This window comes from Protobothrops mucrosquamatus, unplaced genomic scaffold (assembly GCF_001527695.2).
Source record: "Protobothrops mucrosquamatus isolate PMUCROS unplaced genomic scaffold, P.Mucros_1.0 scaffold39, whole genome shotgun sequence".
Lineage (NCBI taxonomy): Eukaryota > Metazoa > Chordata > Lepidosauria > Squamata > Viperidae > Protobothrops > Protobothrops mucrosquamatus.
In genome coordinates, this window is record NW_015386421.1 from 71,844 (window position 1) to 187,618 (window position 115,775).

At 38.3% G+C, this 115,775-nt stretch overlaps 7 protein-coding genes and 4 non-coding genes across 11 annotated transcripts; 7 read left to right on the plus strand and 4 right to left on the minus strand.

The window, feature by feature from the left end:
- The first annotated feature begins 1,313 nt into the window (after window positions 1-1,313).
- Window positions 1,314-10,804, plus strand: LOC107283404 (riboflavin-binding protein-like). The gene is made up of 6 exons (XM_015811298.1): window positions 1,314-1,455; window positions 5,606-5,705; window positions 6,844-6,972; window positions 8,273-8,384; window positions 10,003-10,287; window positions 10,769-10,804. The coding sequence occupies exons 1-6, from the start codon at window positions 1,314-1,316 to the stop codon at window positions 10,802-10,804; spliced, it is 804 nt and encodes a 267-aa protein (XP_015666784.1).
- A 14,287-nt stretch (window positions 10,805-25,091) lies between these two features.
- Window positions 25,092-34,512, plus strand: IPP (intracisternal A particle-promoted polypeptide). Its single transcript, XM_015811378.1, has 9 exons — window positions 25,092-25,125; window positions 26,166-26,516; window positions 27,708-28,139; window positions 29,968-30,123; window positions 30,222-30,389; window positions 31,535-31,672; window positions 32,194-32,316; window positions 33,289-33,509; window positions 34,079-34,512. The coding sequence occupies exons 2-9, from the start codon at window positions 26,225-26,227 to the stop codon at window positions 34,301-34,303; spliced, it is 1,755 nt and encodes a 584-aa protein (XP_015666864.1). The 5' UTR covers window positions 25,092-25,125; window positions 26,166-26,224; the 3' UTR covers window positions 34,304-34,512.
- Window positions 34,513-37,075: 2,563 nt separating this feature from the next.
- TMEM69 (transmembrane protein 69) lies at window positions 37,076-43,109 on the minus strand. The gene is made up of 3 exons (XM_015811305.1): window positions 43,000-43,109; window positions 40,644-40,695; window positions 37,076-39,840 (listed from the first exon to the last, which is right to left on the minus strand). The coding sequence occupies exons 2-3, from the start codon at window positions 40,683-40,685 to the stop codon at window positions 39,130-39,132; spliced, it is 753 nt and encodes a 250-aa protein (XP_015666791.1). The 5' UTR covers window positions 40,686-40,695; window positions 43,000-43,109; the 3' UTR covers window positions 37,076-39,129.
- Window positions 43,110-47,842: 4,733 nt separating this feature from the next.
- Window positions 47,843-76,397, plus strand: GPBP1L1 (GC-rich promoter binding protein 1 like 1). The gene is made up of 12 exons (XM_015811307.1): window positions 47,843-47,905; window positions 58,274-59,084; window positions 59,534-59,648; window positions 66,843-66,972; window positions 67,282-67,559; window positions 68,497-68,569; window positions 68,995-69,188; window positions 70,952-71,092; window positions 71,220-71,378; window positions 72,744-72,865; window positions 74,440-74,542; window positions 74,748-76,397. Exons 3-12 carry the CDS (start codon window positions 59,589-59,591, stop codon window positions 74,895-74,897), a joined length of 1,410 nt encoding a protein of 469 aa, XP_015666793.1. The 5' UTR covers window positions 47,843-47,905; window positions 58,274-59,084; window positions 59,534-59,588; the 3' UTR covers window positions 74,898-76,397.
- A 2,838-nt stretch (window positions 76,398-79,235) lies between these two features.
- On the plus strand, window positions 79,236-84,186 carry RPS8 (ribosomal protein S8). The gene is made up of 6 exons (XM_015811308.1): window positions 79,236-79,348; window positions 79,800-79,906; window positions 80,970-81,069; window positions 82,028-82,203; window positions 83,359-83,488; window positions 84,021-84,186. The coding sequence occupies exons 1-6, from the start codon at window positions 79,345-79,347 to the stop codon at window positions 84,128-84,130; spliced, it is 627 nt and encodes a 208-aa protein (XP_015666794.1). The 5' UTR covers window positions 79,236-79,344; the 3' UTR covers window positions 84,131-84,186.
- On the plus strand, window positions 79,613-79,696 carry LOC114922276. The gene has a single exon (XR_003810365.1). It is a non-coding gene; the product is annotated as a small nucleolar RNA SNORD55/SNORD39 (small nucleolar RNA).
- Window positions 80,784-80,885, plus strand: LOC114922278. Its single transcript, XR_003810367.1, has one exon. It is a non-coding gene; the product is annotated as a small nucleolar RNA SNORD46 (small nucleolar RNA).
- LOC114922277 lies at window positions 83,779-83,847 on the plus strand. The gene has a single exon (XR_003810366.1). It is a non-coding gene; the product is annotated as a small nucleolar RNA SNORD38 (small nucleolar RNA).
- Window positions 84,187-85,309: 1,123 nt separating the features above from the next.
- Window positions 85,310-97,674, minus strand: BEST4 (bestrophin 4). The gene is made up of 9 exons (XM_015811379.2): window positions 97,523-97,674; window positions 95,085-95,179; window positions 91,160-91,393; window positions 90,248-90,402; window positions 89,747-89,824; window positions 89,354-89,497; window positions 88,687-88,767; window positions 88,056-88,210; window positions 85,310-85,752 (listed from the first exon to the last, which is right to left on the minus strand). Exons 1-9 carry the CDS (start codon window positions 97,672-97,674, stop codon window positions 85,359-85,361), a joined length of 1,488 nt encoding a protein of 495 aa, XP_015666865.1. The 3' UTR covers window positions 85,310-85,358.
- Window positions 97,675-106,863: 9,189 nt separating this feature from the next.
- On the minus strand, window positions 106,864-113,792 carry LOC107283463. The gene is made up of 2 exons (XM_015811381.1): window positions 113,709-113,792; window positions 106,864-108,155 (listed from the first exon to the last, which is right to left on the minus strand). The coding sequence occupies exons 1-2, from the start codon at window positions 113,734-113,736 to the stop codon at window positions 106,930-106,932; spliced, it is 1,254 nt and encodes a 417-aa protein (XP_015666867.1). The 5' UTR covers window positions 113,737-113,792; the 3' UTR covers window positions 106,864-106,929.
- LOC114922275 lies at window positions 110,170-110,353 on the minus strand. The gene has a single exon (XR_003810364.1). It is a non-coding gene; the product is annotated as a U2 spliceosomal RNA (small nuclear RNA).
- Window positions 113,793-115,775: the final 1,983 nt, after the last annotated feature.

Sequence of the window (115,775 nt, forward strand, 5' to 3'; positions counted from 1 at the left end):
AATTGTCCCTATTTAAAACTCACCCTAGGTCAGGCCCGCTTGTTGAAAAAGCCATGTCTTGAGGGCGCGGCGGAAGGTTAAGAGATCCGGAATCGTCCGGATCTCGGGGGGTAGTTCGTTCCAGAGGGTGGGGGCACCCACAGAGAAGGCCCTCCCCCTGGGGGTCGCCAGCCGACATTGCTTGGCCGACGGCACCCTGGTATAGGGTCTCCTGCTCGAGCAGGGGGTTGGACTAGAAGACCTCTGAGGTCCCTTCTAACCCCATTGTTCTATGTTGTATATTGTGAAACAACATTAACTGGCCAGGAAGTTTGGAACCCAAAAAGGAAACATCGATTCCTCAAGAGATATTAAGAAGTCAAGTGTCTGTGACTTCTCTATGTCATTTGGTGGGATTCGTAATGGAAAGCAACATACATATTCTGCTAATCAGAAGATAAATATAGAAAGCCAACAGGGTAAACTCCAGAGATTACATGGTAAACGAAGTGGTGAACACGAAACTTTTTCAAGTTGGATATTTTGTGCTGGAGCATAACTTGCCATTTGTGACATCAGAATACTAATGTAGTACAGTACATAGTTTGTTCTCATTAATTAATTTGCCACTCCCACAATGGCAAAAGCTGCTTCAACCCCAGTTACTAATATTTGTTTATATTACATCTTATGGCCTGAGAGATAGGATGCATATTGGGATGGGATAGGAGATAAAAATACGGTGTATATACATGTTGCATGCCTGTTATGGGGAGACTTTGTCCACACTGTCCTCTTCATAGAAAGTTGAGACATGGAAACCACAAATAAAGTTCTTGAATTGAAACAATTGCACAAGGTATGCTGATCTTCTCAGTTCAAAAGCAACAATAATTGTATTCACCATGAGGAAAAAAAATCCAAATCTAAAGGGATCATATTTTTATCATATCACATTTTATAAACTTACTGGAAGTTTTCTAATTTCTCGAACTCTTCTGCAGGCAAGAGGCTTAGAGGAGAAAAGGGGTGAGGCAGGAAAATAATTGGTTGCTTTTTGAGCTATATTTGCTTTAAAGGCAAAATTCCCTACACATTTATTTGAACAAAAATGTTAAATTGAATAAATAAATAAATAAATTTCCAGTTTAATTGTTTAAGGCGGATACATAAGAAGGAAAACCATGTTCCACTTACTACATTTTAGTTGCAATATTTTCTGACATTTCACATGAAGGCTGTCCCTATGTTTCATAAACCCACCCGTATGATTGAAATGTCATCTTCCATACAGGATCCTTCAGAAGAATAGCAGTAACGGTAGCAGTAACAAGATGTTGCGATTTTCAGTGTTCCTGTTCCTTGCTGTCTTAATGCCTAGCACTGGAAATATACAAACATGTTTGAGAGGGGCTGGTCACAAGCCAAGGCCTACCAGAGAGAGATACTTGAAGGAATGTACCATATATGCCAAATGTAAGTATTGCAAAATTGTGTTAAAAATTAGACTGTATGTGACCAACAGGCTGTGTGTGGATGCCTTTGTTAACAGGAGGTCTTGAAGAATTACTTCGTATTTTATCATTTGTTCACACAACTAATGTGAGCTAAATGTCATGATGCAGTTACCTGCGTGTGTTTGTGTGTGTGTTGTGTGTATATACCTACCCGCATGCACACAAGGGGTTAATTGATTACTTCTGCGCTGAAATAATAACAAAGTACAGGGATTATAAGGATTAAAAATAAAAAGCACAGAAAAGAATAAAAATGAATAAGCAAGAAATTCAAGGCGAAGTAGAAGTAGAAAAAAAATGATAAAGTTTACACCAAATCGTTCACTACATCTCTTCTTACTTTGTATCCTTGTAAATCATTGTTCTTCCATACATATCTATACATCACTTCACAGGTTGCATTTTGCTCTTTTAAACTTCTCACATCACTTTTCTGAGTATCTCATGAACTCCCTCCAGCCACGACTTGTAGTCTTCATTTTATTTCAGCCCATTCACACCTACTTCATATACCAGTTTTGCAGTTAGCCCTTAATTCATCCACTCTATAGATTAGAATCAAATCACTTCAACATACTTCTTTTATATAAGTAATTCACTGACTAAAAGCTAGTGAGGTGGGAGCCAGTGCTGCTCAGTTCAGGTATATATGTAAACAGGGAGTTGGTGCATTCCAGTGCCAACTGGAGAAAAAAGGCCAAACACCCATTGACCCAAAAGGGTAGGAGGAAACAGACCAGATCCTACCCGCTACCTTTCTACAGCATTTGTACATCTTAATTTTTTTTCACCCATTTCCCAAAACACTGTACAAAGCTGTTCTCTTATCTATTTATTTACTTATTGATTGATTGATTTAACACATTTATATGACTCATCTGGAGCAGTGGGGGGTTGTGGATTTTAGCTCTGCATTTAACACAATTCTTCCATACACACTGGTGTCTAAACTTGTCAATCTCGGACTTTCACATTCAATCTGCCTTTGAATTATGAACTTCCTGTCTGGCCGCTCTCAGAGGGTTAGATTAGGCAACTATATCTCTTCAGCCCTTATTCTTAATACTGGCTTCCCACAGGGCTGTGCGTTGTGCCCCCTACTTTACATCCTCTACACTTATGACTGCACCCCCACTCATCCCAGCAATATTATTGTTAAATTTGCAGGTGATACCACAGTGGTGGGGCTATCTCCAAGCGGGATGAGTCTGCCTACCAGGATGAGGTGGAGCAGTTGCTCTTGTAGTGCAGAGACAATAATTTGGTTCTCAACACAACTAAGACCAAGGAGCTTACGGTAGATTACAGGAGGAATAGATCAGACATTCAGACCCTGATCATCAGCGGACACTGTGTGGAGAGGGTGGCCAGCTTTAGGTTTCTGGGTGTTAACATAAAGGAGGACCTAACCTGGAGTGCTCATTTTAAAGCATTGGTTAAGAAGGATCAGCAGAGATTATATTTCTTGAGACTTCTCAGGAAACAACAACTGAATGAAAAACTGCTGGTGACCTTCTACCACTGCTCCATAGAGAGCATTCTAACTTATTGCATTTGTGTGTGGTTTGCTTGCTGCACAGTAGCAGATAGGAAAGTGTTCCAGAGGGTCATTACCATTGCCCACAGGATTATTGGCTGCCCTCTCTCCCCTCCCCCGGACGAACTGTACAATTCCCGTTGTCTTAGGAAAGCTCAAAATATTCTTAAAGACTCACCTCATCCCAGACATTCTTTTCTTTTGAATTATTACTATCTGGCAGACGGTACAGGATAATAAAAACAAAGACAAATAGGCTGAAAAATAGTTTTTATCCCAGAACTGTAACCATATTAAATACCATTGTATAGTACAACATTGAAGTGCAATATTAGGAGCAGTGCAATGGTGAATAGAATATGAAGGATATGTGTACATAATGTATGTTCTTATTTGTGGTTTTTACTTGTGTGTAGTGTTCACTGTGGACAGCACTTAATTTTGTTGTGAGTTACACAATGACAATAAAGATATTCTATTCTATTCTATTCTATTCTATTCTATTCTATTCACATATGGGTGATTGACATTAAAATTCCACAATGGAAAAACCCATACTCACCTACCTCCATTGGCAGCAACAGGCACAATTACACTCACCTCTTGATCAGCTCCATGTCAACCTGATGTTCCCAAACCTGCTGATAGAACCATGTTTTTGGGGCCCTCTAGAAAAGTATCAAGGTGGGTGGCAATTTTATCTCTGGGGGAATGAGAGGAAGGGAGTCATTGTAGAAAGGCCCTTTTTCTTGGTCCCACTCAATGTACTTATTTAATACATAGGACCTGTAACATACTTATTTCTAATTCCATTCTTTCTACTGTTCCCTCTTCATCCACTTTCATTGTTTTACTCTCATGAAAATTATTCAGCATTTTCTCTGCCTTTTTAAATCTTAACTATTGCTTTCTTTGTCTTATTCTCATTTCTGTAGTAGCTATGCAGATTTTTTTCATCATCCATAGCCTCTTTCAGGTCATCATGCCACAAATATCCTTTTCCATACTTCCTACTAGAACAGGGATGTCAAACTGCCGGCCCGCAGGCCAGACACATCACGCGGAAACCACGCCCACCCCATTGCCAGCAATAGCAAAACAGTCCCGATACGTTGCTCAACGTCACGTGACTCGCGAGTTTGACATGTCTGTACTAGAATATTATTGCATTTTTCTGTGGCATTGTGTGACATCACTCTTTTCATCCTATTTTAAGCAGCTTCCATATCTTTATTGCTTATGTCCACTTATCATTTATTCTGGGAAGAGAGTAATCTATAATCTACTAGTTTTAATCCAGGATTCATACTTTCTCTTCCTGTAACAGCTGCTTTCACAACTGCCTCTTTTTTTTCTTCCATGTATATTTTTTTCCAGAGCTCATTCTTGATGCTGCTAAACAATAGTCTGCCAAGAAAAATCTATGCGGTAGCTGGGAGTCAACAACATCCTGTTGGCACATAATCAATCCCCACTTTCAGAACGCTTCATTACTCTAATTTCCTTCATTAATTGTTTCAATCTTTCATCATAAACAATTAAACCAGTCATTGTTTTTTCTTATTTTTCTATATGTAACTATGAATGGACTTGTGTTAAAACATGTATTCAAAGTAGACGTTTTACCAAGCAGATATTAACCAGTCACTATTTTCATACATTCATGGATCTCCAAATGAGACCAATTGTTTTTCTGTACAGTTTAGTCTTTTCCCACCCATCCACCCATCCCTAATAGAATAACAAATGGTCCACAATGTTTTGTTGAAACTCATCTCTAGTTGGTTTTTTTTTCCATAGTTCACTGGAACTTAATATGCAACTATCACCACCTTAGGAATTTCTACTTTCCAAAGTTCGCACAACAGTATAGATGCTATCAAGTCATAATGTCTGACATAACTTCAATGCTTTCGTTCAAGCTTTCATTTCCCCATGTCACAAAATCAGACCACCTTCTGTTAAATTTTTTTTTTCTTTGTTTTACAGATTCCCCACATATCTATTTTATTTTCTTTTAATTCTTACTTTCTCCTACATTCCAAATTTAAAAAAATTGCTACACACAGAGCAATCACTACAGATGAGCCCATAGGCTCACCTCTGCCACGCAACTGAGGCCGACAGTAACATTTTTAGTAAGATAAAGAAAGGTGAGGATAGGTGGGTGGATGGATAGATGATAGGCTTTTTAAGACATGAAAGATATGCACATTTAGGTATGAAATCAACAGGCAAAGGAAGTAATCAATTATGTGGTGGCAAATAGTTGAATGTGATTGGCTGATAGCTATCCTTGCTCAGATATTGGCAAGAAAAGCAACTAATTAGCTGTCAGTTCTCTGAGAGTTTCATTAAATTTAGGAGGAGTCAAAACAGGCCGACAAGTTGCACTTTCAAGAGGAAGAAGGAGAATAAAACAATTCCTCATCTAAAAGTATCCCACAACTCAACTCCAATTGTAATAAGCTTGGCTTTTGTGGGTAATTAACTAAGTCAGAGACTTCACAGTTTTAATTGTGTTAGAAAGTAAGCCTTTATTAACAATTCTTTGTTTTTTAATTCCTCACAGCCGCCTGTTGCTCTGCAGACATTACCAAAGAACTGGCTCATTCACCGGTTGTTAAAATAGATACTACCTTCTGGAACAGATGTGGAAATCTTAGCTCAGTGTGGGTTTTGTTTTGTTTTTTCTTTTCCACATGTTTCTAGGAATATGCTAGTTGCCATATTTCTGCCATAGTTGCTGTTTGTAACAACAGCACAAACATAAAGAAAGAGTCCCTGGAAATTAGGTGACATGAGTGTACATTTAATACATTACATGGTTTGTTGTGCAGTCAGCCAGATGTTTAAACTAGATTTGGCATTTTTATCTAACTATTGAGTTTTTTCCCAAGGACCTGAGACAGGCAGATGTAAGGCAGAATGTAAGCTGTTCCAAGTGAAACTGCTTTTTGCAATTGACCGATTGCTGATTTTCTTAATGTTGATGATATTCAAGTAATGCTCCAGATGTTGTTTTCATTCTTCTTCTTCTAAAAGTATAGTTATATTAATAATTATTTTTTATTGTCCAAAATCCAAAGATTCCCGAAGTGACATAGTATTAATTCAATGCAAGGCAAATAAGGTAGTCCTTGACTTACAACAGTTCATTTAGTGACCGTTCAAAGTTACAATGGCACTGAAAAAAGTGGCTTATGACCATTTTTCACACTTACAACCACTGCAGTATACCTATGGTCACATGATCAAAATTCAGACGCTTGGCAACTGGTTCATCTTTATGACGGTTTCAGTGTCCCAGGACCATGTGATCACCCTTTGTGACCTTCTGACAAGCAAAGTCAATGGGGAAGCTAGATTCACTTAACAACCATGTTACTAACTTAACAACTGCAGTGATTCACTTAACAACTTTGGCAAGAAAGATTGTAAAATTCACAACAGAAATTTTGGGCTCAGTTGTGGTTGTTAAGTTGAGGACTACCTGTAATTAAGACAAGGTAGCAAGAGAGACTTTGTGGAAAAAAAAGGTAAGACAGGTGGCCTATACATTTTATAAATAAATAAATAATACATCCTCTATTCAGCCTCTAGTGTTGATACCCAGTGTTATCAGTGAGATCCGTAAAGTATTAATGTAGCCTTGATATGAAATCTAGCATTTACTTAAATAAGATTGCAGTATAATTTCAGAATTATAAATCTAAGGAGCAACTGAGTTAAACTTCCCAAACAATTTTCCAGTTGGTTTGTTGGAGATTTTTCATATAATAACAGTGAATGTTTTCCTCATACAAACAGGTGTGAAGCTTACATGAAGAAAATAGAGTGTTTTTATAGGTGTTCACCATATGCCGTTAAGTGGGCTCATCCCAAACATGCAGCTGCTATTTCTTCAGTTCCCATATGCAAAAAATTCTGTGATGACTGGTAGGTGGACCTTCTTGTTCTTTTTTAAAAAAATTAAAAATTCTGTTTGCAGTTAAATTTATTAATAATTCTTTGTTTTTTGAGGTAAAATAAAACTTTCCTGTGCAATTTCATTATTCTTAAAATCTTGTTAACTTTACCAATAACTTTCTTTTAGCATTTTTTAAAAATATTGAGAAGTAAATCCACATGCATATTTCCAGGGCAGGACAGAGTATTATTTTCAATTCTTGTAACAGTATGCATCATTCATTTTAAGATGATATTCCTTAGAAAAAGAGACTTTGAAATGATGCAGTGGGCTTTCTGTTATTGTTATTGTTTTATAATAGCTCTGATCCATAGATCAGATGGCAAGCTACCAATTTTTGTTTTGCTATAATTTTAAGCTGGTGTTAGCAAAAGTCTGATATTCAAAAAATAAAATTAAAAATTTAACTGGAGATGTTGAAGATTTTGGGAATGGCATGTTTTTTTAACTGAATCTTAAATTTTCAGGTGATGCTACTTTATGTTTATAGGTTCTTAACACAAAAACATAGCCTCCTGGATTCATTCAGAATCTCCACACAAACATAGAGGTAGTGAAGCTGTGGAACTCCACATAGAGGTAGTGAAGCTGTGGAAAACTTTCAAAGAAGTGTTGCTGCAAAGTGTTATTTCAAGACCTGTAGTACTTTAGAGCATGACACTAACAGAGTGATCTTTTTTAATCTTCCCTATCAATTTTCTGCAGTCTCATCTGCAGAAGTGAAGACAATTATAGGGTCAAAACCACCGAAGACTTTGAGGAATAAGAAATGGAAACAATGAGGTGCACTCTATAAACTCCAGAGTGGTGCTAGAATATTTTCATCGCTAGGTTGACATTGTAATGATGAGGAGAAAATAGCACTCTTTGGAAACTTGGATTTGACCATACTACTAGTCATTAAGTACAATATTATTCTTCCCTACTTATTAGTCTAATAGCTATCACCTAGGAAAGTTACAGGTTTTTATTAACATACATTCTGTCATTGTAACAAGCCACATGGTTTAGGTCAGGGGTAGGCAACCTTGGCTCTAGTTGCCTACCCCTGGTTTAGGTATATTATTTTTTTTACCTTGTCCAGAAAATGTCCTTGTTTTAAACTGCCCTGTACATTTATAAATAATATCCAATCATATCCCGAAGGAGCATTGACTTGATTTTTTTTTAAAAAAAATTAGTCAATAAAATACATTCTTCTATGTTGCATTATGGGGTGAGGTGGTAAAAACACAGATAAGGCCTCTACTTTTGTGTCTTCTCTTATAGGTATGAAGCTTGTGAAAGTGATCAAACTTGTGTCAGCAATTGGTTGACTGATTGGGAAATTGATGAAAAAGGAGAAAATCACTGTAAGAATGAATGCATCCCAATCAGTGAGGTAATGTATTGTACAGTAAGCTACTTCTGAGGCATACATAGTACCCTAATGTTAAAATGTTGCATGGCTTTCTATACAAGTAGTCCTCAGCTTAAAAACATTCATTTAGCTACTGTTTGAAGTTAAACTGCCCTGAAAAAAGTGACTTGTGACTAGCCCTCTCATCTAACAAATTAATGTAATTTAACAAGAGGAAACTCATATATTCACCCTCTCTTAAATTCTAAAATATTTTAGTATTGCTAATGCATGCTACCAATCATTCTTTTAAATAATATACCAATAATGCCATTTAAGTTAAAATGCAGACTAAGTGCATAATTTTGAAGTCTGGCTTCCAAAATTTAAACTCAGTAAGAGGATATTAAGGTAAGATAATATACCAATATTTATTTTAAATTAGGTTAATCTGAAATGAATGTTTTCCAAACAAAAAAATATATTGCTATTGTACAAAGGGCATCTTCTGTCATTTTGCACATACAGCATAGAAATTACAGTGACACCTTAGTACTCAACTGCTTTGAAACTCACTAAATTTGATACTCAACGCATTTTGACATGAAAATTTTGTCCCGGTACTCATGCTTTATTTGGTACTCAGTGCACAAACTAGAACTCATCAGTGACTCACTCCATTATTCCTTATGGGAAAAATTTGTTTGGTACTCACTGTTTTTGGTATTCATCGTACGTCCTGGAACCAGTCAATGATGAATACCGAGGTACCATTTTATCACACTAGTTTAAAAAGCAATGCATTACTATATTTTGAGATATCGTTAACACTCCAGCTAGAAATCTGGAAGATGTCTGTTATGGGAAGGAAGGCTGATCTAGAAATGCATGTGTTGGCCAGTTCAGTGATAGAATTCATGCATCTCTAGATAAAAGGAAAAATAGGAAAATGTTTGCTAGAGATTTTAGAACAAATGAAAACATAATGAAGCCCCAGTGCCACACACAGCTCCCAAGCCATCTTCCTGAGAACATGTGGGGTGATTCACTGAAAGTAAGTCACTCGTCCTGTTTCTGTCTAGAGAAGGATGTAGTAGATTCCAAGGCAATCAACTTCACTCAGGACAGATCCTCCAACAGCAGCAGCAACAGCAACGAAGATGAATTCACTAATATAAGCGCCATTGTTTCCCAATTTTGAAACTAAAAATGGATGAATATTATAGTATGAACTTAAACTGTGCAATTCCTGGCTATCAAAGGTTGCCCACACATATGTCAGAAAAAAAAATACTAATCAAATGAAAATATTGGATTAAATGGACAAAATCCTTGGTATGATTATAAAATAAAGCTCTGTTTATAAAGCTAAAAAGAAGAGAGGCTAAAATTCTAAACAAAGGATTGGGTAAGAATTGTTTCTTTTCATCTCCAATCCTTTTAGCCACATAGTAAAGCAATTAGGAAATTTCTGATATGGTTTATGCTTTGGGTCCTGAATGAGTGAATAAACTAGTTTCCCAATCCACTATCCCAACTGAACTGGGCCACATCCTGCCTTACTTTTTCATAATAGCCTAGATGTAAAGATCAAAATAAGGAGGACAGTGTGGTTCTGATGGCAAATGATACTATAAACCAGACCATTTATGAATTCTAGATGTATGCCAATGGAACTGACATGTGTGAGAAAATGTGGGGTGATTCACTGAAGGTAAGTCACTCCTCCTGCCTCTGCCTCAACATGGATGAAACGGATCCCAAGGCAATCATGCTGATTCGGGGTAGAGTCTTGGGCAGCAGCAGCAGCAGCAGCAGCAGCCTTACTCGCAGCATCAACGAGGATGATGTAGAAAGATTCTGTCAGTTCAGGTTGAAAAAGGAAAGAGAGCTGAGGAACAGGATAATGGCCTGGCAAAATACAGTAGTGAACATTCCGGTTTGGGTAAGTAATATTAGATTATTATTTTTATATAATTGCCACTATTGGCCTTCAGCAGCTCTGGGCATCTAACCACAGTGATGCCCTAATGCAGTGGCTCTCAACCTTTTTAATGCCGCGACCCCAACCGGTCGTAAGTCGAGGACTAAACCGGTCGTAAGTCGAGGACTAAACCGGTCGTAAGTCGAGGACTACCCAACCGGTCGTAAGTCGAGGACTTTCCCTGCCCGGCAGTACCGCGCATGCGTGGTTCCGCCCCCTGCGCTGGCCGAGGCGTAGCTGGCAAGCGGCAGAGACGGAGCAGGCCGACCACCAGCTGGCCCAGCCCAAGGGAGGTAAGGCACCCGCCGGAAAAGGGGAAAAAAATGGCGGACAGCCTTGCTTGGCGACCCCCGTGAAATGGTCGATCGACCCCAAATGGGGTCCCGACCCACAGGTTGAGAACCACTGCCCTAATGGTAGAACGTGTATTGCAACATCACAGTGCAGGCTCTGCTCCTTCATACTCAGAGGTGCATAAGGGGCAGAGTTTGTATTACAATGAGGCATGTTTCTTCATTTCACTCATTGCTTCTCTTCCCTTTATCCATCATGCAGGCACCTTGTCAACGGCAAAAGCAAACAAGTAAGTAATAAACAAATAAATGATAGAATTTAAGACTGAGATGCAACTCACATAGCAAATGCTTAAACATCAAAATCAGCATTGGATGTCCCAAAACTAAACAGAAACTTGGTAAAAGGAAATTGTCCTTACCTAGCAACAAGAGTTAAAGAATTAGAGAGCTAAACCGATTTCTGCAAGAGCTTTCTGGTTTGCTCTCAAGACTGACTGCTCTCATGATTGGAAAGTGGGCTTGTGGAAATAAAGAGTCTAGCAATGGCAAATCAAACAAGCATCAGCGCACACCAGAATATATGGTGAAGGGCTTGGCTGTCAGAACTAAGAGTACAGCTGGGATCAAAGGTGTCTGTAGAAGGAACATTAACACTATCCAAACAGCAAACATGTCTAAATGATCAAAGCCTGCACTTTTTTTGTATTTTGCTTAAATAAAAAGGGCAAGGTTCAGTCACCTGATTGTAGCTGCCATTTTGACACTGTTGACATCCATCCCTGTAAACATCCCTACTGGGATCAAAGCAGTAATTGGCCTTTTGTAATTGACAGGTGGAATTTTTGTCAATGTGCATATTTTCTAAGTGCCATTCAAGAGTTTTTGGCATGGCACCCACTGTGCCAATAGACCATGACTGGTTTATGCCATAATCTTTCAATTTTCAGATCTTGATATTTTGTGATCATCTCCAATTCTTTGTCTTTGTCTTCTATTCTGTTATCTCCAGTATTGCCACATTGATTATTCACACTTTCTTCTTTTTAACCAGTTATTTCTGGTGTCTTCTAGGCCAAACTCCATTACTATATCAGTAGTAAAATTCTTAGTGTTTGTCAATTCCTGGAATTCAATTTTTAATTTTTTATAAATCTTCAGATTAAACCAAATGTGAGATTTTATTAGCATGGTTGCTGTTTGATAACCAAGATTTGTTTTATTCAAAATCGCTGAAAATGGTATCATGACAATGACAACTACTAAGGTGATAATGAATCACATTGGAAGATTATTAATTATAATTACTATAATTTGTATGCCACTTAACTCTCATGACTCTGGGTAGTTCTCAACTATCAAACAAAGACATTATAAGCAAATAAAACATAAAAAATAAAGATAAAAAATTGCAAGCATGATAAAGTGAGGGGTCTCACTTTTTCTTGTCAGAGGCCTGCCAGAACTGCTGATCTTCCAGATGTTGCTGTTCAATAGCTGTAACTCCTTGTATTTCTCACATTGGCTATGCTACCTAGGCCTCCTAAGTGTAGTGTTTCAAGAATTCTTGAAGACTACATATATTCCTGTTCCAAAATAGTCTAATCAAGACAAATAACCAAGTTACTCATACTGGCGGTAGCTTCTTGAGAGAGAATACTGATCAAAAAGGTCAATAAAATCAGTTGTCAGTTCAATGTGTTCTAATTTATTTTGTCTACCCAAATATTATAGAGCCAATTAATGCCATTTATGACAAAAATGGAAGAATACTTGAAAACCTCAACGCATTGGTGAATTATACACTTTAGATTCTTTTAGAGCTTATTCCCAATCCTGTTGAATTATAATTAAGCTGAATGGGTTGCCATGGCAATCAGATCTAAGAACATTTTCATTATTCTGGTTTTAATCGTTCTATATAAAGAAGAAAGCTGCTACGGTTTTGTTTGTATATTTGCTGTATTATTTTGCTGAGGTTATATGGCACTCCAGGTGCAATTGTCTCTACACGACTATTTTTTTAATAACAGGAAGCAGTTTGGAAGTACACCTAATAAATAATAAATAAAAAGGAGGCATCTTGAGAAAATATGTTTGTAGTAGTTGTTTTCCAAAGATGTCAAAACTTCCTAAATCCCTCCTTTTTCAACAAGGCATCTTCCAAATGTGTTTTATTGTGACTCTCATCCCCTATGGCTAACATGATGGATGAGAGAATTTGTTCTAAAACACATCTAGAGTGTATAGAGAAATCTGCATTAGATAATGTTTCCAAATAATCATTTGGTGGGTTGAAATGATTTGCAACTATGTCAGCCTCTATTGAGTCTTAGTCTGCATATCATTCTCTTGTCTCAACAGGCTCACACAAAGAAATTTCTGTTCATAATATTTTGCATGTTCATAAAAGAAATCATATTTGCTAGTTAAAACTTGCTAGAAGGATAGGGGATGACAGATGCTGAAAACAAAGACACATACATATGTTGCCAAGACACTGCACAGTCACAATTACAACTGTACTTCCAGATGTACAATACCATGACCTCTGTACAAAATCAAGGGAATATATTAGGATTAGTAGAAATACTTGCCATCTTGTGCCAAGTAAATTCTTAGTGGAAGCATATTTTGGAGATTAAGTCCGCTTCCTGAAATTCAGTCTGAATAAAAGAGAAAAGTTGTAGCTGTTTATTGTAACTAATTTGCCAAATGGACAATATTTTAAGCAAATCTGGTATCTTCTAAACATTATTTTAAAAAAACAGTTTTTGTGAATTTGCTCCTTAAGCAATGCTACCATGAAACGGTTGTTGAGCTGTTTTGTACTATGTAAATGTTTTGACTTTTTTCATCCCCTACAGCGACATATGAATTGCATGAGCCTTCATCTGACAAACATCTTACCTGAAGACAACCAGAAATCAGGCAGTTTGTGTTTCAGCATACGCTTGCTCAGCAGACTGCTGATTTCCGATTTTCTACTAACAATCAATCAATAAATAATGACCAAACATCCAATATTTCATCACTGGTCACTTTTATACTGATGTTATTGCTTAAATCTGTCCATAAAGTTTCTGGGTCAGTCTTCCTCATCTGGTGAACTCCAGGCAGAGTCAGCCTGCAACTTTCAGAATTCCCAGCCAGTGTCTCCAGGTGGTGCTGCAGGTGGAAAGGCTATTCCATAGCCATCTTTATCTGCATACGCTTGTGGGAATTATTAGCCAGCGTTGCATTCGATCAGGCAATGGTACCAGGAGACCAATACGCTCACTAAAGCTCTAGATTAAAAATCTTTAGGTGTATGGGGACAAGTAAAAGAAGAAGAAATGTGTCCTTCCCATAAAGACATCACCAGTTCAACTCTGTAGATTGCTGTGGAACAAAGATACCTCTATTGACATGCTCTGAAGCGGAAGGGCATGTTATAGGAGGGCAGATGCCATTTTGTTTCATGTCAAGACAAGGAAATTTCTTTCTGTTCAAGGGCCTAATTGCCTCTGGACAAGTGCTTTACCAGCAAGGAGGAAGGTCCACAATGAAAACTAGGGGAAATGTGCATGTACACACCAGTGTCTCTATGCAATTAAACTAAAAAAAAAATATTTTTTAATAGCATCAAGGCACTGGGGCAACAGTGGAGGCTATATTTTAAAACTTAAGTACAACCCTGGGGATGCTTCGAGGAATGGTCTGCTGCCGAGTTGAGGAGTGCTGGTTTCTTCCTCTCCTCATCAGTTTCTGCTGCAAGGATCCCATTCATTTTGTTTGAAGCAGAAGTAAGCATTGTCCACTCAACTAGATACTGTAAAGATTGTATTCATTTGTTAAATTGTCAGGACTCATTAAACTTTCCAATTCCTTGATTCCTAAAATAATAGAGGGGTTTGTACATGGACACCTCCAAATGAAAACTAATGATTTCAGTCATTATCGTGGAGCAAAAAAAAAATATTACTTATCTTTAAAATTAAATTTCAATCTTTATATTAAAGAAAACAGCAATGGAACCATACGATTTTATCAAATAAAAAAGATAACAACCGACCTTCACTGACATACGCCATTCTATAGACAGGCCAAAAAAAATTGTTATGTCAACCCAAAAGAGATTCTAGTTGTGCATAATTAATCCTGAAGAAAGCCATGTCCCACTAGCTATAATCAGTGACAATGGATTGTCGTTATCAATAACTGTTTGACATAGTAGCAATAGGTATGAGCCAGTGAGGTAGTAGTAGTGAAGGTCCTGGACTAGGAGTGGGGAAATCTACGTTCTAGTCCTCTGTCAAGCATGGAAGCCAGCTGGTTCAACCTGGACAAGTCATTTACTCTCAGCCCAAATCAGGACTGGTTTCTGTGACAAGCTGGCTGAAAAAAATAATGCTTCTCAATACATCAAGCATGGACAACATCACTATAAGAACAGTGGATGTGCTGCAAAACCATTGGACTCTAAAATGAAATGTTAGAAACATCAACAATATCAGTAGGCATCAGTTGTTATTCTCTGCTGAAATGAGTGATTTGGCCATTTTAGTCGTATTAAAAACACTAATTCATTAAATACATTAAAAAGTGGTGATCCACCCCAATATGCTTGTGAACCCTAGTTTCAGAACCCTTGCATTAACCAGTGATTTACTTACTGATCGTTGTTGAATACAACATAGTTGTTGTGTTGACGCAACAGGCTAAGTCAGTGGTTCTCAACCTGTGGGTCGAGACCCCATTTGGGGTCGATCGACCATTTCACAGGGGTCGCCAAGCAAGGCTGTCCGCCATTCTTTTTGTCCGCCATTTTCCCCCTTTTCCAGCAGGTGCCTTACCTCCCTTGGGCTGGGCCAGCTGGTGGTCGGCCTGCTCCGTCTCTGCCGCTTGCCAGCTACGCCTCGGCCGGCGCAGGGGGCGGAACCACGCATGCGCGGCACTCCCGGGCAGGGAAAGTCCTCGACGTACAACCGGTTTAGTCCTCGACTTACGACCGGTTTAGTCGACTTACGACCGGTTTAGTCCTCGACTTACGACCGGTTGGGGTCGCGGCATTAAAAAGGTTGAGAACCACTGGGCTAAGTGATAAACTATGGTTTATAAAACACAGATGTGGTGGAATCTCCAATTAGACTGGAGGGAGGTGTTAAGAGGGAGCCAAGCTTAGAGTCCTTGCAATGCAGTAAGCTGCACAGATCTGATTTGTAACAGAATCCCTGAAGCCTTATCTGATTGTTCCCAAGGGATTGTAGTCAGTCTGGCCCGAGATTCTTATAGGTGACTAACAATAAAGTTTCTGCTGGAGACCATGCATGAGTGGCTCTGGTTGCTTGTGCCTGACAACACCTCTAGAGGACAACTTTTGATTAGTTATTTAATTTTCACAATTAAACCATACATAGTGAGAAATCAAGGACCGGCTGACAGAGTGCCATCAATACACTGGTGACAACCAATTCTTCTGAACATCAGAATCAGATCCTGAACTATTGCTTGGATGCAGTGATGAAGTGGATAAATTGCAACTGAAATCTGATCTGTTTGAAGACTTTGTGGGAGATTGTGAGAGTTAATTCTTACATGCTGGGAGAAAAACAGCATGACAGTAAATCTGATGGCTATAAAATCAAAACAGAGATAAGCCAGTTCCTTCTTCCCCAAAAGGAATAAGCTTACAACTTGCAAACATATATGCCTTTGAATATAACATGTTAATTGGAAATGATGCTATCTGATTTTTTCTGATTTTCAGCTACAACAAACTAATACTATTGCCTTCCCACAATGTCTACAACAGGCCCATATGACCTTTATGACTAGAAGCACCTGTTAACTAGTTATGCCCTTTACCATACCATAATCATTTTGCATTTTGAGTACCATGTGCTCAATATCCAACAAATTGGAAGCTACAACTGGAGCAAACAGCAAAAGCCAAGTTGTTGAATGGAGCACCTTGCTATCTACATGCTGTATCTGTACTAAAGCAATCTGTGTTGTTCAGGTTTTATTCATGCTAGTGCATGAACTGTGGCTTGTGATATTGCAGGGGTGTCAAACTAGCCACTTCACGTGACGTGTCGCGACGTATGGCAACTTTTTTCCCATTGCCAGAGCTAGGATACGCGCAGTTTCGGCATGACGCATCTGGCCCCTGGGCCAGCAGTTTGACACCCATGATATTGGGACCACTTTCAAACAGACATTCTTGGTACTGATGCCTGCATTTTAGGATGCTTTTTCCTTTGATATTCAAGTGCACCTACTGTTAAATAATTTAGGCATCTACTGAAAAATGATGTTTCCACCCATCTATGGGTAAATGATAGAAATATTTGTCTTTTTCTTGAATTCATTTTAATGTATATATTATATTTCAATGTACTATTTTATTATCATGTTAAATTTGATTGGTAAACTATTTTGAGATATTCTCTTGGGAGATAAACTCTCCTTCAAATTGAGTTTCAGTCCTGCTAATTTTGTGGACATATATAAAATATGGCATTCAGGAAATAAAATATAATGTGAGTCATGGGAACAACAAATAATAAATGTAGTAGGTCCAGTTGCTTAACTGTAGTTCAACAGGTTTTTAAAAAATCTTTTTATTTCTCTCTGCAAATATAGCAGAAAGAGAGAGACCCAAAGAGAAATATGACATTTCTAAAATGTTTTGCAATCAACTCTGTATGCAGTTTTATTAGATTCTGCTCCACTTGACCAATATTTTTATATTCTGGAAAGGATAACATTCCATTGCACTGTCAAGTTGAATCAATCCTACACATTAGGATTTCAGGTTGAACTACAGATGGCACATCTTCACGACCTGTTTTCCTTGTTACCTTTTGGGAGGAGGCTTCGTGGTATCTGAAGCAGAACATCCAGATTCAGTCACAGTTTTGTTCCATACAGTATTAACCTTGTGAACTCTAAAGCTTCCTCCTTTTGTTATGTATTCAAGATAGACAATGAATAATATTTATATGTTACTTATATGTAACATATAAGATCTATGTTGTATATAGCATGATTTAAATGTGTTATGTATGTGTACACTTTGAGAGGAAGCACTAAATTTCATTTTTAATGTGTGCCATTGTGCCCACAGGGAAAAAATGACAATAAAGGTTATCTATTTATCTATTATGCCCACTATGGGTGAGCTCCTGATGGTTACCACTATATTAATACATTAGACATGTTTGCATTTATTATTTATTTGTGTCCCGCCTTTATTATTTTTACAAAAAACTCAAGGCAGCGAACATATTCAGCATATCTTCCCCCTCCTATTTTGCCCTGTGAGGTGAGTTGGGCTGAGAAAAAGGGATTGGCCCAAGCTGGCTTTCAAGGCTAAAAAGGACTTGAATTCATGGTCTCCTGCTTTCTAGCTTGTTGCCTTAACCACTAGAGTCTAGACCAGGGGTGTCAAACTTGCAACGTCACGTGACGTGTTGCGACATATTGCAATTTTTTTTGCCATTGCTGGCAATGGGGTGGGTGCGGTTTCACCATGACGCATCCGGCCCATGGGCCGGCAGTTTGACACCCCTGGTTTAGACCAAGCTGGTTCTCTGAGCCTGTCTGATTTGTGCAAATGGCAAAGGAGTACATCAGACTAGTTTGGAAAGTCAGAAAAATATTCTGGAAGAAGACAATGTTAAACCACTTCACAATTTTGGCAGTGTAAATTTTCAAGTTATCTATGAAGTCAGCAGGATAAAGCTCAACTTGAAGACAATTCTACTTTTACCTAAAGCAATACCTAAACTCATTTTTCTTCTCTATATAGAAAAAATACCTTTAGTGTCAAGATTTGAAACACCTGCAATCTCTTTCATCCATTTATATGTTTAATTTCTCCTTTGTTTCCCTGTCCCCAAATAATTTCAAGCACACATGCTGCCTCATTTCTTTACTAACTAAATTTGCTCAAAGGCTGCAACAACTGCTTTTTCTTCTTGCTGTCTGGATTGAAACAGTTAATCCCAGGAACATGAATTAAAGAGCTGTGATTAGAAAGATTTAGATGATATGAATTCTAGCAAGTACTGTATTCTGCTTCCAAATTAGAATATATGTACAGGCAAATTAAGACAACAAAACTTTGCGAATATTTATTTCCTCTTGCAGTGCAGAGCAGGTTTGCCTCCTTTATCAATGTACATTGATTGATAATTAGCTACTATCTTTATCAGTATGAGAATTGTCACAGAATGTTTATTCTGTCACACTCTAAAGCCATCATCATATATAAAAATTGTCACATAAGGGAGAGGGGAAAACACTATAAGGAAAAAAGGTACATTGGGGAATTCATCATATGAATCTATATAAATGTTATGGAACAAAATGTTCTTTTGAATGTGCAGCTATAACAACATTCTGTTGAATTTGATTAATAATACTGTAGTGTAGAACATTTAGCCTTCTTAAGTATGAATGGCTGCTGGGGGTTGACAAAGGTTTTCTTGAACTGCTTTACCCAAACGATGGTCTGGAGAAACATTTAATACGATATGAATCCTGAAAAAGAGAAAAAAATATGTTCATTTCCTCTTTCTCTCATAGTATTGCTCACTATTTGTTTGTGTATGTGTGTGCACAACTGTAACTCTATAGGACTACACCCCTTTATAACTCTGAGCTTTTTGTGTCTGTGGATTACCTCCAATTCTGCCTTTGGAATGAAAAGCCATTAAGCTCTTGGCAAATGAAACATTTGATCCTCCTATTGGTAGAACAGCTGTGATGAATTCCTTACACAGACTTTTGAGTTAATTCCCATTTTCTTTCATAATACAGTCATTGTTCTTAATAGAGAAGTGAGATGTATTAACATGGTATAATTCAGAACTTGGACATGCATTGTTCAGGAACTTTGCTCATAAAAAGCAAAATGTCTTATTCGTTTTACTTACATGTAGCATTTAAACATCGTTTTTATCTAAATGTCTTGCCAATGTCTGAAATATTGCAAGGATATTTTCCTACATACCAGTACATATTAGAAGCTGCTTATGGTTGGTTCAGTACTAATGGACAAATGTCCAACTATATCAGAAGAAAATGGTTTATGCCTAATTGTTTTATGAATTTGGTAGCTTTCATATAAGAACCTATATCAATTGCAGAGAACTAAATTTAAAATCATGTTAAAATTTATCATTTCTTCCAGATATTGCAGTTCTGTGAAGCTATTTTAATGGTTCATTTCCCCAGTTGTAGGATCTCTTGCCTCACAATACTTCCATGTTCCTCACTTCAGGTGCCCTAACAGCTCTTTCAAGGATAAACATGTCATGATACTTTTAAAGCATATTTTCAGGATATCAGAATAATAGAGTTGGGATCTTGGAGGTCTTCTAATGATTAGTCCAACCCCCTGCTCAGACAGGAGGCCCTATACCATTTTGGACAAATGGGTGTCCAATCTCTTCTTGAACTGTTTGAATTTGTTCCTTTCTGCTATCACTTGACAAATGCATATAGCAAGGGCATGGATAATTCACATGTATATAAGCGTTCATAGAATACAAAATGAAGGATGTTTTATTTATTCCAGATTACAGTAGGTTGAAATAGGGCAAACTGTTGCTCCTTATTGTTAACCTTGGGCTAGGAATAGGAAGCCACAGATTCTCATCCTCTTTTACACATAGAAGCCAGCTGAGCAATGTAGGTCCAATGTCAATGTTTCTTAGCCCTAGACTAGACACTAACGTTGAAAAATATGTATCTACCAACCTGAACTAGACCAGTGGGGTAGATTACAGCTCTAGCCTTCAACAAAGAGGACTTCATTGTGCAGTGGATTGATTTGGACTAAATAATAATTCTTAGTTTTGCAAATTCCACAGAAAAAAAAAGATAAAAGTAGTCCTCGACTTTCAACAGTTGATTTAGTGACCATTCAAAGTTACAATGGCACAGAAAAAAGTGACTTATGACCATTGCAGCATCCCAATGGTCACTTGATCAAAATTTAGATGCTTGGCAACTGGTTCATATTTATGATGCTTGTAATGTCCTGGGGTCATGTGATCCCCTTTTGCGACTTTCTGACAAGTAAAATCAATGGGGAAGCCAGAGTCCCTTAACAATCGTGTTACTAACTTAACAACTGCAGTGATTCACTTAACAGGTGTGGCAAGAAAGATTGTAAAATGGGGCAAAACTCACTTTACAAATGTTTGACGTAGCAACATACATTTTGGGCTCAATTGTGGTCGTAACTTGAGGACTATCTGTAATTCCAGGCAAACTTCATAATAACTTTGAAGGATTGGGGAGTGGGACCAATAGTGATGTAAAGGTTGAAATTGTGGAGGCAATGATCTGTAGTTCCCAGGTGACAGAGAACTATTATGTAAACATAGTTCAGTACTTCTGCCTTCCAGAGAAATTGGTCAAGTTCCATGAACTTGGAAGAGCAAGAGGAAAAATTCTAGAGTAGAAGCTGTGAATGTAAATATATAGCCCTGGACTTCTCTGTAGTGTAGTTGCAGCCACTGTTAAATCAGTGACAAAGCTTGCATTTACAACAACTTTATAATAAAATAGTTGTCTTGAACCACTTCCACAATTAATTAAACCAGTTGTTATAAATCACTGTTTAAAACATGCTGCAATTGTGCCACCTGTGGGAATATACATTTATTGAAATACTTAAAAGATTTCCTCCTACTGATATAATTTGCAGCCTCAAAATTGACTAACACTTTCAAGTCTTCCAAGAGACATCTGAAGCAGTTGCAATTATACACTACTATTATAAGCTATCAAGTCTGCGGGTGTCATCTTTTGCATTTCAAAACCATCTTTTGCTTTAACAATTGGATCCTGCAACCATCATAAACGCATGCCTGTTCCCAAGCACCTGAATTCTGATCACATGACCAGGGTGACGGCAAATGCAAGGACCAATCACAGGTCACATTTTTAATGTCATTGTAACTTTGAACACTCATGAATTGAATGGTAGTAAGTCAAAGACTACCTGTGTCTGTATCTTGAAATAGCAGCAAGGACAGCTAAGAGTCAATTTGAAATTGTTTCTGGGGATTTTGAACAATGAAAATAGTATGGAATAGAATGTAAATGACCTAATGAGCAGCAACATATTGCTATCGGAGCAATAAGTAGCAGTCACTAGTTTCCCTACCTATCTTCATTCTGCAAGATGTTGTCCTACCTGTCAGTAGAACAACCATTAGTATCTCCTTTTCTTTCCATCCATGCTTTACTCTTTCTGTGTAATTCTCTTCTTTTTCTTTATCTGCCATAGTCTTTATCTGCCATAGTCCTTTTATATAATCATTCCATGTAACTTGCTATTTCAACTATTCCTTTCCTCTTTTTATCTATTTTCTTCAACCCTTTTACAACATTTCCACATGATATATTCACAAGTTCTAAGCTGATTCTGGTATAAGATTTTATGCCAATATCTGACATTTAAGTTGATTTATTTAAGATTTAATTGCAGCACATCTCAAATTGCATCAAAAAAAATTTTTATTGCAAGACTGGAATTCTATTGAACTTGTGGATAGGCTGTTTTTGCCATTGGTGGAAACTCTTATGCCATCTCAGGGAATAAAGCTAGCCTCTTCCCTTTTCAAGCACTGTAGCTTCATGTCAGGGAAATAACGTTACAAATCCTATATGCAACAACACTGTCTTGGATATTTTATAGCTGGTTCTCATAGCACAGTGATGTCGAACCTTTTAGAGACCGAGTGCCCAAACTACAACCCAAAACCCACTTATGCATCGTCGAGTGCCGGGTGGGTGTGTCCCATTGGCTGGGTATGGCCAATTGGGTGGGCATGGCCAATTGGGTGGGCGTGGCTGCGGTGGTAACGGCAGACTGGGTGGGACTAAAAAGTTCAATCAATTCCAACTTTGCAAGATCTTTTTTTTTCCCGGGAGAAGTTGAAATTGACTGATTGAACCTTTTTTTTTTTTTTTGCACACGGCGGTGGAGGCCTAAAGCGAAAAGGTTTTATAAAACCCAGCTGAAGGCCTAGGACTGGGGCGACGGCGCATGTGCCCACAGAGAGGGCTCTGAGTGCCGCCTCTGGCACCCGTGCCATAGGTTCGCCACCACTGTCATAGCAATTTCCAATTTATTATTTTTTTTTGCAAACTAAATATCTGAACGGGGTAAGGCCTGGTGGAATGTCATTCTTTACACTTTCCTATTTGTCAGCTAGAGATTTTACAATGTATAGTAAGATTTTGTTTTCCAACATTGTGCTTTAAATTGTAACTCAGATTCCTAAAGTCTGATTTACTTTAAGAATGTTATCATTAGATATCAGGCCAGCACCTTAAAAATCAGAAGCATATTCTACTCATGATTCGCATTCTTTATTATACACAAACCCTAAATAATTCTGTCAACTGAATAGGGCTACTAAAATGTTTCACTTCCTGATGCCCTTCCCCTTCCTTCCTTACTTTTTCCATTTCTGAGCTCACAATTCTTCTAAATCCCAAATAAATATACATTACATTTTCTGCACACTTGGGAGCATGCACCTATACTGTAACAGAAAAAGTTTTATGTTATCACCAGTGGTGAGATTCAGCCAGTTCGCACCAGTTCGGCAGAACCAGTAGCTAATTTTTTGTTGCCCTGGCCCAGAATGGACTTCCAGAAGCAGCATCCACACAGAGAACCGGTTGTTCACATATTTATTTATTTATTTATTAAATTTATTTAATATTTAATTTATTTAATATTTAATATTTAATTTATTTAATTTATTTAATTTGAATCCCACCACTGGTTGTCACCAAATTGCCAGTGCTCAAACATATATTGGTGTGCACACGTGTACGCACAGGGACACACATGCTAGTGCAGCACTAGTGGCCCTGTTTGTGCATGCAGCATGCGCTGGTGCTGTGCACATGTGTGAACAGCAGCATACACCACCACCCCGCGGCTAGTGGCTCCATTCATGCATGCGCAAATGGGCCGCACAACCCACCCGGGCTAGCAGATCCATGCGCACCCATGTGCATGTGCAAATGGGGTCACCAGTGCTTGCATGAGTGGCGGGGGAATGCACGCCCACACATTCACGCATCGACCAGCCATTTCCATGGCCCGCTGGCCAAGAGCCCACGGCCCGGGACCGGGCCGTGGCCATAGGTTGGGGACTCCTGCTGTATACAATATAGTGTTTCAAAAACAAAGAGAATAAGTGTCTGGTAGTGTGCATCAATTTAATTGTATCAATTTCAACAATGAAATTAAGCCTTTCAATGGAAAGGTGAAAAGTTGTTATACATAGTGATCTAGTGATTACATATGCTGTGTCTATTTTCTTAATTATCCTAAAGAGAAACCCACAAACGAATCTCAAGACTGGATTCGTACTGCATACAGTACTAGATTAGAGTGGTTAGCTAGCTCAATGTAGGTGAGCTACAGTACCTTAAGATGTGTGACTTCAACTCACAGAATTCTCCAGTATTTTCTCATAAAATTACTGGGGAATTTTATAGGCTAGCTAGGGATTTCGGGAGTTGAAATCCAAACTACAGGTAATCCTCGACTTACAACAGTTCATTTACTGACTGCTCAAAGTTACAACGGCACTGAAAAATGTGATTTATGACTATTTATCAGAGTTACAACCTTTGTCGCATCCCCAGAATCATGTGATCAAAATTCAGATGCTCGGTAACTGGTTCATATTTATGACCTTTGCTGCGCCCCAGGATCACGCGATCCCTTTTCACAAGCAAAATCAATGGGAAAGCCAGATTCCCTTAACAACCAGGTTACTAACTTATCAACTGCAGTCTCACTTAAGAACAGAAATGCTGGGCTCAGTTGTGGTCGTAAGTCAAGGACTACCTGTAATTAAGGTTGACAAACGCCGGTTAGTTTATAGTTCAGCGAGTTCTCCAAAACCAATCAAACGAGCAGTTGCAAAAAGAAAAAAAAATGCTTCGCTTTAACTTCTTAGCCACGCGCCATTCAGCCACCAGCCTCTCCCCTTTCCACCAACTCGCTGCTCCCTCCGTTGCAACCGGGCAGCTTCTTCTCTCGCGCGGTCTCCGACCCTCTCGGGGGAAACGACCTTCCAGCTCCTCCGTCGCTGTCGGCAGCAGCGCCTCCACCGCCTGCCGCAGGACGGCGGACCTCAGTGAAGCCCTCTCGGCTTTTCCTGCTGTGTCGCGTCACGTGCGCCTCCCTTCCCTACAGAACTTCGGCCTGACCGGACTCCTCCTTTCCTCCGGTCGCCTTTTCCGCCCGCCTCTCTGGGGCCGCGTCTTCCGCGCTTAGGTGCGAATTTTTGGCGGCTGCCACTTTGCATCTTGCACCTTAGGATTATTATTGGAGGGGAGGTTGGCCCTCCGTTCGTTTTCGGCGCCGATACTGCGAGAACGGAGGCTCTCACCGGCGTAGAGTCTCTCTTGAGATTGTTTTTAAAGGCAGGAAAATAAAATGAAATGTAAAGAGCTCTCGGCCACATCAGAAGTGAGTACCGGATCGCTCAGCAACCGTGTGCAGGCTTCTCGGATGTCGGGCGGGCTGTAAGCATGCCCTGGGCCTCCGGTGGCCGTGGCCTGGGGGGTAATGGGAGAGCTGAACCCCAGCGATAGTTTAAAAAGAATGACTGAAGGGGAACAAAGGGAGAAACTTTGAAATGATGTATAACGCAAGAATATAACGTGAAACAAAACCTTAAAAGATGCTAGGTGGGTTTGGCATTCTGGAAAAAAAAAAGGTCAAACCATATATTTTGTTTACAGGACTGGCCTGCTGAACTGTTCCTCTGCTGTACTATTAATTTCTTTGTAAAAAAATATGCCACACAGTTAGTTGGTTAAAAAAAATGGACCCAAATGTATTGCTTAATAGATTGTGATCTGATGGGGTAACTAAGGAATGAGGGCAGATAAGATAGTAAACTGGATGCTGGACAGTAGATGGAAAAAAACAAACAAAAAGGAATTTACCATCATTTAATCATATTTACCATCATTTAATCCCGCCCTGAGTCCGTGAGGAGAAGGGCGGGATATAAATCCAAATATAATAATAATAATAATAATAATAATAATAATAATAATAATAATAATAATAATAATAATAACAACAACAACAACCACTTTAGGTATTACACCAGCAGTCCTTAACTTTTCTGGCACCAGGGACTGGTTTCATAGAGGACAATTTTTCTACGGGCTGGAGGGGGGAAGGTTTCACATGCAACCTAGATCCTGTGCATGCACAGATGAAACTTCACTCTCTCCCACTTCTATGGCTCAGTTCCTAATAGGCCACAGACTGGTACTGGTTTGCGGTCCAGGGTATGCTTCAATAGTTTTATATTGTCTTTCTCATTTATGATATGAAAATGGGAATTGGTCCCAAACTCAAATTTGAGCTGAAGATCTTTCAGAGTGTTCTTACTTAAAGAGGGAAGAATTGAGTTATGGTAATTAATCTTACTCATGCTCAACAGTAATTTCACAGTTAGGTCTGTCATTTTCATATGTTCCTGTTTCTCCTAGGGCAGCACTGGAAACTGAGCATCAGTCAGTCAGTTTCTCTGTGACCTTGTCAAGCTATCATGGCTTGTGTGGCTTGCCCCGGCACATGCGAGTTCCCTTTCTTGGCAGATAGACATGCTCGACTTTTGTTAGCCCAGATCAACAAGATGAGATGCGGGCAACACTTCTGTGATGTACAGCTCCAGGTTGGTGAAGGAGCATATAAAGTTCACCGGCTCGTTTTGGCTGCAAGTAGCTCTTATTTTGCTGCTTTGTTTGCTGGAGGGATGAAGGAGTCTTCAAAGGATGTTGTGCAGATCCTGGGTGTGGATGCTAATATTTTCCAGATCCTCCTGGAGTTTATTTATACAGGTAGAAGAATTTCTAATTTTTTCCTTACCATGCTTTGGGTTAACGTCTTAGTTACCTGCAAACTGAATGTTTTGATTCAGTTAGTACTTGCTGAGATAAATACTATTTCGCAAACATCCATGTGCTATTTCAGAATGAGTTAGATAGCATGACATGAGCAGACTATGTTTTATTCACATAGTTTGTGTGTTACTACTGTCTTTACATGAACACAGCATTGGAAATAAATTCTATTAAAATCAACGGCATTTTGTCAAATCAAATTAAGCATGAATTAGGAGTCTGTTTTGCTCTGTTCCTCAATGTAATGATAAAGAACCTACTGTAGTTACTGGTTATAGAAGACCTCTTTCTATATAGCACACTTATTTTCATAAATAGCTAAATGAAGTAAATCTGGACTGGTTTGCACATTTAAATTCAATGGAGAGATTGCCATATAAAGCCAGTTATTTGTACATTAAAATCAATATTTCAAGGATAAAGCTTTCTCTCTGAAATAGTTCTCAGAAAGATGAGAGTGTTATTTTTTTTCAAATTCCCGTATATAGTATGAAGAGATTTTGAAGCAGATTTAATGCACAGCTTTTCTGGTAGAAATCTTTGTTCTGCGCCATTGCATTAATAAATGTACTTTTTACCTGTAAAAGAGTACCTTTGTTCACTATCTTCATTATTTTAATTGCTGTGGAATCTTATCTATTAGCAGTGTACATCAATACCTTTCAAAGGATGGTTGCAGTTACGGTTGCTTGTAGACAAGCTATACAGATAGCTCTTGTTACAACCACAATTGGGACTGGAACTTCCATTGCTAAGCAGTGCGGTCATTAAGTGAGACATTCCCAATTTTAAAACCTTTTTTGTTGAGATCATTAAGCCAATCTGGCTTTCTTCATTGACTTTGCTCGTTGGAAGTCCCCTGATAAGGTCACAAATGGTGATCATGTGACCCAGGACATTGCAACCATCAAATATTTCTTAGTTGCCAAGCACCCAAATTTTAATCACATGATCAGGGGGATGCTGTGATGTTCATAAGAGCAAGGATTGGTTGTAAGTCACCACCACCATAATTTTGAACATTAGTTTCATAAATTGAAACTGATAATCGTAAATTGAGGTTTACTTGTATACTTAACAGTGTTGGTAAGATTTCATGCCAGCTGAAAATCATTCTTCCTTTTTCAGGTATTGTCAGCATTAATGAGAATAATGTCCAGGAGTTGATTGTGGCAGCAGACATGTTTCAGCTATCAGAGGTGGTGGACCTTTGTTGTGAATTTCTAAAGGGACAGATTGATCCTATGAACTGCGTTGGACTCTTCCAGTTTGCTGAACAAATTGCCTGTCATGACCTGATAGAATTTGCAGAGAATTACATCCATGCCCACTTCCTGGAGGTTCACAATGGAGATGAATTCTTGGCGTTGACAAAAGACCAACTGATTAAGATATTGCGAAGTGAAGACCTAAGTATAGAAGATGAATATCAGGTTTTCATGGCTGCCATGCAGTGGATTTTGAAAGACCCAGGCAAAAGAAAGAAACACGTTGTGGAAATACTGGATGCAGTGAGATTTCCTTTATTACCTGCACAAAGACTTTTAAAGTACATAGAAGGTAATGTCTTGAGACCCAGTTTGGTGCAGAGCACGGGGGTCAAACTTGATCGCATCACGTGACGTACCATGACTTTTTTGCCTTTGTGGAGCCGGGTGGATGTGGCCTGCACGTGATGCATCCAGCCCGTGGGCCGCCGGATTGACACCCCTAGTGTAGAGGTTCTGGATTGTAAATCAGAAGACTGTTAGTTCTAGTCCTCCCTTAGGCCCAAAAGCTAGCTGGGTGACCTTGGGCCAGTCACTCACTCTCAACCCAACCCATCTCACAGATGGTTGCTGTGGGGAAAATATGCTAACTTGAGTTACATAAAATAAAGGCAGGACATACAGGATATAAATCTAATAATAAATTGTAGAATAATGATAGGATACTCAGTTACCCAATATAAGAATTAAAAACTGGTTTTATGAAGACATTAACTGTATATACACGTGTACCCTATGTAATAGCACCCTGCCCTATTACATTAAATTTCTGTGATATTAGAACTCCTGTTAATGCATTTATTTATTACATTGTGTATGCTGTCCTTTAATATGATTTCTTGGTGGCTTATAATACAACAGTATTACTACAATTTAAGAAAAACAGATAATAAAGTAAACATACTTATTAAAATGCAACTTGGGTGTAATACAAATTGAATATCATAGCAAATAACCCATGGCATGATGCAAAACACACTGGCACTTGCTTTTTACAATCAGGAAGATACTGGGGGTTTTTTTATTTGAAGGAAAATAAGACATTATGGTAATGCCAGTTTCCCCTGCTTTATAGCCCCCATTGGATTACCCATATCTCTACTTTTTAGGGTGAGAGAGGATCAGAAAGGGTCATCTCTTGTTCTTTCTCCCTAATGGAAGAATACAGATGCAGACGAATGTCTTAGTTGTTTTTCTTTGTTTAAATCTTGTCTAGATATGTGTGGAACAGTGTCCCTCCCACCCCTTCAGTAATTAATCAGGTTTTCAAAGGGGATCACCAGCAGTATAAGGACCAAAAAAGTATTAAGAAATTAACACTTAACCAGTGACTTAAAAAACTACATTTTGCTGTAATTGATAATGTCAGCCTTGCAAGGTAGTTCAGAGAAGAAGCACACCTAGAAGTACTCGCTCTGACTTTATTGTAAGGTTACGCTAACGAATCTTGGAAATCTGAAAGTCCGTCTCTTTCCACCATTCACCTTTATAGTCCAAGACACTAGGGTGTATCCCTTCTGAGGCACGCTGCCATTCCTTCTGTGAACTCAGCTACATCCTGTCTCTCTTCATCCTGTCTCTCAAGGTCATTCCCGTATAGTTTTTTTTTAATAAAAAAAATGTAAACTGCAGAAATGTAATTGAGCTACAAATTAGGTACAGGTAGTCCTTGACTTATGAACGTTGCTTAGCGACGATTCAGAATTACAACCTATCAGAAAAGCGAGACCTATGACCCGGATCCAAACTTCTAATGCTTGCCCCCCCTCCCCATGGTCACATGACTGCAGTGAAGGCACTTGGCAGCAACATGGCCGCATTTATGGCCATTTGTCGTGTTCTGCAATCATGTGACCATGTTTTATGACAGTTTTCCCGAAAACTGGTCCTTCCTTCCAGTACTCTGCAAAACTGCACCCACAGTGAACAATGGGTTGCAGCGTTTGTACTTCTGACTGCAGCATTTGCTTAATGACCGATGCAAAAAAAAAAAGTAAAATTGGGTTGGTCACATGACCAACTCTTTTAGGACCATTTCAACTTACGGCAGTAATTGGCAAGTTTCATTACAGTCATAAACTCCAGGATTATTTATATTACTTGATGGTTTTCTTTCTCAGGGATTCCAGATTTCAGTCTTCGAGTAGCCCTTCAAACTCTGTTGAAACAATACTGTGAAGTCGGTCAGTCTCCCAAAGAAAATAAGACGAGCAGTTTTTTCCAGGCCACTAAGACCCGTCCACGGAGAAAAGCTAGGAAGTACATTTATGCAGTAGGTGGGGATTCTTAGCTTTTAAATATTTGGAAACCTTAATTAGTCAAGAAATGCCTACAAAACACATGATTGTTTATCCTGTTTCCCCTCCTTGTGTAGGTGGCTATACTCGGTTGCAGGGAGGCCGTTGGAGTGATAGCAGGGCTCTTAGCTGTGTGGAGCGTTTTGACACTTTCAGTCAGTATTGGACTACCGTGTCTTCCTTACACCAGGCTCGCAGTGGCCTGGGTGTTACAGTAGTTGGAGGAATGGTCTACGCTATAGGAGGTAACTAAAAATCATTGAGAAAAATATAGGCTATTGTTTTTTATTGCTCATTTGATAACTGTTAGCCCTGTAAGTCCAGACAAGAAGCACTAGTTCCATCTTCATTGTAAGGTTACATTAACAGAATCTTACAAGTCTGAACCTATTAACTCTCCTTTCCTTTTACCCTTCAGAAAACTAGGGAGGGTCCCTTCTGAAACATTTCCTAAGTCATCTCACCTTCTGTGGGCTGAGACATACATGCTGGTTGTGCAGCTCTCCTATCTCCCAAGCTCATTCCCACATACCATGACAATAATTTAATTATTTAAAGGTGAGAACTTATCTCTAAGATTGATCATTACAGAGAACTTATCTCTAAGATTGACCATTACAGAGTGCATAGGAGCTATACAATAACATCCAAAATTTACCATATACACAGTAAATCATAAAATAGGTGGCAGCCTTTTCATTGGTAGGTACTGTGCTTACCATTTTTAGGACATTTTATTGTGATGATGTAAAGTAGGCAAATTTGCCCTAAGCATATGGACTGTTGCTCTAACAATTTCCTAATAGAAATTCTTTGAATTCTGCACAAGCGTGGCTTTCTTCCTGCCATGATTGTTTCTGTGTATTTTTTTCCCCTTCCAAATGTCACCAGCTTTTTCCAGTTCTTTTAAATGTTATTCAGAGACAAATATTATTAATATAACATTGTATTATTATTACTACTATTATTGTTGTTGTTATTGTTGCTGTTACTATTACTACTACTGCTATTACTATTATTTAATTCCAGCCATGATTGTTTCTGTGTACTTTTTCTTCCTTCCAGATGTAAATTTGCTTTTTCCAGTTCTTTTAAATGTTATTCAGAGACAATAATTATCAGTAATATAATATCTATTCAGGAAAAGTGTATTTGGAGGATGAAAAGGGCTGATCAGAACTACAATTCCTTTAGTGAAGATTTATGCCACTCAGTTTAGAGATTGCACAATGTGCTGTGGTCATCTAGCTTTCTAGCAGCTTTAACTTGTAATCTGCATTAATAGTGATTCAGATTGATGAATTGAGCCAGCACTCTGCCCCAGTACAATAATTGTCTTCACAAGCTGTTGTAAAACATACTTTCTGTATGTTCTTATCTCTTTTCCAAGGTGAAAAAGACTCCATGATTTTTGACTGTACTGAACGCTATGATCCTATTACAAAGCAATGGGCAACTGTAGCTTCAATGAATCATCCCCGCTGTGGCCTTGGAGTATGCACCTCTTATGGGACTATCTATGCTTTGGGCAAGTCTTTTGACTACTGAATCTATAACTTTAAGTTAGGAGCAATATTGTATTTGGGTCATGTACTCCATAGTATGGCAGCTTTTGAATACACAGTAATAAAGTCTTCTTCAAATCATGTGAGACATTGGGTGATTAATAGCCTTTCTGGTAACTAAACACAAATGTTTTCCTGAGAGATTCCAAAGGTAGGGATATTGCTAAGGTGCTGCTAGAACAGATTCACCAGCTTGCTTACCACCTTGTATCTTTTGTAAGATAATATACAGGATATTTAAATTTAATTATTGCTGTATGCTACATAATGTATTATACTTTGTTTTAAAGCCAAAGCCATGTAATATTAGAACCCGTGCCACTAAAATTGCGTACATTTGTAAAACATGTTGTGAGGAATGTTTAGGTATTAAGGATATAATCTACATTACTTTTATATTGATTATATATCTGATTGTCTCAAGGATGTGACAATCCATTTACTATGCAATATTCTTTACCTGCATACTGACCTTGATTTTCAGGAGGCTGGGTTGGAGCAGAGATTGGCACCTCTGTTGAACGTTTTGATCCTGAAGAGAATACTTGGGAAATTGTAGGCAGCATGGCTGTGCCACGTTACAATTTTGGCTGTTGTGAAATACGAGGTGAGGGATTTTGAATTTTGGGACCATTTTGCTTAGTGCAAATTATACAATAGGCAGCAGTCAATCTACACTCATTATGGTTAATAACTATATCCAACACAGCAATCCTAATAATTGCAAGTGTTTTTACTGTGATAAGCATTAACATTTCCAGATTCAGCATTATAGATATTGTAGGAGGAGAGCTACATTAGTTTATATTAGCTAAAAATGAGGCAGAACCCAGTAACAGATTAATAGGTTTTATTAAAAATCACCAGCTTAGCTCATGAAAGCTTAAGCCTTTTAATAAAATGAGTTAGTCTGAAAGGAGAAACTTCCTGACAGTTAGAACAATTAACCAATGGAACAACCTGCCTCCAGAAGCGGTAAATGCTCCAACACTGGAAGTTTTTAAGAAGAGACTGGACAGCCATTTGTCTGAAATGGTGTAGGGTTTCTGCCTGAGCAGGGGGTTGGACTCGATGACCTCCAAGGTCCCTTCCAACTTTATTATTATTATTATTATTATTATTATTATTATTATTATTATTATTATTATTATTATTATTATTATTATTATTATTATTATTATTATTATTATTATTATTATTATTATAATATATACAACTTCAGCTGAAATCCTATATATATTTGTTGGGAATAATTGAAGCTGACTCAGTTGGGCTGAATTCTAAGTAGACATGCATAACATTGCTCAGTTAAGATGTGATCAGAAAATTTGATATCCTCGTAAGATTGTCCTGTTTTGAAGAATAAAATTCAAACGCACCATTTACAATATAAAATGGTTTAAAACAGCCCTTATTCTTCAGAAATTACAACCTGTAATTTATTCAAGAGCAATCCCAATAATGAAAGCTATTGATTTCCTCCTAGAGGTGGGATTGCAGTTAATTTTGCATGATGGCTTCTTTGTCACCAACTGTATTCAAATGGCAGTGCTCTAATAGGAAATTGTTATATTCATAGGTTTAATTTATGTTGTTGGAGGCATTAGCAATGAAGAAATAGAACTATGTTCTGTGGAAGTCTATGACCCGCTAGCTAAGCGCTGGTCTACCCTTCCTGAAATGGGCACGAGAAGGGCATATCTAGGAGTGGCTGCTTTGAATGACTGCATCTATGCTGTTGGAGGGTGGAATGAAACTCAAGGTGCTCTTTCAACAGCTGAGAAATACTCGTTTGAAGAGGTAGGATTTAATTTTCATGTCAAAGTAATTATTTGTGCTGCCTTTTAGAATTTTTCCCATTTTCTTTGAATGTATTATCAGTATTGTATCTGATTGTTCCCCAGAGTGGCACAAGCAGTTTATGCTTCTAACTCTGTGTACAAATGTTATATAGCTGAAGGAATGTCTTTCTGGGACAAATATCAAACTAAACTGAACAAAGTTCAAAGATAACCTGGTGATCAGAGTCAGTTTGCCAGCCCAGGAAGAACTTCCAACCAGACATAGATTTTCAAGGGACATAGGCAAAATCTGAGAAATTTCTCTTCTTCTGCCTAAAGAACCATCAAGAATTTTGCTCCTGAATCCAATTCATTACACAAATGCTAATATTTTCTGTCCTGTCTCTGCATTTTTTCTGGATTTGTGAGTTGAATGAATACTATCTTTGTCTTTGATTGCTAATAAATAGCAGTAGTTTACCCTGCCAGTGCACGGAAGACCATTATAGCTGTTCTTATGTCTGTAGATTTGCTCCGGAAGGCAAATGTAGTATACTGCAAAGATAATTCTTTTGGTTTTATTATCAGGAAAAATGGACGGAAGTTGCTTCAATGAAAGTCCCAAGAGCTGGAGTATGTGTCATAGCTGTGAATGGCTTCCTTTATGTCACAGGAGGCAGGACTGCCAGCTACGATACAGCTGCTCCTGTAACTTCAGATTCTGTGGAAGTGTATAATCCACATACGGATAGTTGGATTGAAACTGCTAACATGATCACGAGCCGCTGTGAAGGAGGTGTGGCAGTCCTTTGAAGAATACCATGCTTTAAAAAAAAACCCAGCAAAAATTGAAGTGTGAATTTAAATGCTGTAAAGAAATCGAAGATTTGGGTAGCTCTTAAGAAAGTGTGTTCAGTTAGAAGATTTTTAAAGCATATCCAGAAGTTTACAACAATTGTTAATTGAAACTATTTAAATCTTTATTTAAACTGGAACAGTTTGTAGAGACAATTCTGACAATAGAAACTTCTTGATTTTTAATATCTGCTATTGACATTTGGAAAGTTTCTGTTGGTTTATCATGTTAGGAACCTCGTTTGAAACAGAGAAAGTTAAAATTGGCAAATCCAGTTCAATATTTAATCTTGAAAATCCATTGTTTCTTTGAGATTTGTTAAAGGCCCCTCATTCTGGGGCAATATGGGATTGGCTAATGTGACTCAGTGATCTAATTCACTTGTCAAACTAATTCTTCCCATAAGATTTCGCAGCTTACAGTAGTATTTATTTGCATTTCTTAAGTTGCCCAACCACATGACTCTGTGTGATGCACTTTAGATTTATTTGTACATCAGATAACAAAGAGGGGGAGGGAGGGAGGGAGGGGGAGGGAGGGAGGGAGGTAAAGAGAGAGAGAAAATGGTCATCCCAGCAGAGCATAGTGAAACCTCTCTCTTAGGGAGCTCATTTTCCAGCCTAGCCCAATGCGGGGAGAAAGAACGAGGTCTTCAACCCTCATTAAAAGAAGAGGTTTGAGACTGTTGCAAAAGACAGAGACTGAGAATCCAAGCATCCTGGATTGTGTCAGATGTCATCCTTTAATGATTGAGACTTGAAGCATACTGAGTCTGTTTAATGAAATAATGAAAAAGAGACAGTCCCTCAAACAACTAGGCCCTAGGTCAGGGGTAGGCAACCTTGGCTCTTTTATGACTCGTGGACTTCAACTCCCAGAATTCCTGAGCCAGCATGGCTGGCTCAGGAATTCTGGGAGTTGAAGTCCACGAGTCATAAAAGAGCCAAGGTTGCCTACCTCTGACCTATGTCATTTAGTGTTTTGTAAATGGTAACCAAAATCTTGAATTGCACCCCAAAGCTTCCTGGTAATAAGTGCAGTTCATAAAGGAAAGGTATCTCAGGATTGCATTATGGTATGCCCATAACTGCTCTTGTCTGCACAATCTGGACCAGCTGAGCTTTCTAAGTGGTCTTCAAGGACAGCCCATGTAAAGTACACTGCAGTGGTCCACACATGGGAAACCAAGGTATGAGTGACTCAAAGCGGCTTCCTGAGTAGAGTTGGTGCTGAAGATGAATGTCTAGCTATAGCTGCTATTTAATTTTTGAGTAATTCTGTCTGGGGAACGCAACCCCATTTAGAATTAGAAATGGAAAGTCTCTGGTTCCCTAAGATACATGCACCCACATTTGGTCTTACTGGGACCTAACTGAGCTTAGGTCTGTTGCCCTCCATCCACACCCCCACAGACTCCAGGGACTGGGATAAGACCCGATATCACTTGATCAACTAGGTTAAGGTATATAACGTTTTATTATCATGGGTATACTGAAATACCTGACCCTATGTCAACGGATGACCTTACCTAGTGGCCTCATGTAGATGTTAAACAAGAGGGATGAGACCACTGAGTTCTCTACACCCTACAGGTCAGGGACTTTGGATTTCATTTCTCCAAATCCACCAACTGAAACTGGCTATGTAGAAATGTGGAGAGGCATCACAATATCATTCCCCCAATCCTCAGTTGTCCCAAACCGATTAACTGTGATAATACTGAAGGCTATTGATAGCATCAACGAATGTCAGAATGGTTGCACCATCCCTGCCCCAACTCTGCTAGCATAATGGCTTATGGCAGTGATGGCGAACCTTTTAGAGACCGAGTACCCAAACTGCAACCCAAAACCCACTTATGTATTGTCAGGTGCCGGGTGGGCGTGGCCCACTGGGCAGGCGTGGCTGCGGTGGTAACGGCAGACTGGGTGGGACTAAAAAGTTCAATCAATTCCAACTTTGCGAGATCTTTTTTTTTCCCACGAGAAGTTGAAATTGATTGATTGAACCCTTTTTTTTGCACATGGCGGCGGAGGCCTAAAGTGAAAAGGTTTTATAAAGGCCTAGGACTGGGGCGACGGCGCGCGTGCCCACAGAGAGGGCTTTGCGTGCCACCTGTGGCACGCGTGCCATAGGTTCACCACCACGGGCTTATGGGAATGACCTTGAGAGATCGGGCCTAGCTAGATAGTGAGGGAAGGGGCAAGAGGCTCAGAAGAGACCCTAATTTCTTAAGAGTATGATTATCTGGCATTGTTACAACACCAGCAACAAGTAGATAAACAGATGACCTATTTGCAAAGTGCTATGATAGAAACTAATGCAATAGCTAGGACAAAGTGTGTCCCAGCTCAGTCAAAATTCAGAGGGGACCAGGATCAGTTCCAGATACTCACTGCTCAATGTGGTGGGCAGGCTGATGCCATTTCCCAGTGATCACACTGTGACTTTTGTGCCGAGTTTGCTGATGGAATCTGAAATATTTTGGGTCTATACATTCTGATCTTAGCTTATCAATAGCTACTACTGCCAGAACATCTTCCCACATATTTCACCTGGAGTCCTCCGTAATCCTGGCCTGTTCCTGCAACTTATACATTAAATGGGGGGAAATGTTTCAACTTGGTTTCATTTTTGTTTCATAAAATGTTTCAGCTTTGTAGCATAAAGGTGTGTCCTTTGGGAGGTAAATCAACCTCATAGGAGATAAGCAAAATCAAACTTTATTTTGAAAAATATAACTCAAAAAAGATACAGGAAGTTCTATTTTTAAGAAAACACGTAAGGCTCTCAGCAGACCACAAGATGGTGCTGGCCTGCTATAAGAAGTTATCTCAAAAGAAAGATGTCATCTGAGAAACAGGTAATTTCTAGCCAAAATTACACTAAATGCTCTACATTTATAGAAGCAGGATTATAGTTTCTAACATAAGTAAAAGAAATCAAAGCAATGCAATGTCTAACAGGAATAGTTATCTATTCCTTAGAGAGATAAGCTGAATCCAAAAGCAAAGTCCTCTGCTTTGTGATCTTGGTACTCCTTCAGTTTGTGGTAATTCCTGCCATGTATCAGAGTTGTTGGGAAGATGGTACACTCCACTTATTTTTCTGTCTCGGGTGCCAAAATTCTTTGCTCTGTCTCCCCAAAGATTTCCCTTTGTCTTCTGAATGAACAATACCTTTTCTGTGTTTAGAGGGCAGAAGCTGAGGGAATCTCCCAAACATACATTCTAAAGCCTATAGCTGAGAGGTGGCGTACATTCCAACTGAAACACTGTCTGCCATTTAGATCAGGGAGTCCACACTATTTTGAATGCTGGGTGGCTATTCACAAAATATGCATCAACATTTATGCTGACTGATGGAAAACAAGGTTGACTCTGGGCCTACACAGTACAATGAATACAGATACATGCAGGAGATAACAGTAGGTTGCAACCAATTCTAATAACATATTCTTCCTCTCCTCCTACCTATCATGAAATTTGCTCTGCAATTTAGAATAAATCATTGGAAAGGCTTTATATTTAACCTTTGCCTCTATTTGACTTGATTCTTAATTGAACTTGAGACTTCAGAAGCCTTCTGCAGAAAACAAAATAGACTGATTTTTCTCTAACAAAATGATAGCTTACAAAAACGTGTTACTTGATTTTAAGAAAGTTATGAATTTAATTTCATGATGCACTTACCCAATCTCAAACAACATTTGCCCTATTATAAGACAGCACAATGGAAATTCTAGTTATTTTCAAGCCAAATATAACAAATGTCTCCACTGTACTTTGTACTGTTATGGAAACTCAGCAATAGACAACTAAAAAAAAGAAAAAAAATTGTAGTCAAAATTTTGAGAGAGTATTTTATTACAGTCACAGACTAGCACAAGGTTTTGATCAATTGTGTGGCACATTTAAATATATTTCTCTTAAAGCTCAAATGTATTCTTAAATCTTTCTGGTAATTTTGATGATAAAAAAATAGAAATTGTTTATATTGAGGGGTTTTTTGTTATTATAGTAAATAGCAATCCAACACTTAGCACAAGAAATTAAAACTTCTAAAAACTGCTCAATGCAAAAGATTTTATATTTTCCGTTGGTAGTAATAGTTCTATAGTTTTATGTCTAAATATTTAGAACATATTACCCAAAGTATAAGAAAAGCATCCACTATGTGGAAATATTTTTGGCTCATAATTATTCTTTCAAATCACTGAAACAATTGTGTGTTATCCAATTTCCTCAAAGCTATCTTACTGCTTTCATTACAATTTGTTGGTAATAAAACTTTAGCACCAATCCCAGTAGAAGTATTCACTGCATGCATGCACGCACACACATGCTCAGATAGCATGGAAAAGCCATTAAAACAACTGTGCTGAGCCTTCAAGAGGATGTGCTGCCAGGTTTTAAGTGAAGTACTGCTCTACATGCTTCACATAACCCTGGTATTGACCCACCCAGAATTAATTTCCAAGAGTAATGCTGTGAATTGTTTCGTATTTGTACCAAATTTGGTAAAAAAATAAGAGAAACTAAATTCCACTAAAGCCACACAAATGAAAACCCAAGTAATCTAAAAAAAATAAAATCTACTAGTATTCAGCACCTACCCTCCTTTCTAATTTGCTTCTCTATGCTAGTGTTATAAATTTAATGAATTAGATAATTCAACTATTATTTTCTGTTCCAATAATTTTCCAAATTCATTTCATGCATTGTGAATATTGTTTCCATTCTGTATTCTGTTTCTCCCACAAGGCTCTGCCTTTTGTGTGTGTTTACTTAGAATCGTCTGTTTCCCCAAATTTAAAACTTAGATATCTTTCAGGATAGAAATTCACATAAATTAATGTGACAAATATAGTAAATGCGGCCACTAGAGTTAAAATTAATAGCAAGGCTTTAAACCAGTTGGGATAGGTGGGAAGAAGAACCAAGTCATTATTAAGGGCTATCATTAAACCTATGATAACCATGATTCCAGCTGTAGTGAGATCTTTACAAAGCAAGGTAATCCAGGCTATTATAGAAGGAACTATACTGTTACCCAAATTACGCCAGTCAGGTTTTGCAGGACTTCCTTCTGGAAGACTAAATCCCCACCTGACCCCTCCTAGGAAAGACAATATAGAGGCAGCATATGCAATTTGAGCAAATGCCAACTCAGGGTAGGAGGCTTGCTGGATAGCCATCACTAATGGCACTGAAACAAATGGAAATAATATTGAAGCTGCTACGTAAATGGCAGGTTTGGGAGAGTCCTTAAGTGATGCCAAGTCAACTAGTCGAATATCCTGATTATCAGATGTAGGTTCTGAAGGCCTTTTTTTGTTCCAGCTGCAAGCAGAGGAATGGAATCCTTGGATCTTAGTTGTGCACAAAGCTGGCTTTTTAGATAACGGTAATTTTGACAGGAAGCTCTGACGGTATTCAAGAAGAAAATGGCAAGAGTTATTCCTAGGCTGCAGAAACCTTTGAAGGTGAATTATCTGTAATTGCAAATATAAACATGCATGTCACTGAAATGTGTGAGTTTAAACCTGCAACTGCTACACATTTTGCCTCAAACTTATCCTTTTTAGCTAACTAATTGCAAAATCATATAAAACTTCAGTCTTTGTCTTTAGGCTATTACATAACCACTCTTATTTGGGAACTGCAATAGATTTCCATTAAAGGCATGAAGCATCATGAATTCACATATAATTTACTAATGCATGACTGACAGCAAAAAAAATAGGGGTGATAAAAAGATTCAAATTCAAAACAAGCCATTTTTATTCATAGGAAGTGTTTGGATGCTGTCCGAATAAGACAGTCTTTCAAATTCAAAATATTTTCCATATTTCTAGTATCTTTCCAGAGAACATATGAAGTCTAGGTCTTCACTGCACTGCATGTACTTGAAATGCACAAAATGAATATTGTCAGAATATTTCCCGGTACCTACATTTATAAGGGAAAAGTATTTCTCTTTCTATTCATAAATTACTGCATAACACTGTACTATATATTTAGTACTATTAATAAATGTAGAACATGTTGATTTTATGCCTTCATTCTGATAAAAATAGATTTTTTAAGAAAAACTCATTTAAAATGTAATCTCTTTTAGCATTAACTGCACACATTAAATATTTGGGGAGATTTTTGTATTTCACAAAAGCTACAAAACAAACTTGACATCTCTCTTAGAAGACAAATATTAGGATTATCTTCTTTTAACCCAGTGTGTAATAGAAGTTGTTCTCTTAAAAAAAAATTCCAATTCAACTGTCTGGGAGAATTTTACCTTGGAAGGAATTTGGAAACCACGTTGTATAAAATGGAACATTTTCACAGACCTTAAAAGACAGAGAAAAGGTTAGATGGTTAACATTAGAGTATCATGCATGAATATTGGGTGATATTTTCCACTTCACTAAAATATGCTACACTGAAACAATCTCGATGAAGTATAATTTAGGCATGATATATCTAAGATATAGCAGTCATAACTGGAAAGTCAACTCCAGGAAGCCTAGCAGTTAAAGCTGTTGAAAGACATTACAATGATGTCATTATATAAACAGCTTTATTATTCTAATACTAGATATCAATCCAACATTATACGGTATATACGCAATAACCATATTATACTGTGTTATGTACTATGTATCCCCAGATCCCTTTGCTTATGCCTTCAAAAACTCAATTCCTAATAACTGAGATAGAGAAAGCTGTATGGGTTTTTTGGCCTTCCAGAATATTTGTTCAACTTTCCAGTCTGGTTGCCAAACAAGGAATTTCTTGTTAGTCTCTTATCTGAGTACCAATCAAATCTGGCAGCAGTTACCTTTTCCAAGATCAGCTAAGTATTACCACCACTACAAATGACAATTCCCTAAATTAATTTAATGGCACAGAAACTCTCCATTACACTAGCAATATTTCAAATAAAAATATGCATTTAAGTCACATCTGTACACGCTCTAACCTGTAGTTAACTAATCAGGGTTACTGAATTACCCCAGTTGTCTGGCTTCACACAAATACTAAATCAGATGCCAACCATGCTACCAAAACACATTTGCAGAACACATTCATCCACAAACTAGCCTTAAACATCCCTAATATGGCACTCACAGACTTCTCTTTTGATGTTAACAAGACTCCATTCTCACTGATTATACTACTTTTATTTTGATCATTTTAAATTAAGCAAGTTGGCCTCAAGCATAATCACTGTTGTTAAGGATAATTTCAGTCTCACATACTCTGGAGTAAAAAAAAAATTCCAGCCTAATGTTCTGGAAATACTGTAGTTTTACAATGTCCATCCATTTTTACAATGTCCATCCATTGTAAACATGGATGGACATTGTAAAACTACAGTATTTCCAGAACATTAGGCTGGAATTTTTTTTTTTACTTCAGAGTATGTGAGACTGAAATTAACCTTAACAACAGTAATTATGCTTGAGGCCAACTTGCTTAATTTAAAATGCTAACTTGCTTAATTTAAAATCATCAAAATAAAAGTAGTGTAATCAGTGAGAATGGAGTCCATTCTGTCCATCCAGAAAAATACAATAGACAACATCTAGGGAAGCTAGAGAGAAGCCACCTTATTAGTTGGTCAAATCTACTATCAGAACATTCTCTCAAAATACCAAATGTGCCCCCTGACCCACATGGCTGGATATTCTGAACCCTCAACTACATTTTAAAACATGTGAAAAATCTAATTTAAAACAAGATTTAAATTTCTCAGTATTATTAAAGCCTCAGTATTATTACAATGTACTAACTAGCTGTGGAAACAAACTAGCAAAATAGTTTCCTCAAATCAGCATGTACGCCACATTTCTGTATGATAAAACATAATAGTCACGTTCAACTCTTCATGATCTCATTGACAGTCCATGTAGTTTTTTTGATACCAATCTAAAAGTAATTATGTTATTGTCTGCCTGTTCAAATTCAGAGTTATCAGTTTTGGTATTTCATAGTGGTCTCCCATGAAGATCCAATCATCCTTAGCATTTGAGATCAGTCAGGATGTATTGTATATGTGTACTCTATTTATATAAGCATACAGGGCTTTTTTTTAAAAAAAAAAATCCCTTTATTATTTCATAAGCAGCTCAAGTCAGCACACATACATAATACTCCTTCCTATTTCCCCTTGAGGTGGGTTGGACCGAGAGTGACTGACCCAAAGACACACAGCCGGCTAGAACTAGAACTCAATGTCTCCTGGTTTCTAGGTCAACACCTTAACCGCTAAACCAGTGTTTCTCAACCTTGACAATTTTAAGGCATGTGGACTTCAACTCCCAGAATTCCACAGCCAGCAATGCTGGCTGTGGAATTCTGGGAGTTGAAGTCCACATGCCTTAAAATTGTCAAGGTTGAGAAACACTGCGCTAAACTAAACTTACCTCTCAATTTGTTTTAATTTTTAATTTCAATTTGAGAAATACATTTAAAACCCTTCTTAAAACTTAAGACAAATCCTTCTTGGTTTCTCCTGTTATTAAACCGAAAGTAAATTCCTCTTTCCTTTACCTGACTTCGCGATCAGTTACCTTATTATTTTCACTCTGCTGCTCAACCCCACGTCGCCACGTGCCCCCCTCCCCATTTACATGACCGGAGATACTCACCATATACTAGCAGGAAAAACTGAAGGAGGTAATAGAGAAGCGAACGCTCAGAGGAGAATCCAAAGCCAAGTCATCCGATATTTGATTCAGTTTTAGCACACAAAAAAACAAAAGGGGGGGGGGAACGTTGCAAGATGGCTTTCCAGGTTCGCACAGTAGGCTTTCCAGAAAGCCAGATGCACTCTTAAAGCATAACAACCTACGAGTTTCGTATAATATTGTACGAAATAGGAGAAACTTATTTTTTTCGGGCTAAGTACGACCCTGGTAACGTGCAAAGAGACTTCACCAACACCCGAGCCGTTATCCGCTTGAAAGGCAAGGCACTTCCTTTGCTCCCATTTAAGTCCGCCGGGTATACGTGTCAGGCCAATAGGCTCTCAGCCTGAAACAGAGGCTTCCCTTCAGTTCCTGCTTTGTATAAGAAAGGTGAGCGATATCCGCTCTCCTCTTTTGAGTTGTTTAGTACTGCTTTTTTGTTTGCGTTGCAGGGTGACTTTCATTCTAAAAATTATGCGGCGTTTGCTTGACTATTGTGGGGCAGTGAATATAGAAGACCCGTAGACGTGATTTCTATAATCATGGTTTACTGCACGAATTGGATGAATGCAACCTCAGGAACTACAACCCTGGTTTACAAATGACCAGTACTGGGACTACATGACAATTGCATACTAAGATGCAACGAAAAAAAAGACCAGAATGACCATATATCAGGAGTCGTTCTTCTTATTTGGATGTCTTTATACAGAATTTTTTTACATTGATTGCATCCATATGGTACATAAAATGCCAATTATGGGCTACAGTGAATGTTCTTTATAATGGTAAGATAACTTGAATTATAAATTATAAATCACCAGGACCTGACAGATTACATCTCAGAGTTCTGAAGGAGCTGGCAGATGTTATCTCAGAACCATGGCACCACATCCTTCATAAATCCTGGAGCACCAGGGAAGTACCTGAGGATTGGAAAAGGGCTGATGTTCCCATCTTCAAGAAAAGGGAAAAAACGGACCTAGGAAACTACAGACCAATCAGTTTAACATCAATACCTGGGAAGATCCTAGAAAAGATAATCAAAAAACAGAAATGCAAACAACTAGAAGCAAACAAAGTTATAACTAGTAGCCAGCACGGGTTTGTTAAAAACAGATCATGCCAAACCAATCTTATTTCATTCTTTGATAAAGTAACTAAACTAGTAGACCAGCTAAATGCTGTGGATGTAGTATACTTAGGTTTCAGTAAGGCATTTGATAAAGTAGATCACAACCTACTCCTTGGTAAGCTAGAAAAAGGTGGCATAGACAACATCGCCACCAGATGGATCTGTAGCTAGCTGGCAAACCGTACTCAATGAGTAGTCCTCAACGGCACTACATCCACATGGAGAGAAGTAAGCAGTGGGGTACCACAAGGTTCCATCTTAGGCCCAGTATTCAATATCTTCATCAATGACTTAGATGAGGGAATTGAAGGGAAACTCATCAAATTTGCAGATGACACCAAACTGGCAGGAGTAGCCAACACCCCAGAAGACAAACTCAGGATCCAAAAAGATCTTGACAAACTTGAACAATGGACCCTATCCAACAAAATGAGTTTCGATGTGGAGAAAAGTAAAGTTTTACATTTAGGCAGGAAAAATCAAAGGTACAAGTACAGATTGGGCAAGATCTGGCTTAAAAACAGTAACTGTGAGAGGGACCTTGGAGTCCTAGTGGACGATCACTTGACTATGAGTCAGCAGTGTGCAGCAGCAGCCAAAAAAGCTAATACAATCCTGGGTTATATAAACAGGCAAAGAATCAAGATCACGTGAAGTATTAGTACCGCTTTATAAAACCCTAGTAAGACCACATCTGGAATACTGCAGCCAGTTTTGGTTATCATATCACAAAAAAGATTTTGAGAGTTTGGAAAAAATTCAGAGACTAAAATATATGAAGACCGGCTGCAGGACTTGGGTTTGGCTACTCTAAAGAAAAGAAGAAATAGGGGAGACATGATAGCAGTATTCCAGTATTTGAGGGGTTGCCACCAAGAAGAGGGGGCCACATTATTCACCAAAGCACCAGAGGGCAGGATGAGAAACAATGGTTGGAAACTGATCAGAGAGAGAAGCAACCTGGAATTAAGGAGAAACTTCCTGACAGTGAGGACAATTAATCAGTGGAACCGCTTACCTCCAGAAATCATGGGTGTTCCATCAGTGGAGATTTTTAAGAAGCTAGACAGTCACTTGTCTGATATGGTATATGTCCTCCTGCTTGAGCAGGGGGTTGGACTAGAAGACCTCCAAAGTCCCTTCCAGCTCTATTATATAATTATAACACATCAATACATAGTTTATGTGTTATAAGTATATCCTGCTTTTCCACACAGCACCATGCAAAAATCAGGAGCAAAAAATCACTTACAGAACACTCCTGTAATTTTTCCCCGCATAAAATATCTGAGATGAGACCTAAAGTCATTTAGCATTCATGGCTAACAATAGATTTGAACATGGGTTCCCCCTCCTCCCAGTGCTAGTCCAACACAATTAGGTACAATGATTTAACAACTTTTCTTGTGTGCTTCTGAGACAGATTTCACACTGACAAAACTGTCATTCCAATCACACCCAGATTTGCACTGAATATGAAAGTGTGAAAGATGGTTTATTTAAGAGAATAATAACAAGAAGCAGATTATTTCAGTCCAAAAGGGCAGTGGTTATTACTTAAAATTCTAGAAAATGAAAACATAATATTTACTGTTCGGTGCTCTGAACAGTTTAAGTAGTAAAAACATTTAATCTGTATGAATGATCAAAAACAACATATTCCACATGTCTCATAATAAATTATATTCCTTTTAATTATCCATAAAATGCTCTGCTTTGTACTATACATTTTCTCTTTGTTGGTAAGTATAATAATTTTATCTTATTTGGCATACTTTAATTGGCATCAAAGAAAAATGTACAGAAAAAAAATGAAGCAGATATTTTTGCATGGCAGAGAAAGGATGTTATACACATACCATAGCTATTAATGGTTACCTAGGGTGATAGTTTACCAGATTAATCCAATTCAGCCTTGGACCATAAACTGATCACATTGGTTGTGCACAACATATTAACTATATTTATTTGATGGGTTAATCTATAGTAGACTTAACTGTGGTTTCTTCAACCAGTATTCTTTATTGCATAATGCTTTGAACCACATACAGACTGAATTTGCACAGGCTCGGCTAACATTTGCTAACCTTCGTATGATTACATATGATTATGGTTCAATATGTCCTGTAAAGATAATATGTCAACAGTGCTGTCTTGTAAAAATAAAACACTAGCTATCCCTGTTTTTTATGGATTTGTTCATACTTTGGATTCTTGGACTGAGTAGGATGGGAAAGCGTCTGATATTTCTCTTCCTTTAATAATTTTTGATAGAAATGACCCAGTTGTCTAATGACAATAGTTGAGAAACAGAGGATGGATCTAGAATTCTTGCCTTTGGCATGCTTTTGTAACTATTCATGATCATAACCTTTGTTTTAGTAGCTTAAAAAAAAAGACAGATCTACATCTTATCTAGATCTGACTCATTACAGGAATGTAAAAAGCCATTTACAAGGGCATATTAGTCTAACATTTCTCATTCAGTAAATTTTACTGGCTTATGGATGTCTTTACACAACTTACACAACAAAGCACAACATCTAAACTAAAACCAAACACTCACAACGCAAGTTTATAGGGGACACGGGCAGCATATAAATTTAATAAATTATTGTATGACCAGGACATTTTTAAGCCCTAATTGATTAGTTTGTTTTAACTTTCTACATGAACACAGCCATTAGTTAACCACCAAGGTTTATGGTTAATAATTAAATGTTTTTGATGCTTGACTCTCACTGACTCTGGAAGGTTCATAAATTGTTAGAAAATTTAAAAACAAGGAAACGATGCAAAAAACGCAAAAGCAATATAAAAGTAACAAAGATGGCAGACAAACGGGGACAAACACAGCTCGAAAAGTATGATTAAGGGGGCTCTGCTGGAATTTACCACTTTCATTTAACATACTAGGTAAAATAGCTACGGATGGATTAAACTTTTTACTAAGTTTTTCTTAAGTAACAGACATATCCTTAATTTTGAATGAGAAAAATTAATCTTAAGTTTGATTTATCGAAAGCATATAGAGAATGGCAGAAAAAATAAAACATTATTATACAGTTTCCATGGCTCATTTAGTTCCAAACTAAATCGACCCAAGTGCAAAGCCTTCCGGTATGCGCTTAGTTTATTATGGTTCAGGGTGTCACGCGATCCCTGGACAATGAACCGAGTTATCTACGGATAACCGTGCTGCGAGAACAGACACACCACCGAGCAATAACAACACCAGAGTTGTGCCAACTGGAGAGCGGCCGAGAGAACAAAGCGTGAAAGCTATAGTCGCAGACCGAGCTGAGCATAACTTAACGCCAACAGAACGATACACGCTCACGCATGCGTAAGAGAACTGGCGAATTCGAGCGAGCGTTCCGTAAGAGCCTTTGATAGGCGGTGCGCGTGCGGCTGTTTTGTATGGCTTACCAAGTGAGCGCGCGTGCGCTCCACCCTTGGCACGGGCAGGGCCAGGTGGGCGTGTTTCTTTCCCCCTAACCCCCCTCCCCTTCGCGTGAATAGCCCCGCCCCTCTCCGGCCCTCGGCCGGTCCGGGCAGCCATTTTGGGCAGAGCTTTGTTATGATTCGGTCTGAGGAACTGAAGCTACGGAGAGAGTGAGGGGGCGAGTTGGGGCCTGGTTCTGTGAGCACGGCCTTGCGTGGAAAAAAGAGAAGAGGAGCTGGACTTAAGGAGGGAGTTGAGCGGCTGCCAGCGTCGGGGGAGAAACTGAGGTAGGAAGGCAGCGGGGAGACTCCAGAGTAGGCAAGGGGGCGGGAGTGTAAATAAGTGCTGCTTCGAGAGCAGGAATTGGGAGAGAGGCAGGAAGGAAGGTGGCCGAAGGCCTGCTATGTTGATCTGGTTGGCGAGAGAGTGGGTGGGTGGGTGGGGGGAGTTGCTGGGAGGACGGGCTGCGGAAGCGCTTGGGACGAGCGGTGCTGGAAACGGGTTTGGGCAGGAGATGGCGATAGGAAGGGAGGTAGTTTCCAGACCCTGTTTTCCGTCAGGAATGGAGGCGGAGGAAGAGGAGGCTGGTGGGTTAGGGAAACCGGAGAACGGGGGTGGGGGGTGCGAGAGAGAGCTTCGATTGGGCTGGAGAGGATTGATAGGAAGCCGCGGTAGGCCTCGAAGTGCAAACTTGAGGGGGGGGCGGGGGGGCAGGGCGGCTGGCGTGTGATTTGAAGAGTCGAAGGCGAGAGAGAGAAAAGGGGGTAAATGCATGTGTGGAGGCAGGCAGGCAGGCAGGCAGGCGTGAGGGTTTGGGTTGGAAGTGCCGCCAAAGGAAAGGAGGAAACGGCAGCAACTTCGCGGTGTCGTCGAAAAGAGGTCGAAAGCGGAATACGCTGCTCGGAGTAGGAGAAGTGTGATAGTTTGGAAGAGTCCTTGGGTGCCGAGGGTGAAGCTGGCTTGCGAGGAAACCTTTCTGTTTCGCGCGATGAAGCAAAACAGGAAACGTTTAGAAGGTTTAGCTATGTTTTGTTACCTGTGAAGCAGTTTTTACTATTTTCGAAGCCCCGCTTATTAAGGAAGCAATGCCAGTGGCGTGGGTTTGCTGTCTGCCTTTTAACTAGTAATATTTGCCTTTTCTGCAAAAGCATAGTTTTTTTTTTTAAGATATGTGAATTTATTTTGGGGGCAAGAAAGAATGGACTTGTGCTAAAACTAAATCAGGATTTTCTGAATGAATCTGCTTGCCTGTTATGCACAGCACTGAACCAGAAGCTAACCACATTGGCTAGATTCACAGGACACACTGAGAACCAGAAAGTAGCCAATCACATGTTAACCAATATATTGCGCTACTCCAGCCACTATTGCTAAAGTTTAGATAAGATTTTTAGTTAGGTAATGCTGGAGTCTTTGGTTACAAATTACCTCTGTCAACTTGGAAGCAGCATACTGTATTTGGGGAAATGTGAAATAAATTTTCCATAGGAATTGGATTTATGCTTTTTTTTTTATTTTACTGAATAAATAATCACGGATGGGTTCTCACAACATACCAAGTTAGAAGCAAACTGCATTTCCGATCAATATTTTTGGAATACTAGTTATTGAGTAAGGTTTCAAGAATTTTGTTAACTCTTTAAAGAGTTTCTTTTTGAAAAAAAATTCTTGATAAACCACAAACTGGAACAGAATTTAAACCATTGGACTAAATATTATTCATTTCAGACTAGAATTGAGATTCTGAACTGTTTCCTTCATGTAAATTGCTGCAACCAGAATTGTTTTGGGCTACTATGAAGGCAAGCTATACTCAACATTTTTAATACACAATATTCTGATAGTTCAGTGTCAAACAATTTATTTACATTGGTGTCACACATGTGATTTAAATCTAGGGAATGCTATACACAAGATGCTTGAGAAGAAAATTATTGTTATTATTTTAATATTAGATGTAACACACAATAGATATATGGGATTATATTATTACTTTATAAATTGAGATTAACTTTGTTAGAAAATTTTTTCAGACTGAATTGGTCACTAACTTAAAACTATTCACTTTTCCTACTCATAAGGGATATTAATTAAAATATTGTATGATCCTGCTAAGAAAAATGGAAAGCCTGCTAAAATTATATTTGGACATTTAATCTCTAAATTGCTTAGTGAGTTACCCTAACTAATTGTATCCGTAAAGTATGTATATGCATATTACATATTATTTGGCCAGGATTAAGGTAATAAAATACCTGTTCATAGTTTGGATGTGGCAAATCAACCCTTGTTTCTATTAAAGGCTTTACTTTTAATGATATCCCTGTATGTTATGTAATAACTTGCTTGTGGGTGGAGCTGTATTCCCACTATATTTGAACTGCTGAGTTAAAAATCTGGTCTAGAAGTGCTTTGTAGATCATATGATATTTGTGGGACCAATCTAAATGACTAGACTACAATATCACACAATATTGAAGCAGGAAGAACCATATTTTATCATATAAACCTATGCAGATAAGAATCCACTAAAACAAAATTTAAAAATAATTGTGAATTGTATCATTTCTATTCATTAAGCCATAGAGATTACATAGCTTTCCAGCATTTTGTCTGATGAATCCATTATGATTAAAGAATAATAGGAATTAATGTAATAGTAGACATATTTAGCCATAGAAAACAGAAGTTAGTGACAACTGAAGATATTCTTGTTTAAAAACCATGTAATTGCTGTTATGATCTATTCTTATTAAAGACCCCAACACTTATACTATATATACTCTTGTGGAGAACAAAACTGGATATCCCTTTACTTCGAATTTTTCTTTTAAAGTAAAGCATTAAACTTCTGAAGTAAATTAAGTAATGTATGTTTCTCCAGTGTAGTTATTTTCTTACCTCTTCAAGCAAAAAGTAATAGTTTACACAATTAAGTATTTTTTATAATTTAACAACATATGAACATGAACTGCTGCTTTTCCTGTTTACTACACATAGATGTAAAATATTAATATCAGCATAATCCAAAAAGGAAGCTAAAGAAAATTGTGCTTTGAATTCCGTGATACCTATTAAGCATGTAATACAACAGTGAAGCTTCTGTTCAATTTGATTAAATTCATGCTTCCTATTTTTTTTTGCATATGCTTCATACTATTTCTCACAATTATGTAGTAGCCTGCTTTCCTCTTCACAAACTATAAATTAAGCTGTATATTTTTGTAATTAAGGAGTCAGAGTTAGATACATTAGGGGTCCCCAACCCCCCCCCCCCGGTCTGTGGACCAGTACCTGGCCGCAGCATGTTAGCAATCCATCTGCACAAATAAGCAAAGCCCCATCCACGGGATGCAGGCAGCACGCAAAACCACATACCCTCCCATCTGAGGAAAAACCCATGGAACTGGTCCCTGGTGTCCAAAAAGTTGGGGACCTCTGAGATACATTTACATTTGGATTCTCATAGTGGAGTTCAAATGTTAAAATTTTATTTTAAAGGGACAGAAATGTGACCTATAAATGTCAAATGCTACCATTGATGTTCATGTGCTGGATGCTGCATGAACATATAGCTCTTTTTTAACAATTATAATTTTTATCATTTATAATTGTTAGATATAATTTAGTTGAGTTTTTAATTATTTTCCCAAGAAGAATAATTTAAATTTAAATCTGAACTGATTTTTTTAGACTAATATGGCTCAAGATTGCTTACATTAAACATTCAATAGAAACAATCAGAATGTATAAAAATTAAATTATGCTGTGGTGAAGTACCTAAAACACTTCAGCCCATGGCCTGTTTGAAAATTAAGATTTTCTTTGCCTTCCTAAAATGTAGAGATGAGGGAAAAATGGATCTCTGGGCAAATATTCCAGAGGGCCAGAGCTGCAACAGGGAAGGCATGGTATCTAATAAGATGGCATTGTTCAGCAGAAGAGACCCAGAGTATGCCCATTCTGGCTGATCTAACAGGATGGCAAAGACAATTGAGGAAAACAGTTGTGTTGATATTCCAGATTTGTAGACTGTTTGTGAAATATTAATTGTCAAAAGCATTTTCTCTGGATAGTTTAAATAGGGCCTGGAGCCAATAACTTATTTTGATGTGACAGTACTTAGATATATATTAGGTAGTAAAACCAAATATAGATATACTGCTACAGTAGTAAAAATGAAATATATTTTGAGATCCAGCTAATACTTTAAAAAGGCATATCTTGCCATGGATAATTTCTACTCTGGGTATTCTACATGTTCCTAAAAGGTATTGTTCAGCAATTTAATGCACTATTTCAGAGTTTTAATGAGAGAAATTCTTTGCCTTGATTTTCTTTAAGTTTCTTTCAGGAAACTTCTATCTTCAGTGAAGTTTTAAATTTTCTTGAGTTAATTAATGGGATTATTTTGCCTCCTGAATACTTCCCTCATGGGCCATCCTGGAATTGGCATATTTGATGCTTGTTGTAAATTAGACATGTTCAACTGCTTGAAAAATACAGACTTCCTTCTTCTTCCAGTTTGCAAAAGAAACATTGTACACAATAGCACATCAAATTTGGTTTCACTTTATGTATATGCTGAAAAATAATATGGGGGAATCCAAACTTCAAGATTGTAAGACAGTTCTTTTGTTGGAAGATCTAGTGTTCATTGTATATTTTAACCTATTGATAAGAATATATTATTTCTTATCTAAGGAATTGGAATATAAGTACTGAGAAAAGTGGCGGTATGTTTAGATAAAATCGATTTTAATGTCAAGACATCAAGTGCTGTTAATGTTTCAGAATAATTGTCTAATGCTAGAGGATTTAACAGTTGATTTATGGAATAAGATTGTAATAACTATGAACAGTTTTAGAATGTATAATTATATGTTCAGAAGTATGGGCATAGAATTAGGAATGGTCCAATACAAGGTCAGTGGAAGACCCCATTACCATGTAAATGTCAGATGCTTATATATATAAAATTACAATTAAATAAATACTATTTTGTATGTATTGGACATTTATGTGTCTTTTAAAGAACCCCACCTTAATAAAGTGTCATGAATTGTCTGAAGAATTATTAGTATTATAAATGAAGAGTGGCATTATTTTAGTTAAAACACTTTCTATCATCTAGATGTAAACATAAGTGCTTCAGAATCCCCTACTGCACAGTATTAGATAACTTGTTTTTTTTTCTTTTTGAAAGAATTTTATTCTTTAGATACTCTGCAAATATATAATAGCAAGACTGAGGATTGTAAAATAATGTTTTCAGAATACATTATAGGAATCACTGGAGAAAGTTTGGCTGGATGGCTATATGAGGATGCAGGAAAGCAACAAAGTAAACTCTGGTGCCTTCACCATGCAATAGGTGTGATCATTCTATGTAACCTAGTTAGGTATATGAGTGCCCAATAATTGTTTCAGATAATTCAAAGAGAAACAAATAGAGTATTGTAGAAATAATAGCACACTTTTTTTTTAAACCAGTGTTGACTCCTGGGGACTGCCGGGACTGGCCCTTGCAGTTTTTTTGGCAGGATTTTAGAAATGTTTTGCCATTGCCTGCTTCCTAGGGCTGAAAGAGAATGACTGGCCTAAAGTCACCCAGGTGGTTTTGTGCCTAAGGTGGGACTAAAACTCATGATCTCCGATTTCTAGTCTGGTGTCCTAATCAATACACCAAACTGGCTCTCTAGAAGTAGCACTGGAGCAAGCCAATTTAAACTTATCTACCCCAACACAGTGTTTTGCCGTGCGCTCTGTTGTTGTGGTGTGATATCTTGTTGGCCACCTGACCAAGAAACTGAGATGAACACTGCCCCCTGAAGTTTTTAGCAGGGTAAAACTTGCAGGGACACTCTTAGTCTTACTTTACTCCAACACAGGAGTCCAGATTAAAGTTTCTACGATGTACCATTGTTTCCGATTTCAGTACAATCACCAAAGAGGAGTATTTAAACTTCTATTGATAATACTGTAGATTCCATTCTTGAAATGGCTCTTACATATGGAAAAAGCTTTCTGTACTTGAATCAGAACCTTTGTTCCTGTAAATTAAACCTACTGTTCGGTAGCTTGGAGCCTTTTGTAATATGATAACAGGTTGTATATTTTGTCCTTTCATATATGTGTAGAATGCTGTCATAACTCTCAGTTTTCTTATAAGGCAAACATTTCCCATTTCTTTGCTGTTGCTTTAGGGCAGGGGTGTCAAACTGCCGGCCCACAGGCTGGTTTCATCATGTGGCCACGCCCACCCCAGCACCGGCAATGCGAAAAAAGTCACGATACGTCGCGACACGTCACGTGATGCGGCGAGTTTGACACCCGTGTTTTAGGGGATCAATTTCTTGGCCCTTGATCATCTCCATTACCTTTCTCTGAACTTGCTCCAGTCTGCCTGAATTCGTTTTAAAGTGCGATAAACAGAATGAAATATAAAATTTGAAATGGGAGTCTGATCAATATAAGATTAGATTGAATTGTTACTTATACTGTATTCTTCTGTTTATTGAACCATTACGGCAGTCTTTTTTATTTAAGATATTTTTAAAAGTTGTTTGTGTGAAAGTTCCTCATATTCCAAACAGAGTAGATAACTTTTTCTTATACACTTTGAATTCCTCTAATAGGTTACTCTTATAAAAGTGCTATAGTATTCAAAATTTCAAAAGGAAAAGCACTCTACAACTTGATACTGCTTTGCAGATTTCACTTAGTATATTTGTATGTACAAGCTAAAAAGCAAGTAGAATTTTGTGTAAAATGCTTGGAATTCTGAGCTTAGGATTTTGTTTGAAATATTAGAGTTGAATAGAGTTCATTGATTTTTCACACAGAACTTGATTTTTGATAGCTTTAACCTGTATTGATTTCACTGTTATAATTTAGAAGCAATACATTTTTATGGGGATCATTTTGTAAACTATTGTTAAACCAGAAATGTTTGCTGGTGTGCAACTTTAGAGATCTTCTAATGGATACATTTACCTTTGCCTATCCCTGTTTTAGATAACTGAAGTTGTAGTTTAATTAATCATAATTTTCCCCCTCTGGCTGGCTGTTAAGGAAATTTGACAAAATAGAATTACTAAGTATAAAACTGAAAAGTGTACGTCTAAAATTTTATATACATTTCAGTGTATTCTTATGAATACTAATTTATTGTAATATATGAAGCTGCTTTGGAAGGTTTGCATTACTTTCAGATGATAGTACATTATATTAAAAGCAAAGCTAAATACATTGCTAAAATTAGTTCTGAGGGGTTTATTACCGTGTTTTTGCTGTGCAATAATCTTAGAGTTGCTTATTTTTCATCTTTCTCAATGTCAAGGAGGGTTGCAATCTGCAGGTACAGAACAGTGGATAGATGGAATGTCCTCCAAAGCAGTAAGTGCTGCAAGTGTTACACAAGATTAGGGACATCTGAGGAAGTTCCTGGGGAGAAATGCATGTAGTAGACCATGGATTTTTTATCTTCTAATATAATCTTTTTTTAGCTTTAGACATTGAGTTGAACAGCCATCTTCAGCAAAATTATAAAAGTCATATTTTAGATTAATATATTGTAAGTTGTGTTACAATTCAGATTTAATTTACTTTTTATAAGAAATATATTTCCTCTATTTTCTTGGATCTAAGATAGCTATCAGATAGATAAACACATAATCTGACAAATAATATGATGAAATGCAATAATACTGTGAAATAGAATCTCAGTCTGAGTTTTGGCAAAGACCTGTTTAAAGATCAAAGCCTGCAATAGATTTCATACTTTATCAGAATGGCATAGGCCACACCAGGGCATTGTTTTTAGAATTTTTGCACCATAATGAGAAACCTATCTTCTTCCTGGGCACCTGTTGAATCACATTTATCTGTTTTTAAAGTAGAAAACAGGATAAAAATATTTTAAATATGTATATTTTATAGAGTGATCCAAGGCAGGGTCTCTAATGTTGAATTCAAAATAAGAGAAAAATACAAATACCTTTATTATTAACTTAAACAATTTCCTGAGGTATGCTGTATGTCCAGATGCAGATTAATCATGGTGTTAGTAAGTGGGAAGCTTCATTAATTAGGTATGTTTTGATAATAAGGATAATTTTATTGGTGACTGGAAACCTCTTATGGACTTTTTCCATAAAAATAAAAGAAAAACAGACTTTGTGAGTTATGATGTTGATGATTAGATAAGATAGATTGTAGAAAGAAGAGTCATGATATAACTTTAGAGGGAGAGCTTAAGATGTAATTGTACTCCTATTGCTGTGAAGAATATTGGAAGCCACTTCTTTATGTTATAATAATAATAATAATAATAGTAGTAGTAGTAATAGTAATAGTAATAATACAGTTGGAAGGGACCTTGGAGATCATCAAGTGCAACCTCCTGCTCAGGCAAGTAACCCTATACCATTTCAGACAAATGGCTGTCCAGTTTCTTCTTAAAAACTTCCAGTATTGGAGCATTCACCACTTCTGGAAGCAGGTTGTTCCACTGGTTTTCTTTTTCTTCTTTTTCTATTTTCATTTCTAATTACATTTCTAGCTTTTTATTTTTTTCCTTTATATTAGTTTTCTTTATATCTTGCTTTTTCCTTCTAGTTTTGTTTCTAACTGCACTTCTAGCTTTATGTGTTTCTTACTCATTTTTTATGCTCTGATTTAGTTTGTTGTAATTCTTTTACTCTTCCCAAATCCTTTCATAAAAATTAGATTAAAAAAGAAAATGAGCCTTTACCTAAGATTTAGATACAGGTAGTCCTCAACTTACAACCTCAATCGAGGCCAAAATTTCTGGTTTTAACTTTTTAAGCAAGACAGTTGTTAAGTGAATTTTGCCCTATTTACAACCTTTCTTGCAACAGTTAATTGAATTACCGCAGTTGTTAAGTTAGTAACATGGTTGTTAAGTGAATCTGGCTTCCCCACAGACTTTGCTTGTCAGAAAGTTGCAAACAGTGATCATGAGACCCTTGGACACTCACAAATATGAATCAGTTGCCAAGCTTCTAAATTTTTATCATATGCCCATGGGGATGTTGCAACAGTGTGAAAAACAGCCATAAGTCCCTTTTTCAATGCCATTATAACTTTGAATGGTCACTATATGAACTGTTGTAAGTCAAGGACTACATGTACTACCAGTATGTACTTCATTGCTGAATAGAAAGGTTTTGCCTATAGAAAATTTCATGGTTCTAATTTTGCTGCTTTAAAAGTGCTTTGAAGAAGAAAAAATATCTTGTCAAGAAAAGTGGGCAGATCCGATGGAAGTTATAGTGCTATATAATAATTCAAAATCTGCAGACAGCTCCCTTACATTTATTGCAGGAATGAGATATTCTTGAAAATAGCTGTATGTTTTTGATTGAAAAAGTATTCTGTTCTTTAGAATCACAGGTTGTGGTGGAATGAATATCAGTCAATATCAAGAGTAGAAATCAGTCACCAAAATTGGCAAATGTGATCCACTTCTGATCCAACAGCCAAAAATCATATTTGAAAAGGGATTGGTAAAACATGGTAAAGAGGAAAGCAGAGATTATGAAATCTGTTTAGGAAGTTTAGGGTTCTTGTTCCAGAGGACAAAGTGGGTTGTTAAAAGTGTTGTCTAACACTTTCCGTATGTGTTTTTGTGTTCCTGTTGGTTGAGTTTCTCCTGCTTTTCCCATGTTCAGCACTTTTCTCTGCATTGGTTCTTGACAAGACTGTTGCTTCCAACCTCCCAGTCTAGTATTCCTGCCCCTCTCAGCAAATGCCTTCTCTAGCCACTGGGATAGATATTGCTTAACTAATAGAAGTTGACGTTTCAGATCAAAAGTAGTGAAATATATGCAGGTGGTAAAAACAGGATTCTGTTCAGCTGCAATGGGTAAGGGACGTTTTATGGCTTCCACATTTATGCTTTTCATACATATCAGATTCCTGTATTCCTCAGAATTCAAGATTAGTAATTACCCAAAGTTTCTGGATGGTAAATCACAATTTTCTTCTTCTTTTTATTTGGGAATAATTTTAGTATCCATGACAGCTTTTATAGTTTAAGATTTTTAGAACAAATGTATATACCATATTGCATATTTGCATTCCTTTATATTGTATCTGAGCATAATAATAAAATCAAAACAGATAAGTAATATAAGTTTGCTTGATGGGGAATGGCTAATGTTTGCTCCTAAGAAATGTAAACATAGACTGACAAACACTTCATTAAAATTCAGTAAGAAAGGCTGCATTCCAGGCTGTTAACTTGGGATCAAGTGCTTGGTTTTTGTTTAGTGCTGTTCTATGTCCTATTCTGTTTGACCATTCCCGGTTCCATCCTCTATAGGCAAGTTCTTTCTGCTTCAAAAAGGTATGTAGTTTGAACCACATTTATTATATTGTAAATTGTGATGTATGCATAACTTGAAATCTGCGTTATGGTAAATTGCTGGTATCACTCCTCAACAACTGTGTGAGGACTCTCCATTAATTTACAAAATGAGAATGGCACACTGGTATTGACCATAAATACTACACTTGTTGGTTTATATTGTTTCATGAGAAATAGGGGTCCTAAATAATGTGTCTTTGATAATCCTTTTGGCCACTTTTATGATTACTGATAGGTTGTATTATTTTTCCTCTCTTTACAGAATATTTCGTGAATTCTACTCATTTTGATGGAAGACGACCATTGCCCGAATGTGAATTCTTCATTAAAATACAGCCATTTTGTCCTATTTTTAAAAGCATCAATTCAAATACGGTAGAAGGATAGCTTGCTAGTTTGGCCCTTTACTTTTAGCTTTAATTGAACGCATAACTAGGAACAGTAGGAAGATATAATAATTGAATCTTGTATCTTCAAGTTGCTTTTAGTTCCTTACCAAGGAAACTTAAGTGACATTATGTGAAAAGCCTTTCAAAATACTTTTTTAAAAAGCTAATTTTTAGCAACCATTAAAAATGAATCCTGCATTTTAGCACTGAATAAGAACAAAGGTTTGCTGCACCAGAATTTGCAAGACTCCTCAGCATCCTTTCCCCCTGTCCCTTTGTTTCAAATTCATTTGTTGCAGAAGATGAACAAAGTGAATTTGTGAAATTCACCATTAATTACGGTGCTTTTCTGAATGCTGTACAAATTTGACAACTACTTTTGTAATGTAATAGCTGAATTACACAGCATTGTGACAACAGGGAACAGTTTAATGAGGTGAATGTAGTTATAGCTTTCCAAAAATGCACACTGCATTTTAGGGGTTTTTTTTCTCATGTGAGTTCAGAGAGCATTTAAGATGAGCAGCTAGAGGGGTAAGGGGTGCAGTCAGCACGAAGTGCGGCTTCTCGTGCTTCCTTTGGGACTCACCATTGCCACACAGCTGGCATAGGTGCATCCTGGCGAAGAAAGGAACCTGGAAATCAAAGTATTAAAGTGAGAGTGGACTACAAAGGCCAAATTGGGTAAGTCACTGTAGGACTCTGTTTAATGCATTTGTGTAATGTATATGAAGAAAAGTTTTTAAGTTATACATTATAAGTAATTAAATTAGAGAGCTATTTCTAGATAAGTAGACATCAAAATAATTTGAAAAGAAACCCTGCTAGTGAAATATTATTTTGGAGAGGAATATTACACTAATTCTTCCTCAGTTTTATTTAGTTCCAATAATGATGATGGTAGAACTTGGCCTCTGATGATTTTGACTGAAGTGGCTTAAGGGAGTTAAACTAAACAAGAATAATATAGCTACAGTAACTCAACCTGATACTGAGTCAAATTAAATTTCCATTAGTTCCTAGAAAGATGATAAGATGTTTTCCAGACTCTTGGAAGCATGCTCTGAAGAATCTGCTTGTTTCCATTGCTTTTAGTAGGGCTGACAGTGTATGTGGTGGTTATTTTGTCTTAGATCCTGGCCATGAGGTTTGATGCCTCACTTTATTGAAGAGAGACACTGGACCTAAATGGCGCAGCATGACTTTGTTCCTGCCTGGCTTAACTTCTCTACGCCACAGTCTGCCAAGGTAATTATTAAATCTTAGATCAATTGCTCAGAAAAGGTTATGGTTAAATTGTCATTTTGATTGTGAAATGCATAAATAGCATTTATTTTCACATTTCTGAACTTCCATCTCCCTATTATGCTGAATAGTTACAAATTTGAAGGAAATCGGTCTTAAAATTTTTCTTAAATAAATATTTTTGTGGTTTAGATATAGCATCTAAAGATTTGTGTCTGTGCAGAGCATTATTTCAGAACATTCTAATGCTGAATTTTTTTTTGTAGGGACCCTATTTTATTTTAGGATCTAAGATATAGGGTGTGAATTTAGTTTGAAGAATGTAAGATCCTGAATATAGGAAGAAGTTGATTTTTGAAAACAAAATGTCATTTCTTTGCCCTTTCCTTTTTCTTTTCAACTTTTTTTTCTAGCTCTGCTATATATAAACCAATAGTGTGTATTCTGGGAAAAATGTCCCTTTACATATTCCTTACTCAGGTTAAGCTCCTGGAAGAAAGGGCTATAACTTACCTCATGTAGGTTAAACCAGTGATAGAGCTTTCTCTGAAGAACAGTGGCTGATGACAGTACATCTAATTAGATCTACCCAGGAATTTTAGGGAAAATGCAATAAGTGTTGGGGGGGATTAGTTCTCAAGCCATCATATTATGTATGTCCTACTATAGTCCTAATGTCAGCTGTCAGTTTCATAATAAGCATTCCTAGTGATAACTCGGAACACTTCATTTAATCTCATAAAACTTTCCTTACTACAATCAGCCTTTTCTCAAACTAATGTATTCTCAAATATGATTCCCTTTACAATGTATAATCAGATTTTCTCTTATACCATTTATTAACTTTATAGAGAATCCCACTACATGTAATATACCATTATGTAAGCTAATCTGATCCAAGATAAACCCCTGCATGAGGATTACGCCGTGGCCCACAGCGATGCCGCCCCAGTGCGAGGGTTGCGCCGCCATCCCCACGCAAGGGTCGTGCCGTGGCCCACCTGCCACCGCCCTCACAAGGTTCATGGCAATGCTGCCACCTGCATGGGGCGTGCCACCGCCCACCTGCTGCTTGCAGTGCTGCTGCCCTGCATAATGTTTGTGGCAACGACGACGCCCACGCAGTACTAGCGCCGCTGCCACTGCCTGCACAACACTCGCATCAACAGTGGAACGAGAGGGGGTGAGCACATTCACATGCATGTGCACTGCCCAACTACTCACACAGCCCAGCGGCCAAGAGGCTGTAGCCAGGTAATTGCCCGCGGCCCATAGGTTGGGGACCTCTGATATAGACAGTCATGTTTTAAGTATAAGATATGTAGAAAGAACATAACAGAACATATATTTTCTATGTCATTGTTATAACTTAAATAATTGAAATTAAGAACAGGGACCTATAAAGATTTAAAAGATTCATGAAGGGATTTTAAATACAGCTTATATATATACACACACACACAACACACACACTGTATATAAAGTATCGGAGTCATAGCTTCTTTAATTATATTTTATTGAATAAATCACATTTAACCAAAACCAAACAAGCCAAGCTATAAAACAAAATGCAAACAATGTGATTGTTTATAGATATTAAATGTTGAAAAGAAAAATATGAAAAAATTAATAAAAGTTGATAATTAGCACATTAACTCAACAAGAAATATGGAAAATGCTTCATGCATGGAACATCTAGAGTTTGATGTTCTAATCTGGCAGAGATTGAAATGGAGCTACTTGATTTAGACTGAAATATTGGTTGTGGAACAGGGCATTAGATGTTCAAAAGAGAGAAGATGTAGGGAATATATGAAGTACTGTATATAGGCTACTGAGTTATGTCACTGGGATATGTGATGTGACAGATGGAATGTGTTGCAGAGATAGGCCAGAAGCATGTTGATGGGATGTGCCACATTGGGCAGGAGTAGCAGCAGTTTCACCAAACTCATCTGATTCCTGGATATATATTTTTTTTACTTGAGCATATATGCAGTTACCACAATTTATTGATTTGTAACTGTTTTATTTAGTGACATGGATTTTAGACCTTTCATTCATAATTAAAACTGTCTCTTCATTTTCATACATATATTCAGCTCTACACAAAATCAGATTACTATCATATATATTGCATTCATGTAATATATATAAATGAGTACTGTATACCTTGGGTTACAATGGCAATGGGGACTGGAGTTGCTGTGGCTAAGTGATGGGATTATACATAGTACAGGTAGTCTTTGACTTACAACAGTTTATTTAGTGATTGTTCAAAGTTACAATGGCATTGAAAAAAGTGACTTATGACCGTTTTTCACATTTATGACTGGTAGTGTCCCTGAGGTCACGTAATCAAAATTTGGACACCTGGCAACTGGTTCATATGTATGACGGTTGCAATGTCCTGGGCTTATGTGATCACCTTTTGTAGCCTTTTGACAAGCAAAGTCAATGGGGAAGCCAGATTCACTCACAACTGTGCCACTAACTTAACAACTGCAGTGATTTTGCAGATTCACTTAACAACTGGAGCAAGAAAATTCATAAATGGGCAAAATGTCTCACTTAACTGAAATTTTGAGTTCCTGGTCATAAGTCGAGGACTACCTGTAGTAATGTCACATGACCAGATTCTTAAGGGATGGCAATTCAAGCCATTGCAGTTGCTATTTTAAGTGAGAACCTCACATGACAGCAACTTACAACTTCCAGTCAGCTTCTCCTTTAAGTTTGCTTGGGGAAAGCTGACAGGGGACCTCAGAAAGTGTGATCACATGACTGTGAGACTGTTGCAGTGGCCATAACTCCAAGAACTGGTCATAGGTCTCCTTCATTCAAGCGCCAACATAAATTTCAATGGTTGCTGAATAAGTGATCATAACTGATGACCATCTATAGTTACTGACTTTCCCAGCTCATAATTTTGGCCAATTGGAGCTTTCAGATAATACATTTTGGTAAGATAAAGTATAGACTATATTACTGTTGTTATTTGTCTCCATGCCATATGTAGCATTCACTGTTAATGTTAAAGAGAGTCTCTGAACATTTTGGTTACAAGTGCAACCAAAGCCCAGATATACCCTAACAGTGTACTGTTCTATGCAATCTGATATCTTTAATCTAGGCTGCAAATTGACATAGTAGTAATTGTTATTATGTCAACAAAAATATGAAATCACAGCTGCGAGTTCTTCCCAAGAGCTTAGAATGCTGTATTGCATTAGCATAATGTGCAAGTCCAAGCAAGTGAAAATATTGTCAATGTGCATATTTTCTAAATGCCATCCAAAATATTTTGATATGGCACCAAGTGTGTCAATAACAAGTGGTAACCACCATAGGCAGTTTATGCCATAATCTTTCCAGATTCCACATCCAGATTCAGTCACAGTTTTGTTCCATACAGTAACCTTGTGAACTCTCAAGCTTCCTCCTTCCGCTATATATTCAAGATGGACAGTGATTAATATTTTTATGTACTTATATGTAAGGGCATAGCATGTTTATCTGTGTGTTGTGTATGTGTACACTTTTGAGAGCAAGCAACAGAATTTCATTTTTAATGTGTGTCAGTGTGTCCACAGTAAAAAATGACAATAAAGTTTATCTTATCTTATTTTATCTTATCTTCAGTTTTGATTTTCAGATCTTGACACTTTGTGATCTCCAATTCTTTGTCTTCTATTCTACTATATCCTAATATTGCCACATCAATTATCCACATTTTCTTTGTTTCAGCCTGTTAAATCTGTTGTATTACGGGCAAAGATTTTATCAGTTTGTATTTGAAAAATCCCACAATATTTTCACCTCATTTTTGACTATTTTTTTGAATTATGTTCACACTAATTTTTCATAACTGGCATATGATAATTTTTATAGATGTTCAGTTTTACCACCTGTTGCTGTTATTTGTTGCTTTCTGGTTTCCAAAGCTTCTTTAATTGTCTGGTGCTAAGCGAATATTTTTTAATTAGGCTTGATCTGATTGTTATGTTCTTCAAATTGGGCTCTTTTGTGTTTTTTTTTAATTACTTGCATCTGATCTTAATAGAATATTCTTTATTGGCCAAGTATGATTGGATACACAAAGAATTTATCTCCAGTGCATAAGCTCTCAGTATACATACAAGCAACAAAGTCATAAATCATAAATCATAAAATACAATCAACAAAGTGATATCATAAGATACCAATAGGAGTAGGTAATAGGAAAGATAAGAAGGATAATAGTAATACAGTCCTACTACATGGTTAGATATCCTTAGGCATAAGACAGTGCTGTGGGAATTGGGTGTTTAGCGGAGTGATGGCATGCAATGCTCTATAGTGGTGTCTTGAAGGGAGAAATTGAAACAGTTGTGTCCAGGATGTGAGGGGTCTGTAGATATTTTCTCAGCTCTCTTTCTAGCTTGTGCAGCATACAGGTCCTCAATGGAAGGCATACTGATTGCAACTTTTTTCTGTAGTCCTCCATTGAAGTCTATACCTTCCTGTTTAGTTGCTGTACCAAACCAAACAGTTGTAGAAGTACAAATGACAAACTCAGTAATTCCTCTGTAAACTTTTATCAGCAGCTCTTTGGGTAGCCTGAGCTTTCTGAATTGGTGCAGGAAGAACATCCTTTGTTGTGTTCTAATGTTAGGTGTCCATTTCAAGTCTTGGGAGATTATAGAACCCAGAAACTTGAAGGTCTCTAGTGTTGATATTATGTTGCATAATATTGTAAGAAGTGGTAGGATAGGAGGGCTCCTTCTAAAATCTACTATCATCTCTACAGTTTTAAGTGTGTTCAGTTCTAGATTGTTCCAAGATAAAGAAATACAATTTCTTTATTTTGGCCTCCTGTTCGATCTTCTGCTTTGGGTTTGAATATGATTTTGCTTTTGCTTTTCTAATTTCTAAATCCAGTTCTTCTGTCATGAATCGTACTGTACTGTAGGCAAGCTGATTGGTTTGTTTGATGGATGTTATTTTAATCTGTGTAAGCACCTTATTCACTTCCTTCCTTATAGGTGCCAGAACCTTTTTGGCCACTACTTTCAATGCTGACAATGTTTGTCTGCTGGAAAGTTTGCATATGCCATAATCTTCTCTTAATTCTTCTTGTTGGTGGGTCAGTTTCAGTATTAGCCTGTGCTGGTTCTGTTGTTATTTATTCTAAGTTATCGTTTGTGTAATATTGTAATTCAATATCAGTTATTTCCTTTATATTTCCAATTGTTATTGTGACCTTCTTCTATTATTCTACTATTGTTTGGGGTTGTTGTTTTTTTGATAATCATTGTTCAGTGGTAATTAAATATGGATAAATTATTTTCCATTGTTCAAACATTTGTTTCCAGTAGTCCTGATTTGTTGGTTCCAATTTATTATATTAAACTTGTATACTGCCATGGGTGGCTCACGATGAAAGAATAGTAACGTTGTAGTAACATCAATAAAAGATAAACGTGTTTCCCCAAAAGTAAGACCTACCCCCAAAATAAGCTCTAGCTTGATTTTTGGGGGTGGGCCTAATATAAGCCCTACTCCAAAATCTTAGTTTTGGGGCGAGACGCATGCCTAAAAATCTAGTTAGGGTGGGTGTCATGTGTCTGAGTAACGAAACACTTAAAAGGACTTTCAGGCATGTTTTCTCCTAAAAGCATTTATTAAGGTTACAATACGTCAGCACAGCATGGTGGAACGCTTAGGTCTGCTTCTCTTCCGTTATGCATAACATTCCAAACATTTTCCACTCCCTTATTGTAGGGTCATGGTTCACATCTTCCAATCAACTTGGAAGATGTGATTTACTTCCGGTTTCTTTCTCCCGGGCTATCCTTATGCTCCTCCCTCTTTCCATGTTGCTGGTTTAACTATATATATACCAGACAGTTCTGCACATTGTCAAAGCAAGAATATACAGTATTTGCAGTGTTGACAGTGGGAGGATGGAGCTTACCATTGAAGCCAGGCCTCCCATGGATCGACACTTGCCTTGCTGGCCCACTTCTTCTGTGGCCGAAGGAGCAGCTTCATTCTGCAGCTGAGAATGGAGCTCCAGCCTGCATTTTGCAGTCAGAGGGCTTTCCGGAAGGCCTATGCAGCCGAGAACCAAGCTATGGATTGAATCTGAACAATAGAGTGGGGGCCCTTTATTCTAGAGCAGGGGTGTCAAACTGCCAGTCCACGGGCCGGATGCAAACCGCGCCTACCCCATTGCCGGCAATGGCAAAAAAAGTTGCGATACGTCATGACACGTCATGTGACGTTGTGAGTTTGACACCCCTGTTCTAGAGAGTAGGCGCTGCTACAGAGAAGGCTTGCTTCTGGGGGCTTGTTAGGTGACTTTATTCAATTGCAAGATTGAAGTGGTCTGTCCAGCAGATACTATAGGAGTGATATGCAGTGTATCAACATACTCAGGATATTTTGGTAAAACCACACATTTAGTTTAAAATGGAAACTTAATAGAAAAATGTGACATTATATTCTGACCTTTAGAATAGAATATTTTTCAAAATAGTAAAATCTGTTTCCTCACATGAGATCTTGGCCAAATTTCTTATTTCTTTAATTTTAATTAAAAAATGCGTTGATGCCTGCTGCCTCTTAAAGAGTGTAAGCTGTTGTTGGAAAGTTGCTCATATTCCACCAGTGGTATCTAAGCAAGTTGATTAATAAAGTGGTACATTGTTGGAACAAGAAACAAATTGGTTTCTGCTCTATTTTATAACAAAGTAGACACATTTAACAGTAGGTTGGTTTAATCTCGGGATATCATTTGAATAATGCATTTGTATGAAATAACCCCATGTTTGGGTTTTTTTAATATAGTAATTTGTTCTGGGGGATATATTTTTATATAGGTCGTAAATTGAGACTTATCAATTTAGTGTGCTGTAGTAACAAATATCTTATTAATTTTTTATATTTAGCATATTTTGGAACTATCTATCTCCTCGCAGAGTAACTTTTGCTGTATTGTTAAAGGTTTCAAATGAATTCTGAGAAATATTTTAAAGATTGCAAAAGTATATTGTTACGCCTGATACATAAAATTATCCTATGTGTCTTAGCATGTGTGACTTTGATTACTTTTAAATTTGCTGTTGACGTGCTTTTGAAAGTTCATGTATATGTGACTGTATATACTATTAATACTATCACAGCAGTCTTTACATGTTTCCCTTTTATTCATAGGCTCCTGGAGCTACTTTTGAAAAGCATGGAGAACATCTTCCTCGGGGAGAAGGCCGCTTTGGTGTAAGCCGGAGACGCCACAACTCTTCCGATGGTTTCTTTAATAATGGCCCCCTCAGAACTGCTGGAGGTATATAACTCATTGTTGGATAAGTAAATAGCACGAGAGAGAAAAATAGACTTGAACTTCAACTGGTGTCCCCTCCCCTCCTTGCTGCCATTTTGTGGTTTCCCACCCTCCAGTTTTGAACTCCAGTAGTTTGATATTCTAATAAGTATCAATGATTTCTCTCAATTGAATATCAGTTTATTAGTCAGGAGATGCTCCTGTAATGAGATTATATTGTTGTATCTAATCTTTTGCAGAAGCTCTTATATATTGTGGTATTTTTTCAAACAACAACTACCTTTGTTTATGTAACTACTTCATTTTATCCAGACTGCTGGCATCAGCCTTCCCTGCACCGCCATGATTCTGTGGATTCTGGTGTTTCTAAAGGAACTCATGTTGGGCTAGCTGGCAGTCAGCCAGGTTGGCATGGTTCTTCACGTGGCCATGATGGCATGAGTCAGAGAGGAGGAGGAACTGGATCTCATCGCCATTGGAATGGCAATTTCCACTCCCGAAAGAATTCAGCTTTTCAGGAAAAGCCAACTGCTGAAGCTAGGGAGGAGAAAGAAGAGAAGGAGAAATTGCAGTTTGAGGAGGAAGATTTTGTAAGTATACTCTGAATGAAATTTCAAACTATCTTCTCATCAGCCCTGGAATATTTCTAGCTACAACAAATATTATGTAAGAAGACTGTCATTTCTATAATAAGATTTCTCTTAGCTTTCTTTTATACTGTCTGTGTATGCCTGTTGTCTGCTCTACAAAGTTCCCAGCTATTCTAGAATGGAATAAGGAAGGAGATAATAAATTCATTCTGCACCTAAATGTCTTTTGACTTTCATAACATGTATTAGGGGACTGGAAGCTAAAACATTATAAGGAACGGTTGCTGGAATTGGGTATGTCTAGTTTAATGAAGAGAAGGACGAGGGGGGACATGATAGCAGTGTTCCAATATCTCAGGGGCCGCCACAGAGAAGAGGGAGTCAAGCTATTCTCCAAAGCAGCTAAAGGCAGGACAAGAAGCAACGGATGGAAACTAACCAAAGAGAGAAGCAACCTAGAACTAAGGAGAAATTTCCTGACAGTTAGAACAATTAACCAGTGGAACAACCTGCCTCCAGAAGCTGTGAATGCTCCAACACTGGAAGTTTTCAAGAAGAGACTGGACAGCTATTTTGTCTGAAATGGTATAGGGTTTCCTGCATTCCTATCGGTATAGGAATCAGCATCAATGATTTTGTAGTCATAAATAGAGTGGCTTCAGGTGCCCAAGATTTCTTCTAATTGTGCACCAAGTGTCATCAGGCTTCAAAACATTTATAATTGTTTCTTATGGTTTTAATGTGCAACACTTTTCTCCCGTCAGAATCCATTACAAAACAAATACTAGATTCTATGTACGTAAATTGACCGAATGTTAATATATGTAGAAGGCATAATATTGGGTCAAATGCTTATTATTAGCTAGGAAATTTAATTAAATTGAAAGTCTGTAACAAAACATGAAATGTGTGTGACTTTTTGGTGTGCTTGTTACAGCCATCACTGAATCCAGAAGCTGGAAAACAGCACAGCCAGGGTAAACCAGCAGGAACTCCATCTGGTGTTTGGGGTAGGTACCGAGGCATTGGCAGAGAGGTATTTTCTGTAGTTGTAGAAATAGTCTTAATCTTGTTCTATTTAGTCTATAGTCTATTTAAAAACAACCAAGTAAAGTTTTTCTTCTGTGTTGTGTTATATTAGAAATTATACTTTAATAATAAACTGTAAGAGGCTTGCCTATTTTTAGGAATGGTAGAATACTGTGCAAAAACTAGATATGGGTACATCGTCCCATTTTCTCCCAGATTGGCATTAGTATTGATTCATAAACATCAGATGTTTATGCACACTCAAGAGATGCATGAAGAACCTAAGCACCAGAAGTTGTAAAAAAGTGCCTTTAAATATCATACTTATTTAGTTGATGTTGGATGATGTAAATTTCATAGGTCCCATAAATGGAAATACTAAGCTTCTTCCATGTTGTTTTATTAGAAAATCCTCCTAGTGCCAAGCAACCTACCAAGATGCTGGTCATCAAAAAGGTTTCAAAAGAGGATCCTGCTGCTGCCTTCTCAGCTGCATTCACATCACCAGGACCTCAGCTTTCAAATGGCAACAAGGCAACCCCGATTGTCCCAAGTGTCTACAAAAATCTGGTTCCTAAGCCTGCAGCACCCCCATCAAAGGTACACAGAATACTAGTGAGAAGCTATTATGCTAATAATAGGGACAATCGAAATTACATTATAGTAATATAGTAATACAGTATAAATATCTGTGCTGTACTAATAGTGCAATCAAGTGCATTGTTTGTATAAAAATAAAATACTAACAGTATAGGAGGATCCATGTGGTCTTCCCGTCTTTACTATTGGAAACTTGATTCAACTTTTTTTATATTTTCGGTTAGCATTGTGTAGACATTTAAAAGAAGATGGCCTTTTTTTGAAGTTCTTGGGAGAAATAGGTTATCTGAACCGGTTTCAGTTGGAAGTTCACACCAGGGCTCAGTACAGAGACAATATTGGTTGCACTTACAAATGATTTTTGGCAGAGCTAGGCTGGAGTGGTGCATCAATTCTTGTACTCCTTGATTTCTCAGCCATGATACTATCAGCAGCAGTATCCTGGACTAGCTCCAGAGGCATGGAATGGGAAGCACTGTGTTGCAGTGGCATGCCTCTTCCTCTGTGGTTGGTTACAGCTAGTGTTGACAAGAAGAGAGAGATTGCACCTGTGGCCCCTCACTTGTGGGGTGCCTTAGGATTCAGTGGTCTCTGTCTTGCTGTCTAACAACTACATGAAATTGCTGGATGAGAAGTTTGGTATAATCAGCATACTTTACATTTCAACCACTCATGGTGTACGTCAAACTGTTGAGATACTGTCCCATTCTCTGAAAACTGTCTGGATGGAGAGGAATAGCTTTCAGTTCAATGCTGACAAGATTGAGTGGCTCTGGCTGCCTGGGTCTCCCCGAGTTGGGATACTTTCGCTATTGCTCTTGGATGAGGCTGTATGTACTTTGGCATTCAAGACAGGTGCACAACCTTGAGCTCCTAGACTAACAGCTACTGCTCAGAGCAGGTGGCAGCTGTGGCCTGGGGGACTTTGGTACAAGTTCATCTTGTGCACCGGTGTGCTCCTTTCTCAGTTAAGAGTCCTTACAGTCACTCGTGCTCTGCTTGCTTCACAATTGGACTTTTGCAATCTGTTCTACATGGGGCTATCGTTAAAGACCATCTGGAAGCCACAGCTGGTTTAAAATGGAGTGGTATGAGCAATAATAGCCACTACTCACTCTGCATTGGTTACCACTTGGTTTCTTGGTGCAAATTCATGGTTTTTAAAGCTGTTTATGGCATAGGGTCTGGTTATCTGAGGGACTGCTTCTCTTCCACTGGTTCTGCCTGCCAAGTACATTCAGGCAGATTCAAAAGGAAGCATCTCTTCAGAGATACGGTTGACAAACTCATTCTCCTCAGGTTCCATAAAGCCCTTAAAACTTGGCTTTGTTCTGAGACCCTGAGGCAAACGCATTGGGTTGTAGAGTGGCTGTTTTTAATCTAGGCTGTCCTGTTTTGCCTGTTTTTCATTGTTTTATATGGTATTAGATTTTGCAAGAATCTATTGGAGTGAGTGGCCATGACAAATTTAACAAAATTAATAAATAAAACATTTTTCTTCACTTTCACTTTCTAGCACTTTTTTTTTTTTTACTTTGACCTTGGACAAAATATTTGGGATTGTTATTTCTCCAAATCATTTGATATTCTGTTAGCTGTTATTAGGCTCTGGAATATAGCTATGTCAGATAAGTGTATGACGGGAGATCCCAAAAGGGGCATTTTAAATAAGTGGAGATTTTCAGAAGACAATATTTTTACTAAGTCAATATTGATTTTATGGAAATGTATTGCTATTGTTACTGTACATTTCTTCATTATAGCCAAATCAGTGGAAATCTAACCGAAGTGAACATAAACCAAGCTCACTAACCTCCAGCCGTGATTCAGCTTTTACCAGTCCTGTGTCTGTAACCAAACCAGCTGTGCTAACCAGTGGCTCTGTTCTCACCTCTTCCAAAGAGGTAAGCATGTATGATGGCTATAAGCATGCTATAAATCAGAAGGTACTTCAAAAATGAACCAATTTTGGCTCTCTCTAGCAAATCATGAATTACAATAGATTTAACAATGCAATTGCTCTATTCCCAGAGTCCCTCTAGTACCACCCCTCCTATTGAAATAAACTCCTCTCGCTTGACAAAGCTGATGCGCCGCACCACAGATAAGAAGAGTGAGTTCTTAAAAGCTCTGAAGGATGACAGGAATGGAGAATTGCCAGAGCGCCATGAGAACAACAAACTGGAGGATGTAAGGGTTCCGTGTCTTTTTTTTTTTTTAAATGATGTCAAGAGTTGTTTTTAAATAATTTTCTAGTATTTCTTGCATGCATATTTAGTAAACTTGGTACTTTCTGCAAGTGTTAGCGTATGCATCGTGATTCTGGTTTCTGTCATGTATAAAATGTGGAAAATAAAAAAATGTGACAAATATTAATGATAGTTTTGAAGATAGGAGTGGTGCATAAACAAGTTTTTGTCTTCCTGTTTCTATGATTGTTGTATATAATTTATACAAATGTAAACAGTGTCATTTTGGAGGACAAAATAAAATAATGAAGTTATTCTTAATCCTAGAAATACAAAGTATAGGGCATAAACAATTTTTATCATTGTGATAATTGGAATTTCTTTTCACCTTTCGGAATGAATAATATATACTTTTCTTTGAAGAAAATGATCTGATCTAGATACTATTTTCTTTAAGGCTTCGTGCATTTTTTTGCAACAGTGCACAGTTACTTTCCCATACATTAGTTCAACAGATGGGAATTCTCAATTATTACAGTGACAGTGGAGTTTGTTACTATTTTATTCTTGATCCTGTGTTATAAACTCATGCAGACCGTTCTCATTTAACTATAATTGGGACTAGTAATTCCACTGCTGAATGATGTGATTGTAAAATGCAATATCATGTACCATAACCAATTTACGGCAGCAGTTGCAACAGAACTGCTGTTATTAAGGAACATGGCTAAGTGCAACATCATGTGATAACAATTTATGACACCCCCCCCCAATTGGCTTCCTCATTGACTTTGCTTGCCGAAGTTGGTAGTGAAGGTTGCAAGGAGTGCTCATTACTGTAGGATACTGCAGCTGTCTTAATTGTGAGCCAGTTTCCAAGCCCCCAAATCATGATTACATAATACCAGAGATGCTGTAATGGCCGTCTTGTTCAGCATCATTGTAACAGTTGATAGATAAGCAATGGGATATGGGATGAAGAGATAGATAAATGTTTGTAACTTTAGACAGAATGAAGTTACTAAATTGGTTTTGTACTTACGATGAAGGTTGGAAGTCACTTTTTTGTATTATGTTTCTCTTTTTTCTTATACTTTTTATTCCTATATTTTAACTTTAGTTTGTATTAGATTTTATTATTATAATCACAAGTCTTAACAAAAATATATTGTAAATTAAACTGTAGAACTACAGTAGCTATTAGCATTTTTTGATAGTCAGTTGTTTCTAAGTGTTAGTTTGAGGAGGTTATTAGCCTCATCATAAAGCCTATACTTCCCGAGCATGTAATTTAGAAAACTTTCTGAAATATTGATTTATGCTATTACACAACTATGATTTTGATGTGTCTTTTGTTCCTAACTAGGTGGACGGTGGCAGTACAGCAGAACCAAAGGAAAACTGGGAGGAGAACTGCCATCAGAATGGGCTTTCTTTGCCTTTGGAAGAGGGAGAGAATCTTTCTCACTCTTTAGAAGCAGAACACAGGTGAGAAAAAAGGCAATTGGTCAGGAAAATATTAACCCACCAGAAATGTATAGAAATCAATAGAGGTTTAACCAGCTCTAGAAGAAGAACCTGTGGTTTCTTGACGTAGCCCCATCACTCCATATCATCCAGTACAATACAATACAAGTTTTTGGCTTCTTGTAATGAACATTCTTCTCCTCTGCTCTCCACATGATACCCTGCGATTGATACACTCTGATGGAAGCATTGCCTTTTTGCCATTTCTTATTGAAATGTTTCACAGGAGAGGGAAAGGAATGCCCCTCCTTATTGATGAGGCAAGAATAATTGCATGGAAACAGTCTTTAATGTCCTAATCATATATTCCTCAGTCTTGAAACCTGTATGGGGTTTGAATTGAGGCACAATTCAATCTGGCTAAAGAGCTGCTTCATCAGACACACCAGAAGGATGATATCTGCCTCTACACAGTCCATTTTAGCAAAGTAGAATGGGGTGAAAGTAGATCATCTTTTTCTGCTAATATTGAATATTCTTGCTTTGACAAAATATGCAGAACTGTCTGGTACTTTTATAGTTAATTCAGATGATGCTGGGAGGGGAGAGAAAGAATGTGTAGGGAGTAATTATGTGGGCTTCAGAATGGAAGTGAACCTTTGTCCCCCAGGCTGGTTGGAGAATGTGATTTATGACAGCAAAAGAGGGAGGGAAAATGCCAGCAAAATAACTGCTCTGGGGTGGAGATTTCAGATCTTGGCATCCAGCCATGTTGTGCCGGACACTCTGTTACACAGTAATAAAGGCTTTTTAGGATAAACAATGCCTGGAAGTTCTTTGAAGTGTTTCATTAGTCAGAACCTTGACACTTACTGTCAAAGAACCAAAACAATAAAGACTTTATTTAAAAACTGTCGTCTTATTTCTTCAATCCTGTCAAGTGTTAAACAAGTCTACAATATAGTATAAAACAATTATTCAAGTATTTAATTTAAGTTATTTGAGAACAAGTTTTACTGTAGTTAAAGAGGACACAAACAGGATTTTTTAAAAGTTTACCGCCTTAATGCAGGATTTCTCAAATTTTGTAGTTCTGCCCTTTCTAAAAAGTGTGACATCACCTCACCATGAATAGAACAAATTATTTCATTAACAAGACATAAGCAACAAATAAATATTAATATTTAAATCACAGGGTCCTCAGACTGGACCTGCAGTTGTCCAGGTGAGCTTGCAGACAAAGTGAGGAAGAAAGCCCAAAATAAGTTTTGACAGTGCTCCCACTGTCTATGCAAGGCTGATCAATATAAAAAATAGTGATTTCCCCCCTTATATCCAATTGTTTATAACCCTCAAGAAGTTTGAGAACCTTGCTTTGGTACTTCTTTATTCACATTCTCACTTTTTTAAAATGCTTCATTTAACTCTTAGCCTAACCTGCTTCATTAAAGTATTTCTCTCCTACAGAGCAATATTGTAAAATAGCTGTGAATTTTCTTGTGCTTTAAAAAGAGATTTAATAAATCTCTTTTCCTCCCTAATGACATCTTTAATCCAGTCCCTTTTCTATTTATTCTTTACATTTTCCATGCTAGATTACTGAAAGCAATGGGATGGCAGGAATATCCTGAAAACGATGAGAATTGCCTTCCCCTCACAGAGGATGAGCTCAAAGAGTTCCAAATAAAGTCAGAGCAGGTATGTATGTTCAACTGCTTACTCTTTTAGCATCATTTTATTTTGTAACTCATGTGTTGAAACCTCTGAGAACATTGACTACAATAAACTTATGAGGTCAAAATTAAATAATTTAGCTTTGGTGCATCTGAGAACAATACATTTTTAGTTTATTTTGAATGAAAAGGAGAAACAAGTATGAAAATGTTCTTTCCTTTGTCTCTAGCTAAGAAGAAATGGCTTTCGAAAGAGTGAATTTCTTCGAGGCCAAGGCAGCAGTCAACTATTCTCCTACTGGAGAAGCACTTTTAAGACAGAGTTTGAAGAGTCAGACACAGAAACAAGTAGCAGTGAAACTTCTGATGACGATGCCTGAAGATGGGCACCCAAAATCCATAATATAAAACCAACCCAGCAAACTCAAGTTTGTAGTTCAGCACATAAATGTTTGGGGTTCGAATGAAGCAGAGTTTATTCTATCTCAAGTCTGTTCAGTTTTTTATTGTTGAAAACTTCATGCACAAGGGAAAGAATTATATCCCAAAGAAGAAAGCTATCGGCTTACTACTTTTTGATTTTGCCCTTCTGTGCTTCAAAGAGAACAATCCATTCCGCCTTCTGGAGCAAGGCGTGGGTTCAGTCTCATCAGGAGCAGGATGCAAAAGACTTAGGTTGGGCAACCACAAGCTTCTCATACTGCCGTCCACATTGCAAAATGTCGTGCGGCAATAATGTGCTAAAACAATCATTGTCAATGACAAAATGGCTACGGAAGTTCTAATTGTGTTAAATTAATGCTAATAACATGGAACTTTTTTATTTTTTGGCGGCTCGGGGAGCTTCATCACTTAACCAGGCGTGTTTGGTTTTTCTTTTTTGGGGGGTACAGCTGTAAAATATTTGGATATAGGAATTGTTTGTGTTCTTGCAACCTTGATATTCAGGGTGGATTGTTAAAATATAAAATTTTTGTGGGATTTCAAAGATTAAGATTATTTTGATAACATTATTTACAGATTTTAAAAAGTGACTATCACATTGAGTCTGTATGAGGGGGAAAACTACTGCATCAAAAGATAACTAACTTGGAATAAATATTTTGCATCAGTTTGCCAATTCTGAGTCTGTCATTTCTCAAGTTATTAGTTTAGATTTCTTAAATAAGACTTTCTTGTAATTCACTCTTCAGATAGCAGTAATTTTTCAAAAGCAGAGATCTAATTTGCTTGTTCTTGATGAATAAATGAATCACTCCAGTCCTATACGTAAGATAAGCTTATATTTAAAAAGGATATCTATAAAACAATATGAATTTCTCATCGGTAATGAAAATGTTCACATTAAGTATATAACAAAACTGATAAATTGGGCAGTGATTATCCTTGTATAAATCTAATGTTTAATTTCTGATATAGTACACAAGGAGCATGGAGGTATAGTAGTGCATGTATTGCTTTTGTCAAGATTCACTAACTTGTAATATTTTTAAGTTTTAGCATTTGAACATTTAAAAAAATGGTTTTCTATCAAGTGAAGTATGACTTTCGGGGCACTTTTGCATAATTCTCTTTGGAATAATATAGAAGCCATTGCTTTTGCCTTCTTCCAGGATGTTTTTTTTTCTTTCAATTTTTTAATATAGGCTATAGTCCTGAAATTTCCTGGTAATTTTCTATCCAAATACTACCCAGGTGCATCCCTTAGTTTTGAAGATCATTCAAGGTTGGCTATAATTAAATTCCCACAGAAGAGATCTTTATGAGCACATCCATACTTTAATCTGCCAAATCTCCTAGACTGTACTGGCATCCAAAGCACTACATTCCTAATGGTCAAGGAACAAGATACTAGAGCCCGCTGATTGTTTTAGGACACCAAAGGGGTTTTTGCTAAAAAAAATAAAAAAAAAATAAAAAAAAATTAAAAAAAAGATTTGCCAAGCTAGCAATCATTAATTAGGATTAAAGGAAGACAACCTACAAAGTATTTAATTTGTAGAGTCAGTCTGACTACTGTACATAATAGAAATCAATAAACCTCAACTTCATGCAGCACTCCCCTTGCCAGCTAGGCAAAAAGCATCTGTGTGATGCAAGTATTTCAAATTGCATGTTAAAATTATACTGGGATACGGAGTTTGGAAAGAATACATTCTTCTGTAATTGTTTTTGGATTAGTTTTTTTAAATGTTGACAGTGCTGCATTAGTAAACAGTTCTGTATCCTAAGATCATAATAAAAAGTATTTATATTCATGTATTCTTTCAGGTGTCCATGGACTATGTCACAAGGATTGCATAGTAAGCACTATACACAAAAGCTCCTAAAGCAATTAGTCATATCCCTCCAAACATTCCTGTAGTTGAAGAACCCTTAAGTGGGTTCTTCAACTACTTCCATGACAAAAAACATGTAGCATACAACTTTAGAATCTTTCTGAGGAATTTATTTCAGCAGAATATCAAAATGCCTTTCTCTTTGGATGACCTTACTTGCAGTGCTTGAATCTAGAACAGCACCAAACGACAAAAGACATTACAGTGGAGAATAATCCATTTGAAAGTACATGCCCATGTGAGACAAAAAGTCATTCATGACTAGAAATATTTTAAGTGACCAGAAACATTTTAAAAGGTTTTCTACAGCAACTGCAAACAAAAGTGATCTGACTCTTATTTCACCTTTTTTACAAACAATAATACAACTGCTTTCTTTTTCAAAAGTTAAAAGTGTGCTAACTGTCTATAAACTGGCTCTTCATTTTGGAATATTGAGATGAAAATTACCAGGAATTGTAATTAGTAAGATCCTTTCTTTGTATCCTGGACATGGTAAAAAGCAATGCTTATAATTTATTGAGAAATAAATTATACAGTATGTGTGTGTATACATATATACATATACACAATTTATTTCTCAAGTGCTAAACCCATCAGTGTATATGTGTTAGTATTTCTGATAACTAGGCATCAGCAAAAGACTAACACTGACTTATATTCCTAGTTAAATAGTTGAAAAAAATAGAAATTTATACACTTCAGAGGAATATTAGCATCTCAGACTAGAGAAAGTGTGCACCCTGGTACCATAAATGTATCAGCTCAACTAGACCAAAATCCATTTTGTATGCAGTAATAGGAGAGGCTCCAGTCATGAGATCTAAGATAAATTTCCATGAATTTAATCGTGACAAATGATGAAAAAGAACAGGTTCTAAAGAATTGCTGTTCAAATATTCTGCTGGAAAAATGACCCAGCTTCACAGTCAATACAGTCCACAGCACCTGGTATCTCCTACTTAAATTCTACCCAGGTCTAGTCCTAAGATTTTTCACTATTGGACAAAGGCATCTAACCACTGGCATTCGCTATGACTTAGGCCCTAGTGATGGCTTGTTTATTAATATTTATAAATGGTCATTTTAAATTAAGAGGCTATTTGAGAGCCAAGATAGATCTTCTACTAATGTTGTGAAATAGCAGAAGAAAACAGGCAAATTTCACTCCCAAGACCAGAGCTCAACATCCTGCAGACTACACTTTAATGTACGTGATGGCGAAGAATTGAATCTGTTTACAGCGATCGCCCGAAGACTGACGGTCCAGGTGTAATAGGTCTAACGCAATAAACTACACTCGTTATTAGTTTACTTTTACAACCATCTATATCAGTGTTTCTCAACCTTGACAATTTTAAGGCATGTGGACTTCAACTCCCAGAATTCCACAGCCAGCATTGCTGGCTGTGGAATTCTGGGAGTTGAAGTCCAAATGCCTTAAAATTGTCAAGGTTGAGAAACACTGATCTATATCGGGTAGGCAACCTTGGCTCTTTTATGACTCGTGGACTTCAACTCCCAGAATTCCTGAGCCAGCATGACTGGCTCAGGAATTCTGGGAGTTGAAGTCCACGAGTCATAAAAAAGGCAAGGCCCTGATCTATATGCTTCGTTGCATATTGTTTGCAACTGTTTAACGTCTCTCTTTCACACTGTTATCTTGTGCCTTAACACCGTGTAGAAAACAGATGATCAGTTAACTGGAAACCTCCCGATCCAAGCAGCAAGTGCGGCACCTTCCTCTCAAAAGCAATCCCTGCCAAGTAACAGCCTCGCAATCGTAAAGAACTTGCAGCCCGTCCCCGTGTCGAGCAACTATCTGAAAAACCAGCCGAGTACGCCGAATTCGCTTCTTTTCACACAGACCATAAAGCAAGTGTTTCTCAACCTTGACCATTTTAAGGCATGTGGACTTCAACTCCCAGAATTATCTGATTATCTGCTATTAATACAGTATTCTGGATTAGTCAAGAGCAAAGCACTTTTGAATTAAAGTTTCCACTTGTTCCTTCTGCCTGGAGAGGGCTTCCCAGCTGGCCTACAGCAATTCACATTATTCAGGAAACACACCCCCCTTAAATACTTTACTCCTACCGAGAGTAGTCTGAACTCTTCCCAAACATTCTCCCCCTAAACCAGTGTTTCTCAACCTTGACCATTTTAAGGCATGTGGACTTCAACTCCCAGAATTCCACAGCCAGCAACGCTGGCTGTGGAATTCTGGGAGTTGAAGTCCACATGCCTTAAAATGGTCAAGGTTGAGAAACCCTGCCATAAAAGAAACCGTCCGCGCCCGCTCAAGCTCATCAACGTCCTACAACCCCCCGCTTCCTCCTTTTTTTTTTTTTTTTTAACGTCCCGCTTTAATGACGCAACGGCGCGCGTCAGTTGAGACGGGAGGCTCTTGCCGCGAGATTTCCCGCGGAACAAACCGCCCCGACATGCTTTGCGTCCTTCTTTTTCGCAGTCGGCGCCTCGGAGCAGGATGGGTGAGTTGCCAGCTGGAGAGGGGAGGTCGTGGTTTCATCCGCCGCCATCCGCCCCGCTAGGCCTCCCCGCGGAGCTCCCAGCCGGGTAACCGAGAGAAAGACGTTCACCCCGTTCAGTGCGCGCGGTATCCCGGTTGCTTTTGTGGAGCAGCTGCCATTCGGCCTGCTTTGGATCCTCTCCGGCCTTTGCTTAATGAGCGAGGGGGATCCCCTTGGAGCAACAGCGCTTTCTCGCCTAAAGCCCCTTTGTGTCCCTTTGCCCGAGGTTGCAATGATGAAACTTCTTCCACTGCTGCATTAGGGCCGAGTAAGCCATGCGGAAACTTACCTTGGAGAACTGAGCGACCCTGGGCACAAGCAACTCCTCCTAAGCCATAGACGGACAAGTTTAGGGACCCGTACTTAATGCATCCATTTCATTTGATATTTTTTTCCCCCTCTCTTTACGCAGGTATCTCCAGGGATAATTGGCACAAGCGCCGCAAGACCGGGGGAAAGCGGAAGCCCTACCATAAGAAAAGAAAGTATGAGTTGGGACGACCTCCTGCCAATACCAAAGTACGGGCGATTAATGGTTTAGGCGCAGTGTTTCTCAACCTTGACCATTTTAAGGCGTGTGGAATTCTGGGAGTTGAAGTCCACATGCCTTAAAATGGTCAAGGTTGAGAAACACTGGTTTAGGGGGAGAATGTTTGGGAAGAGTTCAGACTACTCTCGGTAAGAGTAAAGTATTTAAGGGGTGTGTGTTTCCTGAATAATGTGAATTGCTGTAGGCCAGCTGGGAAGCCCTCTCCAGGCAGCAGGAACAAGTGGAAACTTTAATTCAAACGCGCTTTGCTTCTAGTCTTGACTAATCCAGAATATTGTATTAATAGCAGATAATCAGAAGTTTGTTAATTCCAAAATAATGTCCAGCTAAAGCAGGGGGTCTTCAAACTTGGCCCTTTTATGATTTGTGGACTTCAACTCCCAGAATTCCTCAACCAGCAAATGCTGGCTGAGGAATTCTGGGAGTTGAAGTCCACAAATCATAAAAGGGCCAAGTTTGAAGGACCCCTGAGGTAAAGGATAAATGTTTTATATGATATGTTTGTAACACAACTGTTTCTCTCTGATAAAATAATAGTATGGGTTATGCACACATGTGTTTTTAAGAACTATCTGTTATAATTAGGGTGTCCCTGAATTTAATTGCAATACTGTTTTATATCTAGTTAGTAATGATTGATGTTTATCTGTAAAGCAGATATAAGTTACTTTAGATATACCCAAGTGTTGGGTATGCATGGTGGAATGCTTAATCGGGGCACCATATCTTTAATTTGAAATTCCAGTAATCCTTGAAAGATTTGAGGTAAACTCCAATCCAGAGTTACTTTGGTCATGTTGAGATAATTGCATAGTGCTTTAGTTTGGAAATACTTGATGTGGAGGCAACTGGAGTGATGAGAAGTACACCTTAGGTGGGTGTGTAGACTGTTCTGGTCTTTTTCACAGTCACCAGTGCTAGGGGTTGTCATAGTTACACTGACCATGTTGCCCATGTAGGATGGGCATTTGAGGCAAGATTTTAGTTCCACGGATTGCTGCATCTGAACAAACCTGTGGTACTTTGTTACAGATTGGCCCCAGAAGAATACATACAGTAAGAGTTCGTGGTGGCAATAAAAAATACCGTGCTCTCCGTTTGGATGTTGGAAACTTCTCTTGGGGATCTGAATGTAAGTGTGAAGTAGATGTTCTGTAGAGTATTAGCTTGGGGGGGGATTTAGTAACCAAAAAGCACAAATAAGAAAACTGTGATGATAACTTTGACCTTAAGAGAGCTTTGGTGAATTCCTAGCTCTCGGTGATAAGAGTGTCATAGTTACCCTGAGTATGTATGCATTGTTGCTATAGGAATGTTAAATGGGAGACAAAATTGTTTATATAAGCTTAAAAGGTATTGTTCAAGACTGGTAAAAACTGAGGGGTTGAGATAGAAATAATGAAAAATATTAGCTTACTTTAAACAAGCTCCTGGCATGGATTTAAAGGCTGTTATTTAGTGATGAAGAGACAATGTTGTAGATGGTACAAGCATAACAACAACCATACAATAAATTTGAACATTTGCTTGCATGTTTAGTTTGCTACCCCACTAGTATTTGGAGGAGGGAAGAGTTGCAGACTTGCTTAAGAGGGTAGCTTTGTACCTACTCAAGTGTACCTAATTGGTCAATTCATAATCCTGGTATTGTATTTGGTTGGTGAGGTTAATACTCCACTGCAGATTCCGTATTTACTTTATTTCATATTTGTTATTGAACTTGGTTATGAGGACTTTATTGGGGCTGCTGAAAGAGATGTAATATAAGATGAAAGAGACTCTCTTTGTATTTTCTAATTAAGAGTGCTGATTATGATGTTTGCAGAGATACAAAGCTTGGCCCCTTTTGCATCATCATCAGTGATGTTGCACATATCCGTAAAGGGGGCAAGCTTGTGTTGTAGAGTCACATATGCTTTGCAGTTTGTAAATTCTCCTTATTCTTTAAATTCTGCTCTTTATTCTTTTAAATGGGGTGGTTTTGGAAATGGAAGCAGCCCCCGCACAGTGTGAAGGCCTATTTTTATCTGTCCATGAGATTCTTATACCAGTTATTTTTTACTCTTGAAAATAAATTCCTTTTGTTACAGGCTGTACCCGCAAAACCAGAATAATTGATGTAGTGTACAATGCATCCAATAATGAGTTGGTGCGCACAAAGACCCTGGTCAAAAACTGCATTGTCCTCATTGACAGCACACCATACCGACACTGGTATGAGGCCCACTATGCCTTGCCCCTTGGGCGCAAAAAGGGCGCCAAGCTGGTAGGTAACAATACTCTACTCAGAGGTTTAAAAATACTTTTGTCTTCTAATGATGATACTGTTAACCAGTTCTGCTGCTGAAAGAGAATGATGGCATATCTACTGATCTGAAGGAGACATGAGACCAAGCTGTGTAGGGTCCCTTTTTAATTTAGAGCATCTTAGCGCTGAAGCACGGAAGCAAACATTTTGAATAAAAAGGATTCTATAAATTATTGTTTGTGGGTTCTAGATTGGAAAATGCTTATAGTCTGTTATCCCATCCGTGCTTAGATCTAAATTTATTTGGAAATTGTTTTAAAGTAGCAAAGAGTTCGGCACCCCGGTCAACTGTGTAGATTGTATTATTAGTATGCACAAACCCAAACAAATAGTTTGCTTCAGTAATTCTGCCAAACCATTCTGGGTAGGCTGCAATTTGGCACAACCCAAAGCATTTTGATTGCCCTGGGTATTGGCTGAAACAAAATCTGGAGACGTTTGATGGGATGAGTAGGACAAGACCTGTGCACCTCACATCTATACCTCTTCCTCTAGGTGGCCTACGTGTGTACATTATTTGTACATTCTTAGCACCTTCCCTTGACTGCCACTATCAGTGTGTTTATTCAGACACTGCACATCTAATTGGCGCTCTCGTATTTCCAATTCTTTCCTGACTACAAGGAAGTGGGCATCGGTAGCTGCAGGTGGAGAAAAAAATGGGGCTTGGAAAATGGGGGAGATAGGCTGGTTGAATAAAATACTGTTCAAGTTGTGGAAAATTGGCAAGTGACCAAAGCTAATCAGACTTTGCAGTATATCCAACCACACAGGGTGGCCTCTCCCACCTCAGTCTTCTTTTCCCTTCCACTTATGCACATGACACATTTTTGGTCTAGGCCAGGGGTAGGCAACCTTGGCTCTTTTATGACTCATGGACTTCAACTCCCAGAATTCCTGAGCCAGCAGGAAGTCCATGAGTCATAAAAGAGCCAAGGTTGCCTACCCCTGGTCTAGGCATAGAACAAGTTGTTTTTTTTATGTGCAAAAGAGTTTATGCACAGAATGCTTTGTTCAATGCTAGTTTTTAATCTTGCAACCCCAAAATGTGCTGAATGTTCCAGGTGTTTGTGGAGTTATGGGAAGTAACAGCCACTTCTGCTTTCGTTCCAGACTCCTGAGGAGGAAGACATTTTAAACAAAAAACGTTCAAAGAAAATTCAGAAGAAGTATGATGAGCGGAAAAAGAATGCCAAGATCAGTAGCCTCCTGGAGGAGCAGTTCCAACAAGGAAAGCTACTTGGTAAGATGTAAAAAACAGACAACTGAGCTTGCTAGGCACAGCAGAAGATTTACACAGATGTACAATTTTGATAAATTATGTGATGGTAGCAGTTTATACTCAGAGTTGACAGAAATCTGTAGCTTCTTTAGGGCAGGATTTACTTGTTTCAACTCTTGGAATAATACTTAGCTTGACAATTGTTAGAGCTATTTTCTAGTTGTTGCTACTTTATACAAGTTAGAACCAGGAATTCAAGTGTCAGGTGATCACCATGTTATCCTGCATAATTGACCAGGGATTTGAAGTTGACCTTGTGATGAAAACTTTGTCCAGTTCTGCTGCTGAATGTGAGTGGTGACATTTCAAGTTCTGAAGGTAACTTCATCTGTGGGAAGGCCGTTAAATTTTTAAAGGCCTACACTTAGTGAGAAGATGGACCATAGTTGCGTTAATATGGAGTTAATAGCAAGAAAGGTTTTGCATTTAAAGAAGCTTATTCACTGGTCTTAATTGACACTTTTTCATTTAATTTTGTCCTTTCCTTTTTCAGCTTGCATTGCCTCCAGACCTGGACAGTGTGGCCGAGCAGATGGCTACATTCTGGAAGGCAAGGAGCTAGAATTCTATCTGAGGAAGATCAAAGCCAGAAAAGGCAAATGAACCCATTTATTGTATCTTAACAGGCTTAATAAATATCTCAAAAGTCTTGTTATAAATGATTAGTGTGGTTATTTATGGGCATTAGGACAAAGTAGTATATCGGTGGTCAGCACTGGAATTTATACGAATATTGTGGACTATAGTCCTCATGTTGGGAAGAACGTTTGGGCTTGCTTCACTTTGGCGCCAATGTGTTTCCTTGTAGGCCAAACTATGACTTAACTGCAGCCCCAAGAAAAACAATACTCAATGATACTTTCTCTTACTGATCCTTTCGAAAGCTATTTCGTTTTCTAAACTTGTTACATTTTTATTTGGGAGAAGACCTGTTGTTGCTGCCATTCCCCAGTTGAAAATGGAGGCACAATGGGGTAGATTTTTAGAAATGCTTAAACCTTGTGTGAAATTAAACTATACAGTTGCTGAAGTATAAGTTGGTGGAAAGCTGGACGAATGTGTAAGGGAAATTGAGCAACTGGAATATAATAAGCAAATCTAAGTGTTGCTCCTTCATTGAGAGAACTTTTATATTTAGCGTGCAGCTTATTTTTCAGTGACCTCATTTTTCTCCTTGTCACAATCTTAAAAACGTTATTGAGGAGTCAGTTTCACTTAAGAGTCGTGTGATTTACTTCTGAATAAATAAGGTTATGCTGCTGAATTCTCAAATTGTGTGGATTCCAATGAAATAAATTAAGAATTATTAACACAGTATCTTCCTAGTTAAATATTTGGCTCCTCTGGATTTCAATATTCTTCAGATACCTATATCATAAAAAAGTTTCAGAACACACAGTTTTAAAAGATTATTTATTAATCATAAGGTAAACAAAATTTGGTTATGGCATTAAATGTATTAAAGAAAATACATAACCGGTATCTCTGTAAATACATCTGGCACAAAGAAGGCTAAATACGGAAGGCACAAAGGTTAGGTTCTGAGCAACATGCTAGGTTAATTTTGAGTGAAAAGGGGTCTATGGCCAGATAAATGGCAATGTGTTTACCATAAAGGAGGTGACTCTTGGAAGGTGAACATAGGAGCCCACTTTTATTTTTTTTACTTTCCTAGGAGTTCAGAAATTTATCTCACTGCAACCATACTTGCTTGCCCTTATGCTGGTGAAAATGGGAGGGATCTGTAATTTGTAAAAATACAACTTTTGAAAGTATCTCCACAGTTGATCAACAAACAATTGCAGCTAGAAATCTTGGTTATCTGTTGACCTTAGCTAGAGGGCTGCTCAGTACTGCTGATGCTGTCATCTAGGGATCCTATCACGGTGACAATGGGTATGTCTTTTCTCTCTATTTCTGCACTGAGAGGAGCACAGGTCTCATTAATTCTGGTTTCCTCGTCCTCTGTTTCTTCCTCGTCGATACGGCCAACAGCATCTGGATCTTCTCTGCGATTGAAATTGGGACTGGCAGAAGGAAAGATACCCTCGGATCTCAAGCGCAGTAACTGAGGGTGGGAAATCCGGTTGCCCTTCCCAAAATTTTTGAGGCTAATTGCTGGAGAGGCAGCAGCAGCATAAAAGCGGCTGAGCAAGGGGGTCTGTATGCGGTTCATACTGGGTGATGCATCGACCTGCTGGTTCTGCTCTGGGTCATCACTCATCCTACACAAAAGAGGAAAAGACGATTTAGCATATGCACAACTGAGTGAAATGAAAAATGATAATTCACGATTTCATATCAACTGACCAATTGCGAAGCAATAAATTGTGAGGTTGAATTTGGGTCGGTCACCAGGACCAGAGATTCACTCTTCCAAGCTTTAGGACTCATACTGGAGCCCATCTTCAAGGAACCTCTCTCTACCGGAATACGTGCCTTGGGCTGTTCTGTGAGTTATGTTTTATGTGGTGCCTTCCTATTGGCTGATTGGTGTGTTTATGGCTGGTGATTGGCTGTTGTTTCCTTGTGCTGCCAAGCCCTCGGCTCCGAAGTATTTGATAGGCTGATGGTAATTCAGCATTCCTGTTAACTGACAAGGGGCCCGTTTCCCAGGCTTCAATCATTTCCCTGGCTGCCTGCATGGCCAATGATCTTAGCAGCTGCAAAATTAAATGAGTGTCCTTGTTCATTGCACTTTGAGGCTACCAATCAGATAGGGTCTCCTTGTCTGACCGCTTGCTTACGTTCTTGCAATCTGGTGGTTAGTGTCCACTCCGTTTGCTCTACATAGTCACATTTGACCGACCCAAATTCAATCTCACATTAATCTGGGACACGTATATTTGCCTTCATTTGTGAAGCAATAAATTGACTGATCATATTTTACTGATTTCAGTAAAAATTCACTGAATTAAGTACATTGACTAAGCCAAGTGATAGAAATTTATGGTCTGATCCCAGCTAGTAACTCCTTTAGCATATTTGAACTTGAGATGATTCTTTGAGAACTAAGGAAGGACAGATCTATAGTGGAGCACCTATGCTGTGGCATATTCCACAGTAGAATATTCCAGCCACAATAGCTTCTTGGAGTGAATCTGTTGAGTACAATAGAATACCTGTGCTATACACTGCCACCTGTGGGAAGTGTCTGAAATTTCACATAATTCCATGTGCTCTTAGTGCCCTTCTGGTAAATGTAGAATTTGCTTTAATGTAGAATTTGTTTTTATTTGCAGGAACATGTTGCCTTATGTGAAACCTCAGTATTAGCTATATTTCTGTGTCAGTTTAAGATTAATTGCACAGATGACTTCTGGTTTGTGTTGTGGTGAGATGGACGCAGGAAGGCAGGGCTCTGCCTTCCGCGCCCGATTTCGCCCTGCTGGAGGCCCTGAAAAGGACCTAAAATCACCCCAAAGAGGCAGTGAAGAGGAGAGGTGCTTTGTTGATCATGGAGAGATGGCAGTCTTTCTGTTCAATCCAAGGAAAGCCCTCCAAACCGGCAAGGGAAAGACCGGCTACATTCCTGTGGCCAGTTATTAGCTGCTGACAACCAAAGGAGAAAAAAAAGCACTACCTAAGGCATCGTAAACAGCATGTTTGGAACTGGGTGAGAATATTGATTCTTTCTTTACTATTTTACAACTGAATTTCCTGGGAAAGGCTCCCAAGAAGCTAAAAACCTCCAAATGTAAATGGAAGCGGGAAGAAATATTACAATATTGAAGTGGAAATAATATAAAGCTACAGTTTTGATAAATTGGAAAACTGAGATAACTGTTAAGATTTTCTCTTTGAAAAAAACCCAAAACATTACGGTGAAATATAAGAAATCAATAAGCTGCTCTTGGGTTTTAATTTCAATTGTCCTAAACCTCATGGACATGGTGGTTATAGCTTATGAAAGTGAGAATTCAATGATATCTTGAAGGAAAATGTCAGTGGATATATGGGATTGTAGGAGAGCTGTGCTAGCCTGGTTAAAATTCAGTCTGGTGCATCGGTTAAAGCAAGCTGCAAGTCATGGAAGCTTATATCTTTTAATAACATTTATTAGTTGCAAAAAGTGTTATCAGATTTCATCTGAGTATTTAGGGGGAGTGTTGCATCATTTGGTTTCCAACTAGTATCAATCAATTGCCTTGTTACCGTGCTTGTTGATGCTTTCATGAATGTCAATCATGCTGTTTATTCCTCTTCAATTTCCTTAAAATTTATTTCAAGCAGAAACTTGCTTGACACCCCCCCAACTTCCAATGTTCAGTTCTTTAGAAAATTAGAAATTTTCCAGGATAGGAATTGGAAAGAATAAATTATCTTGCTTTAATATGATAATTATCCGAACTTTTTATGAAGGCATGAATATTCATAGGTTACATGAGAGTTTATATCTATCAAGTTATCAATTTGGATGAGGAGGTTCACAAAGCCAGAGGCTATGATTCTACCAGGCAATTGTCATATTTGCCAGCCTCGATAGGTAAGTTGTCTGACAACAAACACATTTAGCAGTTGAACTTACCGCATATCAAAAGTAGAGCCCATGAAGGAAGGTTTCAAGGTCTCTGCTATTGTGGCCGTTGTGTAGGGTAGTTGAGCTGTAGATTCATTCCAGTATTTGTCCTTCCCGGTTGGAGGCAAGTTCTGGTACATGTCATCCACTGAAAGCAACGATACCTAGCCAAAAAAGAGAATTCTTCTGTTTTTAAAGAGTAGCTGGTGAAACTCTAAATGTCTGTTAATTATTGTGCTTTAATGTTAGATTCAAATCTTTGATTTGCATAATTGTCCTTTTAATGTCTGCTTTCACAGAGTTAGAAAAAAACGAAAAGCAGATGTTGAGACTCAGAGCAATTTGAGTGGCTGTCCGAATCAACAATGCCCGCCAGATTATTGAAGTTATTCTTATGATAGGCTTTTGGTGCCATTTTGCCATACGGTGTGAAATTAAAAACATCTGACAGCATCGGGTTGAGAAAGGCTAGGATTACCCAGATTTCCCAGATTAATTTCATGCTGTTGTAGCTGCCGTAAGGACATTTTAAATCACTAGCAATAGTTAACATCCTAGTGCACCAGTTTCTAGACCAGGTAAAATTTGTGCCTCATCTAAGTAGCACATTTCCTATTTTATGTATTTATATAAGACTCACCTGAAAGTTTCTGTCTATCAATTTATTAGTTTCAAAATCATCATCATCCTCTCCAAAAGGGTTAATTATTTGTTCAGCCACCTATATGGGAGGGAACACGTATTCAATATTTTGAAGATAGCTGTGAATCTGCTTAAAATGAACAGTAGTTTTGTAAATCTTAAATCTGTAGCTGTGCATAAAGGCTAGCTATGTAGCAAGAACATTACTGTACCTTAACAGTCCAAAGGCATTCTGTTAAGCAGAAATAAATGAACGTTATATAGATTGTGATGCAACTTAAAAACATTAAAAAGCCGAGCTTCACAAGCTACATCTTATTGCCCGAAGAGGAAAGGATAGTTGATAGATTCAGTAAACTTTCACTGGGGGGAAAATGTGGGATAGGCTGTCTAATGTTTCATTCAAGATCCTGACAGTGTTTTGAGGTTCTGGTTTGTTTCGTACCAGTTTATTTCACAAATGGTGTCACTATATTTTAAGTATAGTGACTCCATTTGTGGAATATACTGGTATGAAAGCTCAAAAGTGAGAGTTTACACAATCTATTTAAGAACTGTACAGTACCAGATTGACTGTAGGAGTACTTTGAGCTATTTTATTTTTATTAAATTATTACTGTAACATGAAAAACGTCAGACTATTTGCTAGAAGCCAACATGCTCACCTTCAGCCACCCAGCATAAAAGAAGAACTGTAGGAGTGTGGGCAAGGGAACATACATGTCTAGTTCGCCACCATGAGCTGGATCCAGAAACTGACGACCAACCACACAAAATGCAAAGAAAGAATAGACAGCTATAGTGACCACCTGTGGAGAAGATGGCATTTATGTCTGGTATTAGACCTCATCACTGGACTCAGCAATTTTTTTTAAGCAATCCATTTTCCCATTTAAATGAGCTTAAAACCTTTATTTCATGCACATCCACCACCCACTTACAAACAGTGAAACATTCCAAATATTTTACTGTGGCTCTTAATTTTTTATTTATTTGTTTGCTTTGGTAGCTGTAGCTGCAGACGCAAGCTATGTTTATGTGTTTCCTCTTGTACTGACCTGTGTGTACACTAGGGGGATACTGATCCAGTCAAAGTGAAAAAGCATGCTGCATTTGGCACGGTAGAGATTCAGCTCCTACATGGGAAAAAAACAGAATTTGCAGCTTTGATAAACAGTTTGACCTGTATTGCAATATCCAGCTGCAATTTGAGGCTTCCTTTAAATTGAAATGTAATTTTACGTTAGGCTTATAGACAAGAAGATAGATAAGTATGTTCAGCCAATTCATGGAATCGGGGCTTTTTTTGCAGCATAGATGAGATATGTGAAGTTAAAATCATAACCTAGGAAGCAACAAACTGAAGTCACTTTTATATAAATTACAATATTCTTTAGATTTATATAGATCAATGGGGTTTTTTTGCCAGATAGTGGACCTCAAAAAGGTAAGAATATACCAAGAATGCCAAGAATAACCCTGGCAAATGATGCAAAACAAGAATCAGAATAGTTTAAACTTGGGTACTTATAACCTCCTCCACTGTTCCTTGAACTTACATCCATGAGCAATCTGAGTGCCACATCATCGCGGATCCTCCCTTCTCGTCGTGACTGAGCAGCTAGATTGGTGAACCATACACAGGGGATCCAATACTTGTTGAAGTCCGAATGGAGACTCTCATATTTCTTACGTTCATCCTGTGTCATAAAACCTGTATGAGAGGGGCATGGGAAAGTTGTAGAAATTGGCTTGGAAGCAGGTTCAAAATATGGACTCAGTCACATTACAGTAATACTTTGTGTTAGAATGAAGGAATAGGTATGTTCACTGCCCTGAATTTATAAACATAATAAAGGTGGGAACAGACATTTGACAGGGTCAATATTATGGACTGAGGAAGTTTAAACTGAAAAAATGTAAGGGTCCCTTCACAGTTTCTTGTTTTGTCACTCCAGTTTCTCAAAAACCACTCTCTTGAAAGATTTAAAGTACAGTGTCCTTTCCCAATCTGCCTGGGGGATTCTGAGAAGTTAAAGTCCACTAGAATTGTAGGCCAACAAATTGGGGAAATTGGCTTAGAACATGATGCATTATAAGCAGCTTGACTTTCCTATGCAGTTCCCGAATTAGCTATTAGCAAAGCAGTTTTAGCGATGTCCCTTAAGACAACTTTACATCCTATAGAGATGCAGTAAAAAAAAAGATTATGCATTAAAAAAAGTTGTCCCTAACCTTGTGCCCTCTAAAGGCCAGTTATAGACCTAAGGTTCTTGAAGGCACCCTAGTGAAGAAGACTGCCGTTGAGCAGATGAGCCAATGCAAGGACTTGCAAAGATAGATCAAAACTGACTTTCCTCCTGCTTTTCTCTTTCCCTCCCCCCCCCCGGCAATAGCCCCAATGTGAGAAGCTTCTCACATCCACTCTCACTCCCTCAAGTCTTATATCTTTTCTTCCCAGTCAGGCTCACCAGCTTCCACGATGTGGTCCATTGTAGGGAATCTCTTAAGCACTCTGGTGCTGACTGAACGCAGGATAAGGACAGAAGACAGGTTGGCGTAACGAATGAGTGTGCGCCGCAAAATGCGACCTTTCTCATCTCTCCCATGAACATTGCTGGAAATGACACACATCAGCTGATCTGGCAGGGGAATGCTGGTATATTGGGCCCACCAACGGTTCACAATCAGTGTGACGTAAAAACCTGCCAAAAGAGAAGTTCGATTGTCCTAAAAGAGTAAGGGCTGGGACCTGTTCCTTGCGCAAAGATGTGGGGCAGTAATCAAATTTAGTGAGCGGCTGTTGTTTGAGTTCCACACATTTCAAATCCAAAGGCTATTTCAATTGTTGTTTTAAACTATTGCTTTATGTCTGATTTGAGACAACCTAGCTTTTTAGACATTTCTTGCTCTTGTGGTTTGAAATGATGCCAAAAAGGAGATGAAGGCTCTTAATCAATCAGTTACAAAAATAAAACTGGAGATTTACAACACTGTTAGATTGTTGATTAATGTGTGGTAGCAAAATACCAAATAAAGGTGTGTGTGTGTGTGTGTGTGTGTGTGTGTATGTACATTTGCTGTACATACATTACTATTGTAATGCTCTCTACATGGGGCTCCCCTTGAGGAGCACCCGGAGGCTCCAGCTGGTCCAAAATGCGGCCGCGCGGGCGGTGTTGGGGGGGACTCGATGCTCCCACATGACACCGCTGCTGCGCGAGCTGCATTGGCTGCCTGTGGCCTTCCGGGTGCGCTTCAAGGTGTTGACTATCATCTTTAAAGCGCTCCATGGCATCGGACCTGGATACCTTCGAGACCGCCTCCTGCCGCAGATTACCTCCCATCGACCTGTACGCTCCCACAGAGTGGGTCTCCTCAGGGTGCCGTCGGCCAGACAGTGNTTTTAGAGGGGTTTTAATTATATTTTAATTGGACAATGTTCAAATATTTCTTTTAATTAATTTTAAATTTGTAATTGTTATTTATGTATTTTAATTGATTGTCAGCCGCCCTGAGTCCGCGAGGAGAAGGGCGGGATATAAATCCAAATATAATAATAATAATAATAATAATAATAATAATAATAATAATAATAATAATCTGTGGTCATCTGGCTGTTGGTAGCCCCGATAAAAATAGCTCCAACACAATGAAATCTCAGAGACCAATCACCAAAGGTCTTCAGAGTCACTGCACATAAAGAATGGTTCTGTTTAGATATGGCAATAACACTAGCAATAGCACCTAAGATTCTATACCACTCCATACAGCACTCTCTGAGTGGTTTACCATGTTAATATATTGCCCCCCAAAATCTGGGTCCTCATTTTAGCAACCTCAGAAAGATGGAAGGCTGACTCAATCTTGAGCCCATCAGGATTGAACTCCAGACTTGGGCAGAGTTAGCCTGCAATACTGCATTCTAATCACTGCGCCACCAGAGTTCAATATCAAAATGCTTAGAAGGGTTTGAAACTTCAGCTGCATGAAAAGTCTTAGCCATAAAAATCTCACTTTTCTAGAGTAAATGCTTTCCTGTTTCAAATAAAAATACAAGAAATTCAGCCAGTCCTAAGTCAGGATAGTAACAGTCACAACCAGAATAAACAGAGAAGCTTGATGTATTTTAAAGCAGCCATTTTGATGGGGACTGATGCCAAAACATTTGTTCTTCTCAATATTTGCTCAAATTTAGGCTAACCAATTCCTGGTTTCCTGAAAAAAAGCAATATATTTCTGTATTTTGGAGCATGACATAAGTTCTTCAAACTTAAAATAAAGAAAAATGGCCCTGCACGAAGAATTGTTCATTCAACCTGGCTCATTCTTTTTAGCAATAATAAACTAATACCCAAGGTATTCACAATATAGTTACGACCACAAGAAGGTGACCACTATAGTATGATCGATGCTCTATTTTTAAGATTCATCACAGGCAGGAGCTTTGATCACACAATTAAGGGCACCATCTTGATTTTTCTGACCATACCAGCTAATTTCTGAAAGCTTACTCTTCATGTCCTTTTGAGAGCAAAATTTGCAAATGAATGTCCTTTATTGAAGGAAAACACGATCCATCATGTTGTCAATTTGCCCTCAAACATTGGATAAGTTCATTCTGCATAATATAGGCATTAATTCTCTTAAACCAGATTGTCACTTCCCTTTTCATTTTAGTTACCTGATTTCTCCTCCTTCACTTCCCTTTTTGCATGCCCGGGCCCTGACATTTACCTTGTGGCTATGTTCTACTTCCCCATCTCCTCCTCTTTAATTAGCCCTGGAGTTTAAAAAGGACACTTTATATGCAGGAGAGATCATGTGATATCAGTGGATTATGACTCCAGAGTTTACAAGGGAAATGTCTCCTTGGGGATGGAAAGAGAGGGGCCATTGAGGGGAGGGGAGGGCAAAGCTCCATACAATGAAAGGGATTGTCCTGGAGATATTTCTTCCTAGCTTCAAAGGAAAGAAAAGGCTTGGGAGTTACATCGGAAAGTAGGCAACTATCCAGAACTGCAGAATTTCTTGCCATCTATGGATGAGGAATGTCACTTCGAGAGCCAGAAAGAAACAACTGGGAAGCAAAGAGTTCAGTTTTTAGCTCTTGAAGGACATGAAAATGAAACAAGGAATTTGGGGCATTTTCCTGATTATGAAGAGACATGTTGACATGACGCTATATGAGGAAGTTTTAAAGCTCTAATACCCTAATCCAGATTTCTCCAATCTGGTGATTTCCAGATTGCAAAGGAATTTTGGATTTGTAATCCCAGCACATCTGGAAGGCATTAGATTGAGGGAAATAATCAATTCTGGTTTGTTTGTTTTTTACTTTGACATGTTATATTTGTGATGATTATTTTTATATGTGTGCCTTCAAGTCTGTGTATACTCCAGAAACCTACTTGGACAAATCCCTACAGTTTCCTTGGCAAGATTTCATTTCACTTCAATGGTTTTCCATTGCTTTCTTCTTATTATTGGGGGGGGGGAGAGAGAGAGAGAGAGAGAGACAGAGAGAGAGAGAGAGAGAGAGAGAGAGAGAGAGAGAGAGAGAGAGAGAGATGATCCAAGGTCACCCAGTTGGCTTTGTGCCCAAGGTGGAGCTAGAACAGACGCTCTCCCAGTTTCTAACTTGATGTCTTAACCATTACACTAAAACGGCTCTCTTGTAATCATTAAATTCTAAAGTCACCTAGATTAAATTCAGGAATAAATTCTCTGATTTCAGGCTAATAGTCATACCTAAGATAAATAAACTGCCGAGAGTCATATAAATTCAACAAATTATTGTTATTGTTAGTTATTAACAAATAAAATGTTTTAACAGAAAAGATGTTTACATGAGAGTTTATATTTACATAAGAGTTCATTTATGAATGAAGTTGGATTTCTGTTTCAAGGAAACAGATTTCCTTGGATTCTACTCTTGGTAGCTATAGGATATTTCATCCTTCAATTTGTCTGTCTTTGAACTGGAAATCCCAGATGCAAAGGATCATTGTGTATTACTCTTGCATTTCTCATCTAGACTTTTAAGCCCACATTTTCATGTAGGAACATATATAGGTAGGAATGTGTAAAGTAATTTGCAGGACTATTGGACTACTTCTCTGCCTAGTTCAGAACTATCTCTTAGGTCTGGCCGCAGGGCTTCTGTATCTCTCTTGTTATTGGATCTACTTTACTTAGCTAAAGAAGACAGAATTGGCTGTGGCCTTTTTTTAAAAGCAAAGCATGCACTCTCCTTTTGACCTATAAGAAGTAATATAGGATTCTAAATTATCCAGTTACTTTCATCACATCTCTGCCATTTCAACTGACCAATAAAAGCAGATAAACGGAAACCACAGCAAGGTATGCCATCAAGAGTATGTAAATAAATCTTACCTAGGACAAAAGACAGAGGAATGAGGTCAGTGGAGCGATTGCAATATTTAGCCACCTTTTCAAAGAGGCGTTTTTGATCTTCATTGAGAAGGTATCTGGGGAGAGAGGAAGCTTGGATTGTATCATGCTAAATATTCTTCTTTAAACTAACAAGAGATGAGGTTCTTTTGCCTATCCCTGCCAAAGCAAGTTCTCTCTTAGTCTACTTGGGTGATAATCTCATCATAGACTTGGCTCCACTGTAGTTTGTAAACTGTAGTTTATGACTTAGCATCATATGATTACCTGGTTTATTTTATTCCACAAACCACATTACTGTATGTATATTTTATTGTTGGGGATATAAGATATGTCAGTTTCTGTAAGCTGTGTGAGATATATCATTGTTGTGTTGAACAGTGTTTAACTGAGCATTGATATTCCGATCACTCTGCTGCTACAGGTTGCAAATCTTAGCATGGCACTTACTCAAGATCCAAATGGACAAGATATTCAAGATTTATTAAAACAGACTGCTTGAAGCCTTTTCATGTTTTGCCCAACAGTGGCTAACAAACAAAATTAGTTTTCACTATCCCAAAGCAATATTGATATATCTGTTCATTTTGATGTGAGTAGAATCTGAACTAGAGGTCATAATTCATTGCAGAACTATAGTAAAATATTAAGAGAGTGCCTGTGTACCACAACTAACCATTGAATGGAAAATGGCGTTCCATGGACTTAACTAGAATTTTACTTAACATATACAGTACTTTAAATTTGCACTTGCATATTATGGGGTTCCTGATGAAGTCCCTTCAGTTGCTAGTTAAATTAAACACACAATATCGGCATCTCTGGGAAATAGTTCTACTGTTACTATACGTTACATTGCGACTGTTGCTGTAAGAGGAAGAGAATAAGCTTCAAATTGCTGCTGCCACAGCCATTTAAACTAGAACATCTCTCCTCCGGCAAGCAGGGAATAACACCAGACAATCAAGCAGAAAACAGTACCCTAATTAAGAAACTACCAAGGAGAAACCCGGTAGGGCAAGCTATATAAACAGGAGCAAACTCCACACACACTAAACTGATGTTGTTATCTAGATGGGTAATAAAACATACGCAAGCAAACAATCAAGCTCAGAGAGATCAGGGACTCCACACCCATTTATTTCTTTGGTTTGATATTTTATTTTGAGAAATCAATTTGAGCTCTTTATTTGGACAGCTGAGCCTCCAAAGAGTGTTTGTGATGACAACCCCTGACCATGAATGCTTAAGAGCCTGGGGAAAATAAACTACAGCAATTTTCTACACAGTTGGAGAGTCCAGTGTTTGTTGGCAGATACTCACTTATCAGTTCCCCACCTCTCTGTCCACAAAGGCCTCTGTCACACAGGTTTCCTGTGCAGCATTAAGGCAAGACAGTGGTGAAAAAAAATCTTTCCTCAACTGAATGGTTCTCTGGTTTAGATGCTCCATTTTGCCCTTTTGAATATATCTTCTAGACAGATGCCACAGTCAAATTAACCCTTGATTGTGTAAAATGATCTCGAGATGGATGAAGTCTTTGCCTTCCCGTAAAGGCCCCCATTCATCATACCTCACCAATCATGGGAATGCGTACTGTAGTTCTGCCATTGGGGCAAACCGCCTGACATGGAGATTTTAGGAATAAGTCTTATAATGTGAAGTTTTCCAAAAGGAATGGAAAATGAATTCTCCTTCACTTGGTTTTCATGAGGATCAGCCTTTGAACGTGTGAGGAAATGGGAGTCTTGCCATTTATTGGAATGAAATGATGATTAGGAAACTGGATTATTATCCTGGTATAACTTCATACTAATCTTATGATATTGTTTTTGAGCCTATGGTTTTATTAATGCACACATACGTGTGTGTGTTTGCGCATATGCATTGTTGTACACTGTCTAGGGCCATATAACTAAAACAGGTTACATCCCAACCAGTGTTTTCCAATCTAGGCAATATGCTGGCTGGGCAATTCTGGGAGTTGAAGTCCAGATATCTTAAATTTGTTGAGGTCGATAAATACCGCTCTAATCAAACATATCAATTTTATGGGTCTATGGGAGGGTTGGAGGAAAAGTGAGGCTATAGTTCTGTGTTTTAAGATCCTGTCGTAAATTATCTCAGACCACTGAAAATTTGTACCGAGTTCCCCAATCCATTTTCACTTCTCATGAACACTGTCCACCTATTTTTCAAACTGCGCTTCACAGATTTCAGGGTCAGAAAGTTATTTCACAAAACCTGTGGGAAGACATCACATTCTGCATTTCTCATGAAGTTAAGGGGAATTACAGTTCACGTGGACTTCTGCTTAGGGTAGGGTTCATATGCAGGAGGATGCTTAGAAAGGTGGAATGATCTGTTCTGCAAACTTCTAAGTTTTAATCTCTGACGAATCATTATAATTGCCAACCTACCGGTAAATGGCGCTCAGTCCTGCATACAGCACAATGAAGCCCAGAAACTCCTTGTACAGCAGCTTGTAGATGCTTCCTTTCCAGCGGAAGAGCAGCTTAGAGAAGCCCCCAAAGCGAGCATTGGCCACTTTCAAGGTATATGAGACAGTCATGGCTGCTCTGTCTACCTCCCGTGCAGACACAAACTAAGTCACAAAAACAGAGAATGTTGAAGGTAAAGAAAAAACTCGTGTTTTCTTTCTTTCTTCCCAGTTTGAAGACAGAATAGAGCTGCTGTTGCAAGAAGCTGCTGCATAGCGAAGAAATACTGATTATTACTATCACAGAACATGAGTTTTAATCCAAATATTCTGAAGGATGGAAAAACAAGTATCTGCAGGCAATTGCTACCATAACTACTACAATTAAAGTCATGTAGAATAGATGATCATTGATAATCGGATTACAAAAGCTATGGAGTTCACTATGCAAACTGCCACAGCAAAAATTAAGTTGGTTGGTTCAAGGAAAGTGCTTGATTCAAGGAAAGTGCTATATGCCTTTGCTTGCTCAGAGAGGTTGATATTTGGAACATAACCTATCGAAACAGAAACTCATGCTGAAACAATTAAGAAAGGCTCAAACTGCAGTCTTAAACTATGGTCATTGGAAAGCAAGCAAACAATTGAAGCTGCAGAGAAGATTGCTCCTTTAAAAGCATAAAAGCTCTTAGAAGCGTCCGTGTTGCTTTGCTTCTCAACACTTTGTAAGCTATTTGTGATTTATGATAAAATAAGCCCAGAATAAGAAGCCAAGGGAGTGGAGAGGAAAAGAAACACTGAAACACGAGACCACAACTTCTCAAAATGGCAATTCCAGGAAGGGGAGAAGAAGGAGATGGAGAAGGGGAAAAGGAAGAGAACCAATCCAAGTCCAGCTTAGGTGACGTTATACTTTTAAATGGAGCAGCATTGCTCTCTTTTAGTTCTGAAAATCAAAAGACATCATACTTTTGGGGCAGATTAAAGCTTCTCTGTTCTCTTGCATTTTCAAGCAAGACTGGATGTTGAATAAAGATGGTATATCATGAAGGAAAGAGAACAATTAAGGGAAGTGAACTGTCGATATTGCTTCCCACAGCCCACAGTCTGATGGGGTGGACAAATCACTTAAAACCATGAGGCATTACTTTTGAATATATTAAAATTGCACTGAGCTGCCCCAAAACAAATAGATAATTGAACAACAGGCAATCTGGAGAAAAGAATTTCTAAACATGCTGCGAAGTTGCTGGGGGGGGAGGTGAAGAGGGTAATGTATAAACCAGCAGGAGTGCTTAAGTAACAGCTGCACCACATGCATAGTTGTTATAGGGGTTACACTGTTCCTAAAGAGGCAGTGTCCCTGCCAGAAAAAAAAAGACTTGATGTTACTCTGATGAAGAGAAATAAGAATAAGTACTTACCAGCCATAGGATTTGGACTGTAATTTTCCCTCTAATTTGAAGAGACCAGAACATCTATTACCAACTTCCTTTATATATCTTCACGTAGTCAATAAATTAAAATGCTTAGAATGATAGATTGGAGGCTATCAGTACTCCAAGAATAAGGAACTATAGAACTTCACACGGGATAGGCGTGATTAAACTTACTTTTGTAAAGCTTTCATGAAAATGCAACTTTAAACAACTCAGAAGACTAGAAAAAACAAGACACAAAGCTGAGTTTTGACTCAGATTAAGCCAGGAACACATTTAATATTGTTTTATATATTTTTTTCTGAAAAGCCTACCAGGCAATGGGTGCATATGGTTTTCCTTCCACTATTCCTGTTCCCACTTTCAAGCTTATCCCCCACTCCCTCAGCTATCCCAATTTAGAGTGGAATAGGCTACTATAGGATTTTACTTATGTTCTTGCCGAATTAGTATTCTTAAGATGTTTCATTATTTCTTTCCTGTTTCCTTGTAGTTCAAATGGCAGATTGGAATTATGGGCTATAATGTCAAAGCAAGGAAATGTCCGTGGATAATTGTATAAATCCCAGGCAGTTGGGCACCTCATTCCCACACTGCTAATAATCTGCTCCATAATTGTAAAATCCATAAGGCATACTGTAAAAAGCTGCTGCCTGCAGGTAAATTAAAGGTCATTGCACATTTCACAGGATTTGCATATAACCGTGGTGGCGAACCTATGGCACGCGTGCCACAGATGGCACGCAGAGCCCTCTCTGTGGGCACGTGCACCATCACCCCAGTCCTAGGCCTTCAGCTGGGTTTTATAAAACCTTTTCGCTTTAGGCCTCCACCGCCATGTGCAAAAAAAAAAAAAGGTTCAATCAATCAATCAATTTCAACTTCTTGCCAGGAAAAAAAAAGATCTCGCAAAGTTGGAATTGATTGATTGAACTTTTTAGTCCCACCCAGCCTGCCGTTACCACTGCAGCCACGCCCACCCAATGGGCCATGCCCACCTGGTACCCGACGATACATAAGTGGGTTTCAGGTGCAGTTTGGGCACTCGGTCTCTAAAAGGTTCGCCATCACTGGCATATAACTATGTTTAAAAAGTACAGAGCTACATATAATAGTATGTATATAATTAATGATGTGAAATTAGCTCGCTTCATTAGCATTCATGAGTAGCAAAATACTTTCAAAATTTCTAGATATGGCTGGAAGCATAAATAGGACAAATATTTTAAAGACCTTTCTCCATTGCTGAGTTGAATTATTATCCATCTGTCCTTGAGTTAGCAGGAATCTACATTGCATGAAATTTGTTGTCCTCATTGCCAATTTCTGTCTTGACCTTGATTCCTAGTAGCCATATATATTCATCTGAAACTTTGAACAGAGCATGTTTAAAAATAAGACAAAGGCAGTTGTAGGGTTTTTTTTTTCCTTCTGTGTGAAATAGGTGCAGGGATTTTCATTGCTGCAAGATCTAAAGGAGCCCAGGGCAGGCCAGTGATTTTCATTATTGTTCTCTGCATGTCTAGTAGTCATAAACGAAGACAATCTTGGATCATCATCATCTTCAAACTGCTTCTGAAAATATAGGGTAGAGAAGTGCAATGTGTTTGTCCCTCTTTTCAGGAAGCATAGCTCTTACTCTTTGCACTTATATATTCCAATGGGAAAGGAGAACTTCCCCAGAATTATAGATCCATTATTCATTAAATAAATGGAGGAAAAAAGGAAATAGATGTGAACTGCACAGATATTCTTATACAATACTTTCAGTTCAGTCCCACTGGTGCTAAAAGTTGTCCCTGAAGAATATTTGCTTTTTTTGAATTCCCCTGGGAAATTGATGGGAGTTTAAGCAGGCAAGAATTTATAGCTCTGCAATCTCACAAGATTATAATTTATTTCACAGATGACAAACTCTTGGCCTGCCCTAGTTATTGCTGCCTGTAAATCTATCTTTCAAAGTACTTTTGTCCTTGCTTGGTTGCTCTGACCTCAGCCAGCATCACTGCATTTCTTATCAAAGACCATTCAATTGGAAGAAACTTTTAAAGTGTTTATCACTGCACATAGTACTTGCTGATCTGAACCTAAATATTTAAGCTAAGACAAGTTCTGTTTTTTTACAGCGAGACTTTTTGCTCCAGACTTATCTATCAAATGACAGCTGGTTTATTAAACAGATGCCATTCAAAATAACAAGGAGAAAAGGCTGAACAAAATTGTATCCAGTAAATTTATAAAATAATTATAATTGAACTGCATTAGCTCGATTTGTGATGACCTACAGTTATGGCTAGACAGTTTGGTTTGTATGATGCGTAATCTGAAGGCATATGCAACAGCTTTTTACTTTGGATCTACAGAGCTTTTACTACAGATATTGCAAGTCATCAGGGAAGCCTCTAGTTCACGGATCCTCAACCCCCAATCCATGGACCGGTACCAGGCCGCGGCATGCCAGCAACCGGGCAGCACAAACAAGCAAAGCCCCATCTGCGGGATGCAGGCAGCACACAAAACTACACCCTCTCCGGTCCGCGGAAAAACCTCTCTCCACGTAACCGGTCCCTGGTGCCCAAAAGGTTGGGGACCTCTGCTCTAGTTAGTAGTTTGACTGCACGTGTATTGCTTGCTGGGGTAGTGTGATCCTCTGCTTTTAATGCATCCATCAAACAAAAATTACTCAGCTCTGTATGCAGTTAAATCTAACAGAGGCACCTGTGTGGCAAGCAAGTAAATCCAAAACACAATCACAGACTATTAGATAAAAGAAACCAAGTTGAGGCCAAACTTGGTAAAAACTCTTACTAGAAACATAAAGAGATACACCTGCGCCCACAGGAGAGCTCTATTAGGCCCCTGGTCCCAGTGCCCGAGTGAATAATCCAGGTCAGCAGGATCAGATATTTGACTGTCTGTATCTTGGGGGAAGAAGCAAGTGATGCTGCTTCACTGAAGGAGCCAGGATTGTGCCTACTCTGCCAGATCTGGTGGGATGGGCAGAAACCACTGCGGAACAGAGGTCTCATAAAGTAACTTGTTCCCATGCCACGTAGGGTTTTAAATGTGACAACGAACACCTTGAACTGCACCTGGAAGTCTATTAGGAGCCATCAGAGTGCAGTATAACATAGGTATACTGTGGAGCAGCCAATACTATCTGTGCCACTGCATTTTGGACCAGCTGCAGCTTCTGAATGCTCTTCAGGGACAATCTCATGTAAAGCCTATTACAGTAATCCAAATTGGAGATAACAAAGGCACGAGTGACTATGAGTAATGCTTCCCAATCTATGAACAAGCACAACTGGCACACAAGACGCAATTGTGCCAAGTTTGTCCTGGCAATGGCTGCCATCTGTTTCTCAAGCGGGAGCTGAAAATGCAGGAGTATCCTCAAATTGCGCACCAACTCTGCCTGGAAGTCCGTTATCTCATTCAGAATCAATGAGCCCAGGGCAGGGCTCTGGAGTATAACGAAGTATCATAAAGGTACTGATTTTTGACTCCATGCTGACAGATGATCTTGCCCAAAGTTTTCATGTATATGTTAAATAGGAATGGGAAGAGCGTTGAGTTCTATGGAACGCTGCAAAAGTGAAGCTAGATTTCCAAACCAATTATTCGTGTAATAAGATTTATAAACTAGTGCAGGGGTAGGCAACCTTGGCTCTTTTATGACTCGTGGACTTCAACTCCCAGAATTCCTGAGCCAGCACAGCTGGCTCAGGAATTCTGGGAGTTGAAGTCCACGAGTCATAAAAGAGCCAAGGTTGCCTACCCCTGAACTAGTGCATAAGAAAAGTATGAACACCTTTGAATGTCCGGCCTTGCTTGCATCTTTAAGTATGATGCTATTCCCTATTACTGTAATTCTCTATGTTAAAAAAATAAAAATAAAAATCAGTTCATGAGTACAGCTGTAATACTTTCTGCTCCTCCACTGAGAAAACTTCTGATTAAATAAGGGAAGAAATGAAATTGTAACATATAGATGTACTTCTGAGTTGAATATGGAAGCTCATTCCTCTTAATAATGGTAAGATGACCAATGCCTTTTTCATGCAATTAGTTACAGCGACTTAACACGAGTAAATGAAAGGAACATCAGCATCAGAGTGTACAGATCAATATATTTTCTTGACTTGGCATTAGAACTTCCCGCTTGCTGCACTCTGTCAATCCTGAGCTAACAAGGACAAATGTCCAGTTTTATATGTCCACATTCTAGGGGGATAATAAAAACAGGACTAACTGATCAAGGAACATGTATGAGATTCCAGAGAATAATAAATATGAGACTGTAGACTGTGTGTGGCTTAAATGGTTTAAATAACAAGGCATTAAAACGTTCATGCTTTGAAGTCATCAATTTGCATAAATGTTTTTTTTTATAAATCAGGTATTTTAAAAAAAATCCTTCAGTATTTAATAGGGAAAAAAACAAGTACTATTGCAGTTTCTTTAGTTTTTAAAACATTTATTCCATAATAATATATTTAATCTGGTATTAAATTAGCTTTTCCTTTTTAGCAATATTATTTTATTGTTTTTGAGACAGGATACCACAACATAGATAAAACAATTTAGTACAAAAGGTATACACACATACAATTCTACATACATCACCCACATACACATATCCCCCATCTTTACAGTAAGCCATGTCAGTATCAAATTATTTCTTACAGTTTAGATTTAAAAAATTATATTTGCTTTATTTTTGGACCATTAGTCTAACATACTGCTGTGAGAGTGTGTGCCTGATTTTCTGAATATTGAATGCACTGAGAAAATTATAAAAATAGCATTCTTCTTAATTTCCCTAAATTTGAATTGTAAATGGTTTGATTGAACCAGTTCTTAACATTTGTTTAGCTGTGAAAATGTAGTAATAAACAACAGTGTTTGTATAAATGTGACTCTTACATAATATAGTTTTGAACATAATTAACTATGATAAGGTTTACATTTTAATGTGCTAATAGCAGTAAAGTACATAATACTAAATGATTCAGATGGTATGTCACAAATATTCCAACTGCTAGATAAATAGAGGTTTCACACCTATAGGGAGTGAAAAGTTGCCCCTTTGCTGGGACTAAAGATATAGGGTATATTAAAGATATAGGTTATAGAGATCAAAGCTGATACCAACAAGAGCATAGAAAAACTAAACAAACTAGTGCAAGATCGGAAGGTGTAAGAGAGACCTGGCCCACAGAATCACCAAGAATCGAACAGGACTGAACAGATAACATCATGATCATCATCATAATCAAAAATATAGGAGGAGAAGATGTGGAGCCTGGAGGAGGAGTCAAGAGAGGAATCATACTGGAGTCATTTCATTCCCCAAAATGATCCAAGTCCAGCCCCCTTTGAATTCCATTGACCCTTATCTAGTGCCAATTTAGTGCAGACTGTTATTTGACTAGATTCTTGTGTAGAGTTATGAGCAATCAATTTTCTTTTATTAAAAGTTTTATAAAAATTACAATATAAACCCCCATACCCCCCCAAACCCCTCCTCCCCCTCCCCCACTTCCCAAAGCTGAACACAGGGTTACAAATATAATAATCATAATCTAACTAACATTAACCAACTATTTAAGTAACCAAGTCCATAACACGCTTTAACTCCGAGCAATAAATTTTCTTAACTGGAACGTAATCTTGTGGTCCTGACAAAATGTCTTAGAAATAGGAGAAGAGGAAAGAGACCTGAAACCATGAAAGCCAAGAGACAGGAAATCCAAAATAAACAAATAGGGTCTGAAATAGAAGCTGAAGAAAGAAGGAATGAAGGAAGAGGAGATGAAGAAAAGATAAGTGATTAGGGTTACAATCACTTAGGGATCAAGGAGCAGAAAGTTATTTAGATCCTGACTGGGCTGCTGTATTAAAGGGATAAATAGAGGGGCAGCACAATCCCAGGCATCCCTCAGAGAGGCTGTATGAAACAAGAAATAAAGGGTGGTAGCCAGTGGTGGGATTCAAATATGTGAACAATCGGTTCTCTGTGTGGATGCCGCTTCCGGAAGTCCATTCTGGGCCTGGGCAACAAAAAATTAGCTACCAGTTCTGCCGAAGTGGTGCGAACCAGCTGAATCTCACCACTGGTGGTAGAATCAAGGAACTACCAACTCAGACAAACTAACTAACATTGAACACCTGCCCAATCAAGAAACCACCAAGACCACTCCCATCAACACTTAACACAGCAAGCCACTAGTACCCGGTTTCCCCGAAAATAAGACCTAATGGATTTGGAGATATATAATCTAAAAGTTGTTCATAAATGTGTTAAATGATTGAGTTATAACTAGCAACCTACTAATTTGAATTTGGTATAATGACTAAGGGAAACAGAGAGGAAATTTTTGATGGTATAAACTGATATATGTATGGATAAGCGTGTTATTGGACTATGTATTACCCAACCACCATGTTGCTTCCTTAAATACCCGAAGGTTTGTAAAAATGGAAAATTAATAAAACTTGTTTAAAAAAAAGAAACCACCAAGACCACTCCCATCAACACTTACACAGCAAGCCACTAGTACCCTGTTTTCCCGAAAATAAGACCTAACTGGAAAATAAGCCCTAGCATGATTTTTCAGGATGCTCATAGGCCCTACCCTCAAAATAAGCCCGAGTTAAGAGCGTCAGCCAGACAAATGCATTTATTACCGTATTTCCCAGAAAATAAACCTGAATGCGTCTTTTGGAGCAAAAATTAATATAAGACCTGGTTTTATTTTCAGGGAAATACAGTATATAAAACACTGATGATGTTACCCTAGTTTGGTAATGATGTGTCTGCAAAAAAACAGCCAAGCTCAGAGAGCCCCAAGGCCCCACAAATAAGGGGTGTCCATATACGTGCACATGCAAGCACATATTTGAACTTTCACATGTGATTTGTACCAACAACCTATTTTTTGTTCCATTAGCCTTCACTTAACTTATGGAAATCTCTCCAATACTCAACTAGTGGATCATGAAAGGTGACCAAAAGAAGGCTGTTTCAGAAATTCGCACAGGCCAGGCTATATGTATCCAGACACCGTTAAAACAAAACAAATGAAAGGAAATTATTGCTATTACTGGATAGGTTAGAAAATGTGTTAATTAAATGAGGATTTGTTAAGTGTTTGAAATATTTTAACAGCCAAAATAATCCTTTTAAGAGAATGGGTTTATGCAATCCTTTCCACTAGGAGGCAGAGTCTCCACCTGACAGGAATTGGAAATAGGAGTGATAAAAAAACTGGAGACAATCCAGGACTGGCGTAGCTAAACATGTGGCGAGGTTGATTGGAGAGACTTGCTCAAATACAAGAATAAATGCCAGAATACAGAATGTCAGAATTCAGGAGGTAGGCTTGGAAAAAGCCATGAAGGAAAAGCCATGTAGAAAATAATGCAGGATTTTATATAACATAAATAATATATTATATAAATAATATTATAAAAATATGGGAGAGCTGTGAATTGAGAAATGGGAAGTTGTTTTTAAAATGGAATAAAAGCATTTTGTCCCAGATGACAATGGAATAAAAGCATTTTGTCCCCTTTCTTATTCATATGGGGGTGGAAAGCCTCAGGTTTTGAAAGGTTTTTATTTTGAGCCTTTCCTCTCAAGAAATGTCTAATTATGAGAAGTATTAACTTTGAAAACCATGAAGTGCATAGTTAAAATGCATAGTACTACTGGGCTGGAAAGGAACTTCAGTTAGACAGCCCACTTAGTCCCACTATTCAAACTCCTCTAAGATTGCTTTTTTTCTATGTTTAATTACAGTGGATGTTGCCTTTCAAAGCTGTCTGATCCTGCAAAATAGAAAAAGCCATGATATGGTCCCATTTTTTTATTTAAGTTGATCCTCCATATCAACAGTTCAATTTAATGGACAATAAAATCCTATTCTTCCGACAAGCAGCCTCAGCAAAGATTAACATTCTCATTCTCCATGTGGTCTGAGTCTTCCAACTCAATCCCGGGGACAAGGTTGTAATAATCTACTGATTGGTTCATGTAGAGCTTCTCACGGTCTGCTGAATCTCTCAAAACATCTGTTACACTCAATGTCTCTGCTTCATCTATAGTCTCTTCCTCTTCCATGACTGGTTTTGTTGTTCCCAACTTTTCTTGGTCGAGATTTCTACATGTCAAGGAATCATCAGAAACCCCCAGTTTAATCTCCACTTCCTCAGAAAGATCTCTGCTGCTTTCTAATAGTGCAGTTGAAGGTTTAAGCAAAATTTGATTTCTCAACAAGTTGTTTTCACTCTCTGCAGCACCATGAGCAAGCATAATAGGTGGAATAGAGCACTGACGATCATCTGATCTATTGGTTCCATTGTTCTCCACTGTAGCCAACTGGCATTCTTTTCTATCATGAAGAGCATAGCCCGTCTTTCTCTTTGTCTTCTTTTTGCGCTTGCAGAAGTAGCAGGTGACCAAGACAAGAACAGCAACCAGAGGTAAGCAAATAAACAGAGCTGTGAGTCTATGAGTCTGGCACAATTCTGCCTTGGAAATGTTTTTGATATTTATGCCATGGTAATGTTCTGGGGTGTGACAAACAATGTCAAATGAACTAAGGATATATTTTCCTAGATGTTCAAGAAAGTTGCAAGTGCAATCCCAACTGTTGTGAGAGAGACCAAGTGTGAGGAGGGAAGGTTTGAAAATCCCAGAAGGAAGGGAAGATAAGTTATTGAAATCAAGGTAGATCTCCTGAATTTGGTTAGATGTTTCCAGAAATGACTCAGATAAATTCTGGAGTTGATTGTTCTCCAAGTGAATAACACGTAGTCTAGGTGCATGTCTCAGGAAATTATCAGGAAGCCAATTTAATTTGTTATGGTCCAAGTACAGAATTTCCAGGCTAAAAGAATCAACACTTACATTCTTAATATGTGATATACCACAGTTTGATAGATACAGCTCTTTCAACCCTACAGTTCCAGAAAAGATGCTCCAATCCAAAGTATCGATTGTAGTCCTCGTGAAATTCAAACAACATATCTCAGGAGCTAATTTAGTCCTAAATTTCTGGAAACTGATATCTGTGCTGCAGTTGCAGGTCTTTTCCATTGCTCCAAATGTAAATTTGGTTGCTAATAGCATCCCACCAAAAAATATAACTGTCCATTTCTTCTGATCTAAATAAAAAAGATGGCAAGTATTAGACATTGCATTTGCATTATGAATTGCAATTAGAAATCAACACTTTTTGCGGTTAACTCACTGATTCAATAAACAATGATCAGCCAAATGCAATTATTCTAAATTGAATTGCAATAATTTACTTCACTAATAATAGGTTATATCGAAACTAACTGTACTGATCATGGAAAGTCTCCTTCCATTCAAAGAAGACACTGGGATCCATCTGAGGCAAACATGGCTGATTCTTCCATTCCACTGCACCCCATTCCATCACTTTTTGCTCAAGCTGAACAAGAAAGTCCCCCAACTTTTGAAAACAGCTTTCATCACAATGGAAGTATCAGATATCAGATATTTTTTTTAAAAAAGAAATGCTGCAGCCACAAAATAGGACAACAAAATGTTTGCATTATAACCAGAATTTGTACTACAATATGTATGCAAAATAAAATAATGTTTTAAAATGGTTGCTTGTCACTTTCTGGGAAAAGCTAGCAGTTTTTAGGGTTCAGGGAGCCGCACTAACCAACTTGGGGTGCAGCATCATAAAACAAACACTATGAGGCTAGTCTATTTATATGATTGCTAATATCATGGGCCGTGTCTCATAGTATCTTGTTCTGTAATGCCAGAGGATAACTCTCAGAGAATCCAAGGAACTTATGGCCTGCCGAGCACAAGTCACTTCCCCTGTCCACAGCATTTTTTTCTTCCTTCTCCTGAGAAATATATTTTTAATGTTAGTGGAGTGCTTCCTCCACTCCTTATCCTGCTATAGATACAAGACTGGTCCTTTCCTTTAGAAGTGAAGTAACTGAGTTCTGAAGGAGATGGAAGGAGAGCTGTGTATTAATGAATGGAAAGTTGTTTGCTTGGAGGAAAACAGATACTTTAAAAAGAGTGAGTAAGTAAACATAGACCTGGCTACATGACTGAAACCCCAACTGGGAAGGGGAAATCTTAATCTTTGGTTGATGCTGTATATAGCAATGTTATTATGAAGAAAAACCACACCCCTTTTTCATTCCAGAAAAGATGTAGCAACATAAGCCTTTTGCTTGGGGGATGCCTTATGCTGATAGTGTATAAATTTGGTATCAATTAAGCATTTCCATACTACAGCATGCCACTTGCTCCAAAAAATCCTCAGTATAATATGGTTTGTTTTATTTTGACTAAGAGCATCAAGTTAACGTAGCCACTAAGTCATATAAACCATATGCTGAATGTATTGAATGATCGAATGTATTGTACAATCCAGTTGCATTTATTTTTATTTATTTTATTACATTTATATATCAAATTTGGAGACTGTCCATCTCCCTTGCTGAGCAACTCTAATAGGTAGATAAATAGCTTACTCGGTAAATCATAGCTTAGATATGAACTTTGCCAGTTTGGGCTGTCCATAGCTGGAGCAGAGTAAAATAGCTGATTCATATTGTATTTGCTATGAAAGCAAGCCAGCAAGAGGTCATTCTAATGATTCCTCTTATATTCTCTGATCATTCCTGTCTTGTTGAACTGTAGGACACAGGCTGCCTTGAACTCTTTAAATTAGCGCACTCTCTCAACTGAAAAAAAAAAATCCTACTTGTTGAAGGAAGATTCAACTTCTACTTCAGATCATTTGGCAGCAAAATGGCCCTGCTTTCTGTTCTCACCTCTCACATGTTGAAGAGTTTTTCAGCAACCTCGTCTAATGTCAGAAAATAATGACTATATACCAAAGGAACAATGCTACTTTACAAAGAGCAACCACTTCTTTCTTGTTGCTAGGAAATAATCACATCATTATTAAGTTGTAGTTGGTTTAGTCTGTGGCTGGTTTCACAGATTAAAGTCATAATATGATTTCTGTGACTTTGACTTAAGATGTTATCTGAACGATAAGCAAGCAAATTTATAGACATATTTCCCATGAAGTAAACTCCTGCACACATACATTTAAATGCTCATAATTAATAAAGAACAGTTAAGTCCTTTAATCACTATGTTTTTGCAATATTAGAATAAATTATTTTAGAAGTTTAGAAATTATTTTATCTACCGGTAGGAACACACAGAGTACAATAGGAAGAAACATGAAAGCATTTAACATTTTCAAATACTGTATACTATATACAGACTGCACTAGCAGATGAAACAGAAGATACTACACTTGATCTTAGCCAAAAGGCCGAGAAGCGATGAAACAGAAGCTTCAAAGCTTCAAAAGATATTGCAGGCCTATGTAAGATTAATTGCTGGAAAGTTGAGTTGCAACATTCAGGAAGAGCTAATTGGCTTTATGTTAGTATCTCCCAATAATTTCCAATAAGGTTTAAAGCAGATCCAATCACTGCTATGATTTTGTAATGTTTTCCTTCTGCCATTGTGTTGAATCGGAAGTTGTGGTATGGTGGCCCCCGGGCTGGAGACACTGATTTAATCTACATACCGCAGGAACAATTAGCAGGCCTTGAGCCAGAATAGAATCCCACCCCAGCTCTTCCTGACCAATGACATCAGCTTTTCCTTCTCAGGCTTGGTTCTCAAACATCCTTGACACTTAAAATAGAATATTAAGATCATTAATAGTCATTTGGATGAATAGTCAAACTGAAAGAATTAATAAGTATTAGTTTCCAGAAGAATTTACAACATAAAGGGAGAAACCTACTGTATTACACTTTTAAGGTTAAGTCACATCAGTGTTGATGTTAATGGAGATTGAAATATGCTTATGCTAGATGTTTTGGACTATTACATCCATTAACACAAATAAACATGACCAAATAAAAAGGTGTTATGCAAAACTGTAATCCCAAGCTTTTGATAGGCACCAGTTGCCTACAATTGAAAAAAACAACCAGATAATAATCTGATGTGAAATTATATAATTTAGTACCCAATGTATTATACCAATTTATGATAGTCGGACAAAAATAATTAATGGGAAGACTTTTGTGGAAAAGGTATAACCTAACACTGCTGATTGTTAAAATCCTGGACTTTAAATGGATAGTTTATTCCACAAACACGCTTTTGCTGCACAATTTCTTTTGAAGCATCTGATCCTGGGTATTCTATTTGATCAGTGATATTCACAAGGCAGCCTGTGATATCTTTGTTTACAGTTCTTTCATAGTTAGCACTACCATTATATGCAGCAAGCAGGCACCGGCATTGGTAACAGTTCCTGTTGAGCTACTATTCTAATGTTAGTGGTCTTTGCTTGTTGCTGGAATGGATCGCTAGTGTCACTTGGCCTCTTCCCAACATATCACTGACCGTACTGAGAAAGGTCCTTGACTGAGCAAGCAGGCAGAGAGGCACTCTTATACTGTTTGCTGCTTTTGATGGTGTCTATTGCTTCAATTGCAAATTTATTTTTGCTTTTGATGATGTCTCTTGCTTCAATTGCACATTTATTTGAGCAGAGAGCATGCAGGTGATAGATGGGACAGTGACAGTTGTTAAAGGATAGTTTTGTCTGTGCTACATGCTCTTCTCAGTGTCCTTAAGGTGGCCTGCTGTCCTTGGGTGCAGTGAAAGACGTTATCTCCTCACTATTGATGACAGAGTCAACTGACAGCTAGTCTGTTTTTGTGTATACAGTGGGAACCTCAAACGTAATAGAACCTGTCCCCTAATACTAAGGTTTTTGAAAAAATATATGTATCCTAAGAAGCACAAACTGCTTTCAGATTAGCAAATGAATCATTGATCCACCTGTCAGTTTGCTGTAAAGAGAAAAGCTACCTCAATATGTTATCTAGAAGGGCAGGAAATGGTTGGCTTCAAAACAGAAACAAGTCCTCGGAATATTCTTGTCATGCATTATTGCATGGAGTAGGTGAATGAATCATGACTGAACTCCTTGATCCCTACCACTTACGTTATCTCAAAAAATCCTGTGCTTTTGAAAAGCAAGTTAGGGTTACACCTGAGAGATTGCACAGGTTTTGTGAATGGGGTCATTATCTCCAACTTTAAAGCTACAAGCACCTGCTAGCTCCTTATCTTACAAATGCCACTGAGATGGAAGAGACAACTGACCAGGAATACAATTTTCCTCGTGTGAGCTATACACAAGCAAATTGCAGAATTCACTTTCTTTTCTCCTATGATTCATGAAGGTGGGCAAGGAGGAGGGAAGAATAAGGAAACTTTTAGTCTCTCAGTGCTCTTCTGGGAAATCCAAAAACTCCCAGTGCTGGAGTCCAGTCTGGAGCCAACAGGAATGTCCTTACTAGCTAGCAACTCTTTGGAGAAAAAAACAGAGGCTGCAGGCCCCCAGTACACAGGATACACATTCTGTTTATTGGGGACTCGTCTGATAGTAGATTCCATGCCATCAACCCAGATCTTTTATTTGGGAAGAAAACTGAAACTCAAAAAAGTATCTCAGAGGATGCAATTATTTCAGCACAGTATTGTGAAAAGCAAATGCAGCCTCACTCAACTTTGTGCTGTTCTGGTTATAATCATTCCATTGCAAACTATAAAATAAAATAACCCCACATTTTGAATAGTGATCCGCCGGATACCTGCTGCCCTCTGCAGTACCGGAAGTGCAACTGTCCGGAGAGAATAGCAAGTCAGAGACTGTGGGAAACAGCAGAGAATATTGACAGCAGTTGGAAAGGGATACCCTTTTAATTTAGTACAATACTTCATTCAGCCAAGCTGTAGTGATGAGAGACTCTTTATTTCTTCTTTCCAGACTCCAGCACCGTTCTGAAAATCGGCCCGGTCTTTAGCATTTTTTAATTTTATTTTGGTTTCTCTGCTGCATTTCATTTGGTGCTTTTAATCCTTTTTTTTCCCCTTCTCCCCAGCCCACCCCCCGCAGAAAATGGGGTTGGGGATCCGTGAGCGGTTGGCTGGAAGAGGGAAAACGGATCCCACCCCAGCTACTATACCCTGGAGCGGGCGGAAGAGTAACTCGAGCTGCCCTACAATTGCCTTTTCTTCGCTCGGGACCACTGCACAACAATCGCTCCCGCTTCTTTGCAAAAACGCGGTGCAAAAACGCGGCGTTCTTCTTTCTCAAAATAACCGGAGCCTGCTCTGTCTCCCAGGATACAAGATTATAAACAGAAGGCATCTCCCAGCGGCGGCCTGGCAAACGTCCTCTTGCCGCGGGATTAAAGCCCAAAGGCCCGCGCGGACCTCTTCCCCGTCCGGACTTCCCCCCCGTCTAGCCAGGCTGCAATAGGGCCGACTCTCCCGTCCATCCCAACTCCTTTAAGCCAATTCCCCTGGCCGTGTCCGGAAAAGTAGAGTTTGGTCTCGGCCGGAGTCCTAGGAGAGAGGGAAGCTGCACCCAAGAAACTAAGGGACGCCCCCCCCCTTTTTGCCTTCTTTTCTGGGACACCTGTCGACCTGCGCGAGGAAAGGAAGGGATCCCTGAACAGGTCCTTCAGTGCCCAGCTAGCGAGGCACCGCGCTCACGCTTCCCAAGAAGGCGCGCTCCGACGGCCGGGAAGCCTGAAAACTCCCTTGACCGTCGAGGATGGCGGGCGACGAAAGGCCGGCCTGGAGAATCTCCAGCTACTCACCTGCCCCCGGTGGCCTGTCCCGTCCCATTGTCCGGACGCGTCGCGGGAAGCCCGGTCAAGGCTGTTCCATGCCTGGCTCAGGCTCGGGAAAAGGCGCTCCTCGCTGAGCGAGCCTCCCCGGGCAGCGCCGGGCTCTGCCTTCTTCCCCGGGGCGTGGCCCTCCCGACGCCCGAGAAACTGTTGGAAACGGCGTCTCGTAGAGAGGAGGGAGAACCGAGCCGGAGGGCGCCTGTAGGCTTCCTCCCGCCAATGCTCGCTGCTGCGCCCGCTTTGGGGGGGCCTTCGCCTGCCTCCAGAGGCCGCGTTGTCCCCGCGGAGTTTTTGGGTGGCGGGCTTTGAATCCAGGAAGACTCGCTTTCCGCCTCTCCCGAGAAAGAGTTCAGGGAGAGCCGAAGGTGCGCCTCGCCCTACACTAGGAGTGACTAATCTGAGTAGACATTTTATTATTATTTTTCTTCACCTTTCACCAGTAAATAGTCCATAATTGTTCTGTGTCATATTTAAAGACTGCATGGCTGGTTCCATGAGTATGGATACTATTGATTGTAATTACAGCAATCCGAAACAACGGTAGTTTGAGACATTCACTCCATTTTGCTTAGACTGTACATTTTTTTTCTTTCGCTGGTGAGTATTAGATAGGCAATCTGTCTAATAATAGTCTATCTAACCCTGCATAGATAAATATCATAATCCAAGAATTAGGATGAATTATTTTTCATAAATGACAGCGGCTAAATGACAGGAGCTTACAAGGAGGGTTCCTTTCAAACTTCAGGAGATTATATAATTCTAAATTTGGTTCCTAACTGCTATTCTTTTACTTGTAGACACACATAATACATATGTACCCATCATGTTATTTCCTTTCAGGCTAAGCAACTTGAGGGGGGAGGGGGAGTGAGAAGTAACGAGCCAAGTAAATTAAAATCAGGAAATAAGGAAAGAAAAACTAAATCTAGTTTACTTTAATCTCAGTCACTACACCTTTCCATAGCATTTTATTGTTGCAAACTATATTTGCTTCCACTGTATCATACACTGAGTCATATATTCTTTCTTTAAACTTCGTACTTCATTTTTTTCTGAAGGATCTCATGAACTGCATCCAAATCTGACTTTCTCAGTCAGAGAAAGTACCTAAGATTTTAACGATTTGCTAACAGATGGCCTACATAATTCTCCTGCCATTACAGTTGTTGATACTGTGGATAAACAATGCCTTTTAATTGCTCAGCAATGTATTCGCTTGATCATATCACTGCAATATTAACATGCTGAAATATGTTTGAATATCAGTAGCTCGTGTTGATGGTTAAGGTTGTTGGTTTGAGCCCCTAGCTTGGTAATTTGGTTACAAACCTTTCATCACCATTCGAAGAGAAGACATCGTCAGGGCGCTTTGAATTGTCCTTGTCTGCCAGAACACTGGCCTTTAAATACCTTTTTATGTGATGTGAATTGGTATTAACATGCTGCCTGGCAAAATCTGGGAGTTGAAATCCACACTTTAAAGTTGTTGCGATTGATAAACATTGCTCTATGGGGTTACCAGTAACAATATGAGACCACTCTTGAATAAAGATATGAATATTTATTTATTTATTTATTTATTTAATTTAATTTAGCATACGGCATATAATACATGGACTAGCAATATATATTAACATTTAACAAAGATATGAAATCTCCCCTCTAATGGAAGGTACAAATGATCTTGGGAGACAGGGAAGAGCCACAACCAGGGCCACTGTCCAATAAGAGGCAGTTTAGCCCGCAGCAGGAATGTGGATATGGCAAATATCTCAGAAGGGACCCTCCCTAGTTTCTTGGGCTACAAAGGCGAGAAAGAAGAAGTGTAACTTTAGACTTGTGTAGCGCTACCTCTTTAGAGGCCGCCAATGCCCAGGCCCTCCCAGCCACAACCCCCCTTGTCCAGCCTTGCGGTAATGTTCTTTAGAGATCGGTGAGATGTCTTGCAACCGGAACTCATGCAGCATTGATGGGTGGCAGGCTCTTCTTGTTGAAGCAGGACTTTCAGGCACGAACTTAACCGGTCACAATGGT

What these genes read in the sequence shown, in the direction of transcription:
- BEST4 (XM_015811379.2), bottom strand. Translation starts at nt 97,674, where the DNA reads ATGACTGTCTCATATACCTTGAAAGTGGCCAATGCTCGCTTTGGGGGC. An exon ending in TCCCCCTAGTGTACACACAG is followed by an intron (nt 89,498 to 89,746) that starts GTCAGTACAAGA and finishes TCTTCTCCACAG; the next exon opens with GTGGTCACTATAGCTGTCTA. An exon ending in GGCTCTACTTTTGATATGCG is followed by an intron (nt 85,753 to 88,055) that starts GTAAGTTCAACT and finishes TCTTTTGTGTAG; the next exon opens with GATGAGTGATGACCCAGAGC.
- LOC107283463 (XM_015811381.1), bottom strand. Translation starts at nt 113,736, where the DNA reads ATGGGACGGGACAGGCCACCGGGGGCAG. An exon ending in GGACAGGCCACCGGGGGCAG is followed by an intron (nt 108,156 to 113,708) that starts GTGAGTAGCTGG and finishes TTTTTTATTTAG; the next exon opens with ATCAGAAGAAATGGACAGTT.
- RPS8 (XM_015811308.1), top strand. An exon ending in GACCTCCTGCCAATACCAAA is followed by an intron (nt 79,907 to 80,969) that starts GTACGGGCGATT and finishes ACTTTGTTACAG; the next exon opens with ATTGGCCCCAGAAGAATACA. An exon ending in GCAAAAAGGGCGCCAAGCTG is followed by an intron (nt 82,204 to 83,358) that starts GTAGGTAACAAT and finishes CTTTCGTTCCAG; the next exon opens with ACTCCTGAGGAGGAAGACAT.
- IPP (XM_015811378.1), top strand. Translation starts at nt 26,225, where the DNA reads ATGGCTTGTGTGGCTTGCCCCGGCACATGCGAGTTCCCTTTCTTGGCA. An exon ending in CCTGGAGTTTATTTATACAG is followed by an intron (nt 26,517 to 27,707) that starts GTAGAAGAATTT and finishes TTCCTTTTTCAG; the next exon opens with GTATTGTCAGCATTAATGAG. An exon ending in AATGGTCTACGCTATAGGAG is followed by an intron (nt 30,390 to 31,534) that starts GTAACTAAAAAT and finishes CTCTTTTCCAAG; the next exon opens with GTGAAAAAGACTCCATGATT.
- LOC107283404 (XM_015811298.1), top strand. Translation starts at nt 1,314, where the DNA reads ATGTTGCGATTTTCAGTGTTCCTGTTCCTTGCTGTCTTAATGCCTAGC. An exon ending in ATGTACCATATATGCCAAAT is followed by an intron (nt 1,456 to 5,605) that starts GTAAGTATTGCA and finishes AATTCCTCACAG; the next exon opens with CCGCCTGTTGCTCTGCAGAC. An exon ending in TGTGGAAATCTTAGCTCAGT is followed by an intron (nt 5,706 to 6,843) that starts GTGGGTTTTGTT and finishes TCATACAAACAG; the next exon opens with GTGTGAAGCTTACATGAAGA.
- GPBP1L1 (XM_015811307.1), top strand. Translation starts at nt 59,589, where the DNA reads ATGGCGCAGCATGACTTTGTTCCTGCCTGGCTTAACTTCTCTACGCCA. An exon ending in CCCCCTCAGAACTGCTGGAG is followed by an intron (nt 66,973 to 67,281) that starts GTATATAACTCA and finishes CATTTTATCCAG; the next exon opens with ACTGCTGGCATCAGCCTTCC. An exon ending in TCTTTAGAAGCAGAACACAG is followed by an intron (nt 72,866 to 74,439) that starts GTGAGAAAAAAG and finishes TTTCCATGCTAG; the next exon opens with ATTACTGAAAGCAATGGGAT.
- TMEM69 (XM_015811305.1), bottom strand. Translation starts at nt 40,685, where the DNA reads ATGTTCCATTTTATACAACGTGGTTTCCAAATTCCTTCCAAG. An exon ending in GTTTCCAAATTCCTTCCAAG is followed by an intron (nt 39,841 to 40,643) that starts GTAAAATTCTCC and finishes TTGCAATTACAG; the next exon opens with ATAATTCACCTTCAAAGGTT.